The sequence below is a fragment of the Hypanus sabinus genome, chromosome 31, assembly GCF_030144855.1.
Source record: "Hypanus sabinus isolate sHypSab1 chromosome 31, sHypSab1.hap1, whole genome shotgun sequence".
NCBI classification, from domain to species: domain Eukaryota; kingdom Metazoa; phylum Chordata; class Chondrichthyes; order Myliobatiformes; family Dasyatidae; genus Hypanus; species Hypanus sabinus.
In genome coordinates, this window is record NC_082736.1 from 19,693,038 (window position 1) to 19,837,216 (window position 144,179).

Sequence of the window (144,179 nt, forward strand, 5' to 3'; positions counted from 1 at the left end):
TCAGCCTCTTTACAAACCAATAAATCAACAGATCCGAAAACAAGTTCAAGCTTGTTCAGAAACAAGGTCGGTTAAAATAACAGAGAATCTGCCGATTGGGATTTCCATTCTCCTCTGCTAGAGGTGTTATGTCTGACAATAATAAGTCTGCTGAAATGGCTTCAATGTTAACCTGGGGAGACAGAACAGACTGAGTAAAATCACAGCGTCGGTGGAATTAATCGGCGAGTTCGGAAGGATACAGGAATCATCTTTGTAAAAGCACACATTCGAATAAAGTTTCAGAAATAGCTTTTCCACTGAGTAGAGAGAAGATTGTATGATATGACACATTCCTTCTGGAGGTCTGTGACTTGCATGAAGACATGTATATTTTGTTTTGTCCTGAGGAAGGACCTCTGCTCAAAACAGCGACTACATTCCATGTTCCATGCATACTGTCTGGCCTGCTGAGCTCCTTCAGCAGTGTGTGTGTGCGTGTTGCCTTGGATTTCCAGCATCTCCAGATTTCCTCGTGTTGTGTGCATGTGTATAATTGTAGATATGAGGTTGATACTGAGATTGGTGGCATTTTGGATACTTTAGAAAATATACAGCAGTCGTTTGGAGTCGTGAGCACGGAATTAACAGATGGAGTTAATACGGCCAAGTATCCGTTATTGAAACTTTGGAGAATAAATGATAAGGAATACAAACTTGCTAATGCTATAACACGGAACAGATTGGCGTACAGAGGAAATTCATGGTCCATATCCTTAGCTTCGTGGAATTGGCTGTCCAGTTAGAAGGGGTGTTTAAGAAAATATATGCCACTACGAGTTTATTAGTCAAGACTCTGAGCTGAACAATCAGAAAGTCATGCTGTAGTCTTATAAATCCTTGGTTAGTTTGTATCTGAAACATACCAATCTAACTTGCTCGCTCCAGTATAGCAGAAATGTGGAGGCTTTGATGAGGGTGCAGTTGTGGTTGCTCTGTGTGATCCGGAATGAGAGAGCATCTGCTCCTTTGTTAAACTGGTTTTGTAACGTCACATGTACTGATGTTTACCGAATAAACTCGATAATTTCCTCTGGAGTATGGAAGGCTCGGAAAGACACTTGATACCAGTTTAAAAGAGAACGGCAGTCAGAGCTAGGGTAGGGAAGGAGATGCAAAGTATAGTTTCAGAGGCTTTGGGCTTAATTTCAGAGGAATATTCTCACAGTACATGTGTAGACATGGGCCACAATGAAAATGAAAGTCGCCACTGCAGCTGCTCTGTTAATTTTACCGCTTTCCACACATTGTCTACACGCTGGTGTCTCGCTGGACCTTGGGAAGTCTCTAGTATATGGTCATGACTTATAGCCCGTTCCGCCGCTGACATTTAGAGAATCAATGAATCTCAGTTTGCCCTTGTTGCACATAGAAATACAAGGATTCTTCATCGCTGTTTCAGTAATTTTAATCTATCTGTTAGCCCTGATCGGAGCCCCTAAACCTTGAGGAGGGGTGCACCAGTCTTTGTCTGGCCTCTGTTGATTGACCAGCTTGGCATGGAGATTGATCCAAGAATCAAACAGATCTCCATGTCTACAGCCAGTACAGCTCTCTCAGACATTGAAGCACACAAGCCTCCTAACCCGGCGAGAAGTTTGTAGTTCTTTTGAATGGTCACTTATATTGCAGCTTCCCTATCGCTAAACACAAGAGATTCAGTGGAATATACCTGATGCGGTTTTCATCGACGATTTATGCCTCTGCGTTGTCCCTGCCTAAACCTGCTGAATTTCTCCACTATTTTCTGTGTATAGCATTCTGTATTTCAGTGCTGCACCTTATAGAGCCACATCCAATTACACCACCGCCTCTGTTATCAATGCCACATTGGGTTCAACAAATCCTGGCTGGTATTCCATCTCTCTATTTCCAAAGCTGGATCTTTTTCAATCCATCCTAAAACACTTCTATAATGTATTCATTTATTTATTCTTTATACACCTATATCTCATGCGGAGCATTGACATGTGACATAGGTATATAATTGAATGAATGAATGAACGAATGAATAAATCAATCAATCAATCGTGGAAGAGATTTAGGATGAATTGAAGTCGGCTGAGTCGTAGCAGGAAGGCGGACAGGTAGAAATCAAATATGGTCATGTGGGGACACTGACTTCAACCACCCCAAATCGGTGCGGAGATGGGAATTTATCCCTTGCCACCCGTGTCACCCGTGCATACACGCAACCCCTCCACCCTTTACACACACACGTACACATACACACACACACACACACACACACACACACACACACACACACACACACACACACACATACAGTCACACTATATTATACAGAAAAAGTCAGCAGTTACATAAAAATGCAATGATTTGTACAAACAAAGTCCTTCAATCGTGAGACACAGAAATACTGCATATAACACAAGGCGATCTGCTGTGAACGTTTTGACCTGCACGCACACAGCACTGTTGTACACTGAACAACCGAGTACAACCCTATTACTTCAAGACAGATAAAGGTAACACGCTGACACTAGACTGCAGATCATTGATACGAGCATTTTTCTCCCTCCCACAGCGTGTCGTTCAAGATATGTAGAAGGCAGCTCATAAAGGGCATTCTCATGTCTTCACCGCAAACTTACCCCTTACATCTCCTCTGTACCTACTTCAAGGCAACTGAAAACTGTGCCCTCTCTTGCTAGCCATCACAGCCCTGGAAAAATCCTCTGACTATCAACACGATCAATCCCTCTCGTCATCTTGTACACCTCTATCAGGTCACTTATCATCCTCTGTCGCTTCAAGGAAAAAAGGCAGAGTTCAGTCATCCTATTCTATCCCTTTAAACCTCTCTGCGCCTTGTCGATGGTTTCCACATCCTTCCTGTAGTGAGGCGACCAGAGCGGAGCACAGCACTCCAAGTGGGGTCTGACCAGAGTCCCATGTAGCTCCAGCATTACCACTAGGCTCTTAAAATCAATCCCACGATTGATGAAGGCCAAAGCACGGTGTGCTTCCTTAATCACAGAGCCAACCTTCGCAGCAGCTTCGAGTGCCCAATACACCCTCTGATGCTCCGCAATGCCATGAGTCTTTCCATTAATACTCCATTCTGCCATCATATTGGACCACCTCACACTTATCTGGGTTTTTCTTAACTTACAAGCTAATCAATTCTCTCTCTCTCTCTCTCTCTCTCTCTCTCTCTCTCTCTCTCTCTCTCTCTCTCTCTCTCTCTCTCTCTCTCTCTCTCTCTCTCTCTCTCTCTCTCTCTCTCTCTCTTTCTCTCTCTCTCTCTCTCTCTCTCTCTCTCTCTCTCTCTCTCTCTCTCTCTCTCTCTCTCTCTCTCTCACTCTCTCCCCTCTTACATTAAAACTGACTTCCGATTTTGGGCATTTGTATTCTGGTACAATGATGCTGGCTGTTTATTCCACATACCCCTCTCATGTTATTTTGAATTCTGCCAGACCTCCCGTCAGCCGATAACTACCGTGGAATACGCCTCGCATCCAATCTTTCCTTGTAACTCAATCGCCCCGTCGCTAATTCAGGCAAAGAACATGTGAACCGATTGTACACCTTCCCCGGCTGAAGTGCAAAGTGCTGACCGGTCCTGCACACGAAATGACACCAAATGGATATCTATAAAACTACAGCACGATTCCAACATGAAGACAAACTTGCGTTACAAGTCTTTCACCGTTTGGTCTACATGGCACAGAACACAGCGCCCTCCATTTCGAACAGAAGTGAACAGTGATTTTGTTACTTGCGGGTTGACAATCTGTGGTATCGTATGTCACACACGTTTGCTTGTGTGAAGCATTTCTGCAGGTTCCCAGTTTTTTTTTCGGACTTGCTGAAATCATAAGATATTCCGGCATGCAAACAAATTTACCTTTGAAAAAATTACCAGCTGATGTAGTCGGCTGAATGCAGCGGCAAGGCAAGACCGAGCAATGCTATAATTGATCGGTAACTGAAGGAGATTTTGTTTGTTTTCAGAATGAAAAGAAAGAATATAACGATAAAATGTATGTGTAACTGTTCAAGCGTTGTGAATCAGAACTGCACTGACTCTCTCCATTGAAAAAAAAAGAGTTGGAATGAAAAAATCAAATGGACGTTCTTGAAGACTTTATTATAGTGATATAAACATTGAAATACAGAAAACCTGCGGCACAATACAGGCCCTTCGGCCCACAATGCTGTGCCGAGTATGCATTTAATTTTTGAAATTACGCTGGGTTACTCATAGCCTTTTTTTATTTTCCTAACTTTCACGTACCTATCCAGGAGTCTCTGAAAAGGCCCTGATATAATGAGTAAAAATAGTTGACATTTGGTGTTTGTTCAGTGGATTGTGTCTAATAAGACAAATGGGAGCACTAAATGATTTCATCGTGGTTCCGCAGATGTATAAGAAATCCTCGAATCAGTGCACGCAGGCATTTTCGGCAATATTTACAACAGATCACTGCACCAGTTAGAAAATGGGTTATTCCGCAATTTTCAACATCGTCAGAGTTTACTGCCCAGTGCTTGCTGCACTTGGTGTTCCAGGTAATGTTCTGGTTTTGTGTTATTCGGAGATTAACAGTTTCTTGATAACAAAGCGCCTATACTGTCCATTGCATTTCTTATTTTATTATTTGACGTTGAAGATAAAGATTCCCTGTTAAGTTAGATTCTGAATGGAATTTTTCATAGGGATATGATTATGTGTTTTGATGCAAGTGTATATCAACCAAAGCATTCGTTACTAATACTAACAGAATCGTTTGCCAGAAAAATTTAAATATTTTAACTTATCACACAGACTGGGAACACTCTCTCTCTCTCTCTCTCTCTCTCTCTCTCTCACACAGACACACACACACACACACACACACACACACACACACACACACACAGTGCTGGTGAACCCAATAGAACACGCAGCATCGATGAAGAGGAATAAATCTTGGACTTTTCTCATCAGGATCTTCAAGAGGACTTCATCAGGGCAGTTTGCAAAGAATCAGTTTCACGTTAATTTCTGACAGGGGCGCAAATGATTCAAGAGGCCCGGTGTGTTGTGACATCTCTTTCTGACCTCACACAGTGCCCTCGCAATTCCACTCTAAATACGTTGAACGTTTACTGTAGGGATGAGGAGACTGCATACATAGCAGGTGTTGTTTAAATCCCAAAGTATCAAATGCCGTAACCCTCGCTCCCCACGTAAAACTGATTCTTATAACCATATTACTTTATAACCATATAACAATTACAGCACGGAAACAGGCCAGCTCGGCCCTTGTTGTCCGTGCCGAACGCTTACTCTCACCTACTCCCGCCGACCTGCACTCAGCCCATAACCCTCTGTGCATTTCCTGTCCATATTCCTATCCAGGTTATTTATTTATTTATTGTGATGATTCCTCTGGTATCATCACAACCTAGGGGCAATAAAAGTACATCAACTCGATGCGATGAATGGGGTTTAGGTATCCGGTGCAAAGTACTACATAATCTGTGCAGTGTTATTAAGTAAAATAAATAACATAATAAATAATAATGATATCATTGCATTCAGTTTTATAATTGTAATTAAGCTACATAAGTTTTTTTCTTTGGTCAACCATACGTTGTACATAGAAAAATAATATTTCTGTTAAGTTACCTTGGCATTTGCCTTTTGATGTTCAATTAATAGAAAGGCTTTCTCATGAACCCTTCCCGATTGCAGAGAAAAACGCAGTTATACAAATGAAATATGTTTACTGAGAGTAGTCTGTCTGTCAATTATTTTTCATGTTTCTCCAAACAATAATAGGTTTGTCCTCAAACCAGTGGCTGTGGCCTGTCCTCCATTACTTTGTCCTTTGCAGCAAAACCGGCTGCTGAAGTGAGGAGTATAAAGTGTGTCCTTCGAAACATTCGGGAGAATGAGTAGGCGATGAACAGGAGACACGGGGAGTTAGACACCTCATATATAGCAGGACGCAAGTAATTGCGTAACTGTCAGGAGAAGAAGGGGAAATGCACAGCCAATGCAAAAAATCCCTGAGGGCGTTACCCTCAAAAATAATGTGGCAACCTTAGATATTACGGTAAGCAATAGTGACTGTGTCTGTGTCACTGAGTTTGCTGTTGTAAGAGCAGAGGGTTGAGGAGCCTTGAGTTTGATAGGAGATTACTTCGCCTGAGGATCAAGGATTGAGTTCTGTGTGCACGATACAAACAGGAATACACACCAATGTAGCTTCCAGGGTGCAAGGATCAGGGATGTCAGACGTCTGTTCCATTGCATCCTCCTTAGCTACGGTGAGCAGCCACAAGTCTTGGTAGACTTTGGCACCAAAGATAAAGGTGGACCAGGTGAGGGGGATCTGAAGAGCAGTTGTACAGGGAAGAAGAGAACGTCCAGAGGAGTCATTTTAGAATTGCTGCCTGTGCCACGTACCTTTGAGGTTAAGAATAGAACGATGTGGCAGGTGAATGCTTGTCTGAGGACTGTTGCAGCGAACACGTGTTCCGCTTTATGGATGATTGGGATTTCCTCTGCGGAATGCACAAATGGGACAACTTGCACTGGACAAGTTGACAGGTGTTCTTTGCGTGTGCTTTAACAATTTGGCTGGGGGGGAGGTGTAAGAATCAAAATGACAAGCTGACGATGAGGTCGCTCATTTGCAAACAGACGCAATGCGTAGTTAGGTGTCAATCTCACTAGAAATTAGGGCATGTCAGGGGTAAGATGTTGACGCAGATTGGTGATTGTGTAGAATGTGCCTCCGGCGACAGTGGTGGAGGCGGATACAATAAGGATTGTTAAGAGGCTCCTGGATGGGTTCGCAAAGCTTAGAAAAAAATAGAAGGCTATGGGTTGTAGGCCAAAAGGCCTGTATTGTGCTCTAGGTTTTCTATGATTCTATGTATCTATCAAGTCGAGCTGATAAAGAGCAAAAGTGCAGTCAGCAAAAGGAGTTGGAACCTAAAAGGTGATCAAAACCGAAAACTGAGAAAACAGGTCTGAAGTTTTTTTTTATTTGATACCGCTCAGTATATAGAATAGGATTTATGAACTTGTAATACAGTTAGATTGCATGCATGATGTTGTAGCCATTACTGAATTAAGGCCGAAAGAGGGTTTTTAGCTAGGAGTTTAACGTACAAGGATAAACATTGTATCGAAAGAATGCGCCGAATTGATGAGCAGATGGTGCTGCTCTGTTGGTGAAAATGAAATAAAATCATTAGACGGAGTTGATATCGGGTCGGATGGTTTTGAGTCATAGTAGATACAGAAAGGGAACAGCGAGAGTAAATAGACCCAGATGGAAGTAATATGCAACATGTTGGAAGGACATGGTGAAACAATAGTCATGAAGGATTTCAATATGCAGGTAGATTGATAAAGTTAGCCTAATGATGGGTTGCAAAGGGGTGAATTTCTTGTATGCCTACGAGATGGATATTGAGAGCAGCTCGTGGTTGAAAACATTTGGGAAGTTATAGAGTCATGAGACTGGAAATAGAAAATGGCACTGGCAGGACAGCAGCAATCGCTGGAATATCTGGAAGCAATTCGGAATGCATAAGGTTACATAGATCTCAGAGAGAAAGAAATGTTCCAAAAGGCAAGATGAGACAGCCGTGTCTAACAATAAAAGTCAATTGAATAAAAAGGGCAAAGATGTTGCATATAATAGAGCAAAATTAGTAAGATGGTAGAGCATTGGTGAGATTTAAAAACAGAATTACAAAAGGCAACTGCAACTGTCATGCACAAGCTAAAGTTAGTAGCATACCGTAAGTTACTTCAGCTGGATAAAGTGCAAATGAGATGGGGAATGGACTTCGGACGTCTAGTTAACGTACCTGAACAATTCATAAAGCGGAATAAATATATAGTGGATGAATTGAACATATATTTTGCCTCAGACTTCACTGTATGTTTGAAGATCCACTGTGTCAGTGGTCAATATATTTATGAAGTCACCAACACTAGGTAGAAAGTCCTTGAGAAACCCAAGGTTCTGAAGGGGGATAAATCACGGGGACCAGACAGTGCAGACTATGGTCGTCTGGAAGACTCGGAGGAAGAAATTATTCAAGTATTAGTAAATGCCCATTCAACGAGCACTAGATTCTGGAATTATTCCAGAAGACAGGGAAATTCCAAATAACACTCCACTCTTCAAAAAAGGGCAGGGGCATAATGAACGACATTATGAATCAGTAATGCTGATCCCGGTTGTTAATTAGATGCTTGAGTTGATTTTGATGGATGTGGTTTCAGGGTACTTAGAGGCACATGATAAAATGGACTATAGTTAGCAAGGTTTCCTGACAAATCTGTTGGAATTCCTTGATGTAAAAAACAGACAGGAAAAAGAAAGAAGAATCGAAAAATCTCGTGTACCTCGATTTCAAGAATGCTTTTGTCAAGGCGCCACACACGAGGCTGCTTAACAAGATACAAATTCATAGTATTACAGGAAAAACTCTAACATGGATAAAGTAAGAAGTCAATGAGAACTAGTAAAATGAACATTTTTAGGTTGGCGGCCGGTGACTAGCGTTGTTCCTCCAGAAGTCTGTTTCGGTACGGATTCAATTTGCGTTACATGTCAATAAATCGGTGGATGGAATTGATGGCTCTTTTGCAAAGATTGATGACATTACGAAGATAGGCGGAGGCACAGGCATTTCTGAAGAAGCACACAAACCCCAAAAGTACTTAGGAAGATGTGGGAATAGGTAATGATGCTGCAGAAGGAATATACTCTCGGCAAGTTTATGGTCAAGCTCTTTAGTCGAAAAAGTAAATGGGTTGATTATTTTCTAAGCGGAAAAAAAATACGAAATATAACGCGCAAAGGTACTATGGAATACTTCTACAGGTTTACCTAAAGGTTGATTTTGAGGTTGAGTCTGTGGTAAGGAAGGCAAATGTGTTAGTAGCATTTATTTCAGTAGGACTAGGTTATAGGACGAGGACTAATATCCTTGTGGGAAGGTTGGCTAGCGTTGTTCTAGGGGTTTCAAACTAGATTTAGAGTTGCGGAGGATTCTGAGTGTTAAAGCAGATATTTAGGTGGTGCGGTTTAAAGGTCATACGAGAACTGCAAGTATAGTGCATGGATTAAAGCAAGATCTAACATATAAAGTGTCTTTGAGGAAAGAGAAGCAGAATAAAGGGTGTAAAGGTAGTAAGGTAGAAGGGCTAACGTGCGCATACTTCAATGCGAGAAGCATCAGGAACAAAGGTGATGAACTGAGAACATAGATAGATATATGGAATTATTATGTAGTGGCTATTAAAGTGACTTGGCTGTCACCAGGACAGAAATGGGAGATAATAGGAGGAGGGTGGCATTACTGGTCAGGGACACTATTACAGCTACAGAAAGGTGGGTAATGAAGCTGTATCAAGCTTTGAGTCACTATGGGTTGACGTCAGGAACAGGAAGGAGCAGTTACTGTATTGGGAGTATTCTTTAGGCCACCGGTAGTGTCAGAGATACCGGGGAGCAGATTCGAAGGCAGGTATTGGAAATGGGCAAAATTCACAGGGTTGTTATCATGTGTGACTTTAGCTTCCCTAATATTGATTGGCACCTGATTAGTTCCAATGGTTTAGACGGCGCAGAGATTGTTAAGTGTGATAAGGACGGATTCCTGTCACAGTATGTTGATAGGTCGATTAGGAGGAATGCCATGCTGTATCTAGTATTAGGTAAGGAACCGTGTCAAGTCACAGATTTCTCAGTAGGTGAGAAATTTCTCAGCAGGCTGAAGTTTTGACCTATCGTCGACCTGCCATTCCTGACAGTCTAACTGCAAGCTAACTTTGCTATTTGTACCATCTGTCCTATTCTGTACGGTTAGTTCGGTTTCCACCTCCATGCCAAATTGATTTAAACCATCCCCATGTGCTGTAACAGACCCGCTCGCGAGAAAATTTGTCCTCCTCGTGTTCAGTTGCAACTCATCCGTTTTGTGCAGATCTTGCCTCTCGCAGAAGAGAAGCCAGTAATATAAGAACCTGCTCCTGCACCACCTTCACAGCCAAGCGTTCATTTGTGATATCACACTGTTTCTCTGCTTACTCGCGCATGGCCCAGTTAGCAACGGAGAACTTACTGCACTGGTAGTCCTGCTCCTCTGCTTTCTGTCTTCTGCTGTGAAGACTCTATCCAGGAACTCTAATTTCACTACCAACATCATTGATAACAATTAATACGAAGACATCTGGCCGCTACAGTTCCTCCTCCAAAATGCTATGGATCTGCTCCGAGACGTCACTGGTAGGCAACATCCATTCAGGTGCCCCTTTTATTTCCGACAATTCTCCTGTCCGTTCCTATGATGATGAGTTCATGAACACTACCTCTCCCTGTTTCCCTTCGGCACCACGGACCAATGATCAGTGCCTAGTCTCCAAGGCGTTCTCCTGGGCTGTCATCCGACACAACATGTCCAAAACCCTATCCGTTGGTGCTCTATGCTAACTGTATATTCGCATTTCCAGTTCTCCTGAGATTCACACAGCTACTTGCCTCCCGCAAATTAGGGTGAAAACTTTATTTTAACTCCTTATTTTCCTGTACCAGCCGAAGGCTTTCGATTTGCCGCCCCAGATTCCGAAGACGGAGCTAAAGCTGCTGAAACTGCATGCACGTCACGGAAATGGATGACTATCTAACCAGCTATTTTTTGAACGTGCAGAAATTAATGCCCGGGCATTTTCTTTTCAAATTACTATTAATGAAATGCATTCATGACCTTCCTGTAAATGTAAACATTAGTTCATTTCATTATATATAGAAAACAACTACATAAAGCCCGGTTTAAAAAACGTACAACAAGGATGGGTAGCACTTGACAAATATCCTGGCAGGGATGTTTGCTAAGGCTACTGGGAAGAGATTATACTAGAATTGTTGGGGGTGGGAACGGAACTGAAGAGTCTGGGGAACAGGAGATTCGCTCACAAATAGAGAAAGCTTGTAGACACTGCGAGAGGGAGGATAGGCAGGTGATAGAGAATGGATGAGCTCATACCGAAGGTTTGAGATGTGTATTTTAACGCAAGGAGTGTTGTGAACAAAACGGATGAGCTTAGAGCGTGGAGCAGTACTTGGAGATATGATGTGGTGGCCATTACAAAGACTTGAATGGATCAGGGACTGGAATGGTTACTTCAAATGCCGGGTTTGAGATTTTTTAGAAATGACAGGCAGGGAGGCATAAGAGGTGGGGGCGTTGCACTGTTGATTAGAGATAGTGACTAGGCTGCAGAAAAAAAAGTACGCCATGGAGGGGTTTTCTAAGGAGCATCGCTGGGTGGATGGTTATGAACAGGTAGGGGTCAATAAATTTACTGGATGTTTTTACAGGCCTCCAATAATGTCAGGGATATCTAGAAGCAGGCAGGGAAACAGATCATGGAAAGATATAATAATAACAGAGTTTTCGTGATCTGAGATTTTAATTTCCCAAATATCGATTGCCATTTCTCTAGAGTAAGGGGTTTCGATGTGGTGGAGTTTGTTAGGTGTGTTCAGTAAGATTTATTGAATCAAGATATAGATAAGCCTATAAGAGTAGAGGCTGTACTTTATTTGGTTTTTGGGAAATTAACATAGTAAGTTGTCAAATCTCTCAGTGCGAGAGTATTTTTGAGATAGTGATCATAATTCTGTCTCCTTTACAATAGCATTGGCGAGAGATGCGAACAGACAAGTCAGAAAAGCGTTTAATTGCGGTAAGGGAAATAAAGGGAATTGTGAGGCTATCAGGCCGGAAATTGGAGTTTTAAATTGGAAACAGATGTTCTCAGTGAAAGTTACGGAAGAAAGGTGGTTAATATTCATGGGATATATGTGTGGAGTTCTGCATAGGTACGTCCCAATGAGACACGAAAGTTAAGGTAGTATACAGGAACTGTGGTGTACAAAGGTTGTAATAAAGCTAGTCAAGAAGAAAAAGAAAAGCTTACAAAAGGTCAGAGAGCTAGTTAATATTCGAGAACTAGAAGATTATAAGGCTAATAGGGAGGAGCTTAACAAGAAAATTCGGAGAGCAGGAAGGGGCCATGAGAAGGCCTTAGCGGGCATGATTAAGGAAAACCCCAAGGCATTCTAGAAGTATGTGAAGAGCAAGAAGATGAGACGTGAAAGAATAGGACCTATCTAGTGGGAAGTGGAAACAATGGGGAAGTGTGAATGGAACCGGAGGAAATAGCAGGAGTCCTTAATGATTACTTTATTTCAGTATTCACTATGGAAAAAGATCTCGGTAATTGTAATGAGCACTTCCAGAAGACTGAAAAGCTTGAGCAGGTATATATTAAGAAAACGGATATGCTGGAGCTTTTTGGAAAGCATCTAGTTGGATAAGCCGCCGGGACCGGTTGAGATATATGACAGGCTACTGTGGGAAGCAAGGGAGGAGATGGCTGAGCCTCTGGCGATGATCTATGCATTACTAATGGGGACGGGATAGGTTTCGGAGAGTGGAGGGTTCCGAATGTTGTTCCTTTTTTCAAGAAATAGAACAAAGATAGCCCAGTAAATTATTGTCCAGTGAGTCTTTCCTCAGTGAGTGGTAAGTGGATGGAGAAGATCCTGAGAGGCAGGATTAATGAACATCTGGAGAGGAATAATGTGATTAGGAGTAGTCAGCATAGTTTTGCAAGGACTTGTCATGCCATACGAGCCTGATTGAAATTTTTGAAGATGTGACTAAACGCATTGATGAAGGAAGGGCTGTAGATATAGTGTATATGGAATTCAGCAAGGGATTTAATAAGGTACCGCATGCAAGGCTTACTGAGCAAATAAAGAGATAAGGGGTCCAAGGGGACGTTGTTTTGTGGATCCAGTACTGGTTTGCACAAAGAAGGGAAAGAATCGTTGACGAGTCATATTCTGCATAGAGGAGAATGGGGAGCATGGGGAGCCTTAGGTATCTGTTCTGGGACCCGACTTTTACGATTTTTCATAAGTTACCTCGATGAGAAAGTGCAGGGATGGATTAGTAACCTTGCTGATGTCACAAAGGTTGAAGGTGTTGTCGATAGTCTCGAGGGCTGTCCGAGGTAACAGCGGGACATTGATGGGATGCAGAACTGGCTGACAAGTGGCAGATTGTGTTCAACGCAAATAAGTCTGAAGTGGTTCATTTGGTAGGTCAAATATGATGGCAAAATAAAAATTAATGGGAAGACTCTTGGCAGTGTGGAGGATCAGAGTGATCTTGGGGTTCGAGTCCATAGGACGCCCAAAGCAGCTGCTCAGGTTGAATCAATGAGTAAGAAAGCGTACGGTGTATTGGCCTTCATCAGTCCTGGAATTGAATTTAGGAGCCAAGCGATAATGTTGCAGGTATATAGTACCGTGGTCAGACACCACTTGGAGTACTGTGCTACTTTTTGGTCGCCTCATTACAGGAAGGACGTGGAAACCATAGAAAGGGTGCAGAGAAGATTTACAAGAATGTTGCCTGGATTGGGGATCATGCCTTATGAGAATAGGTTGAGTGAACTCGGCCTTTTCTCCTTGGAGCGACGGAGGCTGAGATGTGAACTGATAGATCTGTATAAGATGATCAGAGGCACTGATCGTGTGGATAGTCAGAGGCTTATTCCCAGGGCTGAAATGGTTGCCAAAAGAGGACGCAGGTTTAAGGTGCTGTGGAGGAGGTACAGAGGAGATGTCAGGGGTACATTATTTACTCAGAGAGTGGAGAGTACGTGGATGCGGACAACGGTACTGGAGGCGAATGCGTTAGGGTTTTTAGAGAATCATTTAGATAGCTACTTGGAGCTTAGAAAAGTAGAGGGCTATAGGTAAGCCTAGTAATTTTGTAAGGTAGGTGCATGTTTCGCACAACTTTGTGGGCCGAACGTCCCGTATTGTGCTGTAGGTTTTCTATGTTTCTAATGTAGTTACTTCATATAGTCTGATCTTAAAACCGATCTCTTCACTACCTCTGCCGTTCTCCACAAGACGCCCTGCTGTCAAGTACAGCTCTTGATAACCTTGACTTTCGGGTTAGTATCAGGCACATTGTTCCCTAATTAATAGAGGTAACTGACAGCGCTGTGCTGTCAGACTCAGCACCTGAAACTAGCGAGATCTGAGTCGTGCATCATTGCGTTAAATCAGGCTCAGTGGGTCATTTGTGAAGGCTTCCACCGCCGTCTCCAAATATCTTCTGATTTCCAGTTAAATGGATTCATGACCTATTGCCCATGTAAATCTCAAAAACAAAACTTTTTAAATGGAGGCCAGTTAAATAAACGTTTGCTAAAGAAGGGTAATCCGTAAAATCGTCTGAAAATTACCCCAAGTCTCCACTACAAATGTCCGGAATTGCTCTCCCATTAGTTCACGACTTAACAAAGGCGCCTGGGGGCTCTTAGCTGTCAGCCTCTAGCTTTTACGCTGATGGTTAACTTCCGATGTGAAACTGTTGCGATCTAAAACGTACGTTACAACGTAGGATCTGCTAGAACGGTCCATCGAATCCCATCTCGGTCAGAGCAAATGGACTGTACTCTGACTCCAGACAAAGTCTCAGTCATACCATTACACACACTTCGCAAATAAAGTCGCATTAATCATTCTGCGGCAACCGATAGTAATTGTTTTTTTTATATGCATTATTTCAGTTAATTTAACGGCGATTGTGATCCTGTCCCGTGGAAAATGTGGCCTGACGAAATGTATCAGTCTCTACCTTGTGGCCATGGCGGGAGCCGATCTGACGGTGGTCATCGTCGTTATTATATTAGAGAAGATAAATTATATCTATTTATTTGCAAAGTTCTTGCTTGTAACTCCAGCGTGCTCTGTGCTACTCGTGCTAAGTGTCGCAACCAGGGACTGTTCCGTTTGGTTGACGGTTGCGTTTACATTCGATCGTTGTGTCGCCATCTGCTGTGAGAATCTTCGGAACCGATATTGCACCGAAAGGACAGCGACTGTGGTGGTGGCAACAGTGAATGCAGCGTGTTGTGTCAAGGCCATTCCATTTTACTTTGCAGTGGATCGATGGAGTTGTGTCCCCGTAGCAGAATACTTCACATCACCCCTGTGGAAAGCCTACGAGGTTTTTGACAGCATTACAATGCCGTTATTACCAATCAGTTTAATTGCTGTCTTTAATGCTTCAACTGTGAAACGGATTATTGCAACAAATAGGGTTCGGCAGATACTTAGGAAAAGCAGCAAAATTCGTAATGATCCAGAGGTGGCAAACCGGAGAAAGTCTATGGTCCTGTTGTTTGCTCTTTCAGCCAACTTTATATTGCTTTGGATGCCCTATGTCGTACAATCTATGACGTGGCAAGTCGAAAACTACTCATACACAGACAGATATTTTAGCAAACCGACCTATGTCCTGCAGCAATGTGGGTTTATGTTGTCTTTTCTCAGTACCTGCACTAACACGTGTATCTATGGACTGACACAGAGAAAATTCAGGGAGGAGTTGAAGAATGGAGTGAAGTACCTATTTGGAGCAAAGAGAAAGATTTGCAAATAAAATATACGCACAATTATTCAACTTTACTAGTTCAAAACAAATATGTGGAAGAATATTTGATTTGAGCTACATGCGAACGATCAGCAGGAAATAATCAAAAGGCATTGAATTGTTACTTTCACGGAAGGATTATTGACTCCGATATCAAGAAATTTTATTGTGGCTCGGTGGATTACAAGATACCTGAGCATATGGAGAAGAATTTGTCAAATCCTTTCAGTAAACACACTGCTGACATTTCGCCACACATTATGATAAAAAATTATTATATATATATATATATATATATATATACATATTCCTTGGATGTTCCGAATTTTGTCATTCTGTGCCTCAGATTTCCGGCGTATTTGTTTAATTTTATTATCTCCGGAAGTCGGAGTCTAACGGTAATCCCTAAATTATAAATTTCCCTTGTTGCAATACCCCTCACAGTAAAATGTCAGTGCCAGAATTGTTGGGAATAAAGAGATAGAAAAACCTTTATATTGACCAGTCACGAGTAATAAGGTGAAGCTTGCTTGGTTGTTGCACTGACTAAATGCCGAAGCATTTCACGTAATCTAGTGTGAGCTTTTGGTGCTTCTCGTGTGCTGTTATGCGTTGGTGATTAAAGCTAGAATTATGCTCATCTGAACTTATGGACAAGACCTAAGACCATACGATACAGGTTCAAAATGAGCGCATTTGGCCAATCGGGTTCTCTCATGCGTGATCCATGCATCCTCTCAGCCCCAATCTCCTGCCTACTCACCGCACAATTCGTGCTCTGACCAATCAAAAATCTATCAATCTCTGCCGTACATATACATATAGACCTGGTCTCCACAGCTGTTCGTGGCAATGTGTTCCAAAGTTGCTCCACTCTCTATCTCAGAAAAAAACGCCTTATGTCCAACTGTAGAACTATTAAACGCTATTCATAAAACAATCATTCAATCCTCAAATCATTTCCGTGAACCTCCTTTGAACCCTCTCCGGTTTAGTATTTCCTTTCCTGGATATGAGGCTCAGGCCTGCTGACAATACTCCACCGGCTGTTTATAAAGTTTCAACATATCGTCCCTGCTGCTTTATTCTAATTCTCTTGAAGTGGATGCAAACATCGCATTTACCTTCCGCACCACAGACTCAACACGCAAATTAACCTCTGCGAATCCTGCACAAGGACGTCTAAAACCTTTAAGCCTCAGTTCTTTTTATTTTGCATTTTTCTCTCCATTTAGGAATGAACCAAACTTTTCATGTCTTCTACCAAGTTCATAACGACACTGTATTCCATCTTCCATTTCATTGTCAATCGCTTAATCTGTCTAAGTATTTCTGCAGCTTTTTTTTTTATCTGCCCCTCCATATATAGCTTCATATCCTGTCCAAACTTTATCACAAAGCCATCAATCGCCTCATCCAAATGATTGACATGTTAACTAAAAGGTATAGATCCCAAGGCAGACATACCCCTGTGGGAAACCACTAGTCACCAGCAACTAACCGGAAAAAAAGGCTCCCTTTGTGCCTACTGTTTTCCTCAAGCCAATCAGTCACTGTTTTATCCATGGGCTTGTAGAATCTTTCCTGTAATGCCTTGGGCTTGTAGCTTGTTAAGCAGCCACATGTGTGGCACCCTGTCAGGCATGATTTTCTCTTGATGAAACCAAGATGACGAATGCCTATTGTATCATGTGCCTCCACCTACCTCAAGTTTTCATCGTACATAATGGACAGCAGCATCGCGCACAACCTACTTCGCCTATAGTCCCTTCTTGAAAGGTGGCAGGAATTTGGAATTTTCGAGTTTTCTGAAGCCTTTACAGCGTCACGTGATTATTGAAAGCTCATTGCTAATGCATCCACGATCTCCTCAGAGCCCTCCGGGCTTCGTAACTCTCTTTTGTTATTTGCACCAAGGAAGATAACATGAAACTCATTAAGCATCCGCTGTGACAGCCTGGAAAACTAGCCACATCACGAACCAGGAATTAATGCGAAAGAGTGGTAGGTTAATTGGATGTCCGGGTACAGAAGGGCTCACGGGATCACTCCGGTGATCGTTAGTTCCTTAAGCAAGCAGTGCTTAATGGACATACACATTTTTCTACGTGAACGGAGGAATAAAGCTGAGATTTATTTTTGATTCGTCCGCTCTTGCGTCAAGAGACTGGCAAGAGATGCCCCCATTCTGACCTCAATGTCTGTTGGCGGTTGTGGTGGTGGTGGCATCCGTCGGTCTCGAGATTTTCCAGCTTCCTGGGCGCAGGTCTGGACAGGGTTGGATGGGAGACCGGCAGTTGCGAAAGCTGCAGGCCTTCCGCACTCCACCCCACCGATGTTGTACAACAGAAGGGCACTGTGACCCATGCATCTTGGCACCGGTGAAGTCGAAGTGAAGTGTGTTGTTATGTGCCTTGATCAAGGACATACGCTGCCTCAGCTGAGGCTCGAACCAATGACCTTCAAGTTACTAGTCTGATGCCTTGCCCACAAGGCCACGTGCAATGTCTGTTATCGAGATGAAAATTTACCATCAGGACTCATTGCCTGAACAAATGATACAGGAATCGATTTATCAGTTATGAACCTGGGTAGTGTTTTGTTGATTCCAAACTCACTCCGGATCCATCTTCAAAGAATGTCCTTTATATTCTGTACTAATAATGCTGCCCTTACTCGCATCCCCTCAGTTTCATGGCCATCCGTCCTCAACAGATCTGCCCGCTTACCGAACAAGGAGACAGTTCCTCCTCTGCTTACCCTGCATTCTAAAGCTCCAACATTCAGCACGTCATTCTACAACCTTCATCCGTCTGCAACGTGACACTGCCAGCAATCGCATCCTTACCATCCCTTTCCCCTCAGCACCCTCCGCATTCTGTAGATACGACTCTTCCCGTGATTACTTCGGATATCGACCCTAACCACGGATTTCCCTTCTGGGACCTAAACCTGCACGCGGAAGATTCACTACAACTGCCCATTCATGTCCTCCCTCAACCGTTCAGGTGCCCAAAGAGTCCTTCCAACTGAGGCAACATGTGGAACTGGCAGGTTCACCTGCATGAAGTAGTCCCGGTGCGGAAATTTTTACATCGGTTAGACGCGACATGGGCTAGATATAGCAAATGATGGTTTAGAACCATTAAGCTCTGTGTAATGAGGTCAGTAGGCATCCACTGTACCACTCTACTAATGAGAAAGTAGTTTAGCTGTGCCATGAATGTTGTGCGTTTGTGCTGCGTGGGGTGACGATTTGTGCTGTGTTCATGTTTGTAAATACCTTGTGAGGCATTTTAAAACTAAACGACGTTTTAACCGAGAAGTAACGACATTCAAACCCGAGGTCCCAATATCTTCACAGCCTAGTCCATTGAATAGATGATCATATACTGTTCAGTATTGGATCAGCAGTTCACATTTTCTCCTTGTGAACGGAACTCTCGGCATTAATGTACAAGAGATGCTGACCAGGTTTATCTATTGCAAGAAATTACCACAAATGTAACAATATCTCAACCGGGATTCAATGGCTGCTATAATCTTCAGGTTATCACGTCCGGGTTAGTTAGTAAGAAATGGCGAGATATGACATATCACTAATGCTTTCGACTCTCCCTGAAATGTGGGGGCAGTTTTCAGATTTCCCCACTGTGCAAGAGTCTGTTTTTTTTAACTGTCTCACGTGGGACGGTTGATACACTGGGGGTTTGGATTCATATGGAATTTTCGATCCATTTTGCAAAATTCTTGATCATCAACATGGAGGATTACACTTGGGACATCATGAATAGGAACCCTGTGCTTGCTCACACTCTGAGCTGAATTTCCATAATCAAAGCTATGTGAAATGATCTGACTGTCCCTCTGATTACATCTGGCGCACGTCTGAAATCCGGGCAATCTCACAATGCCGGTTTTAGTGGATTTTGAGGTGACCTGTTCAGAGAAATGTAAATCGGAGAAACGTACATAATTCACAATCACCGTCATCGAGTTGGGGCTTTTCTTTAAGAGATGGATCTGACCTCATGACGTCCCACTTAAAGACATGTAGCGCAATTTTGTGTTTAGCTTTTGCAGTTCAATAAAAGGCCTCTCCTCATTTCATTTACGAGAACCTCCAGGACGGCCTTCTATTCTGAGTTTATGCCCTCTGGTTCTAGAGTTACAACTAAAATGTATTTAATAGATTTCAAAGGTACCTGCCCACGTACTTCTGAACTCCAATGAATACAGGCTTAGGGCTTTCAATCGATCCTCAGATATGAAGCAATCATATTGGATAGAAACAACATTATGTGATTTTATTAATCCCACAATATGTTGCTAAACAAACACAGCCGCAGCCTATCTAGTCTCTCATAACACAGGTCCTCCATTCCCATCAATATAGAAAAGGGGGGTTTTGATAGGGTGAATGAAAGAAGGCTATTTACATTGATATTGGAATGGGACATAAGCAGAGGTCATGGGGTAAGTGTGAAAAGTAAAAGTTCAGAGGACCATGAGGGCAAAAGTCCTCACTCCAGCTGCCTGAGCATTCCATCTTGCTTTTGTATTCCCGTGCTCGTGTCATAATTTCAAATATTGGATTTGTCTTCCTTATCACCGACTCGAACCTGGAGTTACCCTTTAGAGACTCCGAAGTACCTTTGCTTCTCTGGATTTTGAATTTTCAGCCCACTTAGAAAATAGCTTACGTCTCTACTGCGTAAGTGGACATCCCTGCTCGATATTGTACTCTGCACTTCTCTGACCATTTTGAGAATCTGTGTTTTGTCCTTCTGCAGTCTCCCTGACTCCTCAAACTCTGAAGCTCCAGCTTCATTTAATTTGTCTGCAAACCATACCACAAAGCCATTAATTTTTCACCCAAATTACTGACTGATAACATGAAAAGAATTAATTCAACAGTCCCCAAAGGTAGCCACACATTTCATCCACCTGACTTTTCGAGCCTCCTGCATTGATGTAAATGCAGTTTAAGACTGCCTGCCACTCTCGTTTACACCTTTCGGGGCATCACCAGATAGTGAGGACAATATGAGAGTGTTTGAAGCTCAAGAGCATGTTGATATTAAAGGGGAGGAGGTGTTGGAGTTGCTAAAATATATTAGGAACGAATAAGTCCCCGGGTCTGACGAAGTATTCCGCTGGGTGCTCCACAAGGCGAGGAAAGATCTAACCTCTAACCAGTATCTTTATATCCTCGGTGTCCACGTGAATGGTATCGAAGGACTGGAGGGAGGCGAATGTTGGCCCCTTGTTCAAAAAAGGTAGTAGTGATAGTCCAGGTAATTATAGACCTGAGAGCTTTACATCTTTTGTGGGAAAACTGTTGGAAAAGCTTCGTACAGAGAAGGATCTATGAGTATTTAGGGAATCGTGGTCTGATCAGGGACAGTCAGCATGGATTTTTGAAGGGGAGGTAGTGCCTATCAAGCCTGATAGATTTCTTTGAAAAGGTGATCAGGCATATAGATGAGAGAAGTGCAGTGGAAGTGGACTACATGGATTTTAGTAAGGCAGTTGAAACAGGTTCCACACATTAGGCTAATCAGAAAGTCAGAACGACTGCGATCCATGGAAGTTTGGCCAGGGGGATTCAGAATTGGTTTACCTGTAGAAGGCAGAGGGCGACGGTGGAGGGACTACATCCGGACTGGAGGGTTGTGGCCAGGGTGTCCAACAATGATCGGTTCTGGGACCACTACTCTTTGTGATTTTTTATTAACGACCTGGATATGGGGGTAGAAGGGTGGGTTGGTAAGTTTCAAAACGACACAAAGGTTTGTAGTGTTGACGATAGTGTAGAGGAATGTCGATGATTGCAGAGAGACATTGATAGAATGCAGAAGTGGGCTAGGAAGTTGCAGATGGAGTTCAACCCAGAGTAGAGAGAGGTGGTACACTTTGGAAGGACAAACTCCAAGGGAGAGTACAAAGTAAATGGCAAGGTACTTAGTAGTGTGGAAGAGCAGAGGGATCTGTGGATACATGTCCGCGGATCCCTGAAATTTCCCTCACATGTAGGTGGGGTAGTTATGAATGCTTTTGAGGTGTTAGCTTTCATAAGTCGAGGGATAGCGTTAAATGTCGCGAGGTAATGAAGCAACTCGATGAAACACTGGTTAGGTTATACTTGGAGTACTGTTTCCTGTTCTGGTCGCCTCACTATAGGAAACATGTGGAAACATTGGAAAGAGTACAGAGGAGATTTGCCAGGATGCTGCCTGTTTTAGGGAGTGTGCATTACGATCAGAGATTAAGAGAGCTAGGGCTTACTCATTGAGAGAAGGAGGATGAGAGGACATATGATAGAGGTATAGAAGATGATGAGATGAATAGATGGACAGACAACCACTCTTCCCCAGGGCACCACTGTTCAACAAAAGAGGACATGGCTTTCAGGTAAGGGATATGATGTTTAACGGGGAGATTAGAGGAAGGTTTTTTACTCAGAGAGGTTTGCGCGTAGAATGCACTGCCTGAGCCTGTGGTGGAGACAGATACACTAGTGAAATTTAAGAGAGTACTAATCAGGTATATGGAGGAATTTATGTTGGGGGATATATGGGAGGCAGGATTTCAGGGTCGGCGCAGCACTGGGGCCGAAAGGCCTGTACTGTGCTTTACTATTCTATGTTCTATATTCTATGCTCTATGTTCTAAATCGGCAGGATATTGCTTTCCCTCCTTTATTGGGTCATTGAATCCCTTGTGTATAAGCCCCTCCCTGCTCCAGAACCAGATATAGTGATCACAGTTGAAATTGAAATCTTGCCCCCGCATCAGCTTCTCGGTCACATATTCATCTGAATGATTATTCTATTTCAATCCTCATTAATACGTGTCAGAGGGAGTAATCTAGAGACTCTCTTGAATTTGTAATTTTCAAGCTTTCTCCGAATTCCCTCTGCTAACTGTGCACAGGTTCAACCCTTTGTTTTACCATGGTATATGCACCACGAGCATTTTGGACTTTCTTTTCTAGTTTCGACATGTTCCTGGCACTGGTACAGAGGAGACAGCACCGTATCCTCGTATCCTTTTTAGAGCCACTGAATCTTGATTCTTCTCTCAACTACTGACATACCTGATCTCTTCCTTCTCTTCCTGGAATCAGAGACATTGTCTGTTCTAGCAGCGTAGATGATGCTGTTGTGCCCAGATAGATCATTCCACCGTCAGTATTTAGTACGTGTACTTGTTGTGAGAGGAGTAGCCACTGGGAGACCCTGCAGTCACGGACTCATCCCCTTGGCTTTCTTGATGGTCACTGTACCTATAAGCATCCTACACATTTGGTGTGACCATCTCACTAATGATCTGGTCTCAGCGTCTCAGACTATCCTTGGCCCGTCCATCTCCACGTCCATTTCCTTCACACGGTCAGTTAGGAGCTGCAGTTTGTGCACTTTCCTCATGTGACGTTATCAGGAAACACTGACGGACTTCCTGATCTCGCAAATCCTGAGGCAGAGCATGACACTGCTCCAACTGTCATGCACCAATAGGGAGAGGAATTCTGAAAGAAAAAGTGTCTGAAATTTGAATTCTCACACTACAACACGTTGTCTGCCAGTTCCCTGCCATATTTTCAGCTGGCCTATGTTCTGCTGAAACTTTCAGCAACGTTCCTCACTATCCCTATCTGCACCAATTTTCTGTGTCAATGACGTAGTTTCCTGCTTTGTCTCTATAGACCTTGTTAAACAGGGGAACAATAATGGCTCTTCTCCAGTCCTTTACAGCAACACGTGTAAATAAAAAAAGACTACCAAGATCTCTGTGAAAGCCCCAGCAGTCTCTTGCCTTGCACGCATCCAATACCGTTCTCTGTATAACTATTCAGTGCCGGTGGTTTATCCAACTTAATGTCCTTTGAGAGTAACAGCGCTCCCACCAGTTGTTGACAACATTCAATGTATTCTTCATGATCTTTCCATCAGCCATGAATTTCTCTTTGATTATTACTGCAGTGAAGTATTTATTTTGTGCTTTTACAGTTCCTCTCGCTCCAGGCATACGTTCCCTCCTCTGCCGTTGAGTTATCCTACATCCGTACCATTATAATGTCTAGTACCATGGCATTCATTCCAATTTTGCTCAGCTAAATCATGCTCTCTGCCCCACCAACATTTAACGCTAATGGTTCTCTGTTTAATTTGCATATTGCTGAATAGTTATCAAGAGCCTTGTCTAGGGACAATATAGGTCGTTTTTCTTTTAGATTGCATCTGCAACATCTCTGATAAACCAGTCTTCTCCAGACTTGCATCCGTGTCTTCCCCCTTACAAAAACAGTTTGGATTCTGAACCATTTGTCTTTAAATATCTCTCACAGTTAAAATGTGAGTCTATCTATTCACAGCTGCTCCCAGTCGATACTCTCCCCAGGTCCTACATAACATAGTTGTCATGAGCTTGGAACACACACTAAATGATGGCGAAACTCAGTATCTGTGGCAAAGTGTAAACAGATGATATTTCGGTTCAGGTCCGTTATCCACCGTGGAAAAACTAGATGAGGGTTCACTGTAAAAAGCTCGAAGAAGGGAGGAAAAAGTACAAGGTGGAAGGTGATCATTAGCTTGCCCCCATTTAGCCAATTCCCAAAAATTGTGTGCTTCTTTGGCAATGACTTATCAAAATGGTATCCTATTGAAATAAATCAATTGCAATCACTTTTACCAATGTAGGGTTTCTTAAATATTCCCAATTTCGCTGCCTCTACCATCACTCCTGGCAGCGAATTGTACACATTTTCTGTGTTTAAAAATTCACCTCAGACATGTCGCCTACACTTTTCTCCAATCAACTTAAATTTATGTCACGTCGTTTTAGCTACTTCCACCATGGGAAAAATTATCTGACTCTCCATTTGGGCTATGCCTCCTATAAACTTGTATAGTGAATTGAAAACAACTGCCATTCTGCTTCCCTCCAGAGAGAAAAGTCATTTGTTACTCCCGCCATCCCCACAAAACATATTCTGTGAATTGTAGCGTTTCAGGTACAATGATTGTGGAAGTACATATCTGTCACCCTGTAGTACCCAGACATTCATTTTCTTGAGGACAAGCGTTGCAAATACAGCGAAACACAATGGATCAATGAACAACTGTACAGAACTAAGTCGGACAAAATACTAATGTACATAGACAACAAAGCCAAGAAGTTATGTAAATTTAAAAAAATATATAATAAATATGAAGTAAATATCGAGATCATGAGTTAGGGAGACGCTAACTGAGAGTTCATTGTTGTGGTGTCTGAAATTACACTATTTGCTTCAAAAGCGAGACATTATAGCTTGTAACTGCCTGTAAATTTTTCTAGGCTGCCTAAAATAAATCAGCTGCTCTCATCCTCTACACAAGAAATCGCAGTCATTATGGGGGAAATTACAGTTACATACCCGACTGTTGTTTTTTGCAACTCTCCGTAACCTGCCTATGTTTATGAGACCCTTTCTCTTGCTGGAATTACAGAAACATGAGCAAATTTAAAAACAACACATTTCAAGTTTTCCCATTCTCTACACGTCATTACATCCCGAAAACACTCATTCGGAGGGATATGTTAGATAGTGTCCATGAGTTGCAGACCAGACTGACTTTTGATATCATTAATGGGCACTGAAACATTGTGAGATGGGTAACACGATTCAAATTATCCAGTCTTCCTATCTTCTGGTACTACTTTCCCACTGTCCTTTTCCCCACTCTCTTCCAACAGCTCAGCTAGTTATTTCCTTTGATCTACCTGTCCAGTTCATTTTTGAGCTCTCTGACAGTTTGTGCAGAAATTAAATTCTTGGCATGTGGGGCTTTGATCTATTCCCCACTGTCCTCAAATCATTGGCCAATAAACTGAACAATGCAGCCCAGAAACAATCCCTTCAGCTCACGTTGTGTGTGTCGACCATGATGCCAGTTTAAACAGTATGCTTGTATATATGTGGTTTGTGCGCCGAACGGACTGAATCACAAAACGATGTACCCATCTTAGTACTCTATGAAAGACCCAACAGCACCTTCAGCTTAGTATTAAAATGTCTGAGAATATCACCACAGCCACTTCTCGATTTCCTCCATTTCCTTCTCATTCGTGAAAAACAATGAATGCAAACTATTAATTTTCTACCTCGCATACTAACTCTGGCTCCAAGAATAATCTCCATTCGTTGTCCTTGATTGATTCGGTTCTCTCTACGGAATGCTGTTGATTTCAGTGTATTCATAAATTGTCTTGTGATTCTCGTTCATCGTCCTCACTGAGGACATTTCCTGGTCACTTTTCACTCTCCTGTGTCACCGTGTCACCGTATGACTTGTTACTTGCTTCCTGTATGTTCCTCCAAGACCCCGTCCAACGTCAGCTCCTGAAACCTTACATATAAGTCCTCTGACATTTTTAACTAAATACAATATTTCCAATCATCCTAACTTTCTGTACATTCCCATCTTTCTCCACCTTCCTCACAGGGACAGATTCTGAGGAACTTTCACATGCGAGACCTGTACTTAACCAGTAAAATCGGTTCTTAGACTACTCTCTACGATTCCTGCCCATTTCTGTTGTTATTTGTCTTACCAAAATTTGCATTTTCCACCTGCAGGTCAAATCTCATCCTTACCAATAGCTGCCTGAAAACCTCCAGAATTATAATCTTTAAATCATTCTCAGTGAAACTCCTGATATCTTACGAGGGTTATTTCCCTAGTCTACGCCAACTTTGACTCCTCCTTGGTTGAACATCTACATATTGTTTCTAGAAACCTTCCTGAACACAACTAACAAATAATGTCCTATCTAAGCATCAGGTGGTAAGTGAGTCCCAGTCTTTCTGGAAAGATTATTCACACACTACAGCTACTCGATGTTTTATACCAGCCCATAACCTACCAATGCATCTGGTAATCTCTCTTACTGGTTATTGGGAAGCCCATAACATAATCCCAACACAGTAATTGCACCTGTCTTATTCCCGAGTTCTACCCATATTGTCTAACTGCATGAACCTCAAGGATAATCTCAACAGTTTGACTCTCTGTTTGATGAGAACCACGTCTTCCCGAGATATTTTTCTTCCATCTGTACTGTCTTAATCTCTGGAATCCAAGAATATTTAGTTTTTACCACGGCTCTTCTCTCAGCCAGATCTCTGTATTGGTTGAACTACCGTGTCATATACTAATCCAGTTTCAGTCCCTTTTCCTTAACTGTTCTACACCCTGCACTGAAATAAACACATTTCGGCCCTTCTGTGCCACGATGCTTACTAACGTGACCCCATCTCGATTTCCTTTTGGAGCTCTTCGACCTTGTCTCCACCTTCCACTCAATGCTACTTGTGGACCAGTAGCTCTAGTCCCCAACTCGGCTCCAAACTAAATTCCGTATAGAATATTAGCTCCCTTTCAGTGCAGCTCTAAACTATCCGCATTACACCAGCTCAACATATCCGGGAAGGGAGCCCAATGATCTGTGTACCCGATGACGTCCCTCCTGCCACAGATGTGGACACGCGTTTGAATCGTACGACCTTACTATCACTTTCTTCACTCGCACGTGACAACAGAATTAATCTTCAAATGACGACGGCAGAGTCCCTGCTTCTAATTTTCTGCCCAACTGTCTAAATTCTCTTTGCAGGACCGTTTCACACTAATTTCCACAGAAAATCGTGACTGTGTCCCCCCGGATAAAGTGTTTGCTGCAGGTGATTTATATCCTTCCATCCCCTATATATGACAACATAACCAAATAACAATTGCAGCACGGAAACAGGCCATCTCGGCTCTTCTAGTCCGTGCCGAATGTTTACTCTGACCTAATCCCATTGACACGCAATCTGCCCAAAACCCTTCCTTCCTTTCCTGTCGAAGTACTTATCCAATTTTGATTTAAATGGTAATACTGAACCTGCCTCTAACAGTTCTACTGGAAGCTCATTCCACACAGCTACACCTCTCTGAGTAAAGGAACTCCGCCTCATGTTACCCTTAATTTTTTGCCCCCGGATTCTCAGTTCATGTCCTATTGTTTGAATCTCCCCTACTCTCAATGGGAAAAGCCTATCTATGTCAACTCTATCAATCCTCATAATTTTAAATACTTCTATCAAGTCCCCCTCAACCTTATACGCTCCAAAGAATAAAGACCTAACTTGTTCAATCTTTCCCTGTAACTTAGGTGCTGAAAACCAGGTAAAATTCTAGTGAATCTTCTCTGTACTCTCTCTATTTTGTTGATATCTTTCCTATAATTCTGTGACCAGAACTGAACACAATACTCCAAATTCGGCCTTACCAGTGCCTTGTACAATTTTAACATTACATCCAAACCCCTATACACAATGTTCAATTTATAAAGGCCAACATAACAAAAGCTTTCTTCACCACCCTATCCTTATCCTATCCTCCACATTTATGGAACTATGCACCATTATTCCAAGATCACTCTATTCTACTGCATTCTTCAATGCCCTACCATTTACCATGTATGTCCTATTCGGATTATTCCTACCAAAATGTAGTACCTCACACTTATCAGCATTAAACTCCATCTGCCATCGCTCAGCCCGGTCTCCTAACTGGCCTAAATCTCTCTGCATACTTTAAACGGACTTCATTATCCACAACGCCACCTAACTTAGTCTCATCTTTACTAATATTTACTAATCCAATTTGCCACCCCATCAACCGGATCATTAACGTATATGACAAACAACATTGGACCCAGTACAGATCCCTGAGGCACACCACTCGTCACCGGCCTCCAACGTGACAAACAGTTATCCACCACCACTCTCTGGCATCTCCCATCCAGCCACTGTTGAATCCATTTTACTACTTCATTATTAATACCTAACGATTGAACCTTCCTCACTAACCTTCCGTGCGGAACCTTGTCAAAGGCCTTGCCGATGTCCATATAGACAAAATCCACTGCTTTATCCTTGACAACTTCTTCAAAAAATTCTATAAGATTTCTGAAACATGATCTGTTGACTGCTTTTAATCAGACCCTGCCTATTCAGATAATTACATATACCATTTTAAATAATACTTTCCATTTATTTACTCACCATTGAAGTCAAACTGACAAGGCTATAATTGCTATTTTTACTCTTATAAACTTTTTTTTTAACAATGGCACCACATGAGCAATACGCCAATCCCGTTTCTAATGACATTTGAAATATTTCTGTCAAAGCCCATGCTATTTCTACAACGACTTCCCTCAAGGTCCCAGGCAATATCCTGTCAGGATTCGGAGATTTATCCACATTTATATTCCTTAAAAGCGTCTGTACTTCATCCGCTTTAATCGTCATAGTTTCGATAACATCCCTATTCGTATCCCTTACCTTACATATTTCAATAACTTTCTCCTTAGTGAATACTGAAGAAAATAAATTGTTCAAAATCTCCCCCATCTCTTTCGCCTCCACACATAGCTGTCCACTCTCATTCTCCAAGGGACCAATTTTATCCCTCAATATCCTTTTGCTATTAATATAACTGTAGAAACCCTTTAGATGCAATTTCATCTTACTTGCCAAAGCAACCTCGATTCTTGTTTAGATTTTCTAATTTCTTTCTTGGGATTCTTCTTACATTCTTTATATTACTCGAGATCCTCATTTACTCCATGCTGCCTATATTATTGTAGATATCCCTCTTTTTCCTTACCAATGTTCAAATATCCCATGAAAACCATGCCTCTCTCAAACTTTTAACCTTTCCGTTCAACCTAACAGGAACATAAATATTCTGCACCCTCAAAATTTCACCTTTAAATGACCACCACTGCTCTATTACCTCCTGCCCATAAAACAAATTGTCCCAATCCACTCCTTCTAAATCCTGTCTCATCGACTCAAAGTTAGCCTTTCTCCAATCAAAACTCTCAACCCTCGGTCCAGTCCTATCCTTCTCCATAATTATATTGAAACTAATGGCATTGAGATCACTGGACCCAAAGTGCTCCCCAACACATAACTTCGTCAGGTGACCTATTTCATTCCCTAACAGAAGATCCAACTTTGCCCCTTCTCCAGTCGGTACCACAATGTATTGCTGTAAAAAACTATCCTGCACACATTTTACAAGCTCTAAACCATCCATCCCTTTTGCAGTATGGGCTTCCCAGTCTATGTGTGGAAAATTAAAATCTCCCACAATCACAACCCTATGCTTACTACAAATATCTGCTATCTCCTTGCACATTTTCTCCTCCAATTCTCTCTCCCTATTAGGTGGTCTATAATGCACGCCTATAAGTGTTACTACGATTTTCCATTCCTCACTTTCACACAAATCGCCTCCCTAGAAGAGCCCTCTAATCTGTCCTGCCAGAGCACATCTTTAATATTTTATCTGACAAGCAACGCAACCCCTCCCACTCTTGTCCTCCGATTCTATCACACTTGAAACAACTAAATCCAGGAATATTTAGTTGCCAATCATTCCCCTCCTGACACCATGTTTCACTAATAGCTACAACATCATATTTCCATGTTTCAATCCATGCTCTAAGCTCGTCCACCTTTCTAACAATGCTCCTATCATTAAAATAAATGCACTTAAGAAATCCTCCCTCTCTTCCTCTCTGTTTATCTCTCACAGTACAAAGAACTTTACTGTCTTCTTTTTCTTCCTTGTCCCATACATCTGTTCCTACACTCTGGTTCCCCTCCCTCCATGTATCTAGTTTAAATCCATTGGATACTCACTAGCAAACCTACCTGAAAGAATATTTGTCCCCGTCCAGTTCAGGTGTAAACCGTCCCGACGGAACAAGTCCCGCGTTCACTGGAAAACTGTTAAATTATTTATAAATCTGAAGCCCTCCGTCCTGCACCATGCCTTCTGCCACGTGTTGATCTGCATTATCTTACTATTTCTAAAGCCCACCTGCATGTGGCGCTGGTAGCAATCCTGACATTGCTATCCTGGATGTCCTGACCTTTAACTTGGCACCTAGCTCTCTAAACTCACCTTTCAGGACCTCCTCACACTTCCTATCCACGTCATCGTTCCCTAAATGGACCACGAAATCCGGCTGCTCACCCTCCCTCCTGAGAATACTGAGAACTCGATCAGAGAAATCGCGGACCCTGCACAAGGGAGGCAAAAAACCAACCGGGATTCTCGATCTCTTCCACAGAACCTCCTATCTGTCCCCCTAACTCTCGAGTCCCCTATCACTACTGCTTTCCTCCTTTCCCTCCTTCCCTTCTGAGCTGAGGGTCCAGTCTCGGTGCCAGAGATGCAACCACTGCAAACTGTCCCTGGTAGTTCGTCCCCACCAACATTATCCAAAACGTTATATTTATTGTTGACGGGAACGGCCACATGGGTGCTCTGCTCTTGCTGTGCATTCCTTTTCCGTCGTCTGACAGTCAATCAACTATCTGTCTCCTGACTCATTGGGGTGACTGTATCCGCGAAACTGTTCTCTATTTCTGCCTCAGCCTCCCGAATGATCCTAAGTTCATACAGCTCTATCTCCAGTTCCATAACACGATTTGTCAGGTGCTGCAGCTGGATGCAACTTTTACATGTGTCGTCAACAGGGACAGCTGTGCTTGTCCTGACTTCACACATACTGCAAACGGAGCACTCAACTGCCCTAAATGCTGCCTCCATTACCTACTTCTAAGCTAACTAGATTAATTAAAGGAGCTTACTCGCCTTATCTCACTTGAAGTGAAGCTCGTCCACAGCCTCTGCTTGCTATTTAAATTCTCCGCTGATCTCAGAAGCCGATTTTCACGCGCTTGCGCAGTCGTGCCCAGTTCTAACCTCGCTTCTGCCTGTTCTCGCCGAAGCCTGATTGAGCCAAAGCCGTCCCACTTTGCCTCAGACCACTCCGACGATGGCCGCTGTATATGGTAGTCTTTTTTTTAAACCTTTGTCGCGCTTCGTCACGCGCCTGCGCAGTCTAGCTAGTTTTCCCTGGTCAGTTTAAAAAAAACAGCTTCTCTCAGAGATGCCTTTAGATCTTCACTCTCCGCGTTTTATCTCTCAGGATCTCCATCAACTTACCTGCCACTGAAATAACAGTCACTGGTCTATTCAACACGTACAATCAAGCTGGTGAAACTCAGCAGGTCGGGCAGCATCAGTGGAAACGAGCAGTCAACGTTTCGGCCGAGACACTTCGTTAGGACTATAATTCTTGGAGCTTCTCTCGGAGCTTCTTCGAACCTCTTGCTGCGATTTGAATAACCGTTGGATTCTTCCTCTACCTTTTAAACCTTTTAGCACGCTACGCTGCGCGCCTGCGGAGTCTAGACTCTTTGCCCCGATCAGTTAAAAAAAACTGCTTCTCTCTGCGCTCTTTTTACCTCTTCCCTCTCCACCTCTTGCTGCGGGATATGAATGAACTTACCTGATAGCCTCTTTGTAATAAAATAGTTTAAAAAAATCTAGTGTTCCTCTTTGATTCAGGTCGTTGTATGTGTATATGCAATCGGAAACAAATGAGACTGCACAAGTATTCAAAGAAAGGGCGTTACTAGAACTAGTAAGATTTTAATACAGAAAGGAAAATAAATATCTTACGTAGTATCAGCATAGAAATCAAAAGAAGACCCACTAGATAAACCGATCTCAGAGTTGCAGAGGAAACAGAGAGCCGACAGCGTCACGCAGCTTAATCTCTCTCTCTCTCTCTCTCTCTCTCTCTCTCTCTCTCTCTCTCTCCCTCCCTCCCTCCCTCTCTCTCTCTCTCTCCCTCTCACTCCCTCTCCTTCCCTAAACACGCCCAACCGATCTCTCCCTCGAGATGTCTCCTGATCCCGCTGTCCCTTGACTTCATCCTATGTTTCCGTGGTGGCCTCTCGTCCTCGCGCTCTCACTTGCGCCGCTCACTCACGCCCACTTTCTCGTGATGTACCATTCGCTCTCTCTCTTTCGCCCCTTCAGCCCTCACTGTCACTCGTTTGCGATGTTTCATTCACTCTCATTATTCCTCTCTCTCTCTCTCTTCCTATCTCCCTCACTCAGTCGGTCAGCGTCATGCAGCTTAATCTCTCTCTCTCTCTCTCTCTCTCTCTCTCTCTCTCTCTATCTCTCTCTCTCTCTCTCCCTCTCTCTCTATCTATTTATCTCTGTGCCAGGCCCTCCTTTGTGTGTTTAAGACTTGCCGTCATCAGAGTCAGATACGCTCAAGTGCGAAGCGAGAGATACGAACACAATTGCTGTATCTGCTGCGCTGCTGAATCCGTGGTTTTGACAGATGAGATTGAGAAGTTCCAGCTGGTTGCCAACCCAAGAGTTCCTCCAATTCTGTAATAAACGTGTGGGCATTCATATTACGAATGAAAGCATGTCGCCGTTTTGTGAAGCACTAATGAAACACTTAAAGGTTTCTATCATCAAGTACTAGAAGTCCCCAAGAATACAAGCAATTTAGAATGTCAGATCTACGAAGCAGGAGATCGGGTACAGCTGAAGTACTACAGGCTAAAAAGCCCCGATGGGAAGGTGCATCTCAATTACTGCTCTGAGCGTCCAAGGTAGTTCGATGCAGGTTCATGCATCAGACATTAAGCAATCGGCACACTCTGCTCTACTTTGTCACTGCTATGATTTTTGCATTTTTGAAACAGGAAACCTCCGCCTGCATCAGAGCGAATTCAAGATGTCCTGGAACGCACGTGCCAGATGGTTGAAGGTGTTTGGTCCAGTATTTGCCCGAAGGTAGGGCAATCTAAAACTAGAGAGCACATATTTAGACAATGTTGGAGGAAAAAATTGATCAATGCTCATCTTTTGTCACAACCTTTGATTCGGCAGCGAAGGAGATTCTGCAATTCTTCTTGTGAATATGCACGTGTCAGCAAATTATTATTTAATTTTGGCGATACTTAACTCAATTCATTTCGTCACAGCGCTTGCCGAGCCTCGACCAAGCCAAGACAACGTTGCGCTGTATTAGTTCCCTTCGGCCTCGCCGAGAAATCGCACTGTCGTGTCAGCTGATGCTGAAGAGTAGCGGTTTTGTTTTGTATTTAGTTATTCCTTGTCAGCCGCAGTTTTGTCTTTATTTTCCATTTGAGATTTGCAGTTAACTGCTCTGTATGGCCTTACGTTTATTCTTTCCATTCCCTCTAAATTGTTCGCATTGACGTCTGTAAACTATCGACCCGTTTCAGTGTTTCTCTGTAGGTACTTCGGCCATATCTGAACGAACAACCCCATGCCCCAGTTGGTTTGGACAGTGATCGTCCAGAATAACTCCGGTCCTCCTCAACAGATATGTCTCCCTTTGAAAGCCAGAAGGGATTCCAGCCACTGGTTTCCCTAACCAGGAGATTGCTGTAGGAATTCCTTCCGCTGAACAACTGACCCAGCTCTCAAGGAGCACTTGAAGACGAGCCAGAATCAACATACCGATCAAGCTGATCGGCTCCGCCGACAGTTAAGGCGATTCAAGCCAGGAAAGGATGTCTGGTTTGCATCAAGGGATCTCCCACTGTAAGCCAAGGGCCGCAAATTGTCTCGGCGCTACGGGTAGCTGTTTACATTGCAAAAGGATGTCAGCAATATCTCCAAAATGTATCGCCTTTGCGCCTTTGTCACCTTTTGCGGTGTAATTTCGTCGTTGATAGTGTGTACTGCTTCACTAAATCTGTTGCATTTCACTATTCCACGTCAACCAGCATCAATGAATATCCACTCAGTTTCCCAGCTCAGGCCAGTTACTACCTGTCCCTTGGCCAACTTGGTAGATGGGCCCCTGGTCTATACGGTGTGGCGCCTCCTGGTATCTGGCTGGCTAAGTGGTAAGGCCCAGTCCCATCTGGTTTGGAACGGTGTTGTCCTGAAGAATGTTCTTGAATTGCAGCAAAGGTCAACCCGGACAACTTGCTCAGCCGGGAGTTCCCGCGAGCGCAGGTCTGTGGTACCTCAACAAATACAATTTGGGAGAGGGTGGGTCCTGTCACAACCATTGATTCAGCAGCGCAGCAAATTTGGCAATTGACAGTGAATACGAACCTGTTTATTTCATCATGACGGTATGTAACTCTATTTTTTTCGTCGTTGCTCTTATCGAGACTCGAGCAAAGCACAGCAACGTTACAATGCCTGCAATTGGCCTTGCGTGCCACATCAATTGACGCTGAAGACATATCGGTATTCGTTTTGTATTTAGTCATTCCTTTTCAGCTGCAATGGTACTTTTACTTTCCATTTCAGAGTTTTAGTTAACAACCCTGTTTGGCCTAGCATGTTTTTATCCTTTTCCTCTAAGCTGTGTTCGCATTAAAGTCTGTGAACTATCTATGCTCTTCAGCGTTGCCCCGAACTGACTTTCATTATTGTTAACTATGCATTTGCATCGATTTGAAATCTGCTAGGTTGTGTTCGTGCGACAGCAAATGACAAAGAAAAGCACATTCAACTATTATGTAAAAACAAAGAATAGTATAAATATAAAGTTACAGGTTCAGATTCTGATAAGGAAAATGTGCGCACTGATACATGAAAACCAGCGTGTATTTACAATGTAGGTAGCATTAAGAATTGGTGCTAGGGGTTGGCGGGTTGGGGGGGGGGGGCTGATGCGTCCTGTTGGAATAAGAGGGAGAGTTGATGCTTTGTTGATACATTGCGTGCGAGAGGCAAGAAGGGCTGTGGGTTTCTAACCATTTTCTGTCATCCAATCTTGAGGGTTTTCTATTTCTTGTAAGTATGCGGAGAGTAACAATTTCAAGTTATTTAATGTATGCATCCTCAAATATTGAATCGAACTATTGAATGAGCCGGGGGTGGAGTTTCAAGATGGCGACGTAAACATCTGCCTTTTAGGCGCTCTTCACTTTTCTAACTATAATCACCCTTTAATCAAATCTTTTCGAATTTAATCAAATGAGTTGATATTTTCGATTGACTTTTTTTTTTCTTTTAAAACTATATTTGATCTAACTTTGCCGAACTTAAAATGGCTACAAGTAAGAAATCGTCTAAGGAGCCTTTATCTATCGATGCAATTTCTAATCTTCTGGACACTAAACTTGCAAGTTTGGATAGCAAGCTGGAAAGTAAAATGGCAAGTTTGGAAAGTAAAATGGCAAGTTTGGAAAATACGTTTACCACGAAAATGTCTGAACTTGAAGGAGCTGTTAAATCGCTTGATACTAAGTTTCAGTCACAGGCAGCGGATATTCAGCGGCATGAAGATAAGTTGGAGACCCTTGAAAAATTAATTGTTGAATAAGTATGTACACTTGAGGAGTTGGATAAGAAGGTACAATCGACTCTTAAAGTTGTAAATCAGCATAAGTTTAAAATTACTGATCTCGAAAATCGATCTCGCAGACAGAATTTGCGTATTATCGGGTTTTCCGAAAAAGTTGAGTCCGGTGATTTAACTGAATTTTTCTCTAATTTACTGTGGGAAATTTTCGGTGAAGGTTTGGAAACTAAACCTGTTATTGACCGTGCTCACAGAGTTGCGAGGTTTTCGTCTACGACTGATAAACCACGAGCGGTGATTGTTCGCCTTCATTATCCTCGTGAGAAAGAGATTTTAATTCGATTAGCTCGTAAAAAAGGTATGATTTCTTACAAAAACTTTCAATTTCGAATTGTTGAGGATTATTCTTATGAGGTTATGAGAGCCAGAATCGCTTTTAAACCAGTGATGGCAGAGATTCACTCGATTGGACTTAGACAAGCTTTAATGTATCCAGCGAAGCTTAGAATTCTGCTGGACGACAACAATCAACGATTTTTCAACACTTCGGAAGAAACGAAGAAATTTGTTGAAGAATTTCGATCTTCTACTGCAACTTGAACTATGTGTTATGTGGAAGATTTTTCGGAGAGAGGATATCTTTCTATTTTAAGTTTTAACCTATGAAGCTGGGTTATAACTTTTTATTTTTTGATCTATGGGTCCGGTTTTTTTTTTACTAGCATCATTGTTTATAGATGTTCTTTTTAATTTTGATAATATCTTTTTTTTTCTTTCTGTTTTGGTTATATACGTTTATATTTTGCAATAATGATTTACCTTTTTTTAAGATGTCGTTTCTTTTTCCCGTAAGATTCTGTTTTTTTTACAAGCATTTATCTGTTTGCCTGTACTCAGATATGGGACGAATGTTTTGGATTTTTGGTTTTCTTTATATATATTGTACTGTTTATTATATCCCTTGTTTTAATATTATTTTGTCTTTTCACAGATTGTTGAACTCACATTTGTATTTAGTAATATGGCTTTTTCCAAAATGGCGTTTCTTCTTCCCATAAGTCTTTGCTTTTGAAACGTCATCTTGTATTTGAACATGGGATTTTTTTTTAAAGGTATATTACTCTTTTAAATTTTGACGTTTATACTTTTTTATTAATGATTGTTTGTTGTATTATATTAGTTTTCTTGTATTCTGATTGATATACATATATTTTTTTTTGCAACTCTATATCTTAATTTGGGTGTTATATAGTTTTCTTTTAATCTTTTTTATAGAGCTGCCATCTTGAAATGGGGGTAATATTAGTATTAGATTATGCGCCTGCCGCTTGGCTTTTTTTCAAAGGGTGGGGGGAGGGGTAGGGATCTTTTTTCACGCTTTTGCTTTTTATTTTTTTGCTTTTAGTTTATGGGCCGACTTTAAACTATTAATATTGTTGAGGTGTCATGTTCTCCGGTTGCTCCTGAATCAATTTTCCTCCTTCCTGAATTGTGGGTTATGTGTCTTTCTAACCTTTTATGACACACACAATTAATATTGGTATGATGGATAGATCTGTTAACTTTATCTCCTGGAATACTAATGGTTTAAATCATCCGATTAAACGTAAAAAAATATTTAAAGTATTCCATAGACTGAACGCTAATATTATCTTTGCACAGGAGACCCATATCAGGAGGGAGGATAATCAACATTTTTTTAGTTTCTGGAAGGGTCAACAATTTCATTCGAATTGTACCGCTAAAATTAGGGGTGTGTCTATTTTTATAGATCCCTCAATATCGTTTACACATCATGAAATTATCTCTGACCCACAGGGTAGATTTTTGTTGATAACTGGCTTACTTTTCCATCGGAAAGTTGTTCTAGTTAATATTTATGCTCCAAACTTTGACTGCCCTGAATTTTGTAAACGTTTATTTACCTCTGTTCCAAATCTAAATGAATATATGTTAATAATGGGTGGAGATTTTAATAGTTGTTTGAATCCTTCGATGGATAGATCTAAACCTATTCGTACTCTTCCGAGTAGATCAGCCCTACTTATTAATTCATTTATGGTTGACTCGGGAATTACAGAAATATGGCGGTTTTTGAACCCTAAAGATAAAGAATTTTCATGTTTTTCACATGTATATCATAGCTATTCTAGAATTGACTATTTTCTTATTGATCATCGGTTATTAACGGATGTTATTGATTGTAAATATGATTCTATTACTATTTCGGATCATGCACCTTTGAAGTTATCTATTAAGATTTCGGACTATTCCAATAATATCAGATCTTGGAGGCTTAACGCTACTTTGCTTCAAGACCCAGAATTTATTACTTATATAAAACAGCAAATTGACTTGTTCTTTTCTACAAACTGTACTGAAGAAATTGACAGAGGAATACTTTGGGACTCTTTTAAGGCTTTTATTCGTGGTCAAATTATCTCATATTCTGCTGGTAAAAGAAAACAAAGATATTTAGATATTGCTTTATTGGTGGATAAAATCAAGGAAATTGATAAGATTTTTTCCGTGACTCCTACCAAAGAACTTTATAAGAAGAGAGTTGAGCTTCAAATGGAAAATAGTTTACTATTATCTTCTTCAATTGAAAATCAATTAATTAGGACCAGGGCTCAATTTTATATTCATAGTGACCGTACTGGTAAACTGTTAACTAATCAATTAAAGGCTATCTCGACTAAGCGACAAATTATTAAAATTCGCAAACAAGACGGTAATTTAACTACTGATCATAAAGAAATTAATAATACCTTTCAAGATTTTTATAAATCTTTATATCATTCAGAATTTGATGGTGAACAGTCTATGATAGATAATTTTTTTAACAATTTGAATATTCCTAAACTGACTGATGAAGACCATAGCCTGTTAGTTGCTCCTATTTCTATAGTGGAAATAGGAGAGGCTATCTCATCAATGAATTCAGGGAAAGCTCCTGGTCCTGATGGTTATATAGTAGAATTTTTAAAAACTTTTTCTTCTTTGCTCTCTCCTTGGTTATGTGAAATTTTTAATGATGCGTTTGCTAAGAAGAGATTACCTCAATCTTTTTATGAAGCTAATATTTCTCTAATTCTTAAGAAAGATATACTTTATGTACATCTTATCGCCCTATATCACTATTAAATGTAGATTCTAAGATTCTTACAAAAATTTTAGCTATTAGATTAGAAAAAGTACTATCTCAGATTATTTCAGAAGATCAAACTGGTTTTATGAGGAATCGGTATTCCTATTTTAATGTTAGAAAATTGATTAATATAATTCATACTTCACCACCCACAATCCCAGAATGTGTTATCTCATTAGATGCTGAAAAAGCTTTTGATAGAGTTGAATGGATATATTTATTTAATACATTGAGAAATTTTAATTTTAGTCCTAACTTTATATCATGGATTAAATTAATATATCGTAAACCTGTTGCTTCTGTTTTTACAAATAACTATAGATCCTCTTTTTTTCAATTATCTCGTGGTACGAGACAAGGCTGTCCTTTAAGTCCTTTATTATTTAATATTGCATTAGAACCTTTAGCTATTGCTATTCGTGCATCATCCTAATATTTTTGGTATTACCCGTAATGAGAAGTTATACAAATTATCACTTTATGCTGATGATTTGCTGTTATATATTTCTGACCCTGATAGGTCTATTCCTGTTATTTTATCCTTGTTGGTTCAATTTGGTACTTTTTCTGGCTATAAACTAAATTTAGATAAGAGTGAATTATTTCCTTTAAATGCACAAACTTTATTGAGTGATAGGATACCTTTTAAAGTTACTGATAACTTTACCTATTTAGGTATAAAAATTACCAAGAAATATAAAGATTTATTTAGACTGAATTTTTTACCTATGCTTCATCAAATTCATCAACTTACTACAAGATGGTCTCCTTTGTTTTTATCATTAATTGGTCGGATTAATGCTATTAAAATGATGATTTTACCGAAATTTTTATACTTATTTCAAGCCCTACCAGTTTTTATTCCTAAATCTTTTTTTGATAACATTGATTCAAAAATTTCCTCATTTGTGTGGCAAAATAAAAACCCTAGGTTAAGTAAAAAGCAATTACAAAAATCAAAAAAAGATGGTGGTTTAGCTTTACCTAATTTTAGATTTTACTATTGGGCAAATAATATTCGTAATTTATTGTATTGGAAACTAGATTTGGATTCACCACTGTGCCCACAGTGGGTAAATTTGGAATGTAATGAGGTAAAGGGATATTCTCTATTCTCTGTTCTTGGTTCTTGTCTTCCTGCGGATTTAGTTAAATTTAATAAACAAATATCTAATCCTGTTATTAAACATACATTACGAAATTGGTTTCAATTTCGTAAGTTTTTCACTTTGAAAAACTTGGTTCTTGATAGCCCTATCTTACGTAATTTCTTTTTCAAACCCTCTTGGACAGATCAAGCTTTTAACATATGGAAAAGGAAAGGTATAAAATGTTTTCGTGATCTCTTTTTTGAAGATACTTTGATGTCATTTGATCAACTTTCTAACAAATTTGAATTACCTAAATCTAATTTTTTCAGATATTTACAAATTAGAAATTTCTTACATAAAGTTTTACCATCTTTTCCTAATTCAACTTTGGTGGACATTACAGATTTGATTTTTACCTTAAATCCTTGTCAGAAGGGATTAGTAGCTTTTATTTATAATATGATTATGAAGATACAACCAGAAATATCAGTTAGAATTAAACAAGAATGGGAAAAAGAACTTCGATATAACATATCAGCAGATAAATGGGGGAAAAAAATTGCAAATGGTTAATTCTTCTTCTATATGTGCTAAACAGGCTTTAATACAATTTAAAATTGTACATAGAGCTCATATGTCTAAAGATAAACTTGCTCGATTCTATTCTCATATTAACCCTCAATGTGACAGATGTCATTCAGAAGTGGCCTCATTGACCCATATGTTCTGGTCATGTCCCACTTTACATAATTACTGGAAGGACATATTTACTACTATTTCTTCAATTTGGAATATAGATTTACAACCTCATTTTATTACTGCAATTTTTGGCATACCAAATGAAGATGGTAATCAGTTTTCCCCTTCAATCAGACGAATGATTGCTTTTGTAACATTAATGGCCAGAAGGTCTATATTACAAAATTGGAAAGAAGTAAATCCTCCTACCACGTTTCAATGGCTTTCTCAAACTATTTCTTATCTGAGTTTGGAAAAAATTAGAAGCACTATTTTTGACTCATCAATTAAATTTGAAGAAACTTGGAGACCGTTTATTCGACATTTTCATATGAATTAATTTGGCCTTTTCCAGACCTTCTTTCTGCTTATTCATGTTCAGGTATGGAGTTCCGGAGTTCTTTGACACTATCATATACTTGTAAACTGTTATTATTGCCCATGTTAGTTTAGTTTAGTGTTTTATTTTTCTTAATATATACTTTTTTCACATATTTTTAATTTTTTTCTCTTTTTTTAATGGTCATTTTTGTTTTTTTTCATATATTCATATGGACTTGATTGATTAAGGTATTTTCTTTTGCTGATGTTTAGTAGGATATTGTTATCTTATTATCAATGCGATTTCAAGTCTATTGTATTCATAATTTACTTATTATTATGTTATTTTTTTGTGTATATATGAAAATCAATAAAAAGATTGAAAAAGAAAGAACTATTGAATGAGCCTCTGATCAAAACCTGCTTTGAAATGTTTACTCTGAAAGGAGTAATAGGCAGGGGGTAGGTGAAAAGGGCCAGCGCTTCATAACGAACTGACTAAAATCTATGGACTCAATTGCAAGGACTCTAGAACTCATGATCTCAGTCTCATTAATATACTCTTTATTTAATATCTGTGCAGTTTGTCGCCTTTTGCGGTGTAGTTTCGTCGTTGATAGGGTGTACTGTTTGACCCAATCTGTTGCACTTCTCTATTCCACTGCGAATACACTGCAGAAAATTAATCTCAGGATAGTACATTATAAGACCATAAAACCATAAGATATAGGAGCAGAATTCGGCCATTCTGCCCACAGAGTCTGCTCCGCCATTCAATCTAGGGCTGATCCAATTATTTCAATCATCCCTACTTCCCTGCCTTCTCCCCATGCTCTTCGATACTCTGGCTATTATATGGTGAAATATAGAAATATACGAAATTTGATGATAAAGTTACTCTGAAGTTAATGTGGTGTATATATGGAACCAGCTGAAGAAGGAAGTAGTAGGGTTAATTTAACATTGCAATGTTGAATCTAACTTGAACTGTTGCATGGATAGGAGAGATTTAGAAAGAAATGGGTCTTCTTTCCAGGCATATGGAGGAGGTTCAGATGGACACATTGGTCAACATATATGAGGTACTCCGAATAGTCAGTTTGCATTCTGTACGCCTTGTTAGAATCGGTCTATTTTTTTTCTTTTAATAAGATGTTTACAAAGACTAAATTTGTAGTTGTTACTGACACATAAACTAGATTTTTAAAATTAGATTTTTCACGATATTTGGAGTAACATTTACAAAAACAGTATAAGAGGCACATAAATCTTTGCTACCATTTTATTACACATTGGCTACGTGGTAGCAGATGACAAACGTGCGGTGTCTGGGTATGTCTTAATTAATATATGCTTGACAGCCTATCTAGCCAGGGTTCCATCTATTTGGGTATTTGTTTCCCTTAACTATGACGGCCACAACTGTTCGAGGTGTGTCGAGCTGCAGCTCCTTAGGGACCGGGTTAGGGAATTGGAGAAGCAAGTCGATGACCTTCGTCTCGTCAGGGAAAGTGAAGAGGTGATAGATAGGAGCGATAGTAAAATGCGATTTTAGCATTCATTTCAAGAGGGCCGGAGTATAAAATCAATTATGTAATGTTGAGATTTTAGAAAGTACTCGTGAGGCTCAGATAGACTATTCTGTGCAGTTTTGGGGCCCATAATCTGAGGAAGGATGTGCTGAAACTACAGACGGTTCAAAGAAGTTTCATGAAAGTTAGTCCAGGGTTCAGTGGCTTGTATTATGAATAGTGTTTGATAGTTCTGGGGTTCATTTCACTGTCATTCAGAAACTGTGGGTTGACCTCATTGAAACCTATCGAATAGTGAAAAGCCTTCATAGAGTGGATATAGAGAGGATGCTCCCTGAGGTGAGAGTGTCTAAGACGAGAGATCACGGCCACAGAATAGAGGACATCCCTATAAAATGGAGATGAGAAGCAACGTATTTAGTCTGAGGGTGGAGAATGTGCGATTTTCTTTGCCACAAGCATCTGTAGAGGCCAGGTCATTTTGTACCTTTAATACAGAGTTTGAGAGCTTCCCGATAGGTTGGAGACGGTAATAAAATCGGAACAGCCATGATTCTACGGACTCATCATTCCATGGATTAAACGGTGGCTGGATGGGAGATGCCAGAGTGTAGTGGTGTATAACGATTTGTCAGGTTGGAGGCATGTGAATAGTGGTGTGCCTCAGCGATCAGTACTGGGTCCAGTGTTGTTTATCATATACATTAATTATCTGGATGATGGAGTGGTAAATTGGATTAGTAAGTATGCATATGATACTAAGGTAGGTGGCGTTGTGGATAATGAAGTAGGTGTTCAAAACTTCCAGAGAGATTTAGGCCAGTTAGAAGAGTGGGCAAAACGATGGCAGATGGAGTTTAATGCTGATAAGTGTGAGGTGACACATTCTGGTAGGAATAATCCAAATAGGACATACATCGTAAATGGTAGGGCATTGAGGAATGCAGTGGTATAGAGTGATCTAGGAATAACGGTGCATATTTCCCTGAAGGTGGAATCTCATGTTGATAGGGTGGTGAAGAAATCTTTTGGTATTCTGGCTTTTATAAATCACAGCATTGAGTATAGGAGTTGGAATGTAATGTTAAAATTGTAAAAGGCATTGCTAAGGCCGAATTTGGAGTATTGCGTACAAGTCTTGTAACCGAATTATAGGAAGGATGTCAACAAAATAGAGAAAGCACAGAGATTATCTACTTGAATGTTACCTGGGTTTCAGCACTTAAGATACATGGAAAGGTTGATCAAGTTAGGTCTTTATTCTTTGGAGCGTAGAAGGTTGAGTGTGTATTTGATAAAGGTATTTAAAATTATGAGGGGGATAGTTAGAGATGACGTGGTAGGCTTTTTCCATTGACAGTAGTGGAGATTCAAACAAGAGGACATGAGTTGAGAGTTAAGGGGCAAAAGTTTAAGGGTAACACGAGGGGGTATTTCTTTACACAGATAGTTGTAGCTGTGTGGAATGAGCTTCCAGTAGAAGTGGTAGAGGCAGGTTCGGTATTGTCATTTAAATTAAAATTGTATAGGTATATGGATGGGAAAGGAATGGAGGGTTGTGGGCTGAGTGCGGGTCAATTAGATTAGTTGAGAATAGGCATTCGGCAAGGACTAGAAGTGCCGAGATGACCTTTTTTCTGTGCTGTAATTGTTATATGGTTGTATGGTCATATGATGAAATGGCGGAGCGCACTCGAAAGGCCAAATAGCAGATTACTGCTTCCCTATCTTATGGTCTTATGTGTAAGTTCAGAGAAGCATACTGCGTTTCTAATTTTTATTACCAAAACGTAACAGCTGTCGACTCGCTCGAATCAATTCTTATTACAGGCATCAGCATTACCCAAGTGCAATGGCCAAGCTCCAGCTGGTTACCTCACATTTGTAACTGGTACTTCGCTATCCCCCACCATTCTATAAGGGCATCTGTCTCTTATGCGCAGAACCACCAGGTGATTCTTCAATCGTCATATTGACGTTACCGTCCGATGTTGACCTTCATAGATAATTTTAATAAAAACATACAACGTGCTGTAGAACAGAGGCAGAAAAGATAATTTTCGTATGAAGCTAGGCTGTATATTGCTCATTATGCATATTTTAAAACTATGTGGAGAAATTGTCAACAGCGTATTGAATGAAAAATCAGATTAATTCCTGTTCATATATCTCGATCCCTTGTAATGAAACATAGTGCATTGAAATTTCATGATATCTCATTTAAAAATCAATCCCTGAAGAATATAATAATTTTATCCTCGTTGTTTCATTCCGGCTGAGAAGTTGTACAGTAGAATCCCGAAGCAGTGGTCTTTTGAATGCAAAATCAAATATTCTTCCAAACAAATGTTTCTAAGTTGCAATAAGGAAGATTCATAGACATTTCAAATAATTCTATTGCATTTTATTTGCAAATATCCCCGATTGCTACAAACAGGTGCTTCGCTCCATTCTTCAGCTCCTCCCTGAATTTCCTCTGTGTCAGTCCATAGATGCACGTGTTGGTGCAGGTACTAAGAGAAGTCAACATGAACGCACATTGTTGCAGGATATAGGTCGGTTTGCTGAAATATCTGTCTGTGTAGAAGTAGTTTTCAACTGGCCAGTTCACAGTGTGTACGAAATAGGGTATCCAAAATAATACAAAATTGGCTGAAAGTGCGAACAGGAGAATCATTGACTTTCTCCGATTTGCCACCTCCGGATCATCGCGATTTTCGCAGTTTTTCAAAAGCTCCTGGCGAACTCTATTTGTTGCTAAAATCCTTTTGACAGTTAAAACATTAAAGAGCAGAATGAAACAAATCGGTAATAGCGGCGTTGTAATGCTGCTAAATACCTCGTAAGCTTTCCACAGGGATGACGTGAAGTATTCATCTACGACAAAACAACGCCATCGATCCACTGCAAAGCATAATGGAATGGCCTTTGCACAACACGCTGCACTCACTGTTGCTACCACTACAGTCGCTGTTCTCTCGGTGCAATATCGGTTCCTCAGCTTCTGATTGCAGATGGCGATATAACGATCAAAGGTGAAAGCAACCGTCAACCAAACGGAACAGTCACGGGCTGCGACACTCAGGAAAAGCAGCACAGTGCACGTCGGAGTTACCAGCAAGATATTAGAAAACAAGTAAAAGAAGTTTATCCTCTCGAGTGTTATAACAACGATGACCACCATCAGATCCGCTGCCGACATGGACACCAGGTAGAGTGTGATGCATTTAGACAGACCGCATTTCCCGCGGGACAGGATCACAATCGCTGTTAGATTAACTGAAATATATTATATTAAAATATCCTCAGGTACCACAGAATGACTCTATTTGCAATGTGTGAGTAACAGTCGATCGGGCCATTGTCTACAATCAGTGTCCACTTTGGCATAGTATGCCTATTGCCCGATCAAGCTGAGTCTACGTTATAATGCACAGTCTAGATCTCGATAGTTTGAGATTCAGAAGTGTATCGCCAGAAATAAGCCAGGGTCTGATAGCAGAGCGCCTTCAGGGAGCTCTGTTAAATAGTAAAAAAAAGGGCCGGATGCCCGTCGTGGAAGCCGAGTCCGGAGTAGGATGGCAACTTGCGGAGATCGGCACAATTATTGGAGAGAGGGTTTTACTTTCAGAAGATAAGATGCAGTTACACTTGTTTAAGAGTTTATTACATTGGCTTCCATTTGAAATGATATTATTCAATAATTACACCGACAAAACGTGCATGAATGCATTTCGTTGGAAACCGCGAAGTACGGCTCGGGAAGCCTTCTCACTTCACAAGATGGGAAACGGTTCCCATGGTTCACTGGACACGGAGTGATAGGTCATGAAGTTTAACGTAGGACAACACAAACTTAGCGCTCTGTCAGGAAGTACGGCGATATCGGAGAGGCGTCCTGAAATTTGGCTGCCCCACGATGACAAAGACGCCAAATTGTGAACGGGTACAAGGTGAAGCGTAAAAAGTTATTTCCTCTGTCATTCGTAATCAGTGTAATAATTGAGGGAAATGATTATGCTCTTAATAAAATCAATATGAATTTGAAAACAACGTCAGGGCGTTTAGTTATGAACATTAAATAAATATTTGGTAGGATAGTTAAAAGAAAATGCGAAAGAAAGCAGCTGATGACCGGGAAGATTACAATAGGGCACACATTATAATTCACACTTTAGAATACAACCGCGCTGGAAAGGACAAATTAATGGATGATTGGCCGCAGCCGCTGGTTTGAGGACAAACCTATCCTTGTTTGGAGAAACAGATAAATAAATGACAGACTAATCTTAAAAATCATATTTCATTTGATGACTGCCTTTTCTCGGAAGTACACATGAGAAAGAGTCATGTTTATTGATTGAACCACATTTCGACACACTCTGTAATCTTACAATTATACATTTGCGTGAATCGACATTACTGTTTATTTTGTTCACTGAATAACACTGCACAGCTTGTGTGTTACTCTGTACATTAAAGCTGAACCACGTAGAGAGCATGGAGACAATACCTTCGAATTCCCTCAGTTTGTGCTGAGAGCACAGGAAGTAACATTTAACGTGAAGAGAGTGGAGCAACTGATGATACTTCAGAAACTAACTAATACCTGCGCGGTATCGAGTATCCTCGCCTCAACAGTAAAATTCACTGTATTATGAGCGGAAAAATGCCGGAACTGCCCAAGGTCAATGAGAAATATCATGGCAAAGCGCGGACTGAGCAGTGACTGGGCCACGTAAGTCATTCCTCTCACTATCAGGTTGTCATGTGAAGCTGTTTGTTTGCGACCTGTCCTCACAACATTTTCCTGCAGGGCTTCGACGCGAAAAGTCGAATATTTATTCCTCTCTGTAGATGTTGACTAACCGACTGACTTCCACCAGAGTTGAGTGTGGTACTCTCCTGTTTGAGTGTTTTGTGTTTTAAACATTTTTGGCATAGAGTTGTACCTCAAAGTCTCAAACACATCAGTTATGTCCCCATGTCAAATTAAACTATAAATTAACGGTAATAACATGCAGAAACTAAATGAACGGGGGGGGGGGGACATAACAGATGCACCGGTCAGCATATGTAATTTGGGCAACTGGATACCGTTCATCTATAATGTACCGATGTTAATATAAATGAATAACGTTACCTGGAACTCCGAGTGCTGCAAGAAGCGGACAATAAATTCTGACGATGTTGTAAATTGCGGAATATCTCATTTTCTACCTGAAACAGCGATCAGTTATACACATTTTCCGCAATGCCTGCATGCACTGATTGGAAGAGTTCTTATAAAGCATTTAGAATCACAGTTAAATCGGTTAGTACTCCCATTGGTCGCATTAGACACAATACACTGAACAAACACTCAGTGTCAACTATTTTACTCATTGTGTCATGCTCTATCACATTTTGCTATTCAAGGAAAAATCGAAGGACATTCATTTGATATTGTTACCAATCATTTTCAGTGGAGATTATCAGTGCAATTCTGTTTCACAATGCTTGAAACGTGAAACATACTTATTATCATTACATTCGATTATCTTTTTTTTTGAATACAGGCGCAATCTCCTTCATTTACCGATCCATTATAGGATTGTTAGTAACAGGTCGACAACAAGATGATGCGTTTTAGAAGTGGGTGAGTTGTGCAATGGGTCTTCCTTAGAGGGGAGTCAGCCCAATGTGATCGTGGGGCTTTACACTAGCCTTTCTCAACTTCAAAAGCATACAGGTCAGCACAAACTAGGTTTGGGACTGCACAATTTCGGCCCTGTCAAATTCCAGTGCTTCACAGTAGAGAGGAGGGCAAGTAGAAACCAAATAGGGTCCTGCACTGACGCAGACCACTACAACATCAGTAATGGTGTGGGGGTGGATGATGAAGGTATATCCATGGTTTCACCAGCAACCCCACCAACTGTACACTTCCCAGTCCAGCCCCCGCACCACACACGCAATATACAGTACCGAAATAGCAAGGGGTTACCTGTAAGAACAACGAAATCCAGTAATGAAGTCGTCCACGCCTGGGACATGCACATTTTGTAAATAACTCAATGCGTTGTAGAGTGAGCACTCTAATCTGCACGCACTCAGCACTCTTGTACACTTTTAGAACGGAGTACAGCCCCAGCACTACAAGGAGAGAAATAATAACAATATTGAATTGCAGAACAGATTCTGTGGGCCGAAAGACCTACTTCTTATCCTATATCTTATGATCTGATGGACAAGAGACCGCAATTCGTTGAGAAGAGCAGTCACTGGGTATTTTTTAGGATATGCAGGACAAAGCTCATCAATTGGAACCTCTTCTCACGTCCACAAGTACACAAAGGTTTATCTCGCCTCCACATGGGTTAATGAGTTATATAGCAGAGAAAGTCATATAAGTCGTAGACGTGATTTAGCATTGATTGATGCGTTCATACACGAGGTAGAATAAAGAGTTGTAATAAACTTTGAAGCTAGAGAGATGCAATTCATGGAGTGCTAAAGGAATATTTCATTGTATCCTATGTGGCAAAGAGGCTGGAGAGTTTATACTAGCTGGCACTGTAAGCTGGAGCGCTGGAATACGGAACGTAGCATACCCACAATTCTACCTCGTGTATGAATTCGTAGGTCCACGCAGTACATTTGGAGACCAATAAATTGTCGATGTTTCAGTCGAATCCCCAAGGAAAATTATCTAGCCCCGGTTCAGTTCCAATGCCACGATATCCCTTTTGTTTACGGTTATGGAAGCAGCAATGTCTTTGATCATCTAAGAGGACGACAGACCTGATGTCGGGCTTGGAGACGCGATTTTCAGTGTCTCCAAAAACTGTGTTGGTTTGAGTCATGGACGTGCTTTGACTCCTGGTATCGTCATCCATGCCAAAATTGGCAAAAGGTATAGGCCAGACTAAGGGTGGTCCAAAGGATTTCCAGGTTTGATAAAGGACTATCAACCATGACGGATTATAACATATAAAGAAACAGCAATGAGCAATGGTTCTATATCTCTGTGCAATCAAGGACGGACCGAGATAGAGGACCTTCATTGATGCTCTAAAACCCAAGGGAATTACGGGCAGAACGTCGTGAATATGATCGTGTTGGAGTGTCCTAATTACCAAACCCTCATCGAGGCAGTGAAGCTTGGTGACAAAATCCTCAAAAAACGGGGAAAATCTAGCATGCAGCCAGACTCACATGACGCTTCAACTTCTGTGTGATTTTAGTAGATCTTACCCTGCCGTTCGTGGGTATGCTATTCTTCCACAGTTACCTTGCCATACTGATAAACAGATACCACTCTGTTGCCGATATATACTTCCGGAGTTGTGAGACCCGACCAGTACATAATACATACGGTCTTACCAATTTCGCTTAAAGTCGCGCTATATTTTACGCTAAATTGCAACACAGTTTATGAAATAACTAATGGATTTGAGCCAAATCTTGTGGACGATGCAAAGATAGATGTGGGCGGGAATTGTTGAGGAATCTGCAAACATACATCGGCAGTCTGGGAGAATAGGGAAAAAAGTCGCAGACAGAATATACACAGCTAAAATCTTGCGAGTGAATGGAAGGAATAAAAGCGTAAACTAATTTCTATATGTGAAACGTATTCAGAAATCAGAAAAAAATGGTCGTGGAAGTTTACGTGAGGGATCCATAATGGCCACCGTTACATACCCCGTGGGTATCTTATAACCATCGTGTACACCCTAACACCCTATCCTCGTTATATGTCTTCATGCTATGCGAGGAACCTGCTTCTACCAATGTCTCTTTATATGCGTCCAATCACAGTTATGCGAGCAGCCCTGCTTTCCCGCCAATACAATTCACGTGCGAGCGCCTCACAGTCTCACTCCCGCCAGTCTCGCATTGGTTTTGTGAAAGTGTGGATGCGCGATCTTATGCTCTTAAACTTTTGTTGGCTTTACCTACGGTGCAGTAAAATTGAGCTTGAAGTATTTAACTAAGAGCCCGATGTCATGTTCTGGCACATCAGCAGAGCGACGAAGAACCGCTTTAACACTTGAAGAAAATTAGAAATTATAAACAACACAGCATCATGTTAAGGTAACACAACTCTGGGACGCGGAATCTTGCCTTTAAAGTTCTTTTGTTACTTGACATTACCTCAGCCCATCTTAAACATTTGGATAGCATTCATTCTAACATAACAGTGCGTTCCCTGCCGCTTAATGGAACATAGGTCAATCAACCAATTGACCAAGGTGTGATTCACAATCAAGGCGTATTTTCTTTACGGCGAACTATCTCTCAGAGCTGCAAGGAACCAAAGATTTTGAAAATCCCTCGAGTTTACCAACGGTGAATGAGTGGTGGAAGTCAGAACATTTGGCAAAAATGGCGATGGACATGGACCCAAGTTTAGATCGGAGTTAGCATTTCAGTCGTTCTCTGCCGTCAACCCTTATTCCCTACAAGCAAATTTATGTTATAAAACAAAATGCTGCCAAGCAAACAACCCTCACCACTTACTTCAAACCGGTGTCGTCATCTACTGCTGGCTGATCGAAGAGTTCCGTGAGTCTTCCTTCATCCCTTGTTGTGCTTGATATGATCCCGACACCACAACAACCACTCCTCTCCCGGAGCGAACACGCCTGCCACTGTTGGTGAGTACTGTACGCACTAGTATTTCAACTTTCTATGATGTATTACGCTGAATATTACCTTAAATTGATTAAATATAATACATATGTTGCCGTTGAGGTACAGCGTCTGTGTCGTATCGGTATGGAAATGTGAATAAATTACAGATAAAACATACTTAGGAAGCCCTCTGGAACGCATCCCGAGTTTGTCCATTTAAATAATTACAGTCGGGAAGTTATATTACCTCCTCCACTTAATGAGACAGAAGTGAATAAATATTTCCAACATCTTCATTTTGTGTGTGTTGCTCGAATTAGCAGCATCTGCAGATTTCCTTGTCTTTACATTGATTTGTTACAATTTTATAAGTAAGGTTGCTATTAATTGATACCAAATTATTTAAAGTAAACTGTTCATTCTGATGAAAATTTAGTTTATGACCTGAAAACTGACTAAAGCAGGAGAATGAAAGAACTACGAAAGGTAATGAAGTCTTACCATAAGAAATATAAAGCAAAAGGTCATCGGCATAATGCAAAAGTTCTAAAGTAAGGACATGATTGACATAGCTTTGCGGACCAAGGGGCCTGTATTGTGCTGTTGGAACTCCATGTTCTGTATGTTCCTATTCTACCTGTTTCCTCAACACTCCATGCCCTTCCACGAATCTTTCTAACATCTGAAACTTGGTAACACAGACATCTATTCTATAATCTAAGTCATTATATACAGCATAAAGGAAGTGATCCCAACACCGAAACCTGCAGAACACCACTGGCCACTGGCAGGCAACAGGAAAAGGATCATTTTATTCGCAATTGCTGTCTCTTCCCAATCAGCCAATGACCTAACCATGTTAATAACATTCTAGTAATACTGTGGGCTCTTACTTTGCTAATCAGCCATCTGTGTGGTAACTTGTCAAAGGCCTTCTAAACGTCCAGATAAACAAAATCCACTGCATCCCCTTTATCTATCCTACTTGTATTCTCCTCAAAGAATTCCAACGGAAGGACGTGAATTATTCAAAGAGTAAACGAATAGACTAAGCACAGAGATAGTGCTTAGCCGATGACGAATTATTTTGACACAACTAAAGCATCTATTTATCACTGACTGAAGAGTCGTGGAAGATTAAAGATTGTCACCATCCAGACTTTCGATGATCGTAACCCTCTGGGCAATTCCCAATCTACAATGCAAGTTTAGAAATATTCATTTGTTACTGAAAGCTTGGAGCCATAAAAGTGGAATAAAATAAACATTTAACGTTGAATAGGATGGAAAACCTGATTCATAAAGGTTTGGATACAGGAGGAAGTGTTTATGATGAATATTAAATTGTAACAATGCTTAAAATAAGGGGTAACAAAAAATAAAGGGCTGAAAGAGGACCAGAAGCTCGTCTTTAAGTTTGCCGCCCCTTGTGCCTCAATGACCTTGAGTTCGATGTTGTCTGGAATCAGGGGCTTCTGCTTTGGCTCTCGGTAGTATCAGCCATACCAAATAGGTCAATAAGTAGAGGCCAGGCTAAGAGAGGTCCACGGGTCCTGCGGGTATGGACGTTCAGCCAAGGAATAACAACTGTGACTGGTAAAACCAAACTGCTCCAGAAACAGCAATTCTAGATCTGAGTGTGACGCTTCTCCTCAGTCTCCACATGGGATGCGTACTGGACTGTAGTGAAACCGAAGAGGAAGCTACTGACATGAGGAAGAAAGCCCTGACCACGGCCAGAGAAGGAAGACACTTATTTCTGCCCTAACTGCCAGGAGTGTAATTGGCAGAAAATATAAATAAAATAGTTGCACTTGGACTTTTACCATTTTTCATTTTCAAATTATAACAGTTCAGAACTGGTAGTCGGATGCAGCAAATTGAAGTCCTTTATTACAAAGGAGGAAGCAACTCCAATGTCATGATGAACATCCTCTTATCATTAGTCGTGTGCTCTGAATCATGCACCAGGAAATGCTGATGGATATATGCCACACACACACATACTCCTTGCAGAAATAAAAATCATATTTCTGGAGCTGTATTTCCTCAGCGTCAGCTTGGCTTACAATTGAGACTGGATACAATTGGAAAGGAAGCTGAGTTGTTTCCTCTGGAACACCAGAGCCTGAGGGGGGATCAGATAAAGTTTATAAGAATAAAAGAGGCACAGATAGAGTAGACAGAGAGTATCTGTTTCCCGGGGTTGAAATGTCAAATACCAAAGCGCAGGCATTTAGAGTGAGAAGGCATGGGTTCAAAGGGCACATGAGAGGTAGGCTTTTGACTGAGAGAGTGGTGGATGACTGGAATGAACTGTTCTTAAGAGCTTTTAGCAGATCTTTACTTACCAAACGGTTACCTGCTGTGTGTTCTGGACAGCTATGTGGGAATATGCATCTCAGACTTTCGCACATATTTTACTGTGAATTGACAAGAAACAAAGAAAAGTGAATTTAGCTTGCAGCTCCGTTATCTCAGACCATTGACTTCGTTGCCCATGGAAGAGTTTTTCAGCATGTTTTCCAGTGTGCTGTTGCACTGAAAAGAGTTCAGTTATGAGGACACGTGACATAAAATAGTTGAGAGAATGACACACCCCAATCCTCATGGAGGGATCAGAAATTAAATGAGGGAGCTAAGTTCCTGGGTGTGAATATATCCGAGGACCTAACCTGGACCCAACATATTTATGCCGTTGTAAAGGAGGTATGTCGGCGGCTATATATCAATTGGAATGTCAGTAGATTTGGAATGTCACCAAAAACGCTATACTTTCTTGGAAGGTTGACAAAATTTGACATATTAGCTGAAACATTGACAAATTTCCACAGATGTATGTTAGAGAGTATATTGACTGGTTTCATCGTGGCCTGATATGGAAGCATCAATGCATTGTACAGAAAAGCCTGCAAGTAGTAGTAAATATGGCCCAGTCCGTCATTGGTAAACCAAACCCACTAATTCCTCCTAATTGCACCGTCCAAATCCCTCCAACTTCCTGTAGTCCTCTATCAGATCACCTCTCAGCCTCTGGAGCTGCAGTGAAAACAACCATTTTATTACCCCTCTTGTGATAGTACACACCCTTTAAATGAGGCAGCATCCTGGTAAACATATTCTGCACCCTCTCCAAAGCCTCCACATTCTTCCAAGTGTGGGGCGACCAGAACTTTATGCCGTGATCCTGACGTGGCCCAACGAGAGTTTTAACAAGTTGGAACATGACTTCTGAACTCAGTACCTCGACTAATAAATTAAGGCATTCTGTAAGCCACTCTGAACCAACATATCAACGTGTGTAGCTACTTTCAAATAGCAATGAACGAGGATGCCATGATCTCTGCTCAGCAACACTCTAAAAGACCTTGTCCATAACAGTGTTCTGTCGCTTTGCATTTGCCCTGCAGAGATGCAATTCCTCACATTTATCTGGGCCAAATTACATCTGCCATTTCTCAGCCTATATCTGCAACTGATCTATATTTTGTTGTATTTATTGCCACTCCCTTGTACTATCCACAGCTCCGTCAATCCTGGTAACATCTACTAATTTACTACCGAACCCATCTACATTTTCATCCTGGACATCTAGAGACCTTACAAGCAGCAGAGGTCCCATAATAGATCTCTGTGAAACACAACTAATCGAAGACCTACAACTCCAAAGTTTCCATTCAACCACTCCTTCTGTCTTTTATGTGAAAGCCAGTAGTGATTCCAAACAGCCAAGTCCTGCCGACCACATGTATCTGAATCTTCCGGATTACCCTCCCAAAAATACTTTGCCCAGCGCCTGAGTAAAATCAATGTAGATGCATGCACTGCCTAATCTTATCAAACTCTGCAATGATGTAAATAGGTTCTATTTGGATAAACAAGTTTGCCAAGAATAATCAATTAAAGGTGACCATGAACAAAAAGTTCCTAACTCAGTGTATTCAATTGGGGATCGTATGTCCTCACTGTCCCTGGGATCAAATCCACATATTTACGCATCAAAGTTAACACTATTGCTGCCAGGAGAAATAAGAACCAAGATACATTAAACCTCAGCAATAACATGGACTAGAATATTGCAGCATCCACTGCAATCTACGTAAACAGCCAATAATTTCTTATCTTATTCCTCAGTCTGTTCTTAAAGAGTGGAGTGACATGTCTGGGCATGTCTGGGCAAAGATTTTCACTCGATGGCAATAAAACATTCCATTTCCAATCTGTTGAACCCATTTCCCTGCAATTTAGTGAAAAACTGTCTACGGCCCTCGTTATGTGATTTGTCAGGACCTCAGTCCTAGCATGTTTCAGCTGTACCCTGTCGAATCAAATCATCTCCATTCCTCCCCAAAAGTGTAACCAAAGTATCATGAATCTCAGCACTCTTCTTTTCCTTCAGTCTTTGAGGCACACTTTTAAAACCCTAATCTAATTGATCCTGTAACAAGCAGCATGCACTTTAAATAACAATGCAGAGATTATTAAACTTTATATTCTGTTTTTTATATTTATTTCTTAGCTGCTTAGCAGTCACTTTTCTGTGTTTATCCTACATTGCTGGTACTCACCTGGACCAGGACCACTGTTCTTGATTTTTTTCTCCCACCCCAAATTCCTCTGCAGTTCAGATGTGATGCCCCAAATCTATTATTTACTTATTTATTGAGATGCAAAATGGAACAGGGACTTACAGCCCCTCAAGGTGTGCCACCTAGTAAACCAAGATACATGCTGTGTAATCACAGTACAATTTGTAATGACCGATTCCCAAGCCTGTCGGTCTTTGAACTGTGAAAAGAAACTCGATCAGTCGGGAATATCCCAAGCTTTCCACACAGAGGATGTAACGAGACTGGAATTGTTCTCCAAACTCCGGAACGTCCCGGTCGCCCCACTCTTTAAGAAATGAGAAAGGCCAGAAGTTAGGAAACTAGGGGCCAGATAATCTGACTTCAATGGTTGGGACGATGTTGGAGTTGATTGCAAAGGATGTGGTTGAGGGATTCTGGGAGCCACGAAAAGATTGTAGTGGGCATGGTTTCCTTGAGAAAACCTTGCCTGACTAATCTGTTGGAATGCTTTGAAGAAAGAAAACATATAAGATAGACAAATATGTTGATGTTGTGCCGATGTAGATACGTTGATGTTGTGGACATGGATTTTCAGAAGGCTTTTCACAAGCTGCCACACATAAGGCTGTTTAATAAGTTATAAACCCATGGTATTATTCGAAAGATACCAGCACGGATTAAAGAAGTGCTCATTGGCAGGAGGAAAGGAGCGGGGAGAAAGGGATCCTTCTCTGATACATTACCCTGACTATTGGTGTTCCTCATGGGTTTGTGTTGTGACCATTTTTTTTTATTGTATGAGAATGATTTGAATGATGGGATTGATGGACTTGATGGAATTATTGGCTTTGTTGTAAAGTTTGCAGACGATGCAAAGATAAGTGAATCGGCAGGTAGATTTGAAAGAATAGGGAGGATACAGAAGAATTCGACACATTAGGGGAATGGTCAAAGAAGTGGCAGATGAAATCCAATGTTGAGAAGTTTATTGTTGTACACTTTGTTAGAAGAAATGAACGTTTTACTGCTTTCTAAATAAAAAAAAACATAAAAATCATTTGTTATTCCTGTGCAGCATTTGAAAGCTTAATTTGTAGGCTGATTCTGTGGTCAGGAAGGTAAATGCGGTGTTAGATTTTATTTCAAGAGAATCAGAATATAAAACTGAGGATTGAATGGCTTGTAATAGGAAGAGGATTTAGAACACAGAACATGGAAAACTTACAGCACAATGCAGGTCCTTTGGCCCACAATGGTTTACCGAACATTTTTTTGAATTTACAATTTACCCAGGGTTACACATAGCCTTGTATTTTTGTGAAATCCATGTTCCAACCCCGGAACCTCTTCAAATACCCTATTGTATCCGCCTGCACCATTCCACAAACTCATCACTCTCTGCGTAACATACTTTCCCCTGGCATCTCCTCTGTATCTACTTCCAAAGACCTTAAAAACGTGCCCTCTCACATCAGCCTTTTCAGCACTGGGATAAAACCTCTGACTATCCGCACAAAGAGTGCCGCTTATCATCTTATACACATCTATTATGTCAGCACCCATCCTTCGTCGCTCTAAAAAGAAAAGGACAGGATCATTCAAACTATTCTCAACGGGCATGCTCCGCACTACCGGGATCATCCTCGTAAATCTCCTCTGCACCCTCTCTATAGTTTCCACATTCTTCCTTTTGTGCAACGACCAGAACTGGGCACAGTATTCCACGTGGGGTCTGACAGGGGTACTATATAGCTGCAATATTAACGTCTCGGCTCTTGATCTCAATCCCACGGTTGGTGAAGGCCAATGCACCGTATGTCTCCTCAACCACAGTCATCCTGAACAGCAGCTTTGAGTGTCCAATGGACTTGGACCCCAAGATCCCTCTGATCCTCCACACTGCCAAGAATTTTACCATTAATACTATATTCTGACATCATAATTCACCTACCGAAATGAATCACCTCACACTTATCTGGATTGAACTCCATCTGCCAACTCTCAGCCCAGTTTTGCACCCTATCAATGTTCTGCTGCGAACTCTGACAGCCCTCCACACTATCCACAACACCCCCAACCTCTGTGGCATCAGCAAACTTACTAAATCCTCTCCCACTTCCTCATCTAGATCATTTATACTAATCAGGAAGAGAAGGGCGTCCAGAACAGATCCCTGGGGCACACCACTGGTCGCCGACCTCTATGCAGAATATGACACGTTTAAAATCACACTTTTCGTTCTGTGGGTAAGCTAGTTCTGGATCCACAAAGCAATGTCCCTTGGATCCCATGCCTGCTTAGTTTCTCAATACGCTTTTCGTGGGATATGTTATGAATTGCATTACTTATCTCCATATACACTACATTTACGGCTCTACCTTCATCAATATATTTAGTTACTTGCTCAAAAAATTCAATCAGACTCGTAAGGCACAACCTTCTTTGACAAAGCCATGTTTTTAATTACTAATCATATTATACCTGTCCAAATTATTATAAATTCGACCTCACAGGATCTCTCCATCAAAGTACTAACCATCAACTGATGTAAGACTCACTGGTCTTTAATTTCCCGGGTTATCTCTACTTCATTTTTTGAATAATGGAACAAGATCTGCAATACTCCAATCTTCCGGAACTACTTCTGTTCCCATGCATGAAGCAAATATCATTGCCATGGGCACCACCCCTCGCCTTCCACCGTCGCCTATGTTCCATTCACACTTATCCACCGGCACTCTTTATTGGTCCTATTCACTCACGTCTTATCCCCTTGTTATTCACGTAAAATGCCTTGGGGTTTTCCTTAATCCTGCTCATCAATCCTTCACATCGCCGCTTCTGGCCTCAATCTTCCAGATCTCAATCATTATCTAGTCTTTCGAACCTTTCATGAGCTTTTCTTCTCCTCTTGAATAGATTTACAACAGGATTTGTACCCCATGGTTCCTGTACCGTACCATCCTCTCCCTGTCTCATTAGAACAAATCTCTTCAGGAATCCACGCAAATATCCACTGAACATTTACCACATTTATACCATACATTTCCGTGATAACATCTGTTCCAAATTCAAGCTTCCACGTTCCTGCCGGAAAGCTTGATATTTCCCCGTCGTCCTATTAAACGTTTTCCTAACTTATCTGTTCCTATCCCTCTCCAATGCTATGGTAAAGGAGATTGAATTGTGATCACTGTCTCCAAAATGCTCTCCCACTGAGAGACCTGACACCTGACTAGGTTCATTTCCCAATAATTGATCAAGTACAGCCTCTCCTCATGTATGCGTATCATCATATTTTGGCAAGATGCTTTCCTGAACACACTTAACAATGCCACCCCATCTAAACCCCTTGCTCTAGGGAGATGCCAATGGATATTTGTGAAATTAAAATCGCTCACCATGTCAACCCTGTTATTATTGCATCTTTGAAGTCCCTGTTATCTGAGTCACTGGGGCAGACTCTGTGCCTGAAGTGCCACCATAGTTGCTTCCCCACATAGACTGTCTCCCCCAACAGTACTCTGCTTTGCTTTCAAAAGCATTTTCATAGCACCAGACATGTTAGACTGCCACCAACATCATTGTACCGTCACACAACAACCCACATTTCTACTTCATATCCAAGATCCACAAACCCGCCTGTTTCAATTAATTTCCCAGAGCCATGAACAGTGAGATCTCGTCCTAAAGGTAAATTCCTTTTTAAAATACATTTGGCCTCTGTTTGTTAACCCTGAGTTTTCCAGAACACAATTTATACTTAAAAGTAACAGAAGCACAGTGGATCTACCTCAGTCTGCACAGGTGAATTTGACTTTCCTCCATTTCTTTAATTTGTGCATTGTTAACCTTCACCGACAAATACACCAGGTCAACAGGTTCAGAAACTCAGGTTCAAGTACAGACAACCAAATAAAGAAATAGTGCACTCAGGAAACATATACCCACAAAGCACCGCACGTAAAACACACCATTACCACAAAAAATGACTAAAATAAAAGTCACAATGCATGCAGTGGGTAGCAAAGGTGAACTGTAAAGAGTAAACAGTAAACAATAAACAGCTCGCATTGCTCGTGATGAGACCTCGGTGGTGCGATGATATTTATTAAAATCTCAGACTGAGGGAAGAAGCTGTTACCCAGTCTGGCAGTCGTAGTCCTGATGCTCCAGCATTTCCTTCCTGAAGAATGTGGGTGTGAAAGAGATTGGCGGAAGTGTGGTACGAGTACCGAACAAATTCAACTTCGTTATTTCACAAATGCTGCCCTCAAACCTTCTTAACATTCATTCTGCCTTTGTTCCTTTGGCGTTTCCTGTCAACCAGCCTGTCCAGTCTTCTTGCTGTCATGGAGAATGGGTGGGAACAGAAGCAGTTCTTGCAGTCTCCTTTTCTCTAAGTTCATCTTTCTCCCCCGATGTTACGTCAGTCTTCCATCAGCTGAATAACAGAAGTGAGGAGCAACAAGGTAAGCAAGGCCAAATGGTCGACAGGCACCAGTAGAACATACAAAGGGTGAAATATATATTGTTCATTCTGTATTTTTTTATGACTGCACATAAAATATATCGGATTACAGTACCGAGGAGCGATGCACTGTTTCGATGTAAGTGAACAAGTGATGAGGTGTAGAAGAGGATATATTAGGTCCGAATGTAAATGTCTGGCTCAATACGAGTTGCATTCAGATCTGTCACTGAATGGGTAGCGATGAGCGTACTGGAAATATAGGTGCAGCAGATAAACACCAGTAAAATTTTTAATCCTGAGGTGGATGTAAGACAAAGAACACCATGAATGTATCAAGTTCAGACAGTGACCAGCCTCTGATCTCTGCTGGATGGTGGAACAGGTTTAGTAGTCCCACAGCAAACCCTGAGATACTAAAGTGTTTAAGATTATCACTCATCATTCACTCAAAATCTACTTTATGCAACCTGTCCTCTTACTCCAATCGTACTCTGGAGAACCTGCTCAGGATGGCCTAAGACAATTGATCTGGGTATGTTTCCATCTTGGCCCACAAACACTTCATAACGCCAGTCCATGGGGTTAATTCAGTATTAAGCCCTGAAGCTGAGTGCTGCTTACTATATATAAAGTTACACTCTATAACGGAGTCTGCTTACAGGGGAGCTGGAAGCACTAGTGACCGTAGATCAGTTTGACAATTGATCCTCTGCACTGGTTTGCCAGCGGACTGCACATCAGCTGGACTCAAAGAGCACAGGGCCAGTTACATAGCGAACAGCTACTCCACTGACAGAACAGCCTTTGGCAATCAGTGAGGAGCCTTTTCCACAAACTCAATGTGAAAAATTCATCGGCTGAAAACACATGTCCACAATTACAAAAAGAAAATAATTTGAACTACTTAATAAAATAGATTTGGAGAAATATACTGCACAGAAAACAGGCACTTCGGCCAAACTCATCCACGCTGAGAAAGTTACCTGAATGAGCTTCTTATTTGCCCTCAATGACCCTCTAAACCTTTCTAATCAATGCACATGTCCAAACGTCTTCTAGATGTCATAAACATGTCCATTAACTTAGTTTGTACTTAGTTAACCTAAGATCAATTTAGGCAGAGGATTTCCTAGCTTGTGAACTGGGACGATGTGTGGAAGGTCACTCTCTCTTTTTGGACTCTATGGAAAGTCTATGGTGGAGCACAAGGAATGTCTGCTGAGTCGAATGCAGGATTTACAGTTGGCCAGTTATGGGGATTTCAATCCGCAGATACCTATTAGTCGCAATGAGAGATCAGACTTGACATATATTGCACAAAAACCAGCTCGTTCAGTTCATACAAAGTCTGGAGGGTAACATAGCACTCCTCAGCTGAAGAGAAATAAATCTCAATAATTTATTCACGATGTCTCATGACCTACCTTTTTCCCTTCAGGAGCTGGGGTTTGGGTGCAAAGATATTAAATGGTGTAAAGTGCTGACCACTGATTTGCTATGTGGAAGTGGGTGAGATGATTCTGCATTTACAGAAAAGTTGAGGTCATCCATTCATGAAAATTACTGTTTTTAACTTTCCTTTTGTTTTACAGTATCCTGTGAAAAGCATCCACTATGTGACAGAAACCATAACAGATCATAAGTCTGTTGGTTGTTCAAGCTCTATCTGGAGACCTAATAGAGAAATCCCATCCTTACCCATTCTGGCTTTTCATCACTCTCATCCCTACATCTAGACTCCTGACCCTTAGCTGCCTCCTGACAAGCCTTTTGATTGTATCAAGTCTCCAGTAGCTTGTCAGGACGGGGACAGGATTGGACCCGAATGCAGAACGCAGGCACTGAAGTTCTAGGGGTAGGACAGGATGGGGATGCCACTGCATGGAAGGGTTTATGCAGGCGGGGCTGGATCCCCGATTTCGAGGCAGAGCAGGAGGATCCCGGAGTTCGTGGCAGGGCAGGAGGATCCCGGAGTTCGTGGCAGGGCAGGAGGATCCCACAGCTCGTGGCAGGGCAGAAGGATCCCGGATCTCGTGGCAGGGCAGGAGGATTCAGGAACTCGAGGCAGGGCAGGAGGATCCCGGAGCTCGTGGCAGGGCAGGAGGATCCCGGATCTCGTGGCAGGACAGTAGGATCCCGGAGCTCGTGGCGGGCCGCATAGATCCCGGGCAGGGCCGCCTCCCAGGCTAAAAACACGGAGTCCTGAGCAAGGAGCGGACACCTGGGCAGGTGCGGGGCACAACCCTTAATGAGCAATGGGTGGAAAGGGCAGAACCCCCGCCGGGCTGCGGCAGTCCAGCCGGGCCTGCCCGACGGAGGCAAGGGATCTGAAAAAAGCTGGGTCCAGGGTGAGCAGTGGGGCTACCGTGATTCTCCGGTAAATTTGGATCTTATCTTCATTTCTGTAATCTGATGGGCATGATGTCTCAAACAGAATCACAGGACAATGAGTTGCAATAAATTTGCAATGAAAGTCCACATTACACAATAATCCATTTTGCTTTGGTATCTTAATACAAAGTTTCGCAATGTTTCTGTTGACATGTTATTATATGTTACTCCACAACATCAACATATCTATCGACCTTATTTTTTTTTTCTTTTTTTAAGGAATTCTCAAGGAAACCATGCTGAGGGCAGGCTGTTTGTTCCTCTAAGGGTCGCTAAAACACATTTTTTACAATCAACTCCGACATCTTCCCAACCACTGACGTCACATTAACTGGCCTCTAATTCCCTTTCTTATGCCTCAGATCTTTCTTAAAGAGTGGGGCAACTGGGGCATTCTGGAGTTTGGAGAACAATTCCACTCTAATCATGTTCGGAGTCTCTGCACATCCTCTGTGTGGAAAGCTTGCGATATTCCCAATTGCTCGAGTTTCTTTTCACAATTGAAAGACCAACTGGCTTGGGAATTGGTCATTTCAAATTGTCCTGTGACTACAGGAGGTTTTATCAGGGTTAAATGGGTGACACAGCTCGAGTGACTGGAAGCCACTGTTCCGTTTTGCATCTCAAAAATAATAATAGACTTAGGCCATCTAATCTGACCTGCAGAGGAATTTAGGGTGGGACTGGAAAAAAGAAAAGTGGGCATGGTCCATGTGAGTAACAACAATGTAGGAAGAACAAGGAAAAAGCGACTGCTGAGGGAATATAAGCAGCTAAGAACTAAAATTAAAAACCAGAAACAAAAGGTTAATAAGCTCTGCATTGTTAGTTAAGCTACATACAATTTCATACAAGATCAGTAGGATTAGTGTGTTAAAAGTTTGGCTCAAAGACTGGAGGAAGAGAAGAGTGCTTAGATTCATAGTACTTTGCTTCCACTATTGGGAAAGATGGAGATGATTTGATTGGACAGGTACCAGCTGAAAGATGCTAGGTCTGATGTCCTGACAAATCACATAACTAGGGCTGTGGACTGTATTTCTCTAAATAGCAGGGAATTGGGTTCAACAGATTGGAAATGGAATGCTTTTATTATTGTCATATGTACCGCAAAAGTGAAAATGTTTGCATGTGTACCCTTGAGACAAAGCAAATCATATCATTGCACAGTGCAATGAGGTAGTACAAGGTAAAACAATAATAATGCAGAAGGTGTAGAATAATGTGCAGAATAATTACAATAGAAGTAAGGAAAAGTATGGATGAAATAATAGCATCCAGGACATCATTGAGGAGCGCTGCCTCAAAAAGGCAGCAGCCATCATGAAGGACCGCCACCGCCCAGGACATGCCCTCTTCCCATTGCTACCATCACGGAGGAGGTACAAGAGCCTGAAGGCACACACTCAATGGTTCAGCGATAGCCTCTTCCCATCTGTCATCGGATTTCTTACTTATTTAAATTTTTATACTGTTTTTATTACATCTAACTGTGATTTACTGGTTTTATTATTACGTATTACAATGTACTCCTCAAGCATAACAGATTTCAAGACATATAGCAGTGATATTAAACCTAATTCTTTTTATGAATATTAAAGAGGATACAAAGAGTAATTTTACAGATGTATAAAGAGTAAAAGAGAGTAAAGAATGGATATTGGACCACTGGGAAATGACACTGGAGAAGTAGTCAGATACACTGAAACGGCAGAGAACTGTACACGTACTTTGTGTCAGTCTCCAGTGTTTCCGACATGAAGAGCATGCCAGAAATTGAAACCTGGGCAGCATTGAGTATAGTCACTTTTAATAAGGAGAAATTGCTTGGAGAGTTGTAATTCCTGACGGTGGATGGTCAAGACACCAGGGTTTCGCAAACGGAGGCTGAAGCAATTGTGGATGCATTAGTAGTGCAAGAATAATTAGTCAGGAATTGTTCCCCGGGACTGGGAAATAACAAATGTCACTCTACTCTTGAAGAACACGGAAAGGAGAAAGATAGGGAATTATTGGCTGTTTACCAAGATTGCAGTGGATGGTGCAATTTTAGAGTCCATGTTACGGATGAGGTATAAGTGCATCTTGGTTCTTACTTCTCCTGACAGCAAGAGTGTTCACTTTGATTTGTAAATATGTGGACTTCATCTCCAGGCACACTGAGGATATAAGGTCCCCAACTGAATCCACTAAGATATGAACTGTTTGTTCTTAGTCACAGTGCATTGATTACTCTTCACAAACATGTTTATCCAAATAGAAACTATTTGCGCCATTGCAAAATACTACACGTGAGGTTCCTCCCCTCCCTGAATCACAATATATAGGGGACAACCAACGAAATCTGATACAGAAGCTGAAAGAAAGCAACTTCGATTTCTTTGTTACAGGTAAATCTGAGTTTTCTGAGTCTTTGAGTCTTTCTGAAATAATTATTGTCAAGCATTAAGTGTAGATGGCTTCATTGGTAAATTGGCAGATGATGAAACAATTGATGAAGCTTTGGATAGTCTGGAGGACTGGCAATAAATACAGCAAAATGTAGATCAATTGCAGATATAGGCTGGGAAATGGCAAATAGAATTTGACCCAGATAAAGGTGACGGACTGCACCTCAGTAAGGCAAATGCAAGACAATACACCGTTATGGGCAAGTTCCTTTAGAGTGCTGCTGAGCAGCGAGATCATGGCATCCTAGTTCATTGTTAGTTGTAAGTAGCTGCACAAGTTGATATGTTGTTTCAAAATAGGCTTACAACATGCTTGCATTTATTATTCGAAGCCTTGAGCTCAATAGTCATGTTCCTACTTTGTAAGACACTCGTTGGGCCACATCTGGATGACTGCATACATTTCTGGTCGCCCCACACTTGGAAGGATGTGGAGGCTTTGGAGAGGGTGAAGAATATCTTTACCAGGATGCTGCTTCATTTAGAGGGTGTGTGCTATCACAGGAGGAGTAATAAAATGTTGTTTCCACTGGAGCTCCAAAGGCTGAGAGGTGATCTGATAGAGGGTTGCAGGAGGATGGAGGGATTTGGACATGGTATAGGCAGGAAGGATTAGTGTTTGTGTGTTTTTGATTTGCTTTTTAGCTAGTTCAACACAACATTGAGGCCCAAATGGCCTGGTGCTGTGCTGTAATCTTCATTGTTCTATGTTCTCCTTAGTTCTCAAAGCATTTTCATAGCAAACTGACATGTTTGACTGTTACTTGTTAGCGTTAGATTAAATGCTTTGCAATTTACAATTTGTTATTTCTAATCTCAAGGTAAAGACTCTATTTAGAATTTTAAATCTCTCACAATATCATTAAACAGTTTGGCTCCTAAACTACACAAGCAGCAATGACGTTAAATTAGTTCCGATATTCCTTGTTCATGAGATGTTCTTCTGCACACTATTGATTTAACGTGTGGTAATTTGAGTTAATAGCACCTTTCTGTCTGCTTAAGCAGTCTGACATATCACAGAAACAAGTGTTTTCACCCTTAGAACTGCCAATGATCAGATGACTTATCTTTAAACGCTGGAAACTCTTCTACATGAAAGTCGCTGAAGGTTCTGAGATTCTCAAACCACCCTGCCTGGCACAAATGATCAATCCATGTTCAACGTCACTAAGATCACATTTCTCTCCTATGCTAATGTAATGTTTGGTCTCAACAACAAATGAATCTATAGACCATTCCTGCATGCTTTTATGCATTAAGTTTCATCGACAATATTGGATGATGAGATATCGGCACTACCAAGTGTAATGGGATGTACGGGTGTTCCTAATAAAGTAGCCACTGAATGTATTATGCACTGTTTGTGCTGTCCTGAACCTCTGTCAGTGAGGTATTTTAGAAGTAGAGTTTCTGATAAATTGCAAACACAGCAAACAACCTCACACACGCAGCAATGTTATGCACTGATAGAAAGGAAAAGGACTGAACACCAGGGAGAACTTGCCCATCTTTTCCAAGCTACATGGAAATCTCTCTAGAGGCTTTAACATCTCTGCCTGGATCCCTTCAGGATTGCTTTGAAACAGCATCCTAGAATTGGAATTGTTTACTAGATTGGACCTCGAACCCACGCTGCAGCCTCAAGGAAAGAATCACACCACCTGGTCACTCTTGACACTGTTAAGAACTCGGCATAGAAACAACTTTAGGGAAATTGAAAACAATCAGCTCAGCAAAGGCAGCAGTAGAGGAGCTTGCAGCTCATATTGAATGGAATCTAAATACATTCTGTGATTAAAGAAGAGAATAGTAATTTTAATATTATTATATCTACAATTGAAGGGTGTTCTAAAGTAGTCTTCAAGGCTACCAGAGTCTGTACATCTGCAGATAATCTATTACCTTCAGTGACAGGTATCTGATTGTACAAGACAATCTGTCGGAACTGAATTCAGCACAGATACCGACCGAAGTCTTATACAGCAGCTCAAAAAAAGCAACTTCGAGTTCTTTGCCACAGGTAAATCTGAGTTTTCTGAGTTTCTGAGTCTTTATGTAATAATTATTGAAAAGCAATAAGTGTAGATAGGTTCATTGGTAAATTAGCAGATGATAAAACAATTGATGGAGCTGTGGATAGTGTAGACGACCGGAAATAAATACAACAAAATGTAGATCAATTGCAGATATAGGCTGAGAAATAGGAAATGGAATTTAACCCAGATAATTGTGAGGAATTGCACTTCAGTAGGGCAAATGCAACACAGTACGCTGTTATGGCCTTTAGAGTGTTGTTGAACAGAGAGATCATGGCATCCTCGTTCTTTGCTCGTTGTAAGTAGCTACACAAGTTGATATGTTGATTAATTATAGGCTTACAGCATGCTTGCATTTATTAGTCGAAGCATTGAGCTCAATAGTCATGTTCCTACTTTGTAAGACTCTCTTTGGTCCACATCTGGATTACTGCATATAGTTCTGGTCGCCCCACACTTGGAAGGATGTGGACGCTTTGGAGAGTGTGAAGAATATGTTTACCAGGATGCTACCTCATTTAGAGGGTGTGTGCTATCACAAGAGGCGTGATAAAATGTTGTTTTCACTGGAGCTCCAGAGGCTGAGTGGTGATCTGATAGAGGATTACAGGATGACGGAGGCATTTGGACATGGCGTAGGCAGGAGGGATTAGTGTTTGGGTATTTTTGATTTGCTCTTTAGCAAGTTCAACACAACATTGTAGGCCAAATGGCCTGTTGCTGTACTGTACTCTTCATTGTTCTATGTTCTGCTTTCTTCTCAAAGCATTTTCATAGCAAATTAATATATTTGACTGTTACTTTCTAGCTGCAGGTTAAATCCGTTGCAATTTACAATTTGCTATTTCTAAACCCAAGATAAAGATTCCATTTAAAATTTTAAAGAATGGGAAAATCTCTCACAACATCATTAAACTTAAATGGCTCCTAAACTACACAGCAGCAATGATGTTAAATGAGTTTTGACATGCCGTGTGTTCATGAGATGTTCGTCTGCACACCATTGATTTAACATGTGGTCATTTGAGTTAACTTCCTGTCAACTTAAGCAGTCTGCCATGTCACATAAACAAATGTTTTCACCCATAGAACTGCCACTGATCAGATGACTTATTTTTAAACTCTGGAAACACTTGTGCATGAAAGTCGCTGCAGGTTTTGAGATTCTCAAATCACCCTGCCTGGCACCAATGATAAATCCATGGTCAAAGTCACTAAGATCACATTTCTCTCCTATGCTGATGATTGGTCTCAACAACAAATGAATTTCTTGAGCATTCCTGCATGCTTTTATGCATTAAGTTTCATCGACAGTATTGGATGATGAGATATCGGCACTAACAAGTGTAATGGGCTGTACAGGTGTTCCTAATAAAGTGGCCACTGAGTGTATTATGCTCTGTCTGGGCTGTCCTGAACCACTTCTCTGTCAGTGAGGTATTTTAGAAGTAGATTTTCTGGTAAGTTGCAAACACAGCAACCAACCCCCCAACAAGCAGCAATGTTATGACAATGTGTTTGATAATGACATTGATAGAAAGAAAAAGGACTGAAGCCAGGGAGAACTTGCCCATCTGTTCCAAGTTTCATGGAAATCACTCCTCAAGAGGCCTGAACATCTCTGCCTGGATTCCCTCAGGATTGCATTGAAATAGCAGCCTGGAATTTGAACTGTTCACTAGATTGGGAATCTTACCTACGCCATAGCCTCAAAGAAAGAATGACACCACCTGGTCACACTTGACACTATTAGGAACTCCGCACAGAAACAACTTTAGGGAAATGGAATACAACCAGTTCAACAAAGGCAGCAGTAGAGAAGCTTGCAGCTCATATTGAATGGAATCTAAATACATTCTGTGATTAAAGAAGAGAATAGTAATTTTAATATTATTATATCTACAATTGAAGGGTGTTCTAAAGTAGTCTTCAAGGCTACCAGAGTCTGTACATCTGCAGATAATCTATTACCTTCAGTGACAGGTATCTGATTGTACAAGACAATCTGTCGGAACTGAATTCAGCACAGATATACTATAGCCTATTGTTGAACACAAACAACTTAAACTAGAAATATACAGTATTGCCTTTAAAACTGATCTGATTTACTGTCCCAGCTATCCAAAGATAAGTCATTCTTGTCATATAGTAATATGTCTGTATTCATTTTACCTGTATTCTCAGTTTTCTGAAATATTCTACCTCTCAATTTGTAGTTTCCAAAAGTCATAGGAGCAGAATTAGGCCATTTAGGCCCAACGGGTCTGCCCCAGCATTCAATTCTGACTGATTCATTATCCCTCTCAACCCCATTTGCTTCCCCTGCTCCGGAACCTTTCACAAACATATTAATGAATCATCTATCAACCTCTGCTTGATACATCCCCAATTACTTAGCCTTCACAGCCGTCTGTTCAAGGAATTCCACAGGTTCTCCACATTCTGGCTCGTGATATTCCTCCTCATCCCTGTTGTAAAGGCTGTACCGTCTGGTTTCAAACTCCCCCACCACAAAAGACATCCTCTTTACTTCAACTGTATCTAGGTCTTTCAATATCCATAATGTTTCACTGTCCTTTTCTCATTACCAGAGCTATCAAAAGTGAGATTTCTTCCGCCTGATAATGGCCTTACTAAAAACACTTGCCGTCCTGGTGTTTCTCCTGCTGATTGTTAACACTGAGTTTTCCAAAGCCGAGCCGCACAGACGTATTGCTGTCCGTTTCAACAGTACAGAAGAGGGACATTCTACACAGGTAGGATTGTCTTACCTCCACTTCTTTAACGTTGTGCAATGTTGAAATTGCCTGCAATCCCAACAATTGAAAAGGTTCAGGAACTCAAGTGCAAATTCAATTTCCTTTTCAGATATACAACCAAACGAAACAACATTCCTCTGCAACTGGCTCCAAGCACAGATGATTGATCGCACAAAGCACATAAAACTAAATATTGTCAAAAATAAGTGAATAAAATATAAGTTACAATGCATGCAGTGTTCAGCACATTAAAAAAAAAACTAACAGTAAAGAGCTCACTGTCCTGTGATAAGAGTTCGGGTGTGGCAAGGCATTCATTGGTTTTGTAACCTAATCCAAGAAGCTATTACCCAGTCTAGCATTCATAGTGCTCAAGCTCCAGTGCCTCCTTCCCGATGATTATAGGTCAAAGAGATTGTGAGATATGTGGCAGGGATCCTCAATGACGCTTTGGGCTTTGACTGAATCAAATGTGTCAGATCATTAATATTCCAAAGAAAATTATATTTAAAGTAAAACATCTATTTATTGATATAATGAACATACTGAAATGCAATATAAAACATTAATTTCTCCAAGTCAAATTGAGTTTATTCTTATTATCATAAGTTCAGTGAGGTACCGGTTCAGTACCAAGGAAAATTTGCATGCAGCATCATCACAAAGATGAAGGGACAGACAGCACACAGAGTATAGATTATGCATTAGCTCTACCTTAAGTAATGCCATATGCAATAAAGTCGATTTGCCATCATGAGCATATATTTTCAGAAGTTAATTGGCTGGAATAGGAATGAATGGGTAACCCCAACAGTGCTGAAAACATTGTCAATTACAACTTCAGATTGAGAAGATACTCACGGACAGTTATAGAAAATCGTGTAGGTCTTGCAATGAAAATGTTCCCATGATACTTCAGGGTTTATTCATCGAGAAGATACTTTGATTGATGCACAAGTTGGGTGGGAGGTGGCCGGGGTGGAACATGGAGGTAATAATTTCTGAGGAGCTGACTGGTCACACTAAATAGTGAGAACTGGTGCCGAATACTTTCCTGTGTTCAATGGTGGGTTCGGTTCACCAATGACGGAAAGGGCCATATTTAGTACTTCTTACAGGCTTTTCGGACAATGGCATTGATGCTTCCATATCAGGCCGAGATGAAACCAGTCAATATACTCTTTAACAGACATCTGTAGAAATTTGGCAACGTTTCAGATAATAATTCAAATTTTGTCAAGCTTCCAAGAGGATTGACGTGTGTCATTCACTCAACTATTATGTGTCACCTGCCCTCAAACCTGAACTTTATTTTCAGTCCAACAGCACTCTGGAAAAATGGTGAGGAATTCTTCCATGGGCAACAAAGTCAATGGTCTGAGATAACTGAGCTGCAAGTTGAATTCACAATTTTTTGTTTCTTGTCAATTCACAGGGAAATATGAGCGAAAGTCTGAGAAGCGGATTCCCACGACGCAACAGGTGACTTTGCGGTTTGTTAGAAATAAAGGTCTGTTATGATCTATTAAGAACAGTGCATTCCAGTTATGCACCACTCTCTGAATAAAAAAGAACCCTAACCCTCACATGCCCTTTGAACACATGCCCTTTGAACACACGCCTTCTCACTTTAAATGCCTGCCCTTTGGTATTTCACATTTCAACCCCGGGAATCAGATACTCCCTGTCTACTCTATCTATGCCTCTTTTAAATTATAAACGTTCATCGGAATTCCCCTCAGGCTCTGATGTTCCAGAGTAAACAACTCGTCGTCCTTTCCAATTATATCCAGTCTCAATTGTAAGTCACGCTGACGCTGAGGTAACACAGCTCCAGAAATATGATTTTTATTTCTGCAAGGAGTATGTGTGTGTGTGTGTGTGGCATATATCCATCAGCATTTCCTGGTGCATGATTCAGAGCACACGAATGGTGATAAGAGGATGTTCACCATGACATTGGACTAAACTCCAGATGTCTCTTTCTCCTGTGTAGTAAAGGACTTCAGTTTGCTGCAGCCTACTACAGTTTCTGTGTTATAATAATACAAAAATGAGCAATCCTAAAAGTCCAAGTGCAACTGTTCTATTTATATTTTCTGCCCATTACACTACTGGTGTTTTGGGCAGCGATAAAGGTCTTCCTTCTCTGGCTGTGTTCAGGGTTTCCTTCATTATGACAGTACCTTCTGCTTAGTTTTCACTACTGTCTGGTATGCATTCCATGCGGAGGCTTAGGAGTACAGTTACACTCAGATGGAGAATTACACTTCATTGCTGTTTCCAGACCAGTTGGTTTTACAGGTCAGAGTTGTTATTGCTGAACTGAATCCCTGAACCCGCAGGACCCGTAGGCCTCTCTTAGCCTGACCTCTACTTATTGACCTGTTAGGTATGGATAATTCTACCAAGAGCCAAAGCAGAAGGCCCTGAATCCAGACAATATAGAACTCAGGGTCATTGAGGCACATGGGTCTCCAAGCCTGATGACAAGTTTGTGGTCCTCTTGCAGGCCTTTATTTAATGCTATCCCTTATCTCAAGCATTGGCACAATTTAATATTCATCATGAACAATTTCCACTTGTTCCAAACCTTTATGAATGAGGTTTTCTATCCTATTCAACATTAATCATTTGTTGTATTCCATGATTTAAGGCACCATGCTTTCAGTAACAAATTAATATTTCTAAATTTGTGTTGTAGATTGGGAGTTGCCCAAGCGGTATGATCATCCAAAGACAGGATCCTCCCGAAGATATTCAGTCTGCCACAGCTTCGATTTAAATTATCTGAAAACAGATAGAACTTAGAATATTACAGCATGGGAACAGGCCATTCAGCCCCAATCCAGCTAAATAGCAAATCAAAGACACCGAAATACTCATCGCACCCACCTGCACCATGCCTAGATCTCAGCATATTCCTTCCATCCGTGTGCCTATCCAATGTCTCGAAAAAGACTCTAATACTTTTGCCTCATGGGTAACCTAACCAGAGTTTTGTAAGTTTGCAAAATAACGTCCTGACATTTGCACTCAATGTCTTGACTAATAAAAGCAAATCTCCCTAAGCACCTGTTTGACCCATGTAGCCACTTTCATGGAGGTATGTACTGGATCCGAAGATCACTCTACTTAACACCACTGTTAAGAATCCTGCCCGGAACAGTGTACTCTCTCCTTGCATTTGCCCCAATGAGGTGCAAAACCTCACATTCACCTGGGTAGTCCATCTGCCATTTCTCAACCCAGATCTGCAACTGTTGTGTATCATGCTATATTATTTGCCAGTCTTCTACACTATCCACAGTTCTACCAATCTTGGTGTCTTCTGCAAATTAATAAACCAACACTAATACATTTTCATGCGGGTCATTCATATACATAGCAAGTTGCAGAGGTCCCTGCACAGATTCCTAAGGAGCTCTTTTAATTGCAGAACTCCAGCTCAAATAAGTCCTTTCAAGCACCACACTCTGTCTTCCATGCACAATCAAGTTCAGAATCCGAATAGCCAATTCGCCACAAGTCCCAGGCACCTTTATTTCCTCGATTACACTCCCATGAGTGAATTTATCAAATGTCCTGCTAAAATCCGTGTATTCAACATCCACTACTCTGTCCTCATCGATCTCTATCATCACCATATCAACAAACTCAATCAATGTGGTCATGCATAACCTGTCATTTCATTTTTCAATCTTGTTATTGATTTTCAAATAAAGAACATGCAAATCAGAGGAGGAGTTTGCCAAACAGATAATACAAAAGACATATAAACAACGATAATAAAAACAGAAAGTATATAATGTCAAAATCGAATTGGTAAAATATTATGCTGTTATATATACAATGGTCAAAAAAAAACTCCAACTCCTCACAGATATAAAAACAAAGATTGGGAATTATATTGATAACAGAAAAAAAATACACTCACTAACCTGAAACGAAAAAAAAAATAGAAAGGAAAAAGAAAAGAAAGAAAAAGAAAGATTGGGCAGACCAATTGAGTATAAAATAAAAAAAGAGAGAAAAGAAACATCCTTCCAGTCATCTTCGAAACTTCATGGATAAGGATTCTCGCCAAAGAGAATAAAGAATAATAAATAAATAAAAATAAATTAAATCACGTGAAAACATTGAATAAAGGGTCGCCAGGCTTGTTCAGAATTAAAGGATGTATGAAATGTCCGGCTACTAATTTTCTTCAAGCTTAGATATGACATAATGGAGGAGAGCCAATAAAAAAAACTGTAGGAGGGTTAGATTCTTTCCAGTGCAGCCAAATAGCTCTCCTAGCCAGTAAAGTTGAAAAAGCTATCACATGTTCGGCGGAAGCAGACACTTTGCTTGCTTCCTCTGGAATATTCCGAAAAATTGCTGTAAGTGGATTAGGTTAAACAGCCACGTCTATTACTTCAGATAATATTCAAAACACATCCCTCCAAAAATTGTTTAAACTTACGCAGGACCAAAACAGATGCGTTAGACTAGCCAGTACTGCCTTACATCTGTCACGAATAGGGCTTATTTTAGGAAAAAGATGCGCCTATTTATCTTTAGACATATGGGCCCTATGTACTATATTAAACTGAATCCAGATATGGCGTGCACAGATAGGTGAATTATAAACTAAATAATAATTTTTACTCCATTGATTATCTGAAAGTGAATGTTGAAGTTCTACTTCCCAGGTGCGTTAAACACTATCATTAGGCGACATGCCAGCGTTCATTAACAGTTTATAAATGATAGCAATTAATCGTTTTTGAAAGGTTTAAACTGAAAAATAGCATAAGCCAAATGTAAAGAGCAGGCTGAGAGGTAATTCGGTAAAAAAATCGTGTAACAATAACTAACCTGTAAATATCTGAAAAATGTGTATTGGGGATATCATATTTATCCATTAACTGTGAAAAATACATTAAACAGTCTTCTAAAAAGAAATCTAAAACAAATTTTTATTCCCTTAAATTTCCATGTTAAAAAAGCCTGATCCGAAGTCGATGGTTTTAAAAAAGAGATTAGAATAAATATTACTAGAAAGTATAAAATCATTTAATTCAAAAAATCTACGAAATTGAAACCAAATTTTTAAAGTATCTTTCACGATAGGGTTGAAAGCTTGTCTAACTATTCTGGAGAGCGAAAACGGAAGAGGAGCTCCTACCAAAGAAGCTAACGAAAACCCCATTACTGAATTTTCCTCCAGCTGTAACCATGAAGAGCGAACTTAGTCGTCTATATCATATATCCAAAAAGTAACATAACGAATATTATTTGCCCTATAATAAAGTCTACAGTTTGGTAAAGACTGTCCTCCATCTTTTATTTGATTTTTGCAATAAAAGTTTATTCCCACAGGAGCTTTTGTTATTCTAAACATAAGACAAAATCAGAGAATCTATTTTATCAAAACATGTTTTTGGAAAAAAAGAGGGAACTGCTTGAAATATATATAGAAAATTCGGTAGGATAACTATTTTTATAGGATTTATAGGATTTATTCGACCTATCAATGACATCGACGTAAGTGACCATTTAGAAAGCGACTGTTGAGTATATTCAAATAAAGGAAAGAAATTATACCTATATAATTCTTTGAAATTTTTAGTAATTTTGATACAAAGGTAACTAAAGTGTGTTTTGGCAATATCAAAAGGTAGTTGATCATAATAAACAGAATAATCATTAATAGGATGTAATTCACTTTTATGTAAATTAAGTTCATATCCAGAAAACATACCAAATTCCACAAATATGGATAACATTAAAGGAATAGATTTCCTAGGATTTGAGATGTAAACTAATAACTCATCCGCGTATAACAGAACCTTATGTAATTTATCCCCTCTCCTAACACCCTGCTCTAGGGATTAGAATCCCTAAGAGCAATAGCAAATGGCGCTAAAGCCAAAGTAAATAATAAAGTACTAAGGGGGCAACCCTGACGGGAACCTCTATAAAATCTTAAGTAGGAGAATATTGATTATTAGTTGGAACCGCAGCTACGGGGGCACGATAAATCAATTTAGTCCAGGAAATAAACCCTGGACCAAAATTAAACCTCTTCAAAACCTGAAATAGGTAATGTCACTCCACCCTATCAAAGGCTTTCTCTGCGGCCAAAGATACAATACATTCAGATTCTTTGGCTGAGGGGGAAATAAAAGATATTTAACAATCTTCGAATATTAAAATGTGAGTACCTATTTTTTACAACTCCTGTTTGATCGTTTGAAATAACATTAGGCAAGATATTCTCAAACCTATTTGTTAGAATCTTAGAGAAAGTTTTAAAATCTACATTCCGTAAAGAAATAGGTCTATAGGATGCACAATCTAGTGGGTCTTTTCCTTTTTTTTTGGAATCAATGAAATTAGTGCCTCATACAAAGTTTTAGGAAGGTTCCCAGTGGATGTAGAATCGGCAAACGTTTGATGAAGATGTGGTATAAGCATTTCATGAAAAGACTTGTAAAATTCTACCGCATAGCCGTCAGGTCCTGGAGTTTCACCTCATTGCATAGAGGATATCGCCCTGGTTATCTCCGCTTGTTTAATACGTGCAGCTAACACGTCAACGTCTTGAATCGAAATTTGAGGAATGTTTAACCTTTGCAAAAATCTACTCATTGTAATAGTACTATCAGAGGATTCAGATTAATGAAGATTAGAATAAATTCCATAAATATATTATTAATTTCATAAGGATCTAAAGTCTCTGTTCTATCTGTTCGGCGAAATTTTTAAATCATCTTCTGACCATCCCTGCCTTTAACTTACCCACTAAAAGTTTAGCAGATTTTTCCCATGTATATAAAATAAACATTTAGATTTAAGATTTGCTGTTTAATGGGAAACGTCAGAAGCAAATCATACTGTGATTGCAGTTCGACCCTTTCTTTATCTAGGTCTTCAGTAGGTTTCACTGAATACACTTTATCTATCTGTTTAATTTTATTAATAAGCACAGACATTTCCGCTTTAGTTTTCTTTCTCAAGGCTGCTGAATATGAGATTATCTGTCCGCTAAGAAAACATTTCAAGGTGTCCCATATAACCAGATTTGACATTTCTTCAGTTATAATAAATTCAAACAATAGAGAATTTTGCTCATTAATAAAATTAACAAAAGCTGGATCCTGTTCAATACGGGGTTCAATCTCCACTGTGAGATTTTCAAAAATCTATCCGAAAGTTTAAGGATTATCTTTAAAGGCGCGTGATTTGAGAGCGCAATGATGTCATACTCACATTCCACAACGGAGTTTAACAGACGTGTATCTAAAAAAAAAGCAATCAATTCGAGAATACTTGTGATGGAGGTGTGAGAAAAAAGGAGAAATATTTATCATTGGGGTGTTCATATCTCCAAATATCGACAAGGCCATATTCAAATAAAAAGAGTTAATACAAGCTGCCGTTTTCTTAGGAAGCGACGGATTGGTTGATGGCCTGTCAATCGCCGGATTTAAGCAACAATTAAAGTCACCACCCATGATAAGCTTATATTCATTATGATTCGGTAACTCTGTTTTTTCATAGATAAAGATATAAAGAACCTCTTTTGTTTCTTAAAAAAAAAGAATTATCTACATTAAGTGCGTATGCACACACCAGAACTACTTTTTGCTCGCATAATAAACCGGTAACATTGAAATATCTTCCAATCGAATCGGTAGTAGTACTAAAGTGTACAAATGAGATTTTGGGACTAAGAAATATAGAAACGCCTCTTATTTTACTGTACGACAGCGAGTGTAGAGGTTCTTTCCAAAAGCGGAAAGAACTGTCCTCATCCTACTTTCGTATATGGTTTTCTTGCGCAAAAATAATATCTGCATTCAGTTTTTTTTTTAATTTCTTAAAAATCTTTTTACGCTTAATGCGGTGATTGACACCATTCCAATTCCAATATATTATATTAATTTTATTAACACCCTTGTTTAGAATTGAATTTAATATTATACAACAGAAATGTTACGGAAGTACAGATTAAACCAAAAGTTGCGGGTATAACCAAAAGGAGTGACGCGTTCAGAAAGAGAAATTCATCTAAAGAACTGCCCAGTCAAGAAAAGAACCTACTCTACTAGACCTCTCCCCTTACCCCCACCCAAAAGTTAGAAACTAAAGAACCAATAGGCTGGTCCCATGCTGACTAATAACCTTTGACCCTGTTCTCCATCTTGCAGCTCCGTATAGTAAAAATAAAGCAATAATCCCACGCAAAATAGCCATAATAAAAGGCATAAACAGAACTCAACTACATAATATTATGTCTAACATTAATAAAAGGATAATCAACAACGGCCATCTTAGAAACAGCTAAAGTAGCTTAAATACATATTCAGAAAAATAAATAAACACCAGGGAATAATATTCCAAATAATATTCTTTCTCTAGAAGAGGAAAAGTAAATGTGTATATATATGTATAATAGACCTAAAACTATAAGTATTGAAATAAATAAACGAAATAAAATGATTAATACAGAACAGGTCCTACACGGACCATTAAAGTACAATACTATAAAAGTTCCCTACAAAACAATTATATATGTACTAATTATTAATAAGGTAATAAATATTAAATCAGCCACGACCCATACCAGAGAATAAAAAGGTATGGAATGCACTTAACTCAGAAGCTCCATAAACAACTCATATAGCAAATACTTCACAATTGACTATTGAGTAATCGGAATAACTTTAATATTTTGTTCAGTAGGCTTCACTTTAAGGTTTTTCATAAACACCCATCCTTCCTGAGGAGAGTAGATTCTAAATGATTGAGATTTTTCAGGAAAAAAATCATCAGCTTTTCTGGAAAGCGAAAGGAGGGATTTAAATCTAATTGATACATTTCATCTTAATTTCTCGATATTTCTTTCTTTCGGCAAAACTCTCTGGAGGATAATTGACTGTACGAATCTGTGCCGAATTAAAGAATATTATCTACTTCTTTCTGTCTTGTCGAAGAATAACTTCTTTAGTCGTATAATAATACAAGGAAAGTACAACTACACGAGGACGGAATTCGGATGAAAATGAAACGCCGAGAAAATGGAATTCTGTGAACTCTGTCGATTAAGGAGTTAGCTTCAAGAGTCTCATTAAAAAGTGAGTACAACATATCTGAAAAGAATTTTAACAGATCGCCAGCTTCAGTATTTTCAAGCAGTCACAGAATACGCAGATTCTTCCGACGCCCTCTACTATCGAAATCAAACTTTCTTTTCTTTGTTTTAGATAGGTCCGAGGTAATTTCATTGATTTTCTTTTCCATCGAAAATAGCTTCATGCAATGATCTTTAACAGCCTTCTTGAATAAATCATGCTCACTTTCAATTCGAGTTGTAGTCTGTTGAAGTGTTTGAAATTGAGAGTCCAAGTTTTTCAAAGAATCTTGAATAGTAGGAATAGCTTCTTCAAGCCTCCCGTTTGAACAGGCCAGCTTTTCAATTTTAATATTAAGCGATCCGAATTCCGATTTCATGTCTTGTATTGAAGAAAATATTCCTGCTAGTGTAACAGATTCCTCCGTTTTCTCGATTTGTTCTGTTTGCTCCATTTCAGAAAAAATCTTGCCGCTTCTCAGATCAATACGAGAACGTCTTTTTTTCGGCCATTGTAATTAAGGCGTAAATCCTTCAGTAGAAGTGATAAATCATCAAAACTAAAAAGGATTAGTTAGTGGGATATAAAATATATTAAAAGAGAGACAGCCGCGAGGAATGCAACTTACTCCTTATGCTAGAAGATGGGAAATCATTCATAACCTGTCATGCAAAATTCCATTCTGGCTTTCCTGATTAGTCCATGGGTTTTAGATGTTCACATATCCTATCCCTGAGCATATTCTCCAGTATTTTCCCTGCATCTGACGTGAGATTCACTGGACTATTTTTGCAGGAATTTCCCATGTTCTCTTCCTAAATAAAGGTATATCTTAGATGCTTGCAGTCCTTCAGGACCTCGTCTGTGTCTAGAGTGGGCACAAAGATACGGTTCAAGGGCCTAGCAATCTCATTTCCTGCCTCCTTCAATAACCTGTGGTGAATCCCATCAGACCTTGGGAACATACACCTTAATAATCTTCAAGAGGCCCTTCAATGCACATTATGATCATTACCTGAAGCATCCTGCGTCCACATTCAGTTCCTCTGATAAGATTAACCAGGAGAAAGAATCAGTTCAGAGTCCACAAAATGGCACGGGGGGAGAGGAGAATCAGGGATAAATGGCTTGTCTGCTTCCCCTGTCTGTGATCATCCTGTGGTTTCTTCTGGCTAGCTCTCTTCCTCTGATATTTGTATAGAATGCCTTGGCATGCATCTTAATCTGAATTGACAAGATCATTTCTTCCGATCTTTTCTGGCTTCTATATACTCATCGTGTGCTTCACTTGATTGTAACTTCGAAAGCTTAACATACTTTTCCTTTTTATTCTTGACAAAATTCATCAGCTCTCTAGACATCCAAGGTTCTTTTACTTTCCGTGCCCATTCTTGCTTCTAAAAGGAAGGTTCCTTTCTGCTACTCTGTACAATTGATCTTTGGACACCCATCACATGTCTCATGTGGACTTGCCTGAGAAACGGAGTTCACAATTAACACTTCTCAGTTCCTGCCTAATGCACTCATCATTTGCTCAACTCCAATTTAACATTCACCCACAAGGCCCAAATTAAAGTGTTGTCGTCAGACTGTTCTCTGACAGTTCACCCACAGAACGGTCCGTCACCTGGCCAGGCTGATGACCCAAAACTAGGTGCAATTTGTCCCTCTTTTTGCTGGACCACTCACATGTTGATTTAACATCCTCCTGGATACACTTAACAAATTCTGCTCCATCTAAATCCCCTGTGTCATGGACTCAGTGTTTGCAGTGATTCTCCTTCCACAGCTGCTTCACCTGCTGAATGTTCCCAGCTTTGTCCGAGTAATTTCTGAATTTCAGCTCGGGCGATGTGGGCATAAGCGATAAACAGCAAATCACTCTACGAGGGAGAATGCAATCAGAGTCTTCGGGGAAGACCTGAATAAATACTCTTATTCAGAATTCACCAGTGAGAGGGACCCTGACAACTGTGGAATCAGTGTAAAACAGGCGAACATGCTGGAACATGTTGCAATTAAGAAAGTGGATGTTTTGGAACCGCTGACAATCATTTGGATAGTTTACTCCCCGGGGCTACACTGCATCTTGCTCTAGGACGAGATTGCTCTGCAGTTGGTGATGTTTTTGGAATGCTGCAGGGTTACTATTGTTATTGCTTCGTTGAGTACAGTTACCAGAGAGGGACCAGGAATGATGGACCAGTCAGGATAAAGAACTGGAGATTATTCTCAGTGACAGGATTTACAAGCATTTCCTGCAGCCAATTTACCTTGCATCCCATGCTTCCAATCTCCCTGAACAAGCTTACCGTCGGGGATGATGTCAAATGCTTTGCTAAAATTCATGCAGCATATCCAATGCTCTACCTTCATCAATTTGTTTTATCACTTCCTCAAACAGATCAATGAGATCTGTGAGGCATGAGCTGCCCTTCACAAAGCCATGTAGACTATCCGTAATCAGAACAGGCTTCTCCAAATTCCCATCAACACAGTTTCTAATCATCCTGTCCAATAGTTTGCCCACCACAGACGTAATCTCACTGGTGTATGATTCCAAGGATTATCCCAATTCCTTTTCCTTAACAGAGGACTAACAATTGCCACCGTCCAATCTTTTGGTACTGCACCTGTGGCCAGTGACAAAGAAAAGATTTCTCCCAAAGACACAACAATCTTTCCCATCACTTCCCATGCGTGCCTGCGGTATATCTTGACTTATTCCAGGGAGTTGTCTATCATAAATTTCTCAGTATTCTTCCACGCAGAATATGACCCGTCTCAAGCAGATTTTGCCTTCTGGGGGTAAGACAGTTGTGGATCCACAAAGCAATGTCTCCTGGGATCCCATGTCTCCTTACTTTCTCGTGGGGTTGAGGAGGAGATAAAATAAAGGATCAACCATGATTGAATAGCAGAGCTGATTCAATGGGCTAGAATGTCGAATTCTACTCTTAGGTCATGTGGTCTTATATCTTGTACGTCTAAAATTAATTGTTTAAAATAATTTTGTTTTTAATGGGGACAATTTCAAGAGAAGAGACATAAGGGACGGAGAATAAATGTTGCCAATACCAGCAGTAACCACTTCCAGTCTTACAATAACTAATGAAGAGCAGGTTGTTTGTATGTTTCACTTATTGTTGATTATTATTACAAGTGTTGCACTATTTCACATTTCTTTAACACTCATTAGACAGGGTTGAACTTCCATTGGCTGGATGTTTCGGTAGTGACACTGAGTTTCTGACCTTGTGCTGTTGAACAGATTTAACCCAGATGCTCACCGTAACTTGCGGAGAAGATATTCCTGGTGTCACATTTAGGATCCATGTTGCAGCTGTCTGAGAAAAATGAACAGCACAAATGTCATTATTGTAATCGACATACGACAACATACACCATCTCCAATAACTGCATGATCTTCACTCAGCTAGAAAAACTGCAAGAACGAGATTGCAGGATACTTTGTGATTTGAAATCAGATGGTGTCATTCTCATAACTGTTTATGATCTCAAATGTGGCCACTTAGCCCTGACAGTCAGTGCTGGCTCAGAGCAATGTGGAAACATTTACTTTCAGTTTTCCCTGTTGTGAGGAAAAAGGCATGGACCTGAAGTATTAATAGTTTCACTGTGGTTGCTGCCCAAGTGGCCAAGTATTTCCAGTATTCTCTATTCTATATCACTAATCTGAAAACAGATAAAACTTAGAACATTACAGCATGGGAACAGGCCATTCATCCCCAAACCAGCTAAATAGCAATCAATGACACCGAAACACTCATCGCACCAAACTGCTCCATATCTGGATCTCAGAATATTCCTTCCATCCGTGTGCTTATCCAACGTCTCGAAAAAAACCTCTAATACATTTGCTTCATGTGTAGCCTAACCAGAGTTTTGTAAATTTGCAAAATCACGTCCTGACTTTTGCACTCAATGTCTTGACTAATAGAATCAAATCTTCTTAAGCCCTGTTTGACCCATGTAGCCACTTTCATGGAGCTATGAGCTTGGATATCAAGATCACTCTACTCAGCAACACTGTTAGGAATCCTGCCCGGAACAGGGTACTCTCTCCTTACATTTGCCCTAATGAGGTGCGACACCTCACGTTAACCTGGGTACTCTATCTCCCATTTCTCAGCCCATATCTGCAACTGATGTGTATCATGCTGCATTTTTTGCCAGTCTACTGCACTATCCACAGTTCTACCATTCTTGGTATCAACCGCCAATTAACGAACCAACCCAAATACATTTTCGTCCGTGTCATTTGTATACATAGCAAACAGCAGAAGTCCCTGCACAGATTCCTAAGGAGCTTTACTAATTGCGGAACTCCAGTTCAAATAGGTCCCTTCAAACACCACCCTCTGAATCCAAGTTCTGAATCCAAATAGCCAAATCGCCACAAGTCCCATGCATCTTTATCTCCTCGATTACTCTCCCACGAGCGAATTTGTCAAATGTCCTGCTGAAATCCGTGTATTAAACATCCACTACACTACCCTCATCGATTTCTCTAAGCACATTATCAACAAACTCAATCAATGTGGTCATGCATAGCCGTGTCATGCAAAATTCCATTCTAGCTTTCCTAATTAGTCCATGGGTTTTAGATGCTCACATATCCAATCCCTAAGAATATTCTCCAGTAATTTTCCTGCAACTGACGTGAGATTCACTGGACTATATTTGCAGGAATTGCCCATGTTCCCTGCATAAATAAAGGTACAACGTAGACGCATGCCAGTCCTTCAGGACCTCGTCTGTGGCTGCAGTGGGCACAACGATACTGTTCAAGGGCCTAGCAATCTCCTTTCTTGCCTCTTTCAATAACTTGGGGTGGATACCATCAGGTCCTGGGAACATTACATTAATACATATTAATACTCTTTAAGCGGTCCTTCAATACACATGATGACCATTACGTGAAGCTTCCTGTGTCCACATTCAGTTGCTCTGATTAGATTAACCAGGAGCAAGAATCAGTTCAGAGTGCAAAAATGTCGTGGGGGCGGGAGGAGAGGGGATTCAGGGATAAATGGCTTATCTGCTTCCCCTGTCTTTGATCATGATGTGGTTTTTCTGGCTAACAATTTTCGTCTGATGTATGTATAGAATGCCTTGGGACTCATCTTAATCTGATTTGCTAAGGAATTTTCTTCACATCTTTTCTGGCTTCTTTATATTCATCATGTGCATCACTTGATTGTAACTTCCAAAGCTTAACATACATTTCCTTTTTATTCTTGACTAAATTCATCACCTCTCTGGACTTCTAAGATTATTTTATCTTTTCATCCCCATCTATCCTTCTAACAGGAAGGTGCCTTTCTGCTACTCTATAAGTTCATCTTTGGACACCCTCCATAAGACTCATGTGGACTTGCCTGATAAATTGAGTTCACAGTGCCTCAGTTCCTGCCGAATGCACTCATCATTTGCTCAACTCCAATTCAAAATTCTCTCACAAGAAATAAGTTAAAGTGTTGTCGTCAGACTGTTCTATCTAAACCCCCTGTGTCATGGACTTAGTGTTTGATCTGATTCACCTTTCACAACTACCTCAGCTGCTGAGTGTTTCCAGCTTTGCCCGAGTAATTTCAGAATTTCTGCTCGGGTGATGTGGGCATAAGCGCTAAACAGCAAATCGCAGTACGAGGGAGAATGCGATCAGCGTCTTCGGGGAAGACCTGAATAAATACTTTGATTCTGAATTCACCAGTGAGATGGACCCTGTGAAATGTGGGATCAGTGTTAAACAGGCGAACATGCTTGTCCTGTGCTGCAGATTGGAAATACATTCCTTTCAACTTGACAGCTAAGATTGTTTTGAAATTGTCACTTTCGTTGAAACAGTTTGTGAAGAGGGGTAAGCCTCTCTACAGAAGGGCAGATGATTCCTCATGTGGCACATTTGCCACCATTCCTGCCACAGGTCCTGACTGAGGGTTCACAGGGTGAGGGCAGGTAGACTTCCTTCCGGCACCACAATGTCTCAGAAGTTCCAAAGTAGCATCCAATCTCCACCCCACAGCAAATGTTACTTCCAAAATATTGTCCACTATTGCCAGGACCACATGGCATACACTGGGAAAGAGCAGAGTATAGAATACATCAGCATGGTCACTCCCAAAGACCATTACATAATAAATCATAAACGCAAGAGATTCTGAAGATAGTGGAAATGCTGAGCAACACACAGAAAATGTTCAAGAAACTCTGCAGGTCAGGTCGCAACAATGGGAAGGGATAAAGAATTAACTGAGGAAGAGTCCTGGCCCTCCAGCATTTGTGTCTTACTCCAAGTTATAAATAATTATTGGCAAATTGATTTATTATTGTCATGCACTTCACTGTACGTATTGAAGTTTTGACGTACATGTGACAATAAAGTGAATCTAAAAGAGTGGGATAGAAGCAGTTTTTCAGCCTTCTGGTTTGTACGTTCATGCATTTGAACTTTGTGTCGATGAAAAGGGAGTCTGGTAGTATTACTGAGTTCTGAACAAAATCTTTTTTGTTATGAACAACAGAACAAATTTCTGGAGGATCTCAGCAGGTTGAGCAACATCGACTGAGGTAAAGATATAGTTGGTGTGTCGGGTTGTGATCCATTTGTCTCCATGGATGCTGTTCGACTTGCTGAGTTCATCCAGCAGTTTTTAGTTCAAGTTTCCCCTCTTTTTGCTTTCTGTCTTGTTGCACAGTTATTGTATGTTGGTGACACTGATTACATTTTCAAGAAGTGTTTTACAGAGTTATTAATTCATGGAGCTTGGAAACAGGACCTTTGCACATTGAGTCCATATGAACCATCAAGCACTCATTGACACTAACCCTGTGCTTTCTCAAAGTCCAATGTAAAATTTATTATCAGAGGATAGCCGTGTCACTACATGCAACCCTAAGATTCATTTTCCTACAAGCATACTTCGCAAATCTATAGAATAGTAACTGTAAAGAGGATTAATGAACAACAAACTGTACAAACGCTGATATAAGTAAATAGCAATAAATAAAAAGTATGAAATGGCAGGACATGAAATGACAAGATAGAGTGCTCAAAATGAAACCATTGATTGTGGGAATACCAGAAACTGAATGAGTGTAGTTATCACTTTGCTCAAGACTCTGAAGGCTGAGGTGTAGTAACTGTTCCTGAACCTGCTAGTGCGAGTCCTGAGGCGCTTATACCTCCTTCCTGATAGCGGTAATGAGGGAAGAGCATAGCCTGGGTAGTGAGGCTTCTGCATTTCTTTGTCCACGTTTCATGTCAATACGCTCAGTGGTTGAGTAGTGGTTATCTGTGACGTACTGGGGCAAATCAACTAACTTTTGTGAGATTTTGTTTGTGAATCCAGGATTGAAAAGCTTGTCACATGAAGAGCTTCTAATGGCTCTGGGCTTGTTTTCACTGGAATTCAGAAGAATGAGGGGAGACCTCCAGGAAACACACTGTAATGTAAAAAGCCTTGATAGAATGGATAGGGAGAGGATGTTCCCAAGTGTGGGAGTCTCTAAGACGAGAATATTTATCTCAGAATAGAGGGGTGGCCTTTTCAAACAGAGATGAGGAGGAATTTCTTTAACCAGATTATGGTGAATTTGTGGAATTCTCTGCCACAAGCAGCTGCAGTTACTAATTCTTATTGTTTATTTAATGCAGGGTTTGACTGATTCTTGATTGTCAGGGCATGAAGGAATATGGCGAGAAAGCAAAAGATTGGGTTTAGGAGGAAATTGGTTCAGCCATGGTGAAATTATGGAGTGTACCTGATTGTTATGTTCTATTTTTATGTTCTATGACCTAAATATTATGCTCTAATTTTAGAAAAACATGTTAAATCAAATTTTGCTCATTTTAGAATATACTAAAACAAAATCTTACGAAAATTCATCTTCCAGTTGTGCGACGATTAAGATCACTTAGACTCTTTAGAACCAGTTGGCCCATTTGATCAATATCGTCTGTTCCTATGAATTATCCCTCTCAGTTATTGACTTCTTTGACCTGACAGCTTCTGGTTACACACACACTACCAATAAAATGTCTCGGAAATAGAATTCCATTCTAGTCTATTCCAGACACTTTTATAGGTTATCATAAATAAAAAGAATTGAGAGGTTTTATGTTTACATGGTATGCAGTAGGTATTTCATTGAGCAGTTCAGTGAGAGCAGTCTCTTCTGCTTTCAGCCGGTTTGGGTTATTGTTAAAGATAAGGGGTGATGTGGAATGTGTGCCGTCCAGTTAGGGGAAATTTTCTTGGTGAGGGGCTCTAAGTTTGGTCTTGGTATCTTTTTTTTTTGGGTTCTGCGGGAGATGAAAAGAGCAAACACTGCGGAGAACTGATCAGCTGTTACAACCCGGTGGGAGACCCGTCTGTTCAAGATGGATTGCAATCGGCGCTCGGATGGTGGTGTGGGCTATCACACTAACTGAGGGCCCATCACGTGACTGAACGAGAAGTTCAAGTTGAGCTCAAAATTGTGCACATTTCACTGTTTAATTAGAATGGGTCCTTTTCTTCCTGTTTTTCTTTGCTAATCCTTTAGTTAAGATTCATAAATATAATTCATTTAATGATATGCAACGTAGTCTCCGTTATTTCATGGTACTACTTTGTAACACGGTAGGAACTTACACAGTAGCCACACAAACCGGGGTTCGGGACTGCAGAGCTGTCTCCATCTCACTAGTTTGGTGGGATTGGAGAGTGTTTTCCCTAGATTTATGCAACCAAGGAAACCAGAGGATGTCATTGTGGTGGTATCATCCGTGATCGATTTCGTTGGATGATGTGTGATTATCCTATTCATTGATCCAGTGAGATTTATGTTTAAGCCTGTGTTAATCTTTGTCTGGTAAAGTGATTACGATCCGTGGTTATGGATGTTGTACAGGGTTCAGCGGATGTGTGTATCCATGAGGTTACTGGTAACGAATGCATGTGCATTGAGTGAGGTAAACATTCGTTTTCCAGCAAATCATTAATACAGACTTTAAGTACCATTAAATCAGTAGGAGCAGTTACTATTATGGAGCAGAGGTTTGCTAAAATGATGGGCGAAGGGGTTGTTTTCAGACTTGCGCTGACGTAATAGCAGTTGAACTGCCTGGTCCTATACTGGCCTCGGGATGTGGGAGGGTCCGTATGCTGCCCATATTTTCCCAGAGGTGGAGAGTGTACGCGAGTGTACAAATCAGAGGACAAGTCTCCCGTAGCAGGGGGCGGGGTCTTCAAAGACAGGTTACTCTGCTTTGTGCCTAGCGAGGAAAGTGGTGGTCTGATTTGGATTGTCTTACAATTACTTCAGCTACGAGTGAGAATTATGAGTAGGTTTCTGCCCTTACCTCCCTGGCGAATAACCGGCAAAGTGTACAGGTCGCGGGTACTATTTATCGAAAGCTGAGAATGTTCTCGGGGTGAAGCCCCCCCCCACGTGGGAAGAGGAGTCTGAGACTTGAGCCAAGAGACTTTTCAGATACTGAATGAGTGGCAGTGTTGTGATGATGTAAAGAGAGTAATTGGTTGAACGTCTGAGCGTGCCGGTTGCTGACATAGTGAGATGCATAAAGACACAGAAGCCCTTTGTTACTTCTGTGGCCCACGTGCCAGCTCTAGAAAACATGTTTGGCACTAAGAGAAGGCCAATGGAGCTTATGATGGGGTTTTAGAACATGTTTCATGAGAAAGGAGAAAAGCTTTCCAGTTATTTATTGTATTTCTTGAAGAGGTTACTCGGAAAGTTGACGAGGGTAAAGCAGTGGATGCTGTCCATATGGACTTCAGTAAGGCCTTTGACAAGGATCCACACGGAATGCTAGTTAGGGGAGTAAAATCATTAGGTATTAATATTGAAGAGGTAAAATGGATTCAAAAGTGTCTGGATGGGAGATGCCCGAAAGTAGTAATGGTGGAATGACAACTTATGATGGAATTCATGTGGATAGGGTGGTGAAGAGAGCTTTTGGTATGCTGGCCTTTATAAATCAGAGCATTGAGTATAGGAGTTGGGATGTAATGTTAAAATCTTACAAGGCTTTGGTGAGGCCAAATTTAAAGTATCGTTTGCTGTTCTGGTCACTGAATGATAGGAAAGATGTCAACAAGATAGAGAGAGTACATTCGAGATTTACTAGAATGATACCTGGGATTCAGCATCTAAATTACAGAGAAAAGTTGAACAAGTTAGGTCTTTATTCTTTGGAGCGTAGAAGGGTGAGGTGGGGTCTTAGAATTATGAGGGGGAGTATAGAGTTGACGTGGATAGGATTTTTCCTTTCAGTGTAGGGGAGATTCAAAGAAGAGGGCATGATTTGAGAGTTATGGGGCAAAGGTTTAGGGGTAACACGAGGGTGAACTTCTTTACTCAGAAAGTGGTAGCTGTATGGAACAAGCTTCCAGTAGAAGTGGGAGAACCAGGTTCGATATTGCCATTTAAGAAGTATTGGACATGTATATGGATAGGAAAGGAATGGAGGGTTATGGGCTGAGTGAAAATCAGTGGAACTATGTGAGAGTAAGCGTTCGGCACGGACTAGAAGGGCCGAGATGGCCTGTTTCCGAGCTGTAATTGTTATATGGTTATGTTTCCTCAGCGGTTTGATCGTGGAACAACTGAGAAAGCAAGTGTACATCAGCCACTTGGGATTGCAAGAAGAGTTTAAAAGGAGACAGGTGTTTCTTCAGCAGTTTGATTGGGGCACGACTAATCAACCGCGTGGTCATCAACAAGGTCGAACAGCGAGAAGAGCTTGAATCTTGAGGAGGTCGCGGCGGAGTAGGAAACAGAGTAGGAAGTTCAATGGGTCTTCAACGATAGCGGGTCGAGGCGAGTTGAGTTCTCTGTGTAGAGTACAGAAAGGAAGTATATGTGTTAGGCCGGTGTTCTGTACTGGGTGTCAGATATGGGAAGTCCTCGAGACTCCATAGGAAACTCAAAGCTGCTGTGTAGGTTGACTTTGTGGTTAAGAGGTCATAGAGCACATTGGCCTTCAGCAACTGTGGAATTAAGATTAAGAGCGAAGTGGTAACGTTACAGCTCAATAGGGTCTTGGTCAGACACCACTTGGAGTACTTTGCTCAGTTCATGTAACCTCACTATAGATGTGGAAACTATAGAAAGGGTGCAGAAAAGATATACAGGGATGTTGCCTGGATTCCGGACCACGGCTTATGAGAATAGCTTGAGTGAAATCGGCCTTTTCTCCTTTGAGCGACAAAGGGTGAGAGGTGACCTGATAGAGGTGTATAAGGTGATGAAAGGCATTGATCATGTGGCTTGTCAAAGGCTTTTCTCAGGGCTGAAATGGCGAGCACGAGAGTGCACAGTTTGAAGGTGCTTGGAAGTAGGTACAAAGGAGATGTCGGGCTAAGTTTTTTTTACGCAGAGAGTGTGTGCAATAGGCTGCTGGTGGCGGTTGTAGAGCCGGAAATAATAAGGTCTTTTATGAGACTCCTGGATGGCTACATGGACCTTAGAAAAATAGAGTGTTATGGGTAAGCCTAGGTAATTTCTAAGGTAAGGACATGATCGGCACAGCTTTCTAGGCTGAAGGGCTGTATTGTGATGTAGGTTTTCTATGCTTCTATGTTACCTTTTTGGGTTAGAGAGGCACCTGAGTTGCTTGCATCTGTAACAGTTGAGGATAATCATTTAAGAATGGAACAAATGCTGAAAGGCACCCTGTCACCAGACCTGATCGCTTAGGATCTCCGAGTCCCTCATAAGATACGCCTAGCCGCCTCATTTGTTGACCTGATCAGAGACATAAGAAAGGAAGAGGATGCTATGGAGGCGTAGGAGGCCTCCATCAGCAAAGTACAGTTTTTGGTAGTAGCCCCCTTGGCTGAAGTGACTGCTGATAACCCACACCGATGAGTGGGATAGGAGCTCGTGGCAGAGTAGGCAAACAACCCTATTCCTGGAGGAATGGTGGGGCCAAGCTCCAGTGTATTGCTACCGATTGAGGGTATTTATGCTAGAGCCCTACTTGACATTGGCTCTCGGGTTAGAGCGCTGTACCATTCGTTTTTCAACTGGTATTTAACTCATTTATCATTGATTCCGCTCAGTGCGCTACAGATCTGGGGTCTTAGTACAAATGACTATCCGTACGATATTTCCTTGTAATTGAAGCTGGAGATTTTGGAGGCAGGTGTGAGAACAGCTGCAGACCTTGATATATCTGGATCAGGTCAAGAAGGATGACGCTTCAATTCTTGTGGGGACGAATACTCCTATTGTTAGTATGCTGGTGGGTTCCTGCAAGGAGAATGTCGCGGAGAGCTTTCTGAAAACGCTTTGTATTCCGAGCTGCTTTTAAGGTAGTACATGGCCGCACTGGGTTGGATGCTGAGCATAAAGAAGGGACCCTGTGGTAGACTTAGTCCAAACTTGTCCTGACACGGCTTATGAAAGTAGCTTGGTTGACAAGAGACCCCAAATTTCCAGGAACGCCTAATGACAAGCCCTCTTTTTGGATGCTCCAGAAAACCCCGAAGAGGAGTCTTGCTTACCTGGTGGGGGACGAGTGAGGCCCGAACTGCAGAATCCCTCGGCTGTACAGGTGAACAGGATAACAGTGGGTGTCAGGAACACTTTGGAGTGGGAGGTCACCCTCAGACAAAGGATGCCAATGGCGCACCACTTTCCGGTGACGGTAATGTCTAGCGTTCCTGTGAGACAAGCCCGGGAGAAACACTCTCCCAAAGAGGGAAAGTTAACTGCGAGTCATGCAACTTCGGGGACTCCCCAATATCAGGAGGTTTGGAAAAAGATGTTGATAGAGAAGACGTTGAACCCGGAAGATGTCTTTTCTAATGACGATTTTGATGTGGGTTGTTCCAAGAGCTCTTGCCACAACATCTGGGTGACAGTGTACACCCTGTTCAGAGAAGTTCATGGCAACTGTGCCTGCAAAGGTAGAGGAAATTCAACAGCATCTGCAGAAGTTGACGGAAGCTGGGATCATCACTGAGCCCAGAAGCCCTTAGGAGTTTGCAATAGTGGTAACCAGGAAGAGGAATGGGAAGATACAGATATATGTAGATTATTAGACTCTGAACAGGCGTACTGTCCCTAATCAGTATACGGTCCGAGAATCCAGAACACGCTGGCCTGCCTGAGCGGTCTGTAGTGGTTCAGACGTGAGGAGTGCGTATTACCAGAACCCTATGGTTAAGGCTGAGAAAGACAAGACAGCATATGTCTGCTGGGATTATTTCAGTTCAAAGGGATGTCCCAGGGCATGTCAGGAGACCCTGCATATTTCCAGCGTGTCATGGAGGAAACGGTGGGGGATATGAACTTTCTTGAGGTATTGGTGTATCTCATTGTGTTCGGGTCCACCTTGGAGGAACATGTAGTGAGGATACTAAATATGCTGGGCTGACTGAAAGTTGAAGGCTTAAAAGATACCCTGGACAAATGCCAGTTCTGCAGGAGGTCTGCCAACTATGTTGGGCACATAGTCTCACCCATGGAGTAACTACTGTCCATCTTAGATAGAGGCGGTGACCACATGGCTAAGGCCCCAAATTGTGAACACCTTGCGCTCGTTCCTTGGGTTCTGTGGGTACTATCAGAGGTTTGTGAAGGACGACTGTAGTGAGTCATCCTTTAAATCAGCTTCTTTGCAGTTACCCTCCCTTGGGAACGAAAGGGAAGGTGAAAGGAGAGGATGGTAAAGATTATCTTAGCCATTCAGAACCTTTTGGAGCGAGATGGGATGTGAAATTCAAAGAGGCATTTCAGTTGCTGAAGAAGCTGCTGATGAAAGTGCCTGTGCTGGCTTTGGTAGACCCCCTTGTTGCTGTATGTTTTGCATACAGATGCCATCAGAGGGGGCTTAGGGGTGTTCTGTATCAGGATCAGTGCACAGGGTTGAGACCTGCTGCAATTGTCAGCCGGAATCTGTCATCTTCTGTGCGAAACTACACCACACACAAATTACAGTTCCTAGCATTGAAATGTACTGTGGTGGACAAGCTATGTGTCTATCTAAATGGAGCCAGCTTCGAGGTGAGGAGGACACATTAAGTTATATCCTACCCTCGGCGAAATTGGATGCTACAGGCCATCGGAAGTTGGCAGCGTTGTCTGCCGATGATTTCAACCTGACGTACTGGCCAGGAAGTTGGAACATTGATGACATTGCATTGTCCCGACATGCACATGAAAGGCTGGACAGGAACGGAGATTGAAGAGCTTTCCTGCCTTTGGAGTCAATGCCATGTGCCAGTTTTCCATCATAGGGAAGGCAGAGGAAGGACAAGGCCACATTCGAGCTGTAAATCATTTGGGAGCTTCTGATGGTGCCAATCCACAAGCTTACTGCACCCTCACTGCTCTGAAGCCAAAGCAGTTGCCAGAATTGAGCCCTGCAAAAGTGGCAGCTGCTCAGCAAGATAGCCCGTGTATTGGTACTGTTTGGTCAGCAGTTGTGAAAGGGGACAAGGCCAAAGCAGACAAGATGAAACCGTCTGTGGTGCCTCTACTACTGAGAGAATGACCCAGATTGGAGCTGAGCAACCAGATGCTATACCAGATCACATCGCCTCTGTACGGACCTCGACCATCCTATCTGTTTCTGCTTGAGAAGTATCAAAGGACCGTGTTCAAGTTATCTCATGATGATTCTGGCCATATGGGAGTTGGCAAAACCTATGGATTGCTCTGGGATTGGTTCTACTGGCCCTAAATGAAGCTAGAATTCGGAAAGTACTGCAAGTATGCATTTGATGTATACGGAGGAAAACACTGCCTACCAGAGCCACTCCATTGTCCCACTTGCAGAAGGAAGGGCCATGTGACCAATTTTGTATGGATTTCCTGTCAATAGATCCAGATGCCAGCAACATGCTGAATCAAGTGTTATTTAAAAATAAAACAACAATTCTGATTTCCAAGCAGAGATATGGGGGGTGATTGATTAGTTCATGGCCTAAGGTAGGCGTCATCAGCAAATTTCCTAAGCCATCCATCCACTTCCTCATCCAGGTCATTTATTAAAAAAAAAAAACATCTGGAAGAGTAGGGGTCCCAGTACAAATCCCTGAGGCACTCTAATTGTCACCGACCACAAGCAGAATATGACTCGTCTACAACCACTATTTGCCTTCTGTGGGCAAGCCATTTCAGGATCCACAAAGCAATGTCCGCTTGGATCACAGGTCTCTTTACTTTCTAAATAAGCCTTGCATACAGTACCTTATCAAATCTCTTTCTGACATTCATATACACTACATCTACTGCTCTACCTCCACCAATGTGTTTAGTCACATTCTCAAAAAGTTCAAACAGGCTCGTAAGGCATGACCTGCCTTTGACAAAGCCCTGCTGACTATTTCTAATCATATTATTCCTCTCCAAATATTCTACCTCTGAGAATCCTGCCTCTCAGAATCATTTCCATCAACTTATCCACCACTGAAGTAATACTCACTGGTCTATAATTTCCTGGACTATCTCTACTCTCCTTCTTGGATAACAGTACACCATCCACAACCCTCCAATCCTCTAGAAACACTCTTGTGCCCATTGATGATGCAAAGTTCATCACCTCGTACTTTTTCCTAACTATGATGTTGGTCCCAGTAGCTACCTTGACCTCTGGCTTTTCTCCTTTCCTCTTCAGGATATCGATTGTGTGATCAGAAACATCCCGGGCCTTGGCACCTGGGAGGCAAAATACCATCTGTATTTATTTCCTGCACCAACAGAGTCGCCTGTTTGACCCCGTAACTATAGAGTCCCCTATCACTCTTGCCATCCTCTTCCATTTCCTACCATTCTGAGCCACAGGGCATTACTCTGTGCTCGAGGTGTGGCTACCGTTGCTTCAACCAGCTACGCTGTTCCCGCACCCCTAAACAGTACTCAAGCAGGATTGCTTATTGTTACTGGGGACTGCACCAGGCGTACCCTCTAATCACTGAACCCTGTCCTTCACTCTCCTGACTGTTACCCACTTAACTGACTCCTGAGGCCCCATGAGACTACCTACCTATAGCTCCTATCTATCACTTCCTCACTCTCCCTGACCAGACAAAGGTCATCGAGCTGCATCTCCAGTTCCCTAATGTGATCTCTAATGAGCTGCAGCTTGATGCTTCTGGCACAGATGTGTCCATCTGGGAGTCTGGGAGTCTCGAGGACTTCCCATATCTGACACCCGGTACAGAACACCGGCCTCACACACATACTTCCTGTTTGTATTCTGCACAGAGAACTCAACTCGCTTCGTCCCGCTATCGTTGAAGCCCCATTGAGCTTCCTACTCTGTTTCCCTCTACTCCGCCGCACCCTCATCAAGCGCCCACTCATTGAAGCTGTCTCCTTTTAAACTCTTCTCGCTGTTCTACCTTGTTGATGACCTGGCGCTTGTGCAGTCGCGCCCCAATTAAACTGCTGAAGAAACACTTGTCCCCTTTTAAACTCTTCTTGCTCTTCTAACTGGCTGATGTACACATGCTTTCTCAGTCGTGCCCCGATCAAACCGCTGAAGTATTATAACCATATGACATATAACCATATAACAATTACAGCTCGGAAACAAGCAATGTCGGACCTTCTAGTTCAACAAAACGCTTGCTCCCACCTAGTACCACCGACCTGCACTCAGCTCACAACCCACCATTCCTTTCCTGTCCATATACCTGTCCAATATTTTTAAATGACAATATCGAACCTGGCTCTACCAATTCTACTGGAAGCTCGTTCCACACAGCTACCACTCTCCGAGTAAATAAGTTCCCCTCATGCTACCCCTAAGCTTTAGCCCCCTTACTCTCAACTCATTTTCTCTTGTTTGAATCTCCGCTACTCTCAGTGGAAAAAGACTAACAACGTCAAATCTATCTATACCCCTCTTAATTTTAAATACCTCTATCAAGTCCCCCCTCACCCTTCTATGCTCCAAAGAATAAAGACCTAACTTGTTCAACCTTTCCCTGTAACTTAGGTAGTGAAACCCAGGTAACATTCCGGTAAATCTCCTTTGTACTTTCTCTATTTTGTTGACATCTTTGCTATCATTCAGTGACGAGAACAGCACAGGGATCTCTAAATTTGGCCTCACCAATCCCTTGCACAATTTTAACATTACATCCCAACTCCTACACTCAATTCTCTGATTTATAAAGGCCAGTATAAGAAAAGCTTTCTTCACCACCCTATCCACATGAGACTCCACCGTCAGGGAACTATGCACCATTATTCCTAGATCACTCTGTTCTAGTGAATTCCTCAATGTCCTAACATTTAACATGTATGTCCTATTTTGATTAGTCCTACCAAAATGTAGCACGTCACACTCACTAGCATTAAACTCCGTCTTCCATCTTTCAGCCCACTTTTCTAATTGGCCTAAATCTCTCCGCGAGCTTTGAAAACCTACTTCATTATCCACAACGCCCCCTATCTTACTATCATGTGCTTACTTACTAATCCAATTTACCACTCATTCATCTAGATAATTGATGAATATGACAAATAACATTGGACCCAGTACAGATCCCTGAGGCACACCACAAATCACCTGCCTCCAAACTGGCAAAGAGTTATCCATCACTACCTTCTGGCATCTCCCATCCAGACACTGTTGAATCCATTTTACATCTTCAATATTAATACCTAATGATTGCAACTTCCTAACGAACATTCCGTGTGGATCCTTGTCAAATTCCTTACTGAAGTCCATATGGACAGCATCCATTGCTTCACCCTCGTCAACTTTCCAAGTAAACTCTTCAAAAAGTTAATAAATAACTGGAAAGCATTTCTACATTCTCCTAAAACATGTCCTAAAACCACATTATAAGCTCCATTTGGGCTTCCCTTTGTGTCGAACACGTTCTCTAGAGCTTGCCCGTGTGCCACAGAAGTAAAAAAGGGCTTCTTTGTCTTTATGGATCTCACAATGTCAGCAAACGGCCCGCACAGACATCAACAAATTACTGTCTTCACATCATCAGACCACTGCTACTCATTCAGCATCTGAAAAGTCTCTTGGCTCAAGTCTCAGACGCCACTTCACACTTGGGGGTGGGCTTCACCCCTGAGATCGTTCTCAGCTTTCGATAACTAGGACCTCCGACCTGTGCACATTGCCAGTTATTCGCCAGGGTGGTAAGGGCTGAAACCAACTCAGAGTTCTCACTCCTCGCTGAAGGACTTGTTAGACATCCCAAATCAGACCACCACTTCCTTTGCCCATCATTTTAGCAAACCTCTGCTCCACAAAAGTAACTGCTCCTACTGACTTAACGGTATTTAAAGTCTGAATTAATGGTTTGCTGGGAATACGAATGTTTACCCCGCTCAATCCACATGCATTCGTTACCAGTAACCTCATGGATTCACACATCCGCTGAACCCTGTACAACATCCATGACCACGTATCGTAATCACTTTACCAGACAAAGTTTAACACAGGGTTAAACATAAAACTAACTGGATCAATGCTCAGGAACATCGCACAGCATCCAACGAAATCGATCCCGGATTACACCACAACAAATAAATCCTCTGGCTTCCTTTGTTGCATAAGTCTAGGGAAAACACTCTCCAAGCCTCCCAAAGTAGTGAGATGGAGACAGCTCTCCAGTCCCAAACCCCGGTTTGTGTGGCTACTGTGTAAGTTGCTACCGTGTTACAAAATAGTACCATGAAATAACGGCGACTACATTCCATGTCATTAAAGGAGTAATATTTATGAATCTTACCTAAAGGATTAGAAAAGAAAAACAGAAATAAAAGGACCCATTCTAATTGAAAAGTTCAAATGTGCACAAGTTGGAGCTCATCTTGAACTTCTCGGTCAGACACGAGATGGGCGCTCGGTCAGCGTGATAGCACACACCACCTTCCAAACGCCAATTGCAATCCACCTTGAACAAACGGATCTCCCACCGGGTTGTAACCTCTGATCAGTTCTCCCCATTGTTTTCTCTTTTCATCTCCCGCAGAACCTAAAAAAAAAACAAGACCAATCTTAGAGGCCCTCACCAAGAAAACTTCCCCTAACTGGATGGCACACATTCCACATCACCCCTTATCTTTAACAATAACTCAAACAGGCTGAAAGCAGAACAGACTGCTCTCACTGAACTGCTCAATGAAATACCTACAGCATAACAGTAAAGATGTGAAGCAGGGCATTACATTAGGTTTTGCAGTTCATAAAAGGTGTTTCAGCTTTCATTAAACATAAAACCCCTCACTTCTTTTTATTTATGAAGACCTACAAAGGTGTCTGGAATAGACTGGAATGGAATTCTATTTCCGAGATAGCGTAGTGGTAGTTTGTGTATAACAGGTAAGCTGTCCGGTCAAATAAGTCAATAACTGAGAGGGATAATTCATAGAAACAGACGATATTGATCAAATGGCCCAACTGGTTCTAAAGAGTCTAAGTGATATTAATCATCACTCAACTGGAAGATGAATTTTCATAAAATTTTGTTTTTAGTATATTCTCAAATTAACAAAATTGGATTTAACTTGTTCTTTTAAAAATAGAACATAACATTTAGGTCATAGAACATAGAACATAACAATCAGGTCCGCTCCGCAATTTCACCATGCCTGAACCAATTTCCTCTCAAACCCAATCTTCTGCTTTCTCCCTACATTCCTTCATGCCAAGAACAGTCATGACTCAATCAACCTCTGCATTAAATACATATAAAGAATAAGCCTCTACAGCTGCTTGTGGCAGAGAATTCCACAGATTCACCACTCTCTGGCTAAAAACATTCCTCCTCATCTATGTTTGAAAAGGCTACCCCTCTATTCTGAGATATATCTTCTCGTCTTAGCCACTCCCACACTAGGGAACATCCCTCCCTATCCATTCTATCAAGGCTTTTTACATTACAATGTGTTTTCGGCAGGTCTCCCCTCATTCTTCTGAATTCCAGTGAAAACAAGCCCAGAGCCATTAGAAGCTCTTCACATGACAAGCTTTTCAATCCTGGATTCACAAACAAAATCTCACAAGAGTTAGTTGATTTGCCCCGGTACTTCACAAATAACCCCTACTCAAACACTAAGCGTATTGACATGAAACGTGGACAAAGAAATGCAGAATCCTCATCACCCAGGCCATGCTCTTTCCTTACTACCGCTATCAGGAAGGAGGTACAAACGCCTCAGGGCTCGCACTAGCAGGTTCAAGAACAGTTACTACACCTCAGCCTTCAGAGCCTTGAGCAAAAGTGATAACTACACTCATTCAGTTTCTGGTGTAACGACAATCAATGGTCTCATTTTGAGCACTCTGTCTTGCAATTTCATGTTCTTCCATTTCATACATTTTATTTATTGCTATTTATTTATATCAGCATTCGCACAGTTTGTTGTTCATTGATCCTTTTTACAGTTACTATTCTATGGATTTGCGAAGTATGCTTGTCGGAAAATGAATCTCAGTATTGTATGTAGTGACATGGCTATACTCTGATAATAAACTTTACATTGAACTTTGAGAAAGCACAGGGTTAGTGTCAATGAGTGTTTGATGGTTCATATGGACTCAATGTGCAAATGTCCTGTTTCCAAGCTCTATGGTTCAATAACTCGGTAAAACTCTTCTGGAAAATGTAATTATTGTCACCAACATACCATAACGGTGCAACAATAGAGACTGCAAAAGTGGAGAAATTTGATCAAGAACTACAAACTGCTGGAGGAACTCAGCAATTCGAACAGCATCCGTGGAGGCAAAAGGATCTCAACCCAACAGTCCAACAATCCCTTTGTCTCAGTCGATGTTGCTCAACCTGCTGAGATCCTTCAGAAATTTGTTCTGTTGTTCATAACAAAAAAAAAGATTTTCTATAGAACTCAGTAATACTGCAATACTGTTCGCTTTACATCGAGCACAAGGTTCAAATGCATGAAAGTACACACCACAAGGCTGACGATCTGCTTCTATCGCACTCTTTTAGGTTCACTTTATTTGTCACATGTACGTCAAAACATCAAACCATACAGTGAAGAGCATGCCAATAATAAATCAGTTTACCAATAATTATTTATAATTTGGAGTAAGACACAAATGCTGGAGGGCCAAGACTCTTCCTCAATTAATTCTTCATTCCTTCCCATAGTTGCGACCTGAACTGTAGACTTTCTTGATCATTTTCTGCGTGTTACTCTGGATTTCCAGTATCTTCAGAATCTCTTGCGTTTATGATTTATTATAAAATGGTCTTTGGGAGCGGCCTTGCTGATGTACTCTATCCTCTGCTCTTTCCCAGTGTATGCCATGTGGTCCTGCCAATAGGGGACAATGCTTTGGAAGCAACAGTTGCTGTGGGGTGGAGATTGGATGCTACTTTGGAACTTCTGAGACATTGCGGTGCTGGAAGGTCCCTGTGAAATCTCAGTCAGGATCTGTGGCAGGAATGGTGGCAAATGTGCCACATCAGGATTCCCCTTCACTTCTGGTGAGAGGCTTAACCCTTATCACACACTGTTTCAACGAATGTGACAATTTTCAAGCAATCTTAGCTGTCACGTTAAAAGGAATATATGGTCAATTTGCGCCACAGGTCAAGCATATTACAGATATAGCTGGGAATCTCTCATATTAAAATGCGGAACATAGAACAGTATAGCAGAATAAAGTCCCTTCCGCTCATGATGTTGTGCTGATCTTTTAACCTATGGAGGAGGTTCCACAATGAATAATTTGCTGCAGTATTCATCAGTGAGGGCAACTTGTTGAATGTGAGTTCGGCGCCGAACGGGATGATTTGTTGGAACATTGCGATGCACGGTAAGCATATGTGATGGAAGCACTGAGAATTTTATGACATAGAACTTCCTGGAATAATTCAACATATACCCCAGCCTCGCATGGAAAGTGATGGAAAAGATTGTTGTGTCTTTGGCAGAAATCTTTTCTTTGTCGCTGGCCACACGTGCAGTACCAAAATATTGGACGGTGGCAAATGCTATTTCTCTGTTCAGGAAAAGGATTGGGGATAATCCTTGGAAACATACACCAGTGAGATTACGTCACTGGTGGGCAAACTATTGGAGAGGATGATTAGAAACAGTGTTGATGGGAATTTGGAGAAGCCTGTTCTGATTACGGATAGCCTACATGGCTTTGTGAAGGGCAGCTCATGCCTCACAGATCTCATTGATCTGTTTGAGGAAGTGATAAAACAAATTGATGAAGGTAGAGCATTGGATATGCTGCATGAATTTTAGCAAAGCATTTGACATCATCCCCGACGGTAAGCTTGTTCAGGAAGGTTGGAGGCATGGGATGCAAGGTAAATTGGCTGCAGGAAATGCTTGTAAATCCTGTCACTAAGAATAATCTCCAGTTCTTTATCCTGACTGGTCCATCATTCCTGGTCCCTCTCTGGTAACTGTACTCAACGAAGCAATAACAATTGTAACCCTGCAGCATTCCAAAAACATCACCAACTGCAGAGCAATCTCGTCCTAGAGCAAGATGCAGTGTAGCCCCGGGGAGTAAACTATCCAAATTATTGTCAGCGGTTCCAAAACATCCACTTTCTTAATTGCAACATGTTTCAGCATGTTCGCCTGTTTTACACTGATTCCACAGTTGTCAGGGTCCCTCTCACAGGTGAATTCTGAATAAGAGTATTTATTCAGGTCTTCCCCGAAGACTCTGATTGCATTCTCCCTCGTAGAGTAATTTGCTGTTTATCGCTTATGCCCACATCACCCGAGCTGAAATTCAGAAATTACTCGGACAAAGCTGGGAACATTCAGCAGGTGAAGCAGCTGTGGAAGGAGAATCACTGCAAACACTGAGTCCATGACACAAGGGATTTAGATGGAGCAGAATTTGTTAAGTGTATCCAGGAGGATGTTAAATCAACAAGCTAGTGGGCCAGCAAGAAGAGGGACAAATTGGACCTGGCTTTGGGTCATGAGCCTGGCCAGGTGACGGACCGTTCTGTGGGTGAACTGTCAGAGAACAGTCTGACGACAACACTTTAACTTGGGCCTTGTGGGAGAATTTTAAATTGGAATTGAGCAAATGATGTGTGCACGAGGCAGGAACTGAGAAGTGTTTATTGTGAACTCCATTTCTCAGGCAAGTCCACATGAGACATGTGGAGGGTGTCCAAAGATCAATTGTACAGAGTAGCAGAAAGGAACCTTCCTGTTAGAAGCAAGAATGGGCACGGAAAGTAAAAGAACCTTGGATGTCTAGAGAGCTGATGAATTTCGTCAAGAATAAAAAGGAAAAGTATGTTAAGCTTTGGAAGTTACGATCAAGTGAAGCACACGATGGGTATAAAGAAGCTAGAAAAGTTGAGAAGAAATGTCCTTGGCAATTCAGATTGAGATGGCATTCTATACAAACATCAGAGGAAGAGTGCTAACCAGAAGAAACCACAGCATGATAAAAGACAGGGGTAGCAGACAAACAATTTCTCCCTGATTCCCTTCTCCCCCCGTGCCATTTTGTGGACTCTGAACTGATTCTTGCTCCTGGTTAATCTAATCAGACGCAGGAAGCTTCAGGTAATGATCGTAATGTGTATTGAAGGGCCTCTTAAAGTGTGCTAATGTGTATGTTCCCAGGGTCTGATGGGATTCACCCCAGGTTATTGAAGGAGGCAAGAAATGTGATTGTTCGGCCCTTGAACTGTATCATTGTGCCCACTCGAGCCATAGACGAGGTCCTGAAGGACTGGCAAGCATCTAAGTAGTACCTTTATTTCTGAAGGGAACATGGGAAATTCCGGCAAATATAGTCCAGTGAACCTCACTTTAGTTACAGGGAAATTGCTGGAGAATATTCTTAGCGATAGGGTATGTGAGCATCTAAAAACCCATGGACTTATTAGGAAAGCCAGAATGGAATTTTGCATGACAGGTTATGCATGACCACGTTGATTGAGTTTGTTGGTAAGGTTATGAGAGAGATCGATGAGGGAAGGGTAGTGAACGCTGAATACGCGATTTCAGAAGGACATTTGACAAAGTCGCTCATGGGAGGGTCATCGAGGACATAAAGATGCATGGAACTTGTGGCGAATTGGCTGTTTGGATTCAGAACTTGCTTGCGCATAGAAGACAGAGGGTGCTGTTTGAAGGGACTTATTTGAGCTGGAGCTCTGCACTTAGTAGGGCTCCTTTGGAATCTGTGCAGGGACCTCTGCTGTTTGCTATGTATATAAATGACCCGGATGAAAATGTATTTGGGTTGGTTCGTTAATTAGCGGATGATACCAAGATTGGTAGAACTGTAGATAGTGCAGAGGACTGGCAAAAATACAGCATGATACACATCAGTTGCAGATATGGACTGAGAAATGGCAGACAGAGTACCCAGGTAAACGTGAGGTGTTGCACCTCATTAGGGCAAATGCAAGGAGAGAGTGCACTGTTCCGGGCAGGACTCCTAACAGTGTTGTGGAGTAGAGTGACCTTGGGATCCACGTTCATAGCTCCATGAAAGTGGCTACATGGGTCAAACAAGTGCTTATAAAGATTTGCTTTTATCAGTCAAGGCATTGAGTGCAAAAGTCAGGACGTTATTTTGCAAATTTACAAAACTCTGGTTAGGCTACACATGAGGTAAATGTAATAGAGTGTTTTTCGAGACGTTGGATAGGCACACGGATGGAAGGAATATGATGTGATCTAGACATGGTGCAGGTTAGTGCGATGAGTGTTTTGGTGTCATTGATTTGCTATTTAGCTGGTTTGGGGCTGAATGGCCTATTCCCATGCTGTAATGTTCTAAGTTCTATCTGTTTTCAGATAATTTAAATTGAAGCTGCATTAACTGATTAAAACTAATTTAAATCATAACAATGTTGTCTCCTGAGACATGGAACTGGAACCAATATCCATTTCAGATTAGCTAATAATCTAATTAGTGATTTAGAATAGCGAATACTGGAAATACTTGGCCACTTGGGCAGCAACCACAGTGAAACTATTAATACTTCAGGTCCATGCCTTTTTCCTCACAACAGGGAAAACTGAAAGTAAATGTTAGAACATTGCTGTGAGCCAGCACTGACTGTCAGGGCTAAGTGGCCTCATTTGAGATCATAAGCAATTATGAGAATGACACCATCTGATTTCAAATCCCAAAGTATCCTGCAGTCTCGTTCTTGCAGTTCCTCCAGCTACAGTGAAGATCATGTAGTTACTGGAGATGGTGTATGTTTCCGTATGTCAATTACAATAATGACATTTGTGCTGTTCATTTTTTTCAGACAGCTGCACCATGGATCCTAAATGTGACACCAGGAATATCTTCTCCGCAAGTTACGGTGAGCATCTGGGTTAAATCTGATCAACAGCAAAAGGTCAGAAACTCAGTGTCACTACCGAAAGATCCAGCCAATAGAAGTTCAACACTCTATAATGAATGTTAAAGTCATGTGAAATAGTGAAAAACCTGTAATAATAATTAACAATAAATGAAATATAAAAAACAACGTGCTCTTCATTAGTATTTATTTTAAGACTGGAAGTTGTTACCACTGGTATTGGCAGCATTTATTCTCCATACCTAACGTCTGTGCTCTTGAGTTTGTCCACATTAAACACAAAATTATTTTAAACAATTAATTTTAGACTTGTACATGATTTAAGACCATATGATATAAGAGCAGAATTAGACAATCTGGCCCATTGTATCAGCTCTGCCATTCAATCATGGCTGATCTTTTGTTTTATCTCCTCCTCAACCCCATGAGAAGGTAAGGAGATATGGTATCCAAGGAGACATTGCTTTCTGTATCCAGAACTGGCTTACCCCCAGAAGGCAAAATGTTCTTGCAGACGCGTCATATTCTGCATGGAGGCCAGGGATCAGTGGTGTGCCTCAAGGGTCTATTCTGGGTCTCCTACGCTTCGTGATTTTTATGAATTACCGAGATGAGGAAGTGGAGGAATGGGTCAATAAATTGTGGTGTTATGGATAGTGTGGAGGGTTGTCAGAGGTTACAGCGGGACATTGATAAGATGCGAAACTGGACAGAGAAATGGCAGATAAGCCATGATTCAACCCAGATAAGTGTGACCTGGATCATTTTGGTCGGTCAAATATGATGGCAGAATGTAGTATTAATGCCAGGACTCTTGGCAGTGAGGAGGATCAGAGGGATCTTGGAGTCCCAGTCCAAATGTTTCTTTAAATAACTATTTATAGTTCTTAGTAATTGTTACATCCAAATAAGAAAATTGATTTCTTACCATTTTAAAAGGGTTAGTATTGGTTGATACCAAATGATTCAATGGAAACAGTTCACTCTTATGAAATTCCAAAGAATTTCAAATTCTCAAAGAATTCTCAAAGAATTCCAACAGGAACATACTTTTAGCCAGTGGTTCGTGTAATTATGGAATTTGTTGCCAAAGACAGTTTGGAGGCCCAATCATTGAAGGTGCTTAAGGAGGAGATTGATAGGTATCTAATTAGTCAGGGTATAAAGGGATATGCTGAAAAATGTGGAATTTGGAACTAGATGGGAGAATAGTTTAGCTCATGGTGGAGTGGCGGAGCAGAATCGATGGGCCGAATGGACTTTTCCCTTCTCCAGCTCAGTATCACTTTCGCCAATCACCTTTCCAGCTCTTAGCTTCATCCCAGCCCGTCCAGTCTTCTCCTATCATTTCGCATTTTCCCCTTCCCCCACTATTTTCAAATCTGTTACTAACTTTCCTTTCAGTTAGTCCTGACGAAGGGTTTCGGCCTGATATGTCGTCAGTGCTTCTCCTTATAGATGCTGCCTGGCCTGCTGTGTTCCACCAGCATTTTGTGCGTGTTGTTTGAATTTCCAGCATCTGCAAATTTCCTCGTGTCTGTTCTTTTGTCTTATCTTGTCATGTGAATTACTAATAGAGTAAACAAATAGACTAAACTCAGAGACAGTGCTTAGCTGATGACGAATTAAATTTGTCACAAATAAAGTGACTATGAATCACAGATTATTTCGACTTGTCATGAATTACTTATTATTATTTAATTACTTATGGTTTTATAATGCTATATTTCTGCAAAATTCTTGCTTGGTGTGAATGTAAGGAGACCCAATTTCCCTCGGGATCATTAAATTATGTCTGTCTGTCTGATCGGATTGAAGACTGTGGCAGAATGAATATCTTCACCAGGATCCTGTCGTTGGATGGTCATAACGTTTGGGCAATTCCTAATCTATAACACAAGTTTAGAAATATTCATTTATTACTGAAATCATGGTGCCTTAAAACATGGAATACAACAAATAATTAATTTTGAATAGGATGGAAAACCTGATTCATAAAGGTTTGGAACAAATGGAAATGTTTTAGGATGAATGTTAAATTGTGCCAATGGTTGAAAGAAGGGATAGCAATAAATAAAAGCCTTCAAGAGGACGACAATCTAGTCATCAGGTTTGGAGGCCCATATGCATAGTGACCCTGAGTTCTATGTTGTCTGGATTCAGGGCCTTCTGATTTGGCTCTTTGTAGTATCAGTAATATATAACAGGTCAATAAGTAGAGACCAAGCTAAGAGAGGTCTACGGGTCCTGCGGGTCAGGGCTTCAGTTCAGCAATAGCAACTCTGACTGGTAAAACAAAACTGGTCTGGAAACAGCAATGAAGAATAATTCTCCATCTGAATGTAACTGTATTCCTGAGTCTCCACATGGAATGCATACCAGACAGTAGTGAAATCTAAGCAGAAGGTACTGACATGATGAAGGAAGCCCTGAACACAGCCAGAGAAGGAAGACCTGTATTGCTGCCCAACACTCCAGTAGTGTAATGGGCAGAAAATATAAATAGAACAGTTGCACTTGGACTTTTAACATTGCTCATTTTTGGATTATTATAACTCAGAACTTGTAGTAGTGTGCGGACAACTGAAGTCCTTTCCTGCACAGGAGAAAGGGTCATCTGGAATTTACTCCAATGTCATGGTGAACATCCCCTTATCATCAGTCGTGTGCTCTGAATCATGTAACAAAAAATGCTGATTGATATATGCCACACACACACACATACAACTTACAGAAATAAAAATTATATTTCTGGAGCTGTATTACTTCAGCATCAGCTTGGCTTACAATTGAGACTCGATATAATTGGAAAGGAAGATGATTTGTTTCGTTTGGAGCACCGGAGCCTGACTGGGGATCGGAGAAAGGTTTATAAGTTTAAAAGAGTCATAGATAGAGTAGACAGGGACTATCTGTTTCCCAGGGTTGAAATGTCCAATGCCAAAGGGCAGGCATTTAAAGTTAGAAAGTGTGGGTTGAAAGTACAAGTGAGGGGTAGTTTTTTTTTTACTCAGAGAGTGGTGGATGACTGGAATGCACTGTTCCTAATAGCTGTTAACAGTCGTTTACCTGTAACGAAGCACAAATACTCCTGGACTGTCCTCTAGCGAAACGTGGGCGACTTCTTCTCAGACTTTGGCGTATATTTTCCTGTGAATTGATATGAAAGAAAGAATGGTGAATTCAACTTGCAGCTCAGTTCTCTCAGACTATTGACATTGTTGCCCATGGAAGAATTCCTCAGCATGTTTTCCAGAGTGCTGTTGGACTAAAAAAGAGTTCAGGCATGAGGACAGGTGACATATAATAGCTGAGTGAATGACACACACCAATCCTCATGGAGGGATCAGAAATGAGGTGAGGAAGCTATTTCAAGTTCCTCGGCGTCAGTGTGTCCGAGGAGCTAACCTGGACCCAACATATTGATACAGCTGTAAAGAAGGTATGTCGACGGCTATATTTCAATAGGAATTTGAGAAGAATTGGAAGGTCAGCAAAAACGCTATGCTTTCTTGGAAGCTTGACAAAATTTGAGTTATTATCCGAAACGTTGCCAAATTTCTACAGATGTCTGTTAAAGAGTATATTGACTGGTTTCATCTCGGCCTGATATGGAAGCATCAATGCTATTGTCCGAAAAGCCTGTAAGAAGTACTAAATATGGCCCTTTCCGTCATTGGTGAACCGAACCCACCATTGAACACAGGAAAGTATTCGGCACCAGTTCTCACTATTTAGTGTGACCAGTCAGCTCCTCAGAAATTATTACCTCCAAGTTCCACCCCATCCACCTCCCACCCAACTTGTGCATCAATCAAAGTATCTTCTCGATGAATAAACCCTGAAGTATCATGGGAGCATTTTCATTGCAAGACCTACACGATTTTCTGTAACTGTCCGTGAGTAACTTCTCATAGGAAATTGTAATTGTCAATGTTTTCAGCACAGTCGGTCATGCCTGCCTCAGGTAACATTCATCTATTTTGTCTTATCAACCCACCCTACCATTGATTCCTCTTCCAGCCAATTAACTTCTGAAAATATATACTTGCGACAGCAAATGGACTTTTTTGCATATCACATTATTTAATGTAGATCTAATGCATAATCTATATTCTGTGTGCTGTCCGTCCCTTCATCATAGTGATGCTATTGCATGCAAATTTTCCTTGGTACTGAACCCGTACCTCAGTGAACTTATGATAATAAGAACAAACTCAATTGGACTTGGAAAAAAATAATGTTTTATATTGCATTTCAGTGTGTTCATTATATCAAAAAAATAGATGTTTTACTTTTTAAAAAAATGTCGTTTGGAATATTAATGATCTGACACATGTGATTTAGTCAAGAGCCCAAAGTATCTTTGAGGATCCCTGCCACACAGCTCACAATCTCTTTGACCCGTAATCATCGGGAAGGAGGCACTGGAGCTTGAGGGCTACGATTGCTACACTGGTAATAGCTTCTTCCATTAGGTTACAAAACCAATGTATGCCCTGCCATCATCAACCCCTTAGCACAGGCACAGTGAGCTATTTACTGTTAGTTGTTGTTTTTTTTTTAATGTGCTGCACATTGCATTCATTGCGAATTGTATTTTATTCACTTATTTCTGACAATATTTTGTTTTATGTGCTTTGTGCAATCAATGTTTTTCGGTTGCACCAAGTTCCAAAGGAATGTTGTTTCGTTTGTTTGTATATCTGTAAAGGAAATTGAATTTGATCTTGAGTTCCTGATCCTATTGAATTGTATGGCAATTTCAGGCAATTTCAACATTGAACAATGTTAAAGAAGCGGATGTAAGACAATCCTACCTGTGGAGAATTTCCCTCTTCTTTACTGTTGAATCTGACATCAATACAACTGTCCGGTCGGGCTTTGGAAAACTCAGTGTTAACAATCAGCAGGAGAAACACCAGGAAGACAAGTGTCTTGTGGAAGGCCATTATCAGGTGGAAGAGATCTCACTTTTGATAGCTCTGCGAAAGAGAAAAGAAAGACATTGAAACCTTATGGATATTGAAAGACCTAGATAAAGGTGAAGTAGAGAGGATGTATTTTGAGGTGGGGGAGTTTGGGACCAGACAGTACAGCCTGGAGTAGAAGTGTGACCCATTACAACAGGGTTGAGGAGGAATTTCTTGAGCCAGAAGGTGGTGAATCTGAAATTCCTTGCCACGGACGGCTGTGAAGGCTAAGTAACTGGGGACATCTAAAGCGGAGGTTGATAGATTATTCATTAATATGTTTTTGAAAGTTTCCGGAGCAAGGGAAGCAAATGGGGTTGAGAGGGGTTGTAATCAGCCAAGATTGAATGGCGGGGGAGACTCATTTGGTCTAAATGGCCTAATTCTGCTCCTATGACTTTTGGAAACGACAAATTGAGAGGTAGAATATTTCGGAAAACTGAGAATACAGTTAAAATGAATACATACATACTACTATATGACAACAATGACTTATCTTTGGACAGTTGGAGCAGTAAACCAGGTCAGTTGTAAAGAATATACTGTGGCGAACCTCTTCCCAGCGCACTCGAACCGGCTCACAAATCAACGCGCGCCGGCATTGAGGCCAGTCCCAAAAAAGGCGCCAAGTCTGCTTCACCAGCAGGGGGAAAAGCCCGCGCGCGGGACAGGACTGTGAATACGCGACCCCTACAGCATTCCCGCCCGGGAAGGGCAGGATCAGGAAGGATTTAAAGCGAGGCCGCGAAGTTCGAATAAAGCTCTTTTGCAACTGCAGCTCATCGACTACGGGTCGTTATTTCAGCGCTGTGTGTAGAACGCAGCTACAATTGGTGACCCTGACGGCCCAAACGATATTTGAGCCGAAGATGAACGGCGCCGCATCTGTTCATGGAATTTGGATAAAACTGCCAAGCTTCTGGACGCTGCGACCTCACCTATGGATCCAGCAAGCAGAAGCCCAATTACACATTCGGCAGATAACCTCGGAGGACACACGTTACTAGTACGTCGTGAGTTCCCTCGACCAGGAAACAGCGGCCCAGGTTGAGGAGTTCATACAGTCTCCCCCAGCGGACGGCAAATACACGGAATTCAAAGCCCTGCCCATAGGAGCTTTCGGATTCTCACGGCGCGAGTGAGTTGCCCGCTTACTGCACCTGGATGTTTTGGGAGACAGACCGCCATCGGCTTTGATGAACGAGATGATGTCCCTGGCGGGAGGACACAAGCCCTGCCTAATGTTTGAGCAGCCATTCCTGGAGCAGCTGTCCGACGCGGATTACATCAACCCCCAGATGGTGGCAGCCCGGGAGGACTTGCTGCGGAAAGCCAAGAATGTGAGTGTGGCGTCCGTCGCACGGATCACCAGGCCACGATCCCAGCAGCAGACCAGACCAGGCCCGGCAGCAGAGCCCACTAACCCCAGAGGGAGGCGTGAGGAGACCAACGAAGAGTGGTGCTTCTATCACCAGCGGTGGGGTGCAGAAGCCAGCCGCTGTAGCCCTCCCTGCAAGTTCCCAGGAAACGCCAAGGACAGCCGCCGCTGATGGCTGCGGCGGTTGGCCATCGGGATAGTCTCATGTATGTGTGGGACACGTGTAGCACACCACTTCAATAATGTATTTTTATAGCTTAAGTTGTGTGTGTTAAACAATAGCCTATCGTATATCTGTGCTGTATTCAGTTCCCACATATTGTCTTGTACAATCAGATACCTGTCTCTGAAGGTAATAGTTTATCTGCAGAAGTACAGACTCTGGTAGCCTTGAAGACTACTTTAGAACAGCTTTCAATTGTGTACAGAACAATATTAAAATTATGGTTTTCTTATTTATTCACAAAGAGTACGAAGTTTTAGTTTTAGTTTCCATTCAATATGAGCTGCAAGCTTCTCTACTGCTGCCTTTGTTGAACTGGTTGTATTCCATTTCCCTAAAGTTGTTTCTGTGCGGAGTTCCTAATAGTGTCAAGTGTGACCAGGTGGTGTCATTCTTTCTTTGAGGCTATGGCGTAGGTAAGATTCCCAATCTAGTGAACAGTTCAAATTCCAGGCTGCTATTTCAATGCAATCCTGAGGGAATCCAGGCAGAGATGTTCAGGCCTCTTGAGGAGTGATTTCCATGAAACTTGGAACAGATGGGCAAGTTCTCCCTGGCTTCAGTCCTTTTTCTTTCTATCAATGTCATTATCAAACACATTGTCATAACATTGCTGCTTGTTGGGGGGTTGGTTGCTGTGTTTGCAACTTACCAGAAAATCTACTTCTAAAATACCTCACTGACAGAGAAGTGGTTCAGGACAGCCCAGACAGAGCATAATACACTCAGTGGCCACTTTATTAGGAACACCTGTACAGCCCATTACACTTGTTAGTGCCGATATCTCATCATCCAATACTGTCGATGAAACTTAATGCATAAAAGCATGCAGGAATGCTCAAGAAATTCATTTGTTGTTGAGACCAATCATCAGCATAGGAGAGAAATGTGATCTTAGTGACTTTGACCATGGATTTATCATTGGTGCCAGGCAGGGTGATTTGAGAATCTCAAAACCTGCAGCGACTTTCATGCACAAGTGTTTCCAGAGTTTAAAAATAAGTCATCTGATCAGTGGCAGTTCTATGGGTGAAAACATTTGTTTATGTGACATGGCAGACTGCTTAAGTTGACAGGAAGTTAACTCAAATGACCACATGTTAAATCAATGGTGTGCAGACGAACATCTCATGAACACACGGCATGTCAAAACTCATTTAACATCATTGCTGCTGTGTAGTTTAGGAGCCATTTAAGTTTAATGATGTTGTGAGAGATTTTCCCATTCTTTAAAATTTTAAATGGAATCTTTATCTTGGGTTTAGAAATAGCAAATTGTAAATTGCAACGGATTTAACCTGCAGCTAGAAAGTAACAGTCAAATATATTAATTTGCTATGAAAATGCTTTGAGAAGAAAGCAGAACATAGAACAATGAAGAGTACAGTACAGCAACAGGCCATTTGGCCTACAATGTTGTGTTGAACTTGCTAAAGAGCAAATCAAAAATACCCAAACACTAATCCCTCCTGCCTACGCCATGTCCAAATGCCTCCGTCATCCTGTAATCCTCTATCAGATCACCACTCAGCCTCTGGAGCTCCAGTGAAAACAACATTTTATCACGCCTCTTGTGATAGCACACACCCTCTAAATGAGGTAGCATCCTGGTAAACATATTCTTCACACTCTCCAAAGCGTCCACATCCTTCCAAGTGTGGGGCGACCAGAACTATATGCAGTAATCCAGATGTGGACCAAAGAGAGTCTTACAAAGTAGGAACATGACTATTGAGCTCAATGCTTCGACTAATAAATGCAAGCATGCTGTAAGCCTATAATTAATCAACATATCAACTTGTGTAGCTACTTACAACGAGCAAAGAACGAGGATGCCATGATCTCTCTGTTCAACAACACTCTAAAGGCCATAACAGCGTACTGTGTTGCATTTGCCCTACTGAAGTGCAATTCCTCACAATTATCTGGGTTAAATTCCATTTCCTATTTCTCAGCCTATATCTGCAATTGATCTACATTTTGTTGTATTTATTTCCGGTCGTCTACACTATCCACAGCTCCATCAATTGTTTTATCATCTGCTAATTTACCAATGAACCTATCTACACTTATTGCTTTTCAATAATTATTACATAAAGACTCAGAAACTCAGAAAACTCAGATTTACCTGTGGCAAAGAACTCGAAGTTGCTTTTTTTGAGCTGCTGTATAAGACTTCGGTCGGTTGCCCCCCTATATATTGTGATTCAGTGAGGGGAGGTACCTGAAGTGGAATATTCTTCAATGATGCAAATAGTTTCTATTTGGATAACCATGTTTGTGAAGAGTAATCAATGCACTGTGACTATGAACAAAACATTCCTATCTCAGTGTATTCAACTGGGAATCTTATGTCCTCGCTGTCGCTGGGGATGAAATCCACATATTTACATATCAAAGTGAACACTATTGCTGTCAGGAGAAGTAAAAACCCAGATACACTTATACCTCATCCGTACATGGACTCTAAAATTGCACCATCCACTACAATCTTGGCAAACAGCCAATAATTTCCTATCCTTTTCCTACCTCTGTTCTTTAAGAGTAGAGTGACATTTGTGATTCCCCAGTCCCCTGGAACAATTCCTGACTAATTATTCTGCAATATTAATTCCTCCACAATTGCTTCAGCCTCCATTTGCTAAACCCTGGTGTCTTGTCAATCCACCTTCAGGAGTTACCACTCTCCAAGCTACTTCTCCTTATTGAAAGTGACTATACCCAACGCTGCCCAGGCTTCAATTTCTGGTATGCTCTTCGTGTCGGATACATTGGAGAATGACACAAAGTACGTGTACATTTCTCCGCCGTTTCAGTGCATCTGACTACTTCTCCAGTGTCATTTCCCACTGGTCCAATATACATTCTACTTTCTTTTACTCTTTATATATCTGAAAACGTACTCTTTGTATCCTCTTTAATATTCACAAAAAAAAAATCAGTTTTAACATCACTGCTGTATGTCTTGAAATGTGTTGTTATGCAAGAGCAGTACTTCATAATACATAACAATAAAACCAGTAAATCACAGTTAGAGGTCCATAAAAACAGTATAAAAAAGTTAAATAAGTAAGAAATCCGATGACAGATGGGAAGAGGCTATGTCTGAACCATTGGGTGTTGTCCTGGGTGGTGGCGGTCCTTCATGATGGATGCTGCCTTTTTAAGGCAGCGCTCTTCACAGATGTCGTGGATGCTATAATTTCATCCATAATTTTCCTTACTTCTATTGTAATTATTCTGCACATTATTCTACGACTTCTTCTGCATTATTATTGTTTTACTTTTTCCTACCTCATTGCACTGTGTAATCATCTCATCCGATTTGTCTCAACGGTATACATGAAACGATTTTCACTCTATTGCGGTACTAATAAAAACTTCCCATTTCCAATCTGTTGAACTCACTTCCCTGCTATTTAGTTATAAACTCTGTCTTCAGCCCGAGTTATGTGATTTGTCGGGACCTCAGTCCTAGCATGTCTCAGAAGGAACCGGTTCAATCAAATCATCTCCATCCCTCCCGAAAAGTGGAAGCAAAGTACCATGAATCTAAGCACTCTTATCTTCCTCCGGTCTTTCTGCCACACATTTAACTCCCTCCTCCTGTTGATCTTGTACCAAGTTGTATGTAGCTTACCTAGCAATGCAGAAGTTATTAACCTTTTGTTTCTGATTTTTAAATTTAGTTCTTAGTTGCTTATATTCCCTCAGCAGTAGCTTTTTCCTTGTTCTTCCTACATTGTTGGGACTCACGTGGACCAGGTCCCCTGTTTTGTTTTCCCAGTCCCACCCTAAATTCCTCCGCAGGTCAGATCAGATACCCTGTCTATTATTATTTATTGAGATGCAAAATGGAACAGTGGCTTCGAGCCATTCGAGCTGTGCCACCCAGTTAACCCTGTTACTCCCTCCTGTAATCACAGGATAATTTGCAATGAACTATTCCCAAGCCAGTTGGTCTTTCGACTGTGAAGAGAAACTCAAGCAATTGGGAATATCCCATGTTTTCCACACAGAAGATGAACGGAGACTCCGAACATGATGGGACTGGAATTGTTCTCCAAACTCCAGAACGCCCCAGTCGCCCCACACATTAAGTAAGATGTGAGGCAGAAGAAAGAAAATTAGAGGCCAGATAACATGAGGAAATGTGCAGGTGCTGGAAATTCAAACAACACACACAAAATGCTGCCTGGCCTGTTGTGTTCCATGAGCATTTTGTGTGTTTTGTTAGAGGGCAGTTAATGTGACTTCAGTGGTTGAGAAGATGTCGGAGTTGATTGTAAAGAATGTGTTTTTACAGTCATTAGAGGAAGGAACAGCCTGTCATCAGCATGGTTTCCTTGAGAAAATCTTACCTGGCAAATTTGTTAGAATTCCTTGAAGAAAGAAAAAAATAAGGTCGATAGATATGTTGATGTTGTGGACGTGGATTTTCAGAACGCTTTTGTCAAGGAGTCACACATAAGGATGTTTAACAAGCTATAAACAATGGTTTTACTGAAAAGAAACCAACATGGATAAAACAGTGCTGATTCGAAGGAGGAACAGAGCGGAAAGACAAGGAGCCTTTTCTGATTCATTGCCCTGACTACTGATGCTACTCAGGGGTGTGTGTTGTAATCAATTACTTTTTTGTTGTATGTCCGTGATTTGAATGATGGAATTGATGGACTTGATGGAATTGATGGCTTTGTTGCAATTTGCAGCTGATACAAAGATAAGTGAATTGGCAGGTAGATTTGCGGGAATTGGGAGGATACAGAAGAATTCGATAGATTAGGGGAATGGTCAAACAAGTGGCAGAAATAATCCAATGTTGAGAAGATTATGGGCATACACGTTGTTAGAAAAAATGAAAGGTTTTACTGTTTTCTAAATGGAAAGAAAACATTAAAATCTGAGTTGCAAAGGCATTTGGGATTCCTGGGCATCATCTGAAACTTAATTTGTAGTTTGATTTTGTGGTGAGGAAGGTAAATGCGATGTTAGCATTTATTTCAAGAGAAACATAACATAAACCCAAGGATTTAATGGCTTGTAATATGAAGAGGATTTAGAACACAGAACATGGAAAACCTACAGCACAATACAGGTCCTTTGGCCCACAATGGTGTACCGAACATGTGCTGAATTTAGCAGTTACCTAGGGTTACACAACGCCTTCTATTTTTCTGAACTCCATCTATCTATCCAGGAGTCTCTACAAATACCCTATTATATCCGCCTGCACCATTCCACATACTCATCACTCTCTGCACAAAATATTTGCTCCTTACATTTCCTCTGTACCTACTTCCAAGCACCTTAAAGATTTGTCCTCTCACGTTAGCCATTTCAGTCCTGGGAAAAAGCCTGTGACTATCCATACAATCAATGCCTCTAATCATCGTATACAACTCTATTATGTTACCACTCATCTTTCGTCGCTCTAAGGAGAGAAGGACAAGATAATTGAATCTATTCTCACAAGGCATACTCCCCAAACCAGGGATCATCCTTGTAAATCTTCTCTGCACCCTCTCAATAGTTTCCACAACTTCCTGTAGTGCAGCGACCAGAACTGGGCACCGACTCCAAGTGGTTAGTCAGACTCCTGGTTAGACTCCAAGTGGGGTCTGAACAGGGTCCTATTTAGCTGCAATATTAACCTCTCCGCTTTTGATCTCAATCCCACGGTTAATGAAAGCCAATGCTGTGTCAGACTGCAGAGCAAGTATTAACTCTCCTTTACCACAGAGTCAAATTGAAGAGCAGAATTGAGTGTCCTATGGACTCGGACCCGAAAATTCCTCTGATCCTCCACAATACTATATTCTGCCATCATATTTCAGCTACCAAAATGAACCACCTCCCACCTGTCTGGGTTGTACTCCATTTGCCAATTCTCAGCCCAGTTTTCCACCCTATCAATGTCCTGCTGTGAACTCTGACAGCCCTCAACTCTATCCACAACACCCCCAACCTTTGTGTCATCAGCAAATTTATTACCTCATCCCTCCACTTCCTCATCTACGTCACTTATAAAAATCACGAAGAGAAGGGTTCCCAGAACAGATCCCTGAAGCATCCCACTGGTCACTGAACTCTGTGCATAATGTGACCCATCTGCAATCAGATTTCTTCTTCTCTCGGCAAGCCAGTTCTGAATCAACAAACCAATGTCCCCTTGGACTCCATGCCTCCTTAGTTTCTCAATAAGCTTTGCATGGTGTGTCTTATGAAATGCATTGCTAAAATCCATATACACTACATCTACAGCTCTCTCTGCATCAATGTGCTTAGTCACATAACAAAAATTTCAATTGGGCTCGTAAGGCACAAGCTGCCTTTGACAAAGCCATGCTTGCAATTTCTAATCATATTATGCCTCTCCATATGTTTATAATTCCTACATCTTACCTGTATCAACTTACCATGCACTGAAGTAAGAGTCACTGGTCTATAATTTCCTGGGCTATCTCTACTCCCATTATTGAATAAGGGAACAAGATCTGCAAACCTCCAATCCTCTGGAACCTCTCCTGTACCCATTAATGAAGCAAAGATCATTGCCAGAGGCTCTGCAATCTCCCCTCTCGCTTTCCACAGTCGCCTGGGTTCCATACACGGTTATCTGCTGACATATTAATTGGTCCTATGCTCTCGCGTCTTATCTTCTTGCTCTTGACATACCCATAGAATGCCTTGGGGTTCCTGTACCGTACCATCCTCTCCCTGTCTCAGTAGAACATACCTCTGCAGAACTCCACGCAAATATCCCCTGAACATTTGCCACATTTCTGTCGTACCTTTCCCTGATAACATATGTTTCCAATTCAAGCATCCAAGCTCTTGACTGATAGTTCTATATTTCCCCTTACTCCAATTAAACATTTTCCCAACTTGTCTGTTCCTATTCCTCTCCAATGTTAAGGTCAAAGAGATAGAGATGTGATCATTATCTCCAAAATGCTCTCCCACTGAGAGACCTGACACCTGACCAAGCTCATTTCCCAATTCCAAATGAAGTACAGCCTCTCCTCTTGTAGGCTTATCTTCATCTGTTGACAGGAATCCTTCCTGAGCACACTTAACGACTTCCACCCCATCTAAACCCTTTGCTCTGGGGAGATGCCAATTGGTATTTGGGAAATTAAAGTCTCCTTCCAGGACACCCCAGTTATTATTGCATCTTTCCAGAATCTCTCTCGGTATCTGCTTCTCGATCTCCCTGTCACTATTGTGTGGTCGATATAAAAAACAGTAGAGTTATTGAGCCCTTCTTGTTCCTAACTTCCACCCACAGAGACTCAGTAGACAAACCCTCCACGACTTCTTCCTTTTCTGCCGCTGTTAGACTATCTCTGTTCAGCAGTGCTACACCCCACCTCTTTTTCCTCCCTCCCTGTCGTTTCTGAAACATCTAAAGGCTGGCACTTGAAGTCGCCATTCCTGTCCCTGCATCACCCAAGTTTCTGTAATGGCCACAACATCATAGCTACATGTACTGATCAATGTTCTATGTTCATCTGCTTTCATCATGATACGCCTTCCATTAAGATAAAGACATCTCAAAACATCAGTCTGAGCGCATCCCTTTCTATCACTTGCCTATCCTCCCTCTCACACTGTCTACAAGCTTTCTCATTTTGTGAGCCAACTCCGCTTATTCCGTCCCTTTAGTTTGTTCCCCACACCCAGCATATCTAGTCTCAACTCTCTCCAATAGCGCGAGCAAACTTTCTTGCCAGCATATTGGTACTCCTCGGATTCAAGGGCAAACCGTCCTTTTTGTACAAGTCACACATGCCCCAAAATAGGCTCCAGTGATCCAGAAGACGGAATCCCTGCCCCCTGTTCCAATCCCTCAGCCATGATTTATCCTTCACCTCACTTTACTCCTATTCTGTCTGTCACATGGCACAGGCTGTAATCCTGAGATTACTGCCTTTGAGGTCCTGTTTCGCAACTTCCTTCCTAACTCCCTGCAGTCTGGTTTCGTGACCTCCTCACTTTTCCTACCTTTGTTGCTAGTTCCAATATATACCACAACCTGTGGTTGTTCACATTCACACATCAGGATATTGCGGATGCATTCAGAAACATCTCAAACCCGGGCACCTGGGAACAAACTACCATTTGTATTTCCTTTCCGAATCCACAGAATGACCTGTGTGACCACTAAACAATAGAGTACCTAATCATTGCTGCCATCCTCTTCCGTACCTTACCCTTCTGAGCCACAGGGCCAGACTCTGTGCTCTGGGTCTGTATTCACTAGAATTCTGAAGATTGAGAGGTGATTTTATTGAAAACTACAGAATGGTAAATGGCCTTGATAGAGTGGATGTGCAGAGGATGGTGGAAGACTCCAAGACCAGAGCACACATCCTCAAAATGGTGGTGGGTGGGGGTGGTGGATGGTCCTTCAGAACAGAAATGAGGAGATTTTTTTTAGCCAAAAAAATATGAATTTGTGGAGCTTATTACCACAGACGAGTGTGCAGGCCATGTCTTTCTGTCTATTTAAGGCTGAGGTTGGTAAATTTTTGATTGGTCAGAGCATGGAGGGATATGTCGGGAAGACAGGAGATTGAGGCTGAGTGGGGAAAATGGATTAGACATGATGAAATGGCGGAGCAGACTCGAAGCGGCAAATGGCCTAATTCTGCTACTACATCTTACCGTCTTATGGTAATAGCATTAAGCCCACCGCTATGCTACAGTGGCAAATTTGCAAATGGGGCAGGTGGAATCAGGACAGCATTGTCACAAAATGCATGGAGTAGGTCGATGGGAAATCCTTCAGTCTGAACCATTCATACACAGTCTGTGGCTCATGGATCGCATCTGATTCCTTGAGCTGCAGCCCGTGGCTCTTCAAAGTTTCTAATATCTGAATTAGAATGATATTGTATGATAACTGATCCCTGATTTCAAGAGGGGGAATGGTGAGTGGGAGCTGTAGGATGTTTGAGCAACCTAACCATGACACCATGGTTCAGGAAGCCTTTCAGGGAGAGGAGAGTGAGAAATGCACTCTTGTTTTGATTGATGACAGTTTTATCACGGGAATGGATGCGATTCTCCGTTGCAATGATCGAGGATGAAATGCTGAGGCTTCCTAAGACACATCATTACATCATTTGGAGAATTGTGAGCTGCTTTTGGACCCTTATCGAAGAAAGGATGAGCTGATAGTGGAGAGGGTTCAGAGGAGGTTCATGAGAATGATTCCAGGACCAAAAGGGTTGCCATATGAGGATTGACTTATGGCCCCTTGCCTGTACTCACCGGAGTTCAGGCGAATGAAGAGGGATCTCACTGAAACATATAGGATGGCGAAAGGCCTCAATAGTGGATGTGGAATGAACATTTCCCTTCACAAACAACAGATAATCTGCAGATGCTGGTAAACCAAGCAACACACACAACAGGTAAGGCATCCATAAAAAAAAGTACAGTCAACATTATGGGCAGAACCACTTCGGCACGTCTGGAGAAACAAGCTAGAGGAGTAGTAGTTTTAAAAGTTGAGGGGATGGGAGAGAGAAACACAAGATGATGGGAGAAACCTGGAGAGGGAAGGATAAAGTAAAAAGAGGGGATGTTGATTGGCGGAAGAGTCAAAAGGCCATGGAAGAAAGAAAGGAGGGGAAAAGCAACAGGGGGAGGTGGTGGGCTGGCCAGGAGGTAAGGTGAGAGACTGTAAAGGGGTTGGAAAATGGTGAACTGGGGATGGTTGGGGCTTTACTGCAAGTTTGAGAAATTGATATACATGTCATCAGGTTGGACACTGCCAAAGTGGAATATAAGGTGTTGTTTATCCATCCATATTATAAGTGTGGCATCAGCACGCCAGTGAAAGTGGACAGTGAAGATTTTTTTGTGGTGTGGGTCAGCCTCAGAAGGAGAGGACACCCATTTAGAATGGTAATGAGGAGTGATTTATTTATCCCGAGAGTGGCGAATTTGTGAAATACGTTTCCACAGAAGTCTGTGGAGGACAAGGCATCGGGTATATTTAAGGCAAATGTTGATAGATTCTTGATTACTCAGAGCATGAAGGATTACGGGGGTAAGGCTCAATGTTGGGGATGAGAGGGAAATAGATCCACCATTACAAAATTGTCACATGATTAGGTTAGGGTGTTGCACGGGGCGACTGAGGAGAACACAAGGGCAGGACACCAGCACGTCAACTGAGTTGGGGATGCTGGCGTAGACGTGAACGTAGAACAGCAAACCGGAGGATTCTTGACAAGGAGATGGGTTTACAGGTCCTATCTTAAAACTGGAGTTGAGCTTAGAACTAATGGTTCTAATCTGACAAGGGAACAAAGTATCACAGGAAAATAGACCAACAAACTGGCAACCTGTGATAGTGATGCCATCGTACTTATTTCAGTCTCTGTTGAAAACCAGCTGTACTGTAACTAAGTAAACTAGAGGCAATTGGAAATCTAACGACAGAAATTAGGGCATAATCAGGGAGAAAGGAGCATTAAAGGGGAACAGCCAACCGGAACCATGACATAGTGTTTACCTTAGTTGTGGGTATGCTGTAACAACATGTTGTTAAAGTTTGGACGGGTCGAGTCAGCACTGTATCACTTAATACCACTAAATAAATTCACTCTTAACAGTGGTCTACCCCCCGTTAGAATGCAGGTTAAAGTTGGCTTTCTCTGCAAATGATATTTCAAAAGGTGCTCATAGATTTTAGCTTTACCAGGTATGCAACCCAGTTATAGGTATGCAAGGTGTGCCCGCCAGGCCTCTCACACTGATTGTAAAGATAGACTGAGATAGTGACTTGATGGCAACTTCATGGGGTACAACTATACACCTGCTCGTTAAAGCTAATTCCTAATCAGCCAATCATGTGGCTGAAACTCAACGCGTGAAATCAAGCAGACATGGTGAAGCAGTTCGGTTGTTGTTCAGGAAAAAAAATAAGTTGGGGAATAAATGTGAGCTATGTGTCTTTGGCTATGGAAGAATGATCGTCTGTGTTGGACTGGGTGGATTGAGTATCTCAAAAACTGTTGAACTCCTGGGATCTTCATGTACATCATGCTCTTGTTTAACAAGGAAAGATGCCAAAAATAATCAAAAAAAAAGTCCAGTGAGCAGCAGTTCTGTATTTGAAAACACCTATGTAATGGAAAAGGTCAAAGGAGAATGGCCAGAGTGACAGGTGCTCCCTAAGCAAATGAAATACCAGATCTTTGAAATTATATTGTTGCGCAAATTCAGTGTGCAATTCTGCCTTTCTTTCTTCTTTGTGACAAACATATATTGGTCTACTTGCAATTGATGGACAATGCTTTCTTTGCACATTCTTCTCCAGTATTTCTTGGAGCTTCTCTTTAGAAGTAGCCATCCCTACTAACTGCGTGTCATAGATTGTTCAAATTGTATCCAGCAATTACCATCCTGAGATTGCTGTGAAATTCTTTTTGAAACTTCTCACTGTAAAGGATGACCTGGTCAGGTGAAAGAACACAACCCTTTGTGACTCCAGTCTGAATCTGGACATAATCACTTGTCTCATTTTCAACTCTCATTCCTGCTCTTTGTTTCCAAGACAAATTTCTGATAATTCTGATATCTTTCCTCTCAACGCTGAATGATTTTTATAAGCTCTGCATGTCTCACATTATCAACGCTTTGCTATATTCAATGAATCATGGGTGCAGACCTTTCTGAACCTCTGTTGCATTCTCACATATTATAGTAATCCTGAAAGTACAAAGTTTAATTCTTCTAATTACAAATTAAGCGAAGGGGTCTGATAGAATTAAACAGGACTTTTCATCTTTGACATTTCTGTGTCGTTCAGAGAACTGCTTCTGCCTGTGGACCGCAAGCAAATCAAAGCGCTGTTTCCTTGGGTGAAACTTGAGATTGATAGCAACGTTGCAGTTGATCAACTGCTGAGAATTTTGGGGTCATTCTTCCTGGAATACTGCTGGGAAGAATTAGCGAATATTAATTAATGTTCATAATGTGCTCCTTTGTTGCCTTTACATAGATCTAGTTTTATCAAGAGAACCGAAACAATTCCTGATATGTGATCCATCAGACTCTGCTTAGCTAATATTATAGACTGATTACTTTTGTTGAAAGTTATCAATATAAATTATCAAATGGCAATTTTAATTAAATTGAAAAACATTTTAAATCACTTCAACAGGACCAACTATATGTTATAAACTTAATGAGTAATATGTCAACAGAAACATTGAGAAAGTTTGTAGTAAGATACCAAAGCAAAATGGATTATTGTGTAATGTGGACATTCATTGCAAATTGATTGGAACTCATTGTCCTGTAATTCTGTTTGAGACATCATGCCAGTCAGATTACAGAAATGAAGATAAAATCCTAAAACAGTCAAAGCTTTGATTAATTCTGATCTCAAATATGACATTGAGAAAGGAAGGATTAGATCTGTCCGTCCCAAAGTTGAGTCATCTTGTCAAGTTAACCTGACTGAAAGGTGAAGACTTGAGTAAGTAGGTGACCCTGAGCAGAGCTGTGTCCGATGGGGCTTTCGTACAGTGGGTTAGTTACTATCCTGTAATCCAACAGTCTGGTAATGCAATGCATTAAAATCCAACTAGAACTGCTGTCAAATTGCCACTGCCTTGGAGAAGAACGAACACACTCGATAGCTACTGGTGACTTGATACTATCAAATGGTTTGTCAGGAAGCAGATAAGATTCAGAAGTCTAGATGGAGGGATGAGAGTGATGAAAAACCAGATTGGATGAGGATGGGAGTTCTCTATTAGGTCTGCAGATAGAGTTTGAACAACTAACAGCATTAAGATCTGTTATGGTTTCTGTCATATAAAGTGATGCTTTTCACAGGGTACTGTAAAGCAAGTGGAAAGTTAGAAATTGTACATTCCATGAACGGATGACCTCAGCTTTTCTGTAAATGCAGAATCATCTCACCCACTTCCACTTTGCAAATCAGTGGTCAGCGCTTTACACCATTTGATACCTTTGAACCCAAACCCCAGCTCCTGAAGGGAAAAGGGTAGGTCATGAGGCATCGTGAGTAAATTATGGAGATATATTTCTCGTCAGCTGAGGAATGCTATGTTTCCCTTCAGACTTTGTATGAACTGAACTAGCTGGTCTTTGTGCAATCTCTCATTGTGACCAATATGTATCTCCGGAGGGAAATCCCCATAACTGGACAATTGTAAATCCTGCGTTCGACTCCAGCATAGACTTTCCATAGAGGCCAAAAAGAGAGAGTGACCTTCCACAGATTTTCCCTGTACACAAGCTCGGAAATCCTCTGGCTAAATTGATCTCAGGTTAACTATGTACGAACTAAGTTAATGGACATGTTTATTACACCTACGTGTAAATGGAACACAGGCGACAGTGCAAAGCGAGCGGGGCAGCCACTGGCAATGATATTTGCTTCATGAATGGGGAGAGAAGTAGTTCCGGAGGATTAGAGTGTTGCAGATCTTGTTCCATTATTCAACAAAGGAAGTAGAGATAGCCCGGGATATTTATAATCATATGGAGAGGTATAATATGATTAGAAATTGAAAGCATGGCTTTCTCAAAGGTGGTTGTGGCTTACGACCCTGATTGCATATTTTGAGGATGTGACTAAACACATTGATGAAGGTAGAGCCATAGATGTAGTGCACATGGACCTTAGCAATGCAATTCATAAGGCATCCCATGGAAAGCTTATTAAGAAACAAAGGTGGCATGGGATGCAAGGGGACATTGCTTTGTGGATCCAGAACTGCCTTGCCCACAGACGGAAAAGTTTGATTTTAGACGGGTCATATTCTGCATAGCGGTCGGTGACCAGTGGTGAGCCTCAGGGACCTGTTCTGGGAGCCCTTTTCTTACTGATTTTTATAAATGATCTATATAATCATATAACGTATAACAATCACAGCACGGAAACAGGCCATCACGGCCCTCCTAGTCCGTGCTGAACTCTTAAACTCACCTAGTCCCACCTACCCGCACTCTGCCCATAACCATCCACTCCTTTCCTGTCCATATACCTATTCAATTTTTCCTTAAATGACACAACTGAACTGGCCTCTACTACTTCTACAGGAGGCTCATCCCACACAGCTATCACTCTCTGAGTAAAGAAATACCCCATCATGTTTCCCTTAAACTTCTGCCCCCTAACTCTCAAATCATGTCCTAGATGAGGAAGTGGAAGGAGGAGTTAGTAAATTTGATGATGACACAAAGGTTGGGGGTGTTGTGGATAGTGTGGAGGGCTGTCAGAGTTCGTAGCAGGACATTGATAGGGTGCAAAGCTGGGCTGAGAATTGGCAGATTGAGTTCAACCCAGATAAGCGTGAAGTGGTTCATTTTGGTAGGTGAATTATGATGTCAGAATATAATATTAATTATATAAAAAGTGTGGCTGAAAGACTGGGGGAAGAGAACAGTGCTTAGATTCATGATACTTTGCTTCCACTTTTGGGGAGGGATGGAGATCATTTGACTGGACAGGTTCCATCTGAAACATGCTAGGACTGTGGTCCTGACAAATCACATAACTAGGGCTGAAGACAGAGTTTTTCAGTAAATTGCAGGGAAATGGGTTTAACAGATTAGAAATAGAATGCTTTATTATTGCCACTGCGTGAAAATCTTTGCATGTATACTGTAGAGACGAATCAGATCAGATCATTACACAGTGCAATGAGGTAGGACAAAGTAAAACAATAATATTGCAGAAGAAGGTGTAGAATAATGTGCAGAATAATTACAATAGAAGTAAGGAGAAGTATGGATGAAATAATAGCATCCAGGTCATCTTTGAGGAGCGTTGCCTCAAAAAGGCAGCATCCATCATGAAGGACCGCCACCACCCAGGACAAGCCCTCTTCCCATTGCTACCAACACGGAGGAGGGACAGGAGCCTGTAGGCACACACTCAATGGTTCATGAATAGCCCCTTCCCTTCCGTCATCGGATTCCTTACTTATTTAACTTTTTAATAATATTTATATATGGACTTCTTTCTATGATTTACAGGTTGTATTACGATGTGCAGCTCGTGCACAACAACAGTTTCCAAGACCTCTAGCAGTTATATTAAACCTGATTGTGATTGTGAATATTAAAGGGCATACGAACTGTGTTTTTTTCATATATATATATATATATATATATATAAAGAATAAAGGTGAATGGACAAGACGCAAGGGTTTAGCAAACGCAGGCTGATGAGAATGTGGAGGGATTAATAGTGCAAGAACAATTAGTCTGTTATTGTTCCAGGGGACTGGGAAATCACAAATGTCACTCCACTCTTTAAGAACAGAGAGAGGAAAAAAAGATAGGAAATTATTGGCTCTTTACCCGATTTGCAGTGGATGTTGCAATTTTAGAGTCCATGTTACGGATAAGGTTTAAGTGTACCTTGGTTTGTAATACTCCTGGCAGCAATAGTGTTCACCTTGATATGTAAATAAAGTGGATTTGATCTCCAGGCACAGTGAGGACATAAGATCCCAATTGAATAAACCGAGTTAGGAACTGTTTGTTCATGGTCACCGTGCATTGATTACTCTGCACAAACACGTTTATCCAAATAGAAACTATTTACAGCATTCCAGAATACTCCATTTCAGGTGTCTCCCCTCCCTGGCTCACGATACATAGGGGGACAACCGAACAAAATCTGATACAGCAGCTCAAAGAAAGCAACGTCAAGTTCTTTCTGAATAAATCTGAGTTTTCCCAGTCTTTGATTCTTTCTGAAATAATTATTGTCAAGTTTTAATTTTTACTTTAATTTATATGATAACTTCATTTTAATTATATTCTGTAAATAACGTCATAGATGCATGAAATAGCTAACTATTTTTCAGAAAGTCAGGACAGAGTTTGATAAGGGTAGGCAGTGCATGTATCTACATAGATTTTATTCAGGCGCTGTGCAAAGTCTTTGTGGGAGGGTGATCGGGAAGATTCAGATACATGTGGTTGGCAGGAAATTGGCTGTTTGGAGTGAGTACTGGCTTTCGCATAAAAGACAGAAAGAGTGTTTGAATGGAATTTTTGGATGTGGAGGTCTTCGATTAGTGAAGTTTCACAGGGTTCTATTCTGGGATCTCTGCTGCTTGTAATGTATATAGATGGCCTCGAAGGAAATGTAGATGGGTTAATTAGTAAATTAGCAGATGATACCAGGATTGCGGGAGCTGTGGATAGTACAGAGGAGTCGCAATAAATACAGCAAAATATAGATCAGCTGCAGCTATAGGCTGAGAAATGGCAGATGGAATTTGACCCAGATAAATGTGAGAAATTGCATCTATGTAGGGAAAATGCAAAGAGACAGAACACTGTAATTGGCAAGGTCCTTTAGAGTGTTGCTGATCAGAGAGATCATGGCATCCTAGTTCATTGCTAGTTGAATGTAGCTAGACAGGTTGATATGTTGGTTCAGAAAGGCTTACAGAATGCTTTCATTTATTAGTCGAGGTATTGAGTTCAAAAGTCATGTTCCAACTTGGTAAATCTCGTGTTGGGCCACGTCTGGATTGCTGCATACAGTTCTGGTCACCCCACACTTGGAAGGATGTGTAGGCTTTGGAGAGGGGGCAGAATATGTTTACCAGGATGCTGCCTCATTTAGAGGGTGTGTACTATCACAAGAGGCGTGATAAAATGTTTGTTTTCACTGCAGCTCCAGAGACTGAGAGGTGATTTGATAGACGATTACAGGAAGATTGAGGGATTTGCACATGGCGTAGGTTGGGGGGATTAATGGGTTTGGTTTACCAATGACGGACTGGACCATATGTACTACTTCTTACAGGCTTTTCCGTGCAATGGCATTGATGTTTCCATATCAGGCCACGATAAAGCCAGTCAATATACGCTCTAACATACATCTGTAGAAATTTGTCAACGTTTCGCATAATATGTCAAATTTTGTCAAGCTTCCAAGAAAATAGAGCGTTTCCAAGAAAATAGACCTTCAAATTCTCCTCAAATTACTATTGAAATATAGCCGTCGATATACCTTCTTTACAGCTGTATTAATATGTTGGGTCCAAGTTAGGTCCTCGGATATACTGACACCGAGGAACTTGAAATAGCTCCCTCACTTAATTTCTGATCCCTCCATGAGAATTGGTGTGTGTCATTCTCTGAACTATTTTATGTCACCTGTCCTCATACCTGAACTCTTTTCAGTGCAACAGCACTCTGGAAAACATGCTGAGGAATTCTTCCATGGGCAACACGTCAATGGTCTGAGATAACGGAGCTGCAAGTTGAATTCACTCTTCTTTGTTTCTTGTCAATTCACAGGAAAATATGTGCGAGAGTCTGAGATGCATAATCCCACATAGCTGTCCAGGACACAGCAGGTAACCATTTGGTAAGTAAAGATCTGTTAAGAGCTGTTAAGAACAGTGCATTCCAGTCATCAACCACTCTGAGTCAAAAACCTACCTCTCACATGCCCTTTGAACCCGTGCCTTCTCACTTTAAATGCCTGCCCTTTGGTACTTGACATTTCAACCCCGGGAAACAGATACTTCCCTGTCTACTCTATCTATGCCTCTTTGAATCGTATAAACCTTTATCTGATCTCCCCTCAGGCTCTGGTGTTCCAGATGAAACAACTCACATTCCTTTCCAATTGTATCCAGTCTCAACTGTAAGACAAGCTGACGCTGAGGAAATACAGCTTCAGAAATATGATTTTTATTTCTGCAAGGTGTATGTGTGTGTATGGCAAATATCCAGCAGCATTTCCTGGTGCATGATTCAGAGCACACGTCTAATGATAAGAAGATGTTCATCATGACATTTGAGTTGTTTCCTTCTCCTGTGTAATAAAGGACTTCAATTTGCTGCATCCGACTACCAGTTCAGAAGTGTTAGAATTTGAAAATGAAAAGTGCTAAAAGTCCAAGTGCAACTATTTTATTTATATTTTCTTCCAATTACACTACTGGCATTTAGGGCAGAAATAAAGGTCTTCCTTCTCTGGCCGTGGTCAGGGCTTCCTTCATCATGTCAGTAGCTTCCTCTTGGTTTTTCACTATTTGGTATGGCTGATACTACCAAGAGCCAAAGCAGAAGGCCCTGCCTCCAGACAACATAGAACTCAGGGTCATTGAGGCACATGGGCCTCCAAACCTAAAGATAAGTTTGTGGTCCTCTTTCAGGCCTTTATTTATTGTTATCCCTTATTTTAAGCATTGACACAATTTAACATTCATCATAAACCAGTTCCTCCTGTTTCCAAACCTTTACAAATCAGGTTTTCTATCTTATTCAACATTAAAAGTTTGTTTTATTCCACGATTAGGGAACCAAGCTTTCAGGAGCGGGAGTAAGGCGTGCTCGTGTTCGACATACGACTGGAGATCGGAGGATCAGCCGTTGTAGGAAGGCCGAGATCCTCGGACCTAACTGGAGAATACCTGAGGTGGAAGGTAAAGCTGCGCAAGCGCGGGTGACGTCAGCGGCGAGCGCGATCTTTAAAAAGCGACCCACTTTCAGGAGCGGGCTGCGTCTGTACGGGCAGCGGAGTGCGCAGGAGCAGAGTTCTGGGCTTTGGCTCAGTGGGCTTCGGCGCAAGAGGACTTCGACAAGAAGCCCGTTTTTCATTTATTCTGTCTAATCTAGAATCAGGTAATGGGGGAGACTGTTAGACCAGTGGTCTGCTCCGTATGCGGTATGTGGGAGGTCAGGGTCAACACAGATGTTCCTGATGACAACACCTGCAATAGGTGCATCCAGCTGCAGCTCCTATCAGACCGAGTTAGGGAATTGGAGCAGGAGCAGGATGAACTACGGATCATTCGGGAGGCAGAGGCAGAGATAGACATGAGTTATCGAGAGGCAGTCACACCGAAAAGACAGGAGGTAGACAAATGGGTTACTGTCAAGAGAGGCAGAGGGAGAAGAGAGAGAGAGAAGAGCACCCCTATGGACGTTCCAATCAAAAATAAGTATACCGTTTTGGATTATGTTGGTGGGGATGACCTACGAATAACAAGCTGCAGTGGTCCTGTCTCTGGCACTGAGGTTGGACCCTTGACCAGGATGGGGAGGAGGGAAGAGAAGAGAGCGGTATTGGTAGGGGATTCTATAGTCAGTGGGGCGGATAGAAGGTTTTGTGGGGAAGATCGGGAGTCTCGGATGGTATGTTGCTTCCCTGGTGCCGGGGTCCGAGACATCTCAGATCGGTTGCAGGTTATTCTCGAGAGGGAGGGCAAGAATTCAGATGTTGTGGTCCATGTAGGGACCAATGACGTGGGTAGGATGAATAAGGGGGTCCTGCGTAGGAAGTTCGGGAAGTTCGGTGTGAAGCTGAAGAGCAGGACCTCCAGGGTAACAATCTCAGGATTGTTACCTGTGCCACGTGAGAGTGAGGCAAGGAGCAGAAGAATTATAAAAATTAATACGTGGTTGAGAGGATGGTGCAGGAGGGAGGGCTTCAGGTTTGTAGATATTTGGGCTTTGTTCCAGGGAAGGTGGGATCTGTTCCGAAGGGACGGTTTACACCTGAACTGGAGCGGTACTAACATTCTTGCAGGGAAGTTTGCTAGTGCTTCTTGGGGGGTGGGGGGGGTAAACTAAATTTGCAGTGGGCGGGGATCCAGAATGTGAGAGAGAATAGCGAGAGGAAGAATAAAGGACAGGTGGGGACTACACGGTTCCGGAATATTAAGTGTGTACTAGAGGAAGGTTGGGCGGAACAAGTGATAAGGAGGATTCATGTACGGAGGGATGGTCTGACGGAACATGGAGTTAAATGTGTTGAAAGAATAAGTAAATTTAGGAAGGACAACAAAATTCTAGGGGCGTATAGCCCGATGGGAGTTCGGGGAGCTGTGTTAAGCACAATAGGCAGCGATTCAGAGAGAGGAGAAATGGGCTAACAATTCTACATCTGAATGCACGAAGTGTCAGAAATAAGGCGGGTGAGCTTGAAGCCCTGGTGCGAATGGGTAACTATGATGTTGTTGGGATAACGGAGACATTGCTGCAGGGAGATCAGACCTGGGAAAAACCACACTCAGGTTGGAGGAACAACAACTTATATACTCTCTGGGTAGCCTCCAATCTGATGGCATGAACATTGACTTATCTAACTTCCGTTAGTGCTCCTCCCCTTCTTACCCCAGCCCTGATTTGTTTATTCTCCCCCCACTTTTTTTCTCGCTCTTCCCATCACTCTGCCTGTCACTCTGGTGCTCCCCCGCCACTTTCTTTCTCCCTAGGTCTCCCGTCCCATGATCCTTTCCCTGCTCCAGCTCTGTATCCCTTTTGTCAATCACCTTTCTAGCTCTTTGCTTCAACCCACCTCCGCAGGGCTTCTCTTATCATTTCGCATTTCCCCCTCCCCCTCCTACTTTCAAATCTCTAACTATCTTTTCTTTCAGTTACTCATGACGAAGGGTCTCGGCCCGAAACATCGACAGTGTTCTTTCCTATAAATGTTGCCCAGCCTGCTACGTTCCACCTGCATTTTGTGTGTATTGCTTGAATTTCCAGTATCTGCAGACTTCCTCTTGTTTGCTCTCCCAAACGTTTAACCTTTCCTTTCAACCTAACAGGAACATAAAGATTCTGTAGCCTCAGAACTTCATATTCAAATAACCCCTATTTCTCTATTACATCCTTCCCATAAAGCAAATTGTCCCAAACCACTCCTTCTTAATCCTTTTACATCCCCTCAATGTTAGCCTTATCCAATCAATAATCTCAACCCTGGGTCCAGACCTATCCTTCTCCATAAGTATATTGAAACTAATGGTATTGTGATCACCAGACCCAAAGTGCTACCCCACAAATACCTCCGTCACCTGACCAATCTCATTCCCTAACAGCAGATACAACACTGTCCCTTCTCTAGTTGGTAACTCTATGTATTGCTGCAACAATCTATCCTGCACACATTTTACACACTTCAAACCATCCAGGCCTTTTACTGAATGGACTTCCCAGTCTATGTGTGGAAAATTAAAATCTCCCACAATCACAACCTTGTACTTATACAAATGTCTGCTTTATCCTTTCAAATTTGCTCCTCCAATTCTTGCTCCCCATTAGGTGGTCTAAAATATTATAATATAAGTGTTACAACACCTTTCCCATTCCTCAATACCACCCAAATAGTCTCCCTTCTAAACTATCCTGCCAAAGCACCACTGTAATATTTTCTCTAACAAGCAATGCAACACGCCTCCGATGCATCTCTGATCCCTCCGATTCCATCGCATGCTGAAGCAATGAAATCCAGGAATATTTAATTGCCAATCACACCCCTCCTACAACCATGTTTCACTAATAGCTATAGCATCATAATTCCAGGTATCAATCCATGCTCTAAGCTCATCCGCCTTTCTTACAGTGCACTAGCTTTAAATTAAATATGTTTAAAAATTTATCCACCTGTTATTCCTAATGGTGCAAACAACTTTACTATCTTTCTTTTCTTCCTTCTCCCCTACATCTTCGTTCTGAGAGCTCCCCTTCTCTATCACATGCCTGTCTTTCCTCACATACTGTCTACAAGCCTTCACTATTTGTGATCTATCCTCTTCTCTCCTAGTCTCTTCAATTTGATTCCCACCCCCAACCATTCTAGCTTAATGTATTTCCAGTAGCATTAGCAAAGCTCCCCGGCAGGATATTGGCCCCCCTAGGATTCAAGTGCAACCGGTCCTTTTTGTACAGGTCACATCTGCCCCAAAACAGGCCCCAGTGATCCATAGCTTAAATCCCTGCCACTTGCTCCAATCCCTCAGCCTCACATTTATCCTCCACCTCATTCCACTCCTACTTTCTGTTGCACGGCCCAGGTCGTAATCCCGAGATTATTTCCTCAGCGGTACTTCTTCTCAACTCCCTTCCTAACTCCCAATATACTCCTTTCAGGACTTCTTCCCTTTTCCTACCTATTTCATTGGTACCAGTATGTACCACGACCTCTGGCTGCACACCCTCCAACTTCAGGATATCTTGGACGCGATCAGAAGCATCCCAGACCCTGGCACCAGGGAGGCAAACTACACCCGGGTCTCCTGACTGCGTCCACAGAATCGCCTATCTGACCTCCTAACTATCGAGTTCCATATTACTGCTGCCTTCCTCTTCCTTTCCCTACCCTTCTGAGCAACAGGGCCGGATTCAGTTCCGGAGGCACGGCCACTGTTGCTTCCCCCAGGTTGGCTGTCACCTACACCCCCCCCCCAACAGTGCTCAAACGGGAGTACTGATTGTCAAGGGGTACAGCCAAAGGGTTACTCTGACTCTACCACTTCCCTCTCCTAACTGTGACACACTTGTCTGCCTCCTGTGGCCCTGGTGTGACTACCTGCCTGTAACTCCTCTCTATCAACTCCTCACTCTCCCTGATCAGACGAAGATCATCGAGCTGCAGCTCCGATTCCCTAATACGGTCGCTTTGGAGCTGCAGCTCCGATTCCCTAATACGGTCGCTTAGGAGCTGCAGCTGGGTGCACCTGGCACAGATATGGACGTCCGGGAGGCTAGGAGACTCCAGGACCTTCCACATCCGACTCCGAGTACAACAAGCTGCCCTCACACTCATAATTCCCACTTTCCTCGAATAACCGGAAAAAAATGAAAACTAAACCCTCCTTGCCTCACCCGTTTCTGCCTAAGCCGTAAGGACTAAAACCCTTAAGCCTTTACTGTGCTCCCGGCTCACTCCGCTGGCCGCTGTATCAGGCTGTTCTTTTTAAGTCTTCCGTGCTTCACTGCCCGACGTCACACGCCTGCACAATCCCGCCTCTCTTAAACCCGATGAGAAGAAAAAATCAAAATGGCTCCCGTAGCACTCCCGTTCTGATTCTCAGACATCCTTCTCCAACATGGGCTGATTATTACCTCATTAAATGCTATTTCAGGTTCATCTCTCAAATATGATTTTCTTTTAGCACCGACTTAGTGATGTCCACAATAACATGTCTGCCAATATCTAACTGCACTTCAAGATCATTTATTCACCTTATACCGCTTACTACATGGGTTCAAATATAATACTTTCAGTCCTGTATGCATTACTCTTTTTCGACTTTGCCCCTATTTTACACAGCACACAGACTGCCGTGTTGCCCTGACATCTGCCTGTCCTTTCTCACATTCTCACTACAACATGCACCGAGTTGTATACCAACTGCACCACCCTCATCCTTATCACTCCATTTCCCACCACTCTGCCGTAAAATTAATTTATCCCCAACCCAACAACTCTAGCAAACATGCCCGCAAGTGTATTGGTCCTGTTGGGTTCAGGTGTAACATATGGGCTGACGGCACAAAAGCAGAGGTTCACTGCCACAGATATCCTGGAGAGAAGAACTGAGCTGACACACCCCTAATGCATCCCCTTGGGTCCACTGGTGGTGGTCATTCCATCTGCTCGCTGCTGGGTGTCCACACTCCTTGAGTACCATCTCCTGAAGTATCTGGTGCCACAGCACAATACCTAGAGGAGACCCGAGGTGGAAATGCAGGTGACGTGGTGAAATCAGGTGGACAGGATGAGAGAACTTGCTCCTTCCCTGGTGCTCCCACAACCTGCACCTTCAGAGGACACTCTCAGGAGTTGGTCCTCACTGTGGCAGCAGCTGTTGTTTCAACTTATCTGCAAGACTTGCAGAATATGAGGCATGACTGACTCAGGCTCACACTGGGCTTCAAAAATTAAGGGACCCCAGGTTTCCTTGGGGTAAACCGGCCGGGGAGGAAAGGTTGAATGGGAATCGCTAGGGATAGCGATGAGGATATAGGGTGCAGAGGGCTTACATTAATCTGAAAGAGTGTCCTTCATGAACAATAGAAGACCCTGGCAACGAGAATTCACGGTGTCACAGATTTCTGGCATCCTAATGTGCTGGCACTGTCGAAGCTGCATGGCTGCTGGCAATTCTCGCATTCGTGCCGAAGCTGCGTGGCAAAAACATAAACCTGATGTTGTCTGCTTTGGAGCAGCAGCATAAGTGCGCTGGAGGTTCTGCTGACAGGGTACCGTTAGGTATCTGGGTGCACACAGGACATTCTGAAAACTGCTGTGTTAACCCTATTTGGCCTGTCTGATCATCTGTGAAAAATTCAGGATAGGCATTCCAGCAGCTAATCGACACTGTGCGAACAGACATAGATTTGTTTCCCTGATCGATATACATAGTCTGCGGCACATATATGCAGGTAGGGTGCCTGAGACTTTTACACATTACCGTAAATTGGTTAATATAAACCTCCATTCTTTTTTTAGCTTTTTGAAGATGAACTTTATTTAATCGAGAGTGTTTACTTTTCCATATATATGAAGATATGATAGAATCCAGAGAATCAAAAAAGGATTTAGGAATAATAAAGAGGTACGCCTGAAAAAGGTATAAAAATTTAGGCAAAATATTAATTTTAATAGAACTTACTTGGACTGAATGGGGAGACCATTTTGATAATGCCCTTTTACATAATTCAGCAGAGTAAAAAAAATCCTTTAAATAACTATTTTATAATTCTTAGTATTTTTAGACCCAAATAAGTACATTGATTTCTTCGCTCAGCCCATCACTCTTTGCCTGTTCTCCATCTCCCTCTGGTGCTCCCCCCCCCCCCGCCCCTTTCTTTCTCCCTAGGCCTCCCGTACCATGATCCTTTCCCTTCTCCAGCTCTGTATCCTGTTTACCAATCACATTTCCAGCTCTTAGCTTCACCCCACCCCCTGCTGTCTTCTCCTATCATTTCGGATTCCCCCCTCCCCCTCCTACTTTCAAATCTCTTACTATCTTTTCTTTCAGTTAGTCCTGACGAAGGGTCTCAGCCTGAAACATCGACAGTGTTCTTTCCTATAAATGTTGCCCAGCCTGCTACGTTCCAACTGCATTTTGTGTGTGTTGCTCGAATTTGCAGCTTCTGCAGATTTCCTTGTGTTTACATTGATTTCTTACAATTTTAAAAGTAAGGTTGCTATTAATTGATACTAAATTATTCAAAGGAAAATGTTCACTCTCATGAAGATTTAGCTTATGTCCTGAAAACTGACTAAAACAGGAGTATGAAGGAAGTACGAAAGGTAATGTAGTCTCAACATTAGAAATATAAAGCAAAAGGTCATCGGCATAATGCTAAAACTCTAAGGTCAGGACATGTTTGGTACAGCTTTCTGGACCAAGGGGCCTGTATTGTGCTGCAGGAATTCCATGTTCTGTATGTCCCTATCCTACCTGTTTCCTCAACACTACATGCCCTTCCACGAATCTTCCTAACATCTGAAACTTGGCAAAAAAGCCATGTATTCCATCATCAAAGTCATTATATACAGCATAAAAATAATTGATCATAACACCGATCCCTGTGGAACACCACTAGCCACTGGCAGCCAAGCCAACCCACTTGCTGCGTCTTACCAATAAGCCAATGACCTAACCATGTTAGTAACATTCTTGTAATGCCGTGGGCTCTTAATTTGGTAATCAGCTGTCTGTGTGGTAACTTGTCAAAGGCCTTTTTTTTAATTTTTTTTTCACAAATCTTCTCAAAGTACTTATCTGAGGTATACACTTATAGAAGAGAGTGGAAAGAAAAAAAAAACAAGCAAAAGGAAAGAACTATGTACAAGTAGGGAGTATCTTTTTTAACAACAGATTCATTGACTTGTGAGAATAAATTCAGGCCTATGAGTCATTATGAAGTTAAACCATTTTTCCCAGAATGAATCAAATTGTTCCAGCTTATGTTTAACAGATGCTGTTATCTTCTCCATTTTGTAAATGTCCATTGTAATTTCCATCCATGTATTTAAAGCTGGGTTCTCCTGTGATAACCATTTCCTAGTAAGAGTCTTTTTTACCAGCCACCAACATTCAATATTTATCAATATTCATTAAATATTTATCTTTTTTCAACCATTCTTGAGGTATATATCCAAAATATATGGTCTTACTCTCTAAGGGTATTTCACATTTAACGATGTCTTGAAGGGCATTGTGTATCTCGCTCCAATAGTTTTTGATAACAGGGCAGTCCCAAAAAATGTGATAATGATTTGCATTTTGATTTCCACAATCTCTCCAGCAAACAAGGATATTACTATCATAATGGGATTTCTGAGAGGGTGTAATAAAATATCTTATCAAGTATTTCCATCCAAACTCCCTCCATTTCTGTTAACTGGTACACTTACATTGATATGTCCATATTGTTGTTCATTCTTCCTCAGATATAATTATCCCTCCCTTCTCTCATTTTTCTAATGTATGAAGTCGAATGTGTTTTAAGATTTGACAACACCTTATACATGCTTGAAATGATTCTACTGCCATTATCCGAATTATATGCTTTTCTAAAGAGTTCTATCAAGCATGTATTTGCCTGAAGGTTTTCAGATGCGACAAGTGCAGAAGGCAGCGCCAATGCAATCGTCGACGTAGCGAAGGAAAAGAGGGGGGCAGATACTCGTATAGGCTTGTAACATGGACTGCTGAACAAAGCCAACAAAAAGGCAGACGTAGATGGGTCCCATGCGAGAGCCCCTGGCTACACCTTTGGTTTGCAGGAAGTGGGAGGAGCCAAAGGTCAAATTATTGAGAGTAAGAACTAATTCCACTAGACGGAGGAGCGTGGTGGTAGAGGGGAAATGGTTTGGTCTGGAATCCAAAAAGAAGCGGAGAGCATTTAGGCTCTCCTGGTGGGGGATGGAGGTATATAGGGACTGGTCGTCAATGGTGAAAAAAAGCAGTGGGGGGCCATGGAACTAAAAATCTCTGAAAAAATTCAGAACGTGAGAAGTGTCACGAACATAGGTGGGAAGGGATTGAACAATCAGGGATAAAACAGTGTCAAGGCATGCAGAAATGAGTTCGGTGGGGCAGGAGAAAGCTGAGACAATAGACAAGCTGAGACAAGCTGAGACAATACCTGGATAGGCAGGTTTGTGGATCTTGAGTAGGAGGTAGAAACTGAAAGTGTGGGGTGTTGGAACTATGAGATTGGTGGCAGTGGATGGGAGATCCACAGAGCTGACAAGATTGGTGATGGTTTGGGAGACAGTGACCTGGTGCTCCTTAGTAGGTCATGATCGAGGGGTAAATAGGAGGTATCAGGGAATTGTCGCTGTGCCTCGGTCAGGTAGCCAGTGTCAGGTCACACCAGTGCCCACTTATCAGCGGGTATTATAGTGAGTTTGGGGTTGTTGCTGAGGGAGTGGAGAGCACAGTTTTCGGAAGAAGTGATGTTGGAAGTGGAACAAGGTGTGCTGAAGTCGAGACGGTTGATGTCCAGTCGGCAGTTAGCAATAAAAGATCCAGAGCAGGCAGAACACCAGAGCGGGGTGTCCATGAAGAGGAGGAAGGTTGAAGAGGGGAGAAAGGGTCATCGTCGGGGGTGGGAGAGTCCTTGTCGAAGAAGTAGGCTCCACAACGGAGCCGGCGGAAGAAAAGTTCTGCATCCTGGCGTACGCGGAACTCGCTGATGTGTGGGCAAAGTGGGACACAGGTGAAGGCGTTATTGAGGACAGAGCGTTCTGCCGCAGAGAGTTGAAGGTCAGAGGGGATGGTAAAGACCTGGTACGGATGAGAAATGGGATCACAGGGGAGAGACTGGTGGTGTCGGTGTTGAGGGGAGGATTGGAGTGAGAGGAAGGTGGAGGTTCTGAGGGTCCAGGAGCTGACAATGGGATTGAGGGAGAGGAGATTGCAGAGTGGTGCTGGGGGAAGGGCAGACGGGAGTCACAATCGCAGCACGTGAAGACCGGGCCTGTAGTTCAAGGCTGGAGTCGCAGTTGGAGGCTGCGCAATCGCTTTGAAGGTGTCCATGGTTGTTGGAACCCGCATTGATGGTGCTGGAGTACGGGTTTTGAATATGCCCTGGGTTGCTGTGTCAACCGAGATCGACAGCAGGGGCCGGGTTTGAGAGAGAGTGTGAGATCTTTGAGAAAGCCATTGCTTTCAAGGGATATTGGAAGCTTAGTTCGAAAACGAGAGAGATCTACAATAAATATAGCCAGCATAGTGTAAATGAGGTGCTTGAGGAAAATAAGGAATATAAAGCAATCTTAAGAAAGAAATTAGAAAAGCTAAAAGAAGATAGGCGGTTGCTTTGGCAAGTAAGGTGAAAATAAATCCGAAGGATTTTCTACAGTTATATCAATAGCAAAAGGACAGTGAGGGGTACATTAGTCCTTTGGAGAATCAGTGGGGACAGCTATATGTGGGGGTAATTTTGAACAATTTCGTTTCTTCGGTATTTACTAAGAAGAAGAATATTGAATTGTGTAAAGTAACGGAAACAAATAGGGTAGTTATGAAAACTATGATGATTAAAGAAAAAGAAGTACTGGCGCGTTTAAGGAATATAAAAGAGGATATGCCTCCGGGTCAGGACAGGATTTGCCCTAGGTTCTTGAGGGAAGTTAGTGTAGAAATACTAGGGGCTCTGACAGAAATATTTCAAATGTCATTAGAAATGGGGATGGTGCCGGAAGATTGGCATATTGATCATGTTGTTCCATTCCTTGAAAAAGGTTCTAAGAGTAAACCTAGCAATTATCAGCCTGTAAGTTTGAGGTCAGTGGAGGGCAAATTAATGGTAGGTATTCTGGCACATTGGCCTTTGTCAGTCGGTGCACTGAGTACGGATGTCTGGATGTTGTGTTACAGTGGTACAAGATGCTGCTGAGACCACATTGAAATATTATGTTTAGTTTTGCTCACTCTGCTCCAGGAAAAATGTCATTAGGCTGGAAGGAATGCAGGAGAGATGTACAAGGATCTTCCCAGGACTTGAATGGCTGAGTTATGAAGAGAGGTTGAACAGGTTAGGACTGTTTTTCTTGGAATGTTGGAGAATGAGGGACAATGTTATAGACATGTATAAACTAGAAAGGGTCATAGATTGGGTGAATGCACAGAGACGTTTTAACAGGGATGAGGAATCAGAAACTTGAGGGTACTAGTTGCTGAGAGGCAGAGATCGACTAGGAACATGACGGGCTATTTCTTTCACCTAGGTGGTGTAGGATATGAAGCCAGATGCCAGAGTAAGTGATTAAGGCAGTTACATTAACAAGATTGAAAAGCTATTGGACAGGGCCGTGTATAGAAGATCCGATATGGGTGCAACCTGGATGCCAGCTTTTCTTGCTCTGGACCAGATGGGCCGAAAGCCCCGTTTCCATGCAGTGTGATGCTACAAATCTAAACCATGTTCGCTTGTTTTGATGACAGGAAACATCTCTAGCTGACTTGTAATTTCTTCCAAGATCATAGACTCTATCATCTTGCCGTCAACACATGTGAAGTGAACAGGATTACAATTACCTTCTGCTGTCTTCTAACGTTCCTGAACAATAGAGAAAATTGAGATTTTCCACTTCACTGAGATATTCATGGAACACTGGGCATTTTGACAAACTGCAACTTCTTTCTCCATTTTCTCTCCAGCCACTTCCCGGTAAAACCCTCAAGTGCAGGTTTTTGTGACTTGGTGATGTTTGCCATTAGTCTCATTAGTTTTCCTCTCATGATAGTGACTGTTGCAAATTATTGCATGGTGTTGAAATGTGAACAGAGATAATTTTGATATGTGTACCATGTCCCCAGTTTACACACTGCTCACAGTGTTGAGTTCAATTCATTGTAATTTACATGTAGGTATAAGTCTTGAGTCTCTTCCCACTGGAAGTCTCAGTCCAGTGGTCTACCTCTGGGCCCTGTCACTTTCTGTGATCCAGTCTTTCACCTATTACTGTATTTCCTTTGACAACTTTCTCCTGGATTCCCCTGTTTAATTGGGATCAATAGCTGTTGATCGCTAGGAACCAGCTGTTTAAACATTTGCCACTGCACATCCAGAGAGCTGTCCATGAGCCTGTTTACTCTGTCCACCCAAGACAACTCCACCCTCAGTGTAACATGCTGTCGAAAGACACAGTCCCTGAACATTCCAAACCAGCTCTTCCTCTGTACCAGTTTGATTAGTTTAATCAATACAGAGGTTAAATTCACCCATGTTAATCACGGTTCCTTTCTTAGCTCCCTTTAATCATTTCCCCTTTTGTGCTTTGTCCCATGAAAAGGTAACATGTGATGCTGTAAGGAGCTCTGCCTCCCACCTCATCTCCCCCCTGTTGTTCATTGTCTCTACATGTACATCAGCCTCACCACCACATGATGAACAAGGCCTCTCTCCTTATTTCACTTCTGCAGACTCATGTGGAAAATTTAATATGCTGGATAACTGAGTTCCCAGTCCTGGACAGAACACAACCTTATCCTTGTAATTGTAATATTAAACATGTGTGTCACAATAATATACTGTGACTACATACAATCACACTATCTGTACTCCTCATCATTTTATATACCTCTATCAAATCTCCCCTCATTCTCCTATGCTCCAGGGAATAAAGTCCTAACACATTTATCTTTTCCCTGTTACTCAGTTCATCAAATCCTGGTGACATCCTTTGAAATTTTCACTCCACTCTTTCAATCTTCTGTATATATTCCCTCCTGGTAGGTAACCAGAAGAGATAAGGGAGTTCCGGAAAACAAACCTCAGCAATGTCTCATACACCTTCATCATAACATCCCAACTCCTGTACTCAAAACTAGTTTATAAAGCCAATGTGCCTGAAGCTCACCTAACACATTGATCCCTCTGTTCTACCACTCTCCTCACTGTATAGGTCCTGGATTTTTCTTCCAAACTAAAACCCTCACGCCTGACTCCATGGAACTCCATCTGCCAATACAAAGATGCAACGTAGCTATTTGGCATCACACCTACATACTTTGACTTCTGGCAGAAATTCCCTCATTTATTTCTGAGAGATTCTATGTTCTCGGCAGCAAGTATCCTGTGTTAAATTATATTAAAAAAATGCCATTGAATTTGCTTAATATCATTCAAGACATTTCATGTTCAGTTTCTTGGAATATGGAACAAACAAATCAGTACGGTGCGGGAAAGGCCATTCAGCCCATGATATTGTACTAACCATGATGCCAATTCATACTAAATGCCATCCTTGTGTTTATCATCCATATCCCTCCAGTCACTTCATATTCACAAGTTTGTAGAAAAGCCTCTTAATCTCCACCAAAATCTTTGCATCCATTACTATCAGACTTTAAAGGCATGTCCTCTGCTATTTGGCATTTCTACTCTGGAGAAATGATTCTGACTACCCTCTCTTGATTTTAAATACTTCCATCGGGTTTCCTTCCAGCTTTTAAGGTTCCAGGGAGAAAGCAAGTTTGTTCAAATTTTCCTTAGAACTCCTATACTCTAATCCAGGTAATATCCTTGTGTACGTCTTCAGTGAGCCAATCAATAACTCTTTCAGCTCTAGCCTGAAGACTGCATTGGTGCTGTTTCATGCATCCATGCTGAGCTCAAAAATTTAATCAACTTTGCCTCCAACTTGCACCGTGCCCTTAAATTCAATTGCACACTTCTGACACCTCTCTCTGATTTCCCATTACATCTGTCTCCATCTCTGGAGACAAGACTGTCCAGTGAGATCTTTCCATAAACCTATTGATTCTCACGCCTATCTTGACTATTGCTCGTCCTACCCTGTCTACTGTACAGATACCATCCTTTTATTCATCATCGCCACATCTGTTCCCAGGATGAGGCTTTCCTTGCCTGAATTTCAGCGATGACTTACTTCTTCAAAGAACGGGGTTTCCCTTCCACTCTCATTGCTGCTGCCGTCACCCTCATATACCTCCCACCCCATTTCTCAGACATTTGCCTTTGCCCTATTTTCTCACTTCCATACCAGGGTTACAGTTCCCCTTGTCCTTGCTTACCACCCCCCTGTGTGTCTTTATCCAGCACAAAATTGTACATAAAGTTCATCTTCAAAGGGTTTCTAGCTCTAAACACATGCCTAACCCGCCCCACTCTCCACTCAGCAGGGATCACTCTCTCCGTGATTCCCTCCATTCATCCCTCCCCACTGGTCACACTGCTGGCACTGATCCCTGTAACCGGAACATGAGCTACACCTTCCCCTGCACCACCATTCAGAAACCCAAATAGTCCGTCCAGGAAAAGCAAAACTTCACCTGGAAGCCTTTTGAGATCATCACCTACATCTGGACAACACACACAAAATCCTGGAGGGACTCAGCAGGCCAGGCAGCACCTATGGAAAAGAGTGCAGTCGGCGTTTCGGGCCGTGACCCTTCATCAGAACTGAAGAAAACAAATGATGAGTAGTCCGAGTTAGAAAGTGAAGGGGGTGGGGAAGGAACACAAGCTGATAGGTGAAACTGTGAGGGTGTGGTATAAATAAAGAGCTGGGAATTTGAATGGTTAAAAAGATACAGGGCGAGGGAAGGGGGGATCTATTAAGAGAGGACAGAAAGCCATGGAAGAATGAAAATGGGGAGGAACACCAGAGGGAGGTGATGGACAGGTAGGAAGATATTCTGAGGTGGAAAAAGGAATGGGTATTGGTGAAGGAGGTATGGGGCATTACCAGAAGTTTGAGAAATTGAAGTTCATGTCATCCGTTTTTCGGCTACACAGACAGAATGTAAGGTGTTGCTCCTTCAGACTGAGTGTGGCCTCATCACAACAGTCGAGGAGGCCATGGATTGACCTGTAAATTGACTGTATCCAGTGTATCACTGTGTGGCCTCCTCCACTTTTGACAATGAATTCCACGGATTCATGACCCTCTGGATAAAGGAATGTTTTTTTTCATTTCTCTTCAGAAGAGACATCCTTCTATTCTGAGCTTGTGCCATCTGGTGCTGGACTAACCCACTACAGGAAACTTCCTCTCCACATTCTCTCAAGTGGTGAAAATGCGATTTTCTCCTCATTCTTCTAAACGCCAGCAAGTGCAGGCCCAGAGGCATCAAATACTCGTCACATATTAACATTTTCATTCCCGCATCATTCTCCTGAACCTGCTCTGGACTCTTTCAACGTAAACACATCTTTCCCTGGATAAAGGGCCCAGCATTGCTCACAGTACTCCTTGCGGACTCACAAATGTCTTACAAAGCCTTCTGTTGGTTTTTAAATTTGAGGTATATAAATTCATCAGGGTTATTGATAGGATGAATGGAAACTTATTTTTATCAAAGCGGAATCAGATCTGGAGGGCATAGATTTAAGGTGAGAGGGGAAAGATTTAAAACATGAAAGACACACATTTTCACCCTGGAGGTGGTGGGGATATGGAACCAGCTGACAGCGGAATTGGTTAAGGCTTGTACAGTAACAGAATGTA